Consider the following 143275-nt stretch of genomic DNA (forward strand, 5'->3'; position numbering starts at 1 on the left):
TTAGCATTGCAACTAGAAGCGTACTTAAGCAGAAAACTGGAATTCTCATTAAAAGGTCATGCTGTCTGGTAGTTCCCTTCTTCTTGTGGGAGCTGACCTCTTCAGGGTCTTAGATGCAAGACCTCATGAATCTATTTCTTATAGCATTGTCTGCTCCGAGCAAATGCCTGATGCATCCATGCTCCACAATGATAGAATTTATGCTCTTCGGTTTAGTTTTTGATGCTTATTTGAATAATTTGGAAGGAAGAGCAGTATGAAGGCTTCTACCACTAATAGCATCATATTGCAGATCCTCCTGCAAATTATATCCATGACATAAATTGCATATTCTGTACTTAGAAATTTTATTTGTCTTTTTACTGAGTGAAAGTTGTATGCTGTTGTTTGATTGTTTCACTGGTTTGACCGGCACCTGCACCAGCTCCTTCTGCTGAAAAGGTCTCCAAAAAAGCTGACGAAAAACCTAGTGAGAAAAAGAAAAATGTAGCTGAAGAAGCAAAGGAAGTGCCGTTGGATCCTGTAGCGGAGAAGCTTCGCCAACAAAGGTAATACCATTCTCTTGGTTCAATCCTTGTTGGCTTGTTGTCAATGCTTATGATGCAGTCGATCAGTATGATTTCATGTGAGCACGTACAAGACCCTCACCGTCAGTCATTTTGTGTCTTTTAAATTTAATTTAATTTTATTATAGTTTTAAGAGACAAGTTTCAACCCAAAAAAAAAAAAAAAAGTTGTATCAAGATTTAGGAACTATGTTGGGTGTCCAAACAGTTCAGATTCTTGCAATAGACTTTAATGCCCTTGAGTTGGACAAGAGTTAAGGGATTTGAGTTGTTCTTTCCAGAGTGGCTATTGTTACTATTTTTCTCCAATCCAATGGTGTGATGCTAATTTTAGTCCATTTAAAATCCTTAATTATCATCACGAATGTATTAGTGAATGTTTTACTGAAGTCATTCTCTTTATTTGATGGATATATTTTGTCGATTCCATTGAAGACTGTCTCTCAATGTACTGGTGTCTATTCCATTGAAGGCTGTCTGTTTGCATACATACGTACATCCATCTTAATTGATCTAACGTTCTATTTCTGTTTGTTTAGATGTACGTGTGAATTGAATATGCATTCTGTTTCATTGAGTACTTAAATTAAAATTAAAAATTATTTATAAAAATTCTGCAGTTATGGGGAAAGTGTTTGTTGGGGACCTGACTAGAGGTGGATAAATAACTTGCTAAGCCCAGCCTGTGGCGGGTTAAGCAAAATGGCGGGTCGGGTTATACTTGCCTCTTGGCCAAATGGGTTAGGCCGGGCCGGCCCGTCAACCCTAACCCGACGGGTTTTAGGGCGAGTCTGGCCAGGCTAGCCCGGATTTTTTTTTATTTTTTTATCTTTTGCATAATTTTTTTTAGCTAATTTTCAAATATTAATAATTTAATTTAATTAATTTTTTTGTTAACATTTCAAATATTAATTTAATTTTAATATAAGAAAAATTCGATTTATTCATTTATTAAAAAATAAAATAAAAAATTACAACAATTATAGCCTCGTTAAAAACTTTACCAAGAAAAACTTAATTGGGAAAAAAATTTGGTAAGGAAAAAAGTGTATAATAATTGACAATTAATTTATAAATTACAAAGTTACAATTTACAAAACAACTAATTTGAGGATTGACTAGGACATCCCTCATATATATCATTTATATTATAAAATTGAAATGATTCTATTAAAATATTGTCGATAACCTTGTATTGATTCTGATAGCGTAACAGTTCCCAATCTCGAAGACATGTGAGGACTTGAATCATTTTTTGTGAAAGTTTAGTCCTCATTTCATTTAAAATTCTTTCACTTGCACTAAATGTTTGTTCGGATGAGATGGTTGAGATTGAAACAGAGAAAACATTCAGAGCAAGTCTTGATAATATCAGAAAAATACATTTTCTGGTTTTCCAATATTCAAAGACATCAAAGTTGACTCTTTGTTGTGGATCTACTGGTAGCACATAGGGGGTTCCCAAATATTGGTGAAGCTCATTACTCTGTAGCTGCATGGAGGACAGTACATTTGTTGTTGATGCTTTTGAAGAGGATGATATGCTTCAGGTTCGGGTCCTCTTCGGCCTATTAAGTGCACTTCAGGAGTCGAAGTCTTCATTTGTTTCTTCTGATGCTTCTTTCTCGGGTATTTCACCTCTTTACTGGTTCTCATACCTGTTTTCATATTGCAAATATACCTTTGCAAAACACTCTCTTAACTCTCCTAGTTGATTAACTCATAAATTTTCACTTAACGTGTCTAAACCATTTTTTAAACGTGCTAATTTAATTCTAAGATCAAATATGGTAGCTAAACAATAAAGAAAATGAAAGAGTTTCCAATATTTTTTAAATTTTAATTTCATTGTCTCTATTGGTCTCGCTAAAATTTCATTGTTCCTATTTTTTTAAATAAATGTGAAATTTTTATAATTATATATATTACTAATGGACTAGTAGGATAATACACACTAAAAAAATGTAAAGCGGATTGATAAAAAAATTTAAGAAAATAATAAAAATTTTGAGCTATATGACAATCACTGTCTACTAAATAATAAAGACCCCTATTATTTGCTATAAAATAACTAATTAAATTTGTATAAGGTAAACATGAATCAAGCATTACATAAGGACTATTTCATCTAACATGCATGTCTAATACAAAAGTTTTAGGAGAAATATTTGATTTTATACAAGCATCTTGAAATTCAACATTTCTTCTAATAATCCAAGCTAAAGAATCTCTAATTCTATCAATATTATTTCTAATTTTTTTCATACCACTTTTCACAATTAAATTAATAATGTGACATGCACAATGTTGCTGAAAAAAACTTCAAATTGTCATAAAAAAGAAAATTACTTTTAAGAAAATCTATAACTCTACTGTTACCACTTGCATTATCTAAAGTTCAACTTATCACTTTGTGAACAACATCATAATCTTCTAAAACTTCAACAATTTTATTATAAATTTTTTGAACACTATCATCCACATCCATTAATCTAAATCCCAATAAAGATTTATTTAATTTACATTCGTTATTAAAGTAATGACTATTCACACAAATATAATCTTGTTTAGCTCTACCACTCCAAATATCGATTGTTACAGTCACTCTAACATGACAACTATATATTTTATTTTTTAATTCTAATTTCATTTTTCCAAACAATTTTATTAAATCATTTCTAATTGCAGTTTTAGAATAACTTTTACATCCTGGAAAAAAATGAATTTTTAATAAATCTTTCAAGATATTTATCTTCAGTCATATTAATAGGTTGATCAGTTGCAGCAATATATAAAGTTAATTGTTTCCTATATAAATTAAAATTATAATGTTAAGTAGTGCCCATATTAGTTATTTGAGTTTGATTGGTTTCTCTATTTCCATGTTGATACATATGTTTACTAGCATGCCTTTTTAAAAAACTAGTACCATTACCTGCATCGGTTTTATAAATATTTCCACAATACTTGCATCTTACTTTCTTCATTTGAACTCTGTTTTCTGTCTTGTAAAACTTATCGAAATGCACCCAAACATCTGATGTGTGCATGTCGTCGGTTTCGACTACAGTTGATGAACCCGCTTCTACTTGAGATGGAGTTGGACGAGGACGACTTCTAAAACTACCGGGAGCTGTAGCAGCATAGGGAGGAAGGGGGGAATATTATGAGGTGTATCAGATTCTGAGAATGGGAAAGCGAGACTATTTGAATCTATTGAATTTACGTTAATAAATTCAGGAGGACTAAGATAATTTTCTTCATCATCGAAATTGATGGGATGGAAATATCTATCCATTCTAGTTAAAAAAAAAATGGATATAGAAGAAATAAAGAATTAAAGAAGGAGAATTGGAATTTGGAAACATGAATTGAAAATTACAAAAACTAATAAAAATTAAAATGAGAGCAAATTGACAACAAAGAGATTGAGAGATTTCAATAGAGAAAATGAGAGAATTTGGGTTGTGAGGAAACATGAGGGTTTAGGCCTTATTTATAGAAAAAAAAATGACCAAAAAGACCTCTCCAACTATTATAAAACGGCTGTATTTCAAAGGTAAAATGGGTTTTTGCAAAAAAAAAAAAAAAAAATTAATTTAATTTTTTTGTCTAACTTGCCAAGTTGGTGGTTGCCAACCCATTGGTCAACCCGCCAAGTTGACTCGTGGACGATTTTTTTTTTTTTTTAAATATATAATCCACCAGGTTGCTAGGTTGGCCTACGAAGGCCCAACCCACTTGGCGGGGTATACGCGTTGATGTGGGCCGGGGTAGGGTTGATCTACCTAACCCGACCCTTTTGTTCCACCCCTAGACCCGACCTGAGGTTGTAATTGTTGGTTTGAATATTAGTAGCTTCATTAGTGTAATGTTTTATGTAATCTTTACTTCTTCTTTTTTGGGTAACCGAGGTATCCAGGCACAATTACTAGCTGAGCCCTTCTAATCCTCAGGGTCACGAAATACTCTACAAGTCTAATGGATTAAGATAATTTTATGTTACTTTCGTTCAATCAATTCTACATAATGGACAACACCTATTGTTTTTCAACCAATTAAGAATACAAACATTGCGAAAAAAGGCATGCTGGTAGCTTCAGAACCCAGCAAAAACTTCTCCCAACATATTGGCCATTACCCCTTTGAATCATCTCCAATCTTCATCCTCTTCAGCTTCTCAATTGATGATTTACTACCAAGAACGACGTTGACTTAGTGTCATCCTGTCGAACAAAACAGCATAACTCATGACGACTAAAATCATCGTTTAAATAAAACTCAAGACGGCTAAAATCGTTATTGTGAATTGACATGTTTGATCAAGAGAATAATGTATTAGAAGAAGTAGAAATTTAAAGGAGTTAGAAGGTGTTATAATCTTAATGGTATAAGTGTAATAGATTAAGGAAGGCAAAATGTTTAAGAAAGTAAAGTTGAAGGGGGTTGTAAATCTTCTTTTCTTTCTCACTTCATTGTAATCATAAAATGAAGGGGAGGGGGGCTTTTTATAGCCAGCACCCTCTCCTCCATTCACCGCCTCAAAGTTAAAGCGATGCATGTCCACCAAAATATTTTACAACAATCCCCCTTCGGCATCCACCGCTTATAGATAAGTGTATTTAACCTTACTCAAGAAAAACCCTGTGGGAAAAAACCTAAGTAAAGAAATACAACTGTAACGTGAAATTGGACGTGCTTTATATTGTCTCATTAAAAATTTCGACAAGAAAACCCAGTGGGACAAAACCTAATCAAGGAAAAAAGAGTATAGTGCACATATGTCCAGTACAACCAACAAGACAATAAACTTTTCTAAAAACTCTCCCTAATTGATGCTCCTCTTGATCAATGCTCCCCCTCATAATGATAGGATTAATTTAGTAACTTATTGAGTCATCGCATATCGATATTATACACTAACTTTTCAAATGTTGATGTCAATAAGGCCTTAGTGAATAAATCTACAAGATTATCACTGGAGCGTATTTGTTTGACATCAATCTCTCGATTTTGTTGTAGTTTGTGTGTGTAAAAGAACTTTGGTGAAATATACTTGGTTTTGTCTCCTTTAATATATCCTCTCTTGACTTGAGCAATACATGCTGCATTGTCTTCATTTATAATGGTGGGAGCATATGAAGTACATGACAATTTGCGTGTACTTTCAATATGATGGATGACAGATTCTCGACTAGCTTTATGAAGCACAAGAATCTCAGAGTGGTTGGAGGAACTAGCAACTATGTTTGTTTTATAGAGCACCATGATATTGCAATACCATTATAAGTGAAAACATATCCCGTCTACGAGCGGGCTTTGTGAGGATCAGAAATGTACCCAGCATCTGTATAGCTAATTAATTTAGGATCATTATCAGACTTCCTTGGATAAGATAATCCCAAGTCTTTTGTTCCATTTAGGTAACCAAACACATGTTTGATCCCATTCCAATGCCAGCGAGTTGGTGTAGAGCTAAATCTTGGCAATAGATTCACTGCAAATATTATGTCTAGTCTCATACATTGTGCCAAATATAATAATACACATATTGCATTTAGATTAGGGGTGTTCGGTTTCGGGTACCCTGCATTTTTTGAAGAAACCAAAATCAGAACCAGAACCGGAACCGATGGTTCCTTGCAATTTGGAACCAGAACCGGAACCGACAGTTCTAGTTCCTAGTTACCCAGAACCAGAACCTATAACAACAGTTCCGGTTTTGGTTCTGGGTACCCTGTAAAATTCATGACCCCCCCAAAGTTTTTGAAATGGAAAAAAAACCCTTAAAAACTTACAAATATCCCCCCACCTGGCACTTGTTAACAAAAATAAAATTACAAATTATAAATTCAAAATTACAAACTCCATTACTTTGTAAAGGTGGATTCTCAAAAGTCAAACTAACTTATTTTAAATGTTATGAAATATAAATATAAATGTATTCACATTACTTTTTCTACAAAAGTTTTTATTAACCCCCCTAATCCTTAATTTTATTTTATATTAGTCTCGGTTCCTGGTTCCTGGTTCTAGTTTCAGCTCCTAACTATAGGAACCGAAACCGGAACCGCATAGTAACGGTTCCAAAAATTTGGAACCGAAACCTACCCGTTGACGATTGGTTCTGGGTAGGAACCGGAACCGGAACCAAACCCCGAGTACCCGCCGGTTTCGATTCCAATCGGTTCTTTTGAATACCTCTAATTTACATACGGTACTTCAGGACCAAGTATCTTTTCATTGTCTTCTTTAAGACAAATGGATCCTTTTTAGGATCAAGAGATCGAACTACCATTGGGGTACTCAAGGGGTGAGATTTATCCATATAAAATTGCATAAGGATCTTTTCAGTATAATTTGATTGATGGAGCAAAATTTCATCTGAACAAGGCCCAATCTGTAGACTGAGCCAATACTTTGTTTTCCTCAGATCCTTCATTTCAAATTCTATTTTTAAGTACTCAGCAACTTTTGTGACCTCTTCAGGAGTCTCTATTAAGTTTATGTCATCGACATAGATCGCGACAATTGCAAATCCTAATTCTGACCTTTTTATAAAGACACACGGGCATATAGGATCATTGATGTATCCTTCTTTCATCAGATATTCACTAAGACGATCATACGACATTCGTCTTGATTGTTTCAACCCATATAACGATCTTTGCAATTTTATTGAATACATGTTCCTTTTATTTACTTCTGACACTTTGAATCCTTCAGGGATTTTCATATAGATATCAGTATCCAGTGTACCATACAAATACGCAGCGACAACGTCCATGAGATGCATATCGAGTCCTTCTGAGACTGATAAACTAATTAAGTATCGAAATGTGATAGCATCTATCACTGGTGAATATGTCTCATCAAAATTAATTTCAGGTCTCTACAGGAAACGTTGAACCACTAGTTTGGCCTTATACCCAACAATCTCATTTTTCTTATTTCGTTTTCTTGTGAATACCCAATTGTATCCTACGGGTTTCACATTTTCAGGTGTTTGGACTACAGGTCCAAATACATTACGTTTTGCTAGTGAGGTTAATTCTGCTTGAATTGCCTCTTCCCATTTTGGAAAATCATGTCAACATTCCAAAAACTTTTTGTGTCGTTTGAGACAACTACTAGCAAGTGCACTAGTTTCAAGTAATATAGTGTAACAAAGCACAGGTTATCGTACCCAAGGGATTGCGTAAACAAGTACTGAAATGTTAATTAGTCTTAACTTTATCTAAATAATCAAAACTTAGAATGGTGATCTTTAAAACTAAAAGTATTAAAAGCTAAAATATTAGAAACGAACAATTGCAAGAAAACTAAACTTAAAAATTCAATGAAAGAAAACGGCTGAGACTTCAGGCTCATCTGTAACTTCTCTACACCCCTCAATTTATTATGGTCAATGAATTTATTTAATTAATGTGACAACAAGATTTCCTAGCTTAACCAATATGCTTTCTCAAGCAATATTAATTCTAATTCTTTCTCACAACCTAGATATCTCTATGTAGATTTAATGAAATAGACGAGCATCAAGCTTTATGAAATCCTCTAACTTTCAGCACAAGTTAATCCTGCTTATGACTATTGCATGTATCAATTCATATATCTCTATATCCAATTAGTCCATGACCTATATTACTAGAGCACTAATGTGATATCTCCACTCGGTCTCAATCATACAAAACAATTCTATCAGAAATTAATGAGGTTCCTAATACCATTAAGCACATAATATAAGCTCATCATTACAAAAATAATTCAATGACCATAGAGCAAATGATTGATCACGAATCCATAAATAGACTAACCCTAATTTTAGCCTAAGACGATTAGTTCATAATAAAAGAAATAAGAGTAGAATTCAAGAAATAAATCATATTGAAAAAGTAAAGACAAACTCTGTGATGAATTTCGTTCTTGATTCTCCATTTTTCTTTGTTACAAAATAATCTCTCTCTAAAATTAGGCAAAATTCAGCCCCCCAACAAGTAATCTCAACCAGACTTAAATATCCAAAAGAATCCTAAGCAAACAAGGAAAGAAAAACTAAAAAAAAACCCTAAAAATGTGCAACATGGCCCTGGCTGTGTCCAAATGTACGTCAACACGGCCTAGGCCATGGTGCTTCCTGTCCTTGATATTTTATCCTTATTCCACCACTATAGTCGTGGTGAACCAGCAAGGCATGGCCATGACCTTCAAAATTGTCAACTCATCTCAATTTTTCCAAGCTTTAAATCCCATTTTCATTCCAATGCTGCAATCTACTCAATTAAAGTCTGAAAATCAAAAAAAATCTCCAAATCAATTGCTGACCATTCACATCATAAACTTAACAAAAACTAACATCAAAACAAAGAAAACAAATGAGAAATTAACTAAACGGCTATAAAAACAAATCTAAAAACACTAAATTTATGCAACATTCATAATTTCAGTAGCTATTGCGTATGAGAATATGATATCAACAATAGTTGTTTCACGATTCCACATTTCTTTACTATGAGCATAGTTTATAGAAATTTCTTTATTTCTATGTTTTTGCATTCCTTTAGGGATTTGTTCCTCTTCAGGGGTTTTTGTCCGTTCAGGGACTATTAACTCTTCTGGAGTTAGTTTAGAAGATGTGGAATTGTCGATTATTCCAATATTGTCAATATTGGCACATATTTGATTTTGTGCCTTTCGTTTCTTAAGAACAATATCCTTAGCTCCAACAAGCCTACCACGCTTCTGGTGTGCAACTGATGAATCGATCGCTGCCCGTATGGATTGTTCATTGGTAACATCAATCCTTGTTGGTGTATTGATAGCAGGAATGTATGATCTCATTATTTTTGCTGCGTCTGTAAATCCATCAAACATTTGATTAGCAATATTTTGCAAATTTGTTATTCTTTACACTTCAATTTTAGATTGAGATGTGTGATGATCTAAATGAGACATAGAATTGACTTTTTAGGAAAGTTTAGGTCTTACTTCAGGAGGCTTTACCTTTTTCCCTAAAGATGAGAATGTTGTCTCATCAAAATGGCAATCCACAACACGTGCGGTAAACAGATCGCCCGTTAGGAGCTCAAGATATCTGATAATAGATCGTGAGTCATAGCACACATATATTCCCAAATGACGTTAAGGTCCCATTTTGGTGTGTTGAGGGGGTGCAATTGGAACTTGCACAGCACAACCAAAAGTTCTTAAATGGGATATATTGTGTTGATGTCCAAATACAAGTTGTACTGGAGAGTATTGATGATATGCAATGGGTCTTAGGCGAATTAACACCGCAACATGTAAAACAGCATGAGCCCAAGCATATGTCGGTAATTGTGTACGTAATAGCAAAGTTCTTGCAATTAATTGGATATGCTTTATAAATGACTTTGTCATACCATTTTGGGTATGTACATGTGTTATTGGGTGCTTAGCATCAATTCTCATTGCTATACAATAATCATCAAATGTCTTTGAGGTAAACTCACTAGCATTGTTCAAACGGATTGCTTTAATTGGGTAATCTGGAAAGTGTGCTTGTAATCTGATAATTTGTGCCAGTAATCTAGCAAAGGCAATATTGCAGGTAGATAGTAGACAAACATGTGACCATCGTGCTGATGCGTCAATTAGTACCATGAAGTAGCGAAAAGGTCCACTTGGTGGATGAATAGGTCCACATATGCCCCTTTGAATTCTTTGTAAAAATGATGGGGATTCTACACCAACTTTAGTGTTGGATGGCTTAAGTGCCAATTTGCCTTGTGAGCAAGCAATACAAGCACTCTCATTAGCTGATGGAATCTTCAGGTTCTTTAATGGGTGCTCATGTGAGTTTTCTTTGATCTTACACATCATAGTAGATCTTGGGTGACCAAGATAGTTATGCCAAATTTTAAAAAGTTCAGGATCAGGGAACTTCTGGTTCATAACTGCATAGACTTCAAAATTCTTCAGGAATGTGTAATATAACCCTGATGAGAAAGCATGGAGTTTCTCTAGTACATGCTTCTAGCATGAAATATTAGTAGTGATGCATAGAAACTCACTATCATTTTCACTTAAAGTTTCAATATGGTATCCATTGAGTCGTATATCTTTGTAAGTAAGCAAATTTCTTCTGGATTTGCTAGAATATAAAGCATCATGGATACTTAATTTAATTCCGCTTGGTAACATGAGTTTTGCTCTTCCAGAGCCCTCAATAATGTTTGCTGATCCTGATATGGTATTTATTTTAATCTCAGTAAAGGTAAAAGTTGAGAAATTTTTTCTATCCCGAAGGATGGTATACGTTATTGCACTGCCTACTGTACAAATGTCTCCTCCATTAATGGATATCGATGTCTCAGTTTCGAAGTCCATCTTTCAATAGGCGTGCATCATCACACTTGTTAAGCTCTTCGTGTTGATAACGTGTTATAATCTTAGTGGTATAAGTGTAATAAATTAAGGAAGACAAAATATTTAAGAAGGTAAAGTTGAAGGGGGCTGTAAATCTTCTTATCTTTCTCACTTCATTGTAATCATAAAATTAAGGGGAAAAGGGCTTTTTATAGCCAACGCCCCCTCCTCCATTCATCGCCTCAAATTTAAAGACAATGATGTCTACCAAAATATTTTACAACAGAAGGGTTATAATGCTATTAAAATTAAGCATTATAGTCGAACGAGAAATTGTGAATAGGTTCGATAATATCAACCTTAATATTGAACGCAGAGTGTAATGGCCAACAACATAAATAGTGAGAGAACGACATTGATATCCCAATCTTATAAACTTTCTCTCATAATCTCAATAAGGCAGTTTGAAATTAATTAGTTCGTAAATAGATTTTGTCTACTCATTATGAGTTTTATCTATCTAATTATGAGCTATTAATTACGAACTGTACGGTGGAGTTGTTAGAGAAAATTTGTCAAATTGAGTCCTGCGCTAATTTTTATTGTATAGGTTATAATATACTAACGGCCGGCACCAAAATTTTCTGTTATTCCTAAAATGGAGCCCGTACCCGCTAATATTTAATGATCGGGCTTACCGCTCACATATTGCTTTATCCTTTCCCAGCCCTAAGCCCCTAACCCCAGATTTTCAAAGCAGAGATGGGACTGATATCATCGGGAAGGGAATGAAATACTCTTCCTCCTACCGGAACACCCTCGGATTTCTTTATTTTATTAAATTAATTAATTATATATATTAATATATTTTATATTTTTAGCGGGACAGGGACGAGGTCGAGTTTTGCAGGTTTTCCACCTTTTCCCACCCCCGTACCGGGTTCTGGCGAACGGAAAAAAGCCCCCAAACCCGAACTTTTTCGAGTATTCCCCGTGTGATAGTCACGGGTTTTTTTGGGTATCCAACCCTGTCAAAGTGGCGCCTCCATTAACCTCTTCGCTCAATTTCAGTCATCCATTGCAGCCATAGGTATACAAATGGCCTTCTTCGATGTGGAAATCACCGACCCAACCCGACCCGGCCAGCCTACACCATTTTTTAATTGGGAGCCATCCTTATATGTCCTAAAAAATTGGAGGAGCTTTATAGCTACTCCGCTTTTGTCAGACCCGTCGACCCCTCGCTCATTTCCTCTCCCTCCGTCCGCTGCAACGGCATTACTCGCTACGCCGTCGTCTGTGCCCCTTCCTTGGCCGATATCGCTGATACTGTCTTTGATATCCTCCACGGTCCGTTCAAATTTCTTATCTTTTTTGTTTAGGTTATTTAAAGTTGTGATTTTGGTGTGAATTTGATTGTGTTTGCATGTGTAGGGAGAATATGGGCGGGTCATAACATAGTGAGATTTATTGTGCGAGAATAAGAAAGGCATTTGGGGAGGTGGGTCGGGCCCTCCCCGAGCCAAAGGGGACGATTGACTACTTGGCATTGTTGACGCAGAGGTTTGGGAGGAGAATTAGTGACATGAAGGTGATATTTACTGACCTCCCTTTTGCTTTAGTTTTTCCTGTAATTATAAATTCACCATTTATATGTGAATTAATCGTTTTTTGGGACCCTTTCATGTTATCTGTGCGTATCTAATAAAGATCAAGCTTTTCTTTTTCTTTAATTGCTTTTTGTTTTTAACTTTTGATGTTTTCTTTGTGTGCTTTATGAAACTTATCCAGCAAGCAAAACCTCATTTTTTTAAGTTAACAAAAAATCGAAAGTAGTCAATCTTAAATACGAATCAAATTGGTGCCTACGTTAACCTCTTCGCACAATTGCAGCCATCCATTGCAGCCATGGGTACACCTGCAGACAGATCCGAAATCGCCTTCTTTGACCTCGAAACCACCTTCTCAACCCCCGACCAGCCCCACACCATTCTTGAATTTGGAGCCATCCTCGTATGTCCTAAAAAACTCAAGGAGCTCGATCACTACTCCACTCTCGTCCGACCCACCGACCCCTCGCTCATTTCCTCATTCTCCGCCCGCAGGAACGGCATCACGCCTGACGCCATCAACTCTGCCCCTACCTTCGCAGAAATCGCCGATACCGTTTTTGACATCCTCCACGGTCCATTTAAAGTTCTTGCCTTTTTTGTTGAAATTATTTAAAGTTGTGATTTTGATGTGAAATTGATTGTGTTTTTGTGTGTAGGGAGAATATGGGCAGGTCATAACATAGTGAAGTTTGATTGTGAGATAATAAAAGAGGCATTTGCGGAGGTTGGTCAGGCCCCTCCTGAGCCAAAGGAGACGATTGACACCTGGGCATTGTTGACGCAGAGGTTTGGAAGGAGAGCTGGTGACATGAAGGTAATATTTACTGGCCTCCCTTTCGTTTAAGTTCTTATAATTATAAATTCACCAGTTATATCTGAATTAATGTGTGTTTTGGGACCATTTCATGTTTATCTGTGTGACTTAGTTTCCATTAAAGACCAAGCTTTTCTCTCTCCTTTTTTTTTTTTCGTTTCCATTGTTTTTATATTATTCTATATTCTTCTGAATTAAGGTTCTTGTTTTTGTTGTCATTGGACTATACTTTTCCTTAGACACGTGTTTGGTATGAAGGTAAAGAGAGGCGAAGTGAAGGGGTTCATGCTTGGGGGATAGAAAGTGAGATGGACGAAGGTTATAACTTTTTATTGTTTGGTTTCCCTCGGAGATGTTTAAAAATGGGTACCCTTATATATAAGAAGGGTTAAATTCTCACATATTGTGTATAGGTGAAATGGTTTCTCCTCTTTGCTCTTTTTGACCTCTCAGGTCCCTCCTCTATTTGCTCATTTGCAACTAAGTCTTAATGTACTTTCTTGTCTGTTGTTTTTTATCATATCACTATTTTTAGTATTCTATGCCTTCTGAATTCCAAAATCCTTCTTATTAATTTTTTTTTTCTAAAATCATATTAAATTCTTCTTAATGTAATCCACAGAATTATGAACCCAGAAAGTGCCCTTGTTTTTGAGAAACTTCTGAATATTGCTATTATGATTTAGCCCTAACTTGATATCTTGCAACCAGGTTCCTAATATCTCATATATTATGTCTAAGCATGAATTTATGGAAAGCTAACTTGCACTCAGTTTACAGGGTTACTCAATGGTATTGTATTTTAGGTTTTTTATTACTGTTGACTTTTGGATGTTGATATGTTAATATCTCTGCAGATGGCCACTCTAGCCGAGTACTTTGAGCTTGGGCAGCAGACACATAGGTATTTTTACTGCCTCCAAGGAGTTATCTTATTTGTTCTCCCCTTCTCCTTGAGATAATAACTTTTGCTATTTTCTCTCAGGAGCTTAGATGATGTTCGGATGAATCTTGAAGTTCTCAAGCATTGCGCAACAGTCTTGTTCTTGGTAATTATTTAGTTTCTAAAGCAGTAGACTTGCTTTTTCTTGGCTGATAAGCCATTGCCAGTTTATGGTTTCTTCAAATTTTAATCAGTTATGTGTCAGCTCTATTTGCCATCCAATGAGTACGACATGCTTTATTGCTAGTTCATCTTGTTCAACTGTGTTTTCACGATGATCAGAGCAATATTGCATACAGACAAATGGATAGATAGCTTTCAGAACTTTGGTGAAAGATGAAAATCCTCCACGAACTTCAATGCATTAACCTTTAATGTCTTCAAATTTTACTTTAAGCTAAGCCTCATGCTGCAAAACAGGACAATGTCACCATGCACGTCTTCTTTTGTTCTGACCATAACTATTTTATGTCATATTAGCTTGCAACTTCTACCGTTTACTGATTCCTTTTTTAGTATCAAAGTCAGTAAGATTATTAAATATAGCATTTGTTGAAGTGTTGTGTCGATTCTCTTTTTTATATGATCGCACAAATGCCTTTTTTTTTTTTTTTTTTCCTTTTTTTGTGTACCTAGGCTTATTTTAATTTTACCATATAATGACTTTGAACAAGCTATCAATTGACCTAACTTTGCCATATTTGCAGGAGTCAATCCTCCCAGACATATTCACTGTCAACAGATCTTTGCTGACTCACAAAAGAGGGGAGGAGGTCTCTGATTCAGCTGTAGCTAATCCAGAGGGAACAGGTTCTTTTGTTATGGACCAACTTAGCAATCAGATGGAAATTAAATCCCTTCAGCCAGATGTCACCATGGAAGAAAAGACGGAATTGATGTCTCCCGAGATGAATTCAGCAGCTGCTGTCTCTGAGGGTTCAAGTGGCCATGATGCATTTATAGAGCCTGATAAAGTTTCAACTCCTAACATCAGTGCCTGTTTCTTCCGAGGGTTTCATGGTAGTCAAAGTCAGAGAATTAAAATATTGCACAGAGATGTCATTTTGCATCTTTATTGTGCTCGTTTGAGAATACGATATGGTGGATTAAGTTGGATGTTTTTGCCACAGTTGAGTTTTGTGGTTGACGTACCTCCAATTTTATGTGAGGTTCTTGATGCATGTGATAGTGCTGCACAGAAATTGAGCATGGATTCTGGTAGTAGTTCTGAGTGGCAGCCTGTTGTGACCAGAAAAAATTGCTTCTATAACTATCCCACCGCAAGATTACGGTAAGTCTTCCCTTCATAGGTTTCATTCATTTTTTTTTTTTTTTTTTTTTTGTTGTTGTGACAAGGAAATGAATGATTGCTTCAGCTTATGAAATACTGCAAAATATTAAATTTCTGTCGCCAGGAATGTATATATTTTTTCCTCATGGAACTGCATGCTTCTGGAATTTAGAATACCTGATATATTTCCCTATGTGTTTTTTTTCCTTGAGTAGTGTCTTAGGTGCAAAAATTACAAATGAAAAGGAAAACAAAACGCAGGCACAAGATCTTCAAGAAACTCATTTTTCCATGTGCATTGATTCATAATTTATTAATCATTAACGTTTAGTTTTCTTTAAGTAGTAATTCTTTTCAATGATTTTCATGATTTATTTGGGTTAATGCAACAATGAAGTGGTTCAAAAGTTTGTAATATATTTGAAGATGAATATGTGAATTGCAGTATCATAGCCATTGTTCATAGCATGACTATGACATGCAAAATATAGCTAATGAAACATTGATCTTTGCTTCAGTGTTAAATTAGTCTTTGTTCTTCATGTACTGAGAATGCACCTAATTAGATACGTGTTCCCCCTGTTTTAAACAGCATACCTACTACTGTAAGTGGCGATGTTACCCGATATGACACAGAGATATGCCAGAAAGGACCATCTGGGACTGTACAAAAGCTTGCGTCCGTCAAATTTGATGCTGCAGAGCTCGATAGCTTGTTCAAACAAGGTACCTTTGTGGATGCATTCCTCTCCGTTGATCCATATGATTATCAGCAGAGTGCAGGCATCCGATTAGTGGCAAAAAAGTTGATCATCCATCCCGAGTGATTGAAGAAAATGGGTCTCAAAGATTAATACGTATGTAAATCTTTGCATGTCTACATTTTATGTTAGTATTTCTTATTCTGAAAAGAATGGTGTATCTGAAAATTGTGAGTGATTTCTATCTTGAAAATGGTGTGCCTTTAAAAATTGTGAGTGATCTGTATCTTGAAAATAATTGAGATTTATTCTTGACATTCTGTTTCTTGGCGAGTTAATATGTTTTTGAGATGGCAGAGATTTTATTGATGCTTATGTGAACTTACTTTAAGGGAGCATTTGTTTGGGGGTAATCCTGTATTTCTCTAGTAATATTATCTTATATTACTGACATTATCATGTTTAATTGTCAAGTAATAAAAGATTCCGATAATCCTTCAATACTAATAGTGATTATTGTAGGCTATATAGATGGTAACTTGAATACTCCATTTTTCTTAGGTATTCTAAGATTATTTGGTAATATTAATTTTGTTGCAATTTTATCTCTAATTAATAAAAAATTTGGACACTAATGCCCTTTTTTTTATCTCAAAACAATTTACAGGAATATTCATAGGCTATTTTAACCTTATATACAAGATTTGTAAGACATTATTACTCTTATATTTTTACCAAATGTCATCGCCAAATTAGTATCACAGTTGATCGTCGACCACCATCGTCGATCGCTAGCCACCACTGTTGATGGCAAAATGATGATCAAACATGAGGGAAGGTTGATCAGGTGCTAGGGTGTCCAAATAGGTAGTTGGGGAGCCCAAACATCGCCTAAAAGTGAGCAAAATTTGGTGAAGAAGTTGAACCGCAGTCGATGGAATATGAATAATCACAACCAATCTTTGACAGAATCAACTGGGGAAGGGCAAACGATGTTGGAAAATGGAGGAAACGTCGTTGGAAGTCGAATTGTTGTCAGTGGTAGGGGAGACAAAGTGTCACGACGACATGGAGGGGATGGAGAGGATGATCGACGACAAGGGAAGGCAAAGGGTTGTTGACCAGCAGCAAAGGAGGCAAGGGCCAAAGGTTGGCTAGTGATATTTTGTTAAATTTTAAACGTTTATTATGACTATGGAGTTTTAGCTAAATTCTCGGAGATAAAAAATAATAATATAATTATAATATTTTCTTTTTTTAAAAAAAAAAAAGCAATTTAATAAGCTTCTCCTATAATTCTTTTACTTACCTAACCAAACATATTAATTATTTATACTTATTAATTTATTTTAATCTAACCAAACATATTTAATATATAATTCTCAATAATGATGAAGATAATCTATTTTTCTATTAATGTAACATTTACAATAATATGTAGATGGTTGTACACGTATTTAAGTAACATTGTTCAAAACATTAATGTTAAAAAAAATGAAATTTGTCACAAAAAAAAAAAAAAAAAAAAAAGACCATAATTCAAATTCTAGGGTTAGAGTTTGAACAATGTACCTTATATACTTGTACAACTATCTACGCCTTATTCCGCACTTTCATTTCCTTAAAAAATCTCACCTCCACTTCAATCTCGATTATATCCGCCACAATAGGTCTTATGAGTTGATCGTACATTGTAGGAAGGCTATAGAAACTATATCTACATTTAAAACATAACAAATAATTTTTTTATATCAGGTAATATTAATATTATATATGCAGAAGATATACACGATATAATTTAATACTTCTATATAAATAATTGAAATTAGGAATTTTTGGTAAAGATAGAATTAAGGATTTTTGGGTAAGGGTTAGAATCGGCATAAGTAATTGAAATTAAGGATTTTTTTGTTTTTTTTTTTTTTAGTAATATTACACTTATAAAGAAATTTTACAAAGATCTCCATACAAAGTGATGCTGCAAAAAATGAATGGAAGAGTGTAACAAAAAGTTGAACTCATTAAATTCACTATTCTATTCAGTTTTTGCCACCTCATTTCGTATGAAAATTTTTGTAAGATTTTTTTGTAAGTATAGTATTATTGATTTTTTATTGTTATAGATCTATAGTGTGGAGCTGGCTAATAGTAATATATCGGATGGTGGTAAACACTAGAATTGTGGACACAAAAACATGAAATAGTGAATGCAAACCCGTTTTGCAATCAATCAAACTCATTCAATTGAAATAAATCAATTTACCTCCTTTCAATTGAAAAATCCAGATAAATTATTGAAATAGGTAAAAGAAAGATAGTGAAAAAAGCAATGAAACAAAGTTAAAAACAATTTGAATGTTAGAAGTTGTATTTGTCTCATATCGCCAAATTGGTGGATTGTTATGCTGTATATATGAGTGGTTAAACTCCCTCTTTTCTTGAGCTAGCTTTTAGGAATGAGTTCTACTCAAATCCACTTTATTATGGTATCAAAGTCACATTCATATTCATTGACACCCTTCGTTCAGAAAGTATTAAAAACACACATGTTATTAATATTGTTAATGATATGTTAGGGTTCCATCCAGTTTTAAATTCAAAAGTCTATTTTACCCCTCTCATCTATAACAAACTGAAAACAATTTCTTAAATCCTTCACTAAGTGTCCAAAATTCAAAAAAATCAACCTTGAACTTACAATGATACTTTTTAGGGTTACACATTTACATAACAAATCTAAACAAACATTTAATAGAACGATAATAAAAAAAAAAAATTAATTACAAAATGAATTTATTAGGATAAATGAATTTAAGAAAATACGTAAAGATACATATTTATTTAAAACAAAAATTTCTGAAGTCAAATATTTTGAAATTTATATTATGAAATAAAAAGAATACCAACCTTAAAATAATTATAATTAATACAAAATCAAAATAATTATAATTATAATAATCGGGCACAATGTTGTCACACGATCAGCATTACTATGTGCCGCCATTAATTAGTATAAGATGCTGATGGCTGGATGATGAGACTCGTATCATAAGGGTAGAAGTGATGAGGTGATTCGTTAGAGAATGAATAATTAACAATTAAGATTTTATAAACCCCCAAAATAAATACTTTTAAGTTCAAATAACCAACTTAGTTAATGTTTCTTTTGCACAATTAATCTAGTTCTTCAATTATAATTAAACTTTATGTCACTCTATATGAATTGAACTAAAATAAATATCATTTATGTGTATAATTATTTATTTAAAATATTTTACTGTGTCATCTAACACCCGTAATTTATCACAATGTTAAGATCTAACATCATCTCGTAGGATCTAACTTGTCATAGTTTATTATCAATTTACTACACAATTATGACAAAATTTGTTCAATTTGATAGCCAAAGCCAAATTTGCAAAGTGATTAATTATTAATTAATAATATTATAAATAAATTTATAAAAAACCAACCAATTAATAATATTTTCATGACTTAAATCTATTTTGGTCCTTGAGATTTGGACCATAACCGTTAGATCCCGTAGAATATGATAGTATCGTTTAAGTCCCTGTCTGAAAGTAATTTTATCACAACTTTTTGTAGAAGTCTAAAATGCCCTCAATTTTGTTTTGAAATTATAAAAAATAAAAGGTTGGTAACTGAACTGTTAAAAATTAAGAACAATTATGGTAATTATAAGATAAAAATTATTAACTTGGAAAGGGTATTTTGGACTTTTACAAAAATAGGACCTAAGTGTTATTATCAGATTTCACTGGTAAATAGGCCAAACCTCAAGGACCAGAATGATTTAATTCATATTTTTCATCAATGATTTAACAAGCCACAAAAACAAAGGCTTCGAACCAGAAACGTCTTCGAGAGGGAAAATCAAAAAAATTGAAACACAAACAGAGAGAGAGAGAGCAGTGAGCATCAATGGAGTCGAGGAGGCTCCCAAGCAGTAGTAGCTCAGAGAAGAAGCTTAAACGACGAGAGGTAAAAGCTTTTAGTGACTGTTTTGATAAAATTTGAGGGATTGATTTGATATTTTATAAACTGTTTGATGTAATTTAATTTTAATGTGTTTAGATTCTGGAAAAGAAGAAGGCAATCGATCAACTTATCAAAGCTGCTTATGCTCAAAACGATCATCTCGATTATTTCCCGCCATTTCGCCATTTCCAAAGGAATGGTATTTTCGTGATTTTTCCCTTTTATGTGCTTGGGTCTTATAGATAAGTTTGAATTTTGTGCAATGGTGATTTTGATTATTAGGCGTGTGTGTGCATTTGGAATCTGGGCGTGGGGATAAACTTTCCTCTTCTGAGAAGCACTACATTCAAAATCTGCTAAAGGTAATCTCACCTAGTCTTAATTTATTTATTTGTTCATTTTTAAGAGTCCAGTTCAATTATATGTACTTTAATTATTGAATAATGTTACACGGCTGAAGTGGTATTCTGAATTTCGGATAATGCTATAGGTTTTGAGTACTATCTCATTTTTCCTGTTTTAAATCAAGTGATGCGTTGTTTTATGTGGTAGGTAATGTGTAAATGATGAGCTGATGCGGTTAGTAATATTGGTTGGACACATCACTTGGGATTAGGAATCTGAGATATAACTTGAGATACGTCTTTCTAAGTAGTATCTCAAATTTTTTGTTAAGTGATTTGTAAATGATGACCTGATATGGGAAGCATTATATTAACGATAATGACATGTTAATTGTGATTATATATTTGGAATATTGCTTGGGATGTGTAGTATAGTTTTGTAGTTATCTCATTTACTAACTTTTTTCGAACTTAATAGGTCAATATGGAGGGGCCTTATGGCTCTGAGTGGCCCACAGAGGAAAAGGTGAAGCGTAGAGAAATGGTTGCCCCTGAAGCACGTTACATTTTTGTACGTGAGGGCAAACCTCCAAATGCAAGTGCTACTGAAGATAAAGCCCCTATTGTTGGATTTGTACATTATCGGTTTACCTTGGAGGAAGAGGTCCCGGTTCTCTATGTGTATGAACTACAGCTTGAGCCTCGTCTTCAGAGGAAAGGACTAGGGAAATTCTTGATGCAATTGATTGAGCTAATTGCTCGTAAGGTGAAAATTTCTGTTCTCCAAATATGTTTTGCTGATGATTAATAAAATATTTTTCAATAAGACAGTGTCAGCAACATTGTAAAATGTCAATATTGATGTATCACACTACATTTTTTCTTGAATTTTTATTGCTCTTATCAAAGTGTTCTCATGTTGGAATTTCCATAATGTTTTCTATTTTAGATTTGATAAAAGTCTGCATATCACTGAGCCGGTTTCCCTATTTTAACATTAAAGATACATTATGTGTTTCATGTTTGTCCTTAATGTAGTAATTTCATCTTCTGTAGAACTGCATGGGTGCTGTGGTGCTAACTGTTCAAAAAACAAACTTGTTAGCAATGAATTTCTATTTAAGTAAGCTGAGGTAAATTTTTAACCTTGACAGTACCACCATATATCTTTTATATCAATTTAAAAGCTCTATGATTAATTCAAAGGAGCTATTTTATTAATTTATATATTATTTGAGTACTGTTTCAATAATTCCTTCTGCAGAAGTCAAGCAGACCTTATTCTAGGGGGAAAGTCCTCTTAGATGCAAAGTAATAATAAAGTAGTGCTTCATCCTAGATAAAGAGGAAAAATAAATATGATGGTCTCCTTCCTTTCTTTTAACTGTCTATTTTCATTCTAGTTCTTATGCAGTGTTTGTACTGTATTAAAAAGTCCTCATATCATTGGATGAAACTAAAGAATTGAAATCTTTCCAGAGCTGAAAATGGTCTATCGAGAAAACTGAAAATATTAACATGCTCTGTGATGAATTGGTTTTTGGACAGGGCAACTCATCCCCTCTAGACTTAATGTTTCTACCATATTGTTGTCCTATCAGTTGCTACCAAACTGAAAACATTCACATGCTTCTTTTCTTCGTATGTTTGTTCCTAAAGGCTCTATAATATGAAGTAACAACGATTTGCTTAGTGTGATGTTGATTTTAAAACATATATGAATAAAACCCAGCAATTTAGAGCAGCAAGTTGTAGCTTCATTTATTTGGGAATGGTTAAAGGCATAGGTGAATATTATTAAAATCTTTTGTTGTGAGAAAGTGATGGTCAGCTTGTCATGGAGTTCATCACTGTTGACACACATCTTGAATCTAAGGACAAATTAATCGATAAGAATCTCAATTGCCATTTTTACATGGTGTTTATGTTTGTAAAACTTCAAAATGGTTCACCTTTTTTTCATATGTTCACCTTAATTGTTTTTCGCTTAGGATTTTGTTATTGGAACTGGTTTATATGGCTGACTCATTATTGAATCTTTATTGCTTGCAGATATATCATATCAAGTATATCACCATCAAGAGTTGATCCATTGGTATGCAATTGTTGAACACATTACACATGATATCTTCATGTTATCTGTATTCATAGTCTTGTTTTATGCAGACTAGAGTTGACAAGAGTTATGAAATTCTCTGCAAAGTAGTCGATCAGGAATATAAAACCGTGTTGGAGGTATATTCTATCTGGTTCTATTGGCTATTTGCATATCAGTTTCAAACTCTTATAACTACATATCATTGAGCATGCGTTAGAATTTAGAACATGAAAATGAATAGCTTGTGCTCCCATGTAGATAAAATGATCAAGAAACTTCTAACTATATCATTCCAAAATGTGCATTTGACATTTCTTCTGAAATCACTAAACTCAAAAATAGATTTTCTTTTTTAAAATGAATTGCATCATATAATTGGACATCTTCAATACCCAAAAAGTGAGTGACTAATACGTTGGGTGTGTAGGCTTTTGAGATCTGTTTTGAAGATTCAGTTCCATCATTTTTTGATGGGGTGTTAGACTGTCAATGACTAATTGATTTACACAGTATACATGATTTTACTAAAACTAGTAAGGTTAACTGGCGTGGTGATGGCAATATGGTGGTGTTGTGCTTTCATATTGACTTCCACTTCTTGCAAAATTCTCTTTGGTCTCTTTGCCGAATTTTTTTCCTTCTCCAAACAGTGGTCACTCTGTCCTAAGCTTTTTGATGGATGAACCTTAAAAAGATTAGCTGATTCCTCGAGGTCAAGTACTTCATATGTGAAACACTTAGGTTTATCATCTCAATATGGTTAAGACCATTATGTGGAGCATTGCACATTCTACCTGTTTTATTCTTTCTCCTCTGGTGCATGTAGAGCTGCTGGATGGTGATTGTATTCAATGTATTAATTTAACATAGAAGAAGACAGAGATTTTCTCCATATCCTGTTATTAGAAAGAAGTTCAACTATAACATTTGATAATAGTGGACATCTCTGTTGGATGTTTATTTATTTATTTTTTTCTTTTTTTCCAATTTAAAGGAGAGCGGATGAGCAGAGCCGTGCCAATTTCATTCTGATTCTTGAAAGTTTTTAAGGTATGCCGACTATGCTTTATAAATTTGTATCTTTCTTTATTGCCAAGTTGTGAACTGGTATCTCTTTTGTGGAAAGAATATTTGGAATTGTGTATGAATTAAATTGCTGAAAAATCTTTTATATTTAATCTTTTTTCTGAAGATTTATTCTGAACAAAAAAATCATGGAGCTGCCGCTTATTGTTGTGGTTCATGTAATTGTTTTGATTTGTGATAATATATATATATATATATAAAGACAGATTAACAAACTTTTCTTACAAACGCAACATGATAACTCGCAATTGATCAGATAAGACCTCTTGTTGGGTAGGTGGGATCCATTGCAAGTTAATCAATTGTGAGTTTCTATTGTCTTGTTTGTAAGAGAGTTTATGAGCGTATTATTACCTTTTTTTTTTTTTTTCCTCACTGGTTAAGTCACCTTTTCTTAGATTTGGCATGCAGTCATTCCGAGAATCCGAGTCAGATGATGAAGGGACCAAATACATCAAAATCAACTCAGGGATCATAATCTGGTTAGAATTGTAGCCAGTGAACTTCTATTTTGGTGGTATAATGTGAATATGCTTGTGCTTGTTATTTCACAAGTAAATCTGAAAGTAGAACTCTTTTATTGTTATTGTTATTTATATAAAGGATTCATGAAGTAAACCTATTACAGCATTGTTCAATACGAAGCGCGTTCAAACTTTACGAAAGCATCAAATCCCCTAAAATGAAATTAGTAAATAGAACAAGAGACTTAAATAAGTATAACCGTACCATTTCTTGCGGCTTTTTTTCTTTGAGTCTTCTTGCAGAAATGGTCATGAAGCTTTCAAATAATACTTATCAAGACATTATGTCATGAATCATAAGCAGGAGGGGCAATTATAATATATATTTAATCTAAACAATGGGAAATATGTCTAGAAACTTCAACCGCGGGCGATCGAATTCTTGACACGGTGGCAATCCCCATCTTTTGCCATGTAAATAATGAAAAACATTACGAGGATTTTCTTAATCCTCAAGACATTGTTTTAATCCATGTTTCAGCATGTGTGCTTTCATGTTATTTGGGCACAACATTTTTTTTTTTTTTTTTTTCAAATATGAACTTAACTTGGGGAAGCTTCATGCTGCATTCTGCATTATGGCCTCTCACCAAATTTCTAGTTCTTTTGGTTTCTTCATACCTTTTTCTATTTGGACTTTGACCAATCATCGCACTCTCTGACCCTGTACTCTAAGATTTAACCACTCCACTATTTCCTTCATAATGTCTTCTCGTTCCGGTTCAAAGAGGAGATCATGTAAGAAACCTTCGTATAATTTGATTGTTTTGTCAGTCGAGGATGCTCCCTCGTACAGTTTTTGAGAAGCATCTGGGTCAGTTACAGTGTCGGCAGTGCCGTGGAGCAGAAAAAAAGGAATTCTCAATCTTTTGAGATTCTGCTGCAAGTAGGTCGTGATTCGAAGAATCTCATAGCCAGTCCTTACCCTGATGGATCCAGTGTACACTAGTGGGTCAGAATACTTAGCCACAAGCGCCTCAGGGTCCCGAGACACCGGCATTCCCTTCTTATTCGCAGCACTGATTTGGTATCTTGGCAACAAAAATGAGACAATTGGAGCAAGCACCTATGATAAATGAACTATCAACATCAAAAAATTGGCAGCGCCAATTGATTTGATAACGTTTTGTGTGTCGTTAATATTAACATAACAGAAAATATCAAAAACAAGTCGGGAAAACTACATATAAGATGTAATTGAATAGTGTTCTTACCACAAAAATTGGATGTGATGGCTGAACTCCTATTGCAGGTGAAGTGAGTACTACACCTGCTACACGGGCCTCGATCTTTGGATCAAGCACTGCCTAATTTGTTCAGGTAAATGGTGAAAATTACAACTAGATTCCAAGTTATAAAGTTGTTTATTGAAAAAAGTTAATTAGAATCATTAAAGTATTCTTCATTGCATAGAAAACTTACCTTAAGCACAATGGATGCACCGGTCGAGTGGCCAAAGCAAAAACATGGAAGGCCAGGATTATCAGCTAAAACCTTCTCAAGAAATGATTTCTGTACAAAGTTGAAGATAAGATAATTTAAATGAACCTGAGATTTATTTTAAGGTTAATTTTATCAGCATCTTTGACATGAATCTTAAAACATACCAAATCATTGACAGCATCATCAAGAGAATGAACGTATGCATGCAGTCCATCACTTCCACCGTGACCTAGAAGGAGAAAGAAAAAGCAAACAAACTTATCTGATTTGGACTAGAAATTATGAAAAACTAAATTGAATGATAAAATATGCAGAAGTTCAAACTTCCTATCTTTAAAAATTTATGTCAATTACAACTTTTTCGTATGCTAATGCATCTAGGCTATGCCTGATTGATCCATTTAGCGTCAACTACATGCCTAACAGCAATGAAGTGTGTAGACACCCAAGTCTAATATACTTGGAAAAAAGAAGGCCTTGAGATAGTTTCAGCCATTGCAACTTGCACAAAATTTACATCAAAATGCACTCGATGCAAGTGCCCAAATGTACTTATAGACATATTCAATATGAAGTGATTCCTGGATCCATTGAAATTTAAGACGAGAAAGGAAATATATGGACTGAAGATCTAAATCATGACTCCCTGACTCGTATAAAACAGGAACACAGTTCCTAGAGGTTTTGGCTTATTTTTGAAGCATGCATACTCGCTTTAAAGCTTTACCACTCCTACGAGTATAAGTTCAGACCCAAGCTCACAGATAAGCTTACTTATTAAGAGAAGCTTCAGGTTTTACTTTTTGGCACCAATGGGCTTCCCAATTGAATGACTCAATCCCTGCAACATCCAAATATAGATGCATGGTTGAAGACATAGTCTCTAGACTATAAAACATTAATAACTGCAATAGTGTTTTGAAGGATAAGCTGAAGGAAGTATGCCATAAATGCATGGTTATATGTAAAAAAATTTCAAAAAAAACTATTAGTAAGCCTTTACAGAGCTTAGCTTCCACCTCATCAAATAAAAGGTAAAGGGTAACTCTTGTAGAAGTTACCACTAAAATACTTTTGAGGAAACAATGAGTCTTTGCTTTGTCTATACTTCATTCTTAAGTAATCCTAACACCTTATGTATACCAAATCAAAATGGGCTTGAATTTGCAATTTTGCTATCCAAGTTTATGGAAGCAAATTCAAATTCCTCAAACTGATGGTTCACCTTGTAAGAACTGTACATGGCATCTGTTACTGAACTACACAATACTCTAGTGGGCAATTAAAAATATCACTTCTTGTTGCTAAGCCTTTAGTATAAGGTTTTAGAATCAAAATCTGTATCATCTCCTCTTAATAAGTAGAGTCCTAATCTATGCTTTCTTCTTTTTTAGTGTTTTCCTTGTATATATGTGCTGGTGTAGGCTTCTATATTGTCTTTTATTTATTTGGGTCCTAACATATGATCCCCTTCTCTTGATATAAACTAGAATCAAGGATTTTAATTTCAGTGAAATATAATTATTTTATTTGGTTTATGATATATACATATGACAGCATTTCAAGAGCATTTCAACTACACTAAGGTCCCAAAATTCGAAGAGCTTCTCTTTCTTGTTTTTGACTCAATGGATGACAAGCAGTTAACACTCTTCTAGATAATATCTCTCTGCTTGTGGTAATAGGAATCATTTCTGCACATAATGTTCATAAGTTGATAGAACGAGGAAAATTTTCCCCAAAAACAGAAAGGATAACAACAAAGGCATAAATGGTATCATACTTGTCATACAACAGTTACCTGTTATGACAAAAGTGATAGTCAAGCACAAGGTCATTCAAAGACACAGATGAATATTTTATCTTCTAGTCATTCCAGGACTAAAATGATTTAAAAAATAAAATGCACTTGGAAGAAATATGACCTTTCAAGGTATGTTTAGGCAAGTTCAAGAAAAGAATTAGGTTCCTTAAGAATGCAAAAATGGTCAGCATGCCAACATGGATTCAAACTTACCAATCCAATCCACCCCATAAACCTTGAATCCATTAGCATTCAACTTCTTGGCGAAATCACTGTATCTGCCACTATTACAGATAATAAAACTGTCTTAAGCAATAGATCAAGGTTTTATAATCAAATAAGTTTTACATCAACACAGCATAAGTAACAAACCTGTGTTCATTGAGGCCATGCAAAAGCACAACTAGTCCTCTGCATGAGATAAATGAGTGTTAGCATTTCATTTCTACCAGAAAGATAAAATACGGAAAACTTTCATCTCAAACATCAAATGCAGTGAAAATAAGAAGAAAAATTAATCTGTATATTAAGTAGAAGAACCAATACAGTGGAAGGCATTAAAAAAATTGCAAAAGACTCCACAATTGAACTAAAACACTATTTGCTTTAAGGAGAAATGTCTTATACAAGTCTCTTTTTTAAAGATAAAATTCAGGAATTTTAAAATAGGCTCAACTGAAGTAAGACGGTTACAGACTTGAACAAATTATGCCTCAGGAATTTTGATAGGCAACATTAGACCATGCACATTCTAATATAGTCCACTGGAATGGTAAAACTCAAGTTAATAGTAGAGTAAGTCTAGAAAGTTAGGAAATACTGCGAACCAATTCTTCTAAATGCTTAAATTGTTGAGGGGAGATGGAAAATTATTCCATCAAGGTTAGCATAAAGCCCCACACTAAGCAGTAGACAGACATGAAAGGTTTCTAACAGTAAGGGTGGAGGCAGTTAATGCCACACCACTTGCTTTATTTTTTTTGGGACGTCTTTGATTAACAGGGTGATGTAGGCCCCGAAAAATCAACATAGAACATTTTGATGGCACCATTTGGACCCACTAGTTCTTAAGCACACAATGACTAGTTTAAACAATATGATATTTGTGAGTTAACAACTAATAGTAACTTTTGACCAACTTTGCTTTTAAATAATAGTGTACGGTGAGCCTCCATGACCCCACACACATAAAATTTGATCATCAGAACTTCTTCCAATAGGAAGTAGTTCAGCTTACAAAGCTGCTTTCTCCTTATGAAGGCTATAAAATGGAAGATTAGCACCTGCATAGTCAAATTTTGTTTTATAGCTTTGATACTGTTATTAATTTATTAGCAAAGCGGGTAATGTCTGACATGTATAATCTTAGCTTTTATTAGACCCACAAATTATAAATCTAAGAGTATTAATCAGCAACTTAGATGAAATATTGTTCTCTGCTACCAAATCAATATGCTGCACAGATTATGAGTACGAGTTTACATGATTTTTCCAGATGCCAGAAACCTGTGAGGCTGAAAAAGTGAAAGATAAATTATGAAGGAATGCCTCTCTTGGCTAACATTAGCAAAATGCATCATTAACAGATGCGGAGATCCCTTGTCAAAATGTTCATGTACCAAAGCGCCTCACACTAAACTCTGGCCTTTTTCAAGTTTAAAACANTCTTTCTTGTTTTTGACTCAATGGATGACGAGCAGTTAACACTCTTCTAGATAATATCACTCTGCTTTTGGTAATAGGAATCATTTCTGCACATAATGTTCATAAGTTGATAGAATGAGGAAAATTTTCCCCAAAAACAGAGAGGATAACAACAAAGGCATAAATGGTATCATACTTGTCATACAACGGTTACCTGTTATGATAAAAGTGATAGTCAAGCACAAGGTCATTCAAAGACACAGATGAATATTTAATATCTTCTAGTCATTCCAGGACTAAAATGATTTAAAAAATAAAATGCACTTGGAAGAAATATGACTTTTCAAGGTATGTTCAGGCAAGTTCAAGAAAGAATTAGTTTCCTTAAGAATGCAAAAATGGTCAGCATGTCAACATGGATTCAAACTTACCAATCCAATCCACCCCATAAACCTTGAATCCATTAGCATTCAAATTCTTGGCGAAATCACTGTATCTGCCACTATTACAGATAATAAAACTGTCTTAAGCAATAGATCAAGGTTTTATAATCAAATAAGTTTTACATCAACACAGCATAAGTAACAAACCTGTGTTCATTGAGGCCATGCAAAAGCACAACTAGTCCTCTGCATGAGATAAATGAGTGTTAGCATTTCATTTCTACCAGAAAGATAAAATACGGAAAACTTTCATCTCAAACATCAAATGCAGTGAAAATAAGAAGAAAAATTAATCTGTATATTAAGTAGAAGAACCAATACAGTGGAAGGCATTAAAAAAATTGCAAAAGACTCCACAATTGAACTAAAACACTATTTGCTTTAAGGAGAAATGTCTTATACAAGTCTCTTTTTTAAAGATAAAATTCAGGAATTTCAGTATTGAAATAGGCTCAACTGAAGTAAGACGGTTACAGACTTGAACAAATTATGCCTCAGGAATTTTGATAGGCAACATTTGACCACACACATTCTAATATAGTCCAGTGGTATGGTAAAACTCAAGTTAATAGTAGCGTAAGTCTAGAAAGTTAGGAAATACTGCCAACCAATTCTTCTAAATGCTTAAATTGTTGAGGGGAGATGGAAAATTATTCCATCAAGGTTAGCATAAAGCCCCACACTAAGCAGTAGACAGACATGAAAGGTTTCTAACAGTAAGGGTGGAGGCAGTTAATGCCACACCACTTGCTTTATTTTTTTTGGGACGTCTTTGATTAACAGGGTGATGTAGGCCCCGAAAAATCAACATAGAACATTTTGATGGCACCATTTGGACCCACTAGTTCTTAAGCACACAATGACTAGTTTAAACAATATGATATTTGTGAGTTAACAACTAATAGTAACTTTTGACCAACTTTGCTTTTAAATAATAGTGTACGGTGAGCCTCCATGACCCCACACACATAAAATTTGATCATCAGAACTTCTTCCAATAGGAAGTAGTTCAGCTTACAAAGCTGCTTTCTCCTTATGAAGGCTATAAAATGGAAGATCAGCACCTGCATGGCCAAATTTTGTTTTATAGCTTTGATACTGTTATTAATTTATTAGCAAAGAGTAATGTCTGACATGTATAATCTTAGCTTTTATCAGACACACAAATTATAAATCTAAGAGTATTAATCAGCAACTTAGATGAAATATTGTTCTCTGCTACCAAATCAATATGCTGCACAGATTATGAGTACGAGTTTACATGATTTTTCCAGATGCCAGAAACCTGTGAGGCTGAAAAAGTGAAAGATAAATTATGAAGGAATGCCTCTCTTGGCTAATATTAGCAAAATGCATCATTAACAGATGCGGAGATCCCTTGTCAAAATGTTCATGTACCAAAGCGCCTCACACTAAACTCTGGCCTTTTTCAAGTTTAAAACAGTGCTTTCTTAGTGGTATTACCTTTTTTTCATGGTTCACAATCAGAAAAGTCTATATGCCATGTTTTAAGTGTAGCATGTGCCAAATACCCAGGTCCTTTTACCATTGCATTGCTTACCTAATCATTCAAGACATAGATATAAAAGTCTAAACGAAAAGGAGAGGCATGAGTGTTAAGTTATTACCATTTACCATAAACATGAGACACAGTTCATCTTTTAACCAAAGGACACCACATACACAATTGAGGCATAGACTGTCTCCCTATCATTCTACATTCTCTTCAAAACCAGTTCCCTTCTTCACTGCTATTATTTTAAATTTTGCAAGCCCATAATAAAAGAAGTGTGAAAAAAACTAGTTCTCAAATCCGGTTTCAATCTGCAGAATGAAAGCTAAACAAGTACCATTTTATTTCTTTCAAAATCTTCCATACAGGGTAAACTTTCTTAGACCTCTGAGTCAAAAAAAATTGTGGTCCAGACACTGGGAGGGGGACCAGGCGTGAAGCAAATAGCCAAAGCTTCCCTTGGACACTGCAAACCTCGGGCCACGGTCGATATACAGAGAATTATAACAATCAATACATGCTGACCATAATATTCCTTTCCGATATCATAGTGCCCATCGATTTTAACACTGGTGATTTGGGATAAGAGAGAATATACTTGTATGCTCCATGTTGGAACCAGCCATTTTGCCAAACCAAAGGATGAATGTGATACAGAGCGTCAAGGTTTTTTAAGTTCTAATATTCAAATCTAAAGAGGGTGACACTTACAAGAAGAATATTTAGGTAATCTAATCTCTATCTGCCACTTCCTCATCCCAAATTACACCAATTTTTTTATTGAAAAAAACTAATAACAAGAAGTCAAAAAGCAAAACACACCCATGAATGACCATGAAAAACATTGTTTTCCAACAACAAAAAATATCATAAAAAAAATATGATAAATTTCTTGTCAGAAACCTTTTCTCTTTCTTTAATTATACATTCCACCTTTACATCCAAAGCTCTGCATGCATAATCACATATCTACATGTCAATCACAAACACGGTATGCAAAACGTGGAATATGAACTTGACACGTAAGTTGATATAGCTGGAAAAATTCACCAAAAAATTCAAAATATTTACGCAGTGATTCAGAATAAACTTGTCTTCTTTTCTCAAACATTATGATAATTTACGGAGTGATTCACAAACCACACGGCAAACTAATCAACAAATTTCACACAAATTAATATTTCCATGACAATGATAATGAGAATTAACATAAAAATGATTACGTAACGAACCTGACATTAAGCGAAATCGGAGTCCAAGACTGTGTGAACAACGTATCACCTCTTGAAGTAACAAAAAGCGAAAAATCTCTCTTAATTTTTTGGTAAGAATTCTCATATCCACTGTCACAATCATCCTGTAAAACTCTTCTAACCGCCAACGATCTCCTCGCCACAACCTCCTGCTCCAAACCACCGCCACCATTTCTCCACGGCAAAATCCTCGCCGGCACACGCACTGCGGTGCCGCTCTTTCTGCTGCAACCGCTCTCCTGAAGATTCTTCTCCAACTCCTTGTTATTCTTCTCCGACGATAAATTAATCATAACGCACCGTTTCCAGCACCGAAACGGAACCAAAAATATCACGATAACCGCATTAATTATCGCGATAAGACACCTCAACGCGCGACGAGAAAACAGCGCGTTTATCCGCCCGCTCGCGCCGGACGTCAACATCAACGACGTCGTTTCAGAACTCGAAATTTGATGAACCGCCATATTTCAAAATCAAACCAAACACACTTCAAATAAAACGAAAGTGATAATACTAATAACAACAACAATACAAGATGACTACGCCTTTTTTCCCCCTTAAAATCAAACGAAGTTGAATTTCGGTATCGTTATCTGAGTTTCTCAAAGGATTTTGTCAATGGCGTAGATTGACGAATAGAGAGAAACTGAAAAAATAAAGAAAATGATTTACAATTTCAAAGATGATTACAGACAGCTGCTGAATACACAAGAATTTACTAAAATTAGCGCTTAAATACAGCTCAAGAAGACTCAGTTTCAGGCCTCTCAAGTCTCAATGCCACAACCTGTAACTATAACTCAAATTTAAATTTTTCTTTAATACATATTTTTTTAACTCTTTCTAGTTTCTACACCGAGAAGTTGCACTCTCCTTTGTTTTTCCTTTTATGCTCTTTATGGATAAACTTGAAATTAAATTAATTATTTTATATGAAAAATACAATTTGACTTTCCAAATTTGATTAATATGAATCAATAATCATTCATCATTAGGAAATAAAAATATTATAATAAAAACTTCCATTTATTTTTGATAGTTTAATAATAATGATAATAATAATAATAATAATATTATTATTATTATACGTAATTCATACATGTATGTAAATAATTCTAAGGTCGTAATAAAGATTTTCACTTGACGAGATTAAAAGATTTAAATTGATATATGAGCATTATTGTATCTCGTAATTTTTGAAGGAATAATCTTTTTATTAATCTAATCAAAAGAAGAATAAAGTGGAAGAGAACCACCGAGAAAGAGGAAAATGTAAACAAAATAAAGATATTTTTGAATTTCAAAATATCCTAGTAGAGTTAATGAAATATTATTAATTTTAGTGTGGTTAATATAAATTTTAATAGTGTTAATTAATTACTATAAAATATATTATTACTTTTAATAGTTTTAGAATTTAATAGTAAAATGATCCCATTGGGTATACTTTAATTACTCTCCTGCCTATTTCATATGGTGGCATTTAAAAAAGGTATGTATTAAAGTGTCATGTTTAATTATTGTATTTTTTTCTTTTTTATTTATTTTATTTTTTATTACCAAGTAGTAGCATGATAATACATAAAAATCAATTATAAATAATTATTCTGGGACATAAAATATTTTGTAAAATATTTTTAGATTTTTTTTTTCTTGAGAAATTCTCATATAATAATTTGTTTTGTGATTAAATTAATCTAAACAAAAAGAGAATACGGCACCTCAAGCTGGCGTCGCGAAACTTCTTTGTAAAAAGTGAAAACGTAACGTGAATACATTAGTCGAAAGAGTTATGTGTATGGCTGACACGTGGCACATCTAGCTATTTGTGGCTGATATGCGGCGACGTGAGTGAGGATTGGACTGGAAGAAGTCTTACTTTTGAATTTGCGAGAGGACAGATGTCGGTTTCTTGTGGCAGTATATGTAGCTGAGGTGTCTCATCTGCTGCCACGTCATTAACGTATGTGACTAGAAGTTCTTGTTTTCTCTCCTGAACTTTTGCTAAATTAAACAAATATTGTAATGGCTCTTTCATTCAATAATTTCTATGGCTTTTAGAAGCCCATTTTACCAATGCTGTACTTTACTCCATTCCTCACCTTATTATGCTAAACTCATCCACTTTTTATTCTCGATTAATTTTAGAGGAGTAAAGAAGATAAAATAAAAAGATTAAAATGTCGACAACCGGCCACTAAAGTCATTGGAATGGCGCACGATCGGTTAAATCTAGTTGATAGTACATCGATTTAGTCTTTTTCAACTAGATCTATGGCCAAATATCTTGCCGTTGATGACGACCATATCTTGGGCTGTGTTTTTTTCCCTATTCAAAATACTATCATATCCAATCCCATTCAAAATACATATTTGTTTCAATATTCTCAAAATTCAATCTTATTATATTCAACTCAAAATATTTAGATTTTTTTAACTCTATAGGTTTGTTAATTTAACTAAACACTCTAAACAATAAAATTTTATAAATTGACAAAAATACCCCCACCTACTCACATATTCTTAACAGTCAGCCACCACCATTGAAAGGTAGTCAGAATCTACCGGAATGGTGCATCCAGCTAGATGTGGCTTATCGTGCGCCGATCTGACATTTTTCGGCCAAATCTACCATGGATCTAGCCAGAAAATGTCAGATTTACGGTCAAAGATTTGGTTGTCAATGACGGTCATATCTTGGCCACTAACAAGGGTTGGGGTGTGTTTGTTTTATTAGTTTGGATATGATTTTTGAAAAAGTAAGAGTTTGGTGGTTATTACAAAGTATAATTTAAAAATTAACAAAAACACCCCCTTAGGTTTGTTAATTTACTAAACACTCTTGTACTAAAACATTAAAAATTAACAAAAACACCCCCACCCACCCATTAAATACCCCAGTCAGTCACCACCGTCGGGGGGTGGTCGGAGTTGCCGTATCAGTGCACGACCGACTGGATCAAGTCAGTCGTGCACCGATATGACCTTTTACAATCAAATCCAACGTGGAGCTGGCCGGAAAAGGCCAGATCTGGCCACGCTTGGTCATCAACGACTAGCTACGACCAAAAATCTGGTATTTTTAAGCCAGATCTACAGTGAATTTTGTCGAAAAAAGCTAGATCGACACACTACCGGTCATATCAAACCGGTAGTGCGTCATTATACTAAATTTTGGCCACCTTCCGATGGTGGTGGTCAGAATCTGACAAATGTGGGTGGGTGGGGTGTTTTTGTTAAATTTTAAACTTTTTTGGGGTTAATTAGATTAATAAACTTATGTGAGTTTAAAAATAATTAAATAAAATATAATAAGATTTTTGGAATAGGAAAATAAATATGTATTTTGGGTAAGATAAGGGATGGGATAGTACGAAAATACCGAAACAAACCCTCCAAACAAAATAGGATACGTGTAGAAGAAGCCGGGATTATTTCTTTCAAACATAATAAAGGCAGAAGCAGTTGTTCGTCGAAAATTTTTGAATTGCAGAAAAAAAGGAAAAAGAAAATGTCAACTTTAATCCTCACTGGTCAGACTTCGGCGAGAGAGGACGCCATGCGGCTTCACCGTGCCTTCAAAGGTTCTCTTCTTCTTCTTCTCTTGATTTAATTGGAAGTATTTCTCATGTTAGGTTTATTTTTGCTATATTCTTTAGTTTTAGGGTGGAATTTAATTATGGCGCATGTAGCAGATTTCAATAATCATTTGAGGAATTTAATATCCGAGATTGTTATTCTGGATTTGATTATTGAGGTGTGGTTAGTTAATTGGAAGTATTTGTCAGGTTAGGTGCATCTTTGCAAATTTATGGAGTTTTAGGGTAGAAGGTAATTATGACGTATGTGGCAGATGCAAATGTTACATTGGAAATTGACCATCCTGAGAATGATCTTCTGGATTTGGTTATCGAGGTATGGTTAGTTAATTGGAAGTATTTGTCATGGTACATGTGTTTTTGCAAAATTTTAAAGCTTTAGGGTGGAAATGTAAAATGTTGTGTATGTAGTATATGTAGCATGCATTTTTATCGTGAGAATATTGTTTTCTGTTTGATGTTTGAGGTATAGTTAGTTAGGGTTGTCTGTAAAAAAAAATTTAACGTTTAGGGGGAAGCAAGGAGAAATATAGAAGCTTTTAGTGATAAAGTTGTTTGTGAAAATGCCTCTTGTTTTTTGCTTCCTGAAAATTGACTGGACGGTTTTGGTAAATTCTGGTTCCAGCTCTTGTTTGCCAAGCGGAACAACAGTAAATGATTATTTGCTGTAATTATAGACTGGCAGGTTTATTAAGTGCCTGTAACGATGCAGAGGAGAATTGTTTATGTACTGATTACCTGGGATGGTGTAATATGATCGTTCAGCATTTATGATTAGAAATTTGACTGAAATGTTAGTTTTGGAGATCCAGTTTCTTAAATGTTAAAGGCCTTGAGTGTGAATGGTAGTAAAGAGTGACTTGGAGGGTGGTCTTATTTCTTATTATTATTAAAGCACCATGAATAAAACATGGGGTGAAGAAAACAGAGAAAGATTAGATCAGCTAAAACTTAAGTTATTTGGATTAAGTAACACCCCTTGTCGTAAATTATATATATAATGTTTTTGTTAGAAAACTAGCAATTTTACATAGAGCATTGGTTCTAATGTATTTGCCCAATTGATTGGTTGTAGGATTTGGATGTGATACAAGTGTTGTAATTGAGATTCTTGCCCATCGAGATGCTAGACAACGTGCTGAAATCCAACGAGAATACTATGCTATGCAAAAAGAGGACATTCTTAAACGTTTGGAGTCAGAGCTTACAGGTGACTTGGAGGTACCATTGTGATACCGACCCATAATTTCTTTTCTGCTATTCTGATACATGGAGGTTTACATTCAATGATGACATTTATTCAATTACCGTGGAGAAACCGTCTCAATTCTATTCTAGTTTACTAATAAATTTATTTTTAAAAACTTTGTAAGGAATGTGTAATTGTTTATTTCTCTGTTATTAAATTGAAGAATAGTGCTTATTTTCTTTTCCTTTGTGTTTATTTGTATCTTATATATTTTTTTTTCTTTTAAACATTAGATGGCTGTTTTGCTCTGGATGCATGACCCAGCAACACGTGATGCAATGATAATCAAGACAGCACTCGGGAACGATCTAAAATGTGCCACTGAAGTAATTTGTTCTCGCACGCCATCTCAGATTCAAACGATTAAACAAATTTACGTTTCAAAGACTGGGATTCAACTTGAATATGATATTGAACGTCGCACCTCTGGTGATCATAAAAAGGTAAAATCTCTTTCTCTTAGATCTTGGCTTTGTCTGCTTTTCTTTAAGAATCTGTGTGCTATGGAGCAGTGATGTTTGGTTGCCTTGTTTTGTTAACAGTCTTGAGAAAGTTTACAGTTAACCACCTCATTCATTTGTAATTTTCAGTAGCATTCTTGTTGCACTTTCTTATTTCAGATTTATTTAAGTATAACTGAATAAGAACTTTCCTTCACCTATTCAACTGCTGATGAATCTAGATGACAATCCGTTTTAGTATAAATAGTAATAATCCACTCCTCATTATGAGGGAGGTTGATTGGGATTGTTTTAGCAATTCATGAAATCGTGGACCTCTTGCTAATTGATTTTATGTAGCTCTGTTAGGATTAGAAGCAAACTGCCCAAGGTCTTATTAAATGGTGCTAATTTCACTTCTAATTTGTCAGCTACTTGTTTCATAGATTAATTTTAGTCGCTCTTGTTCTGGTGCTCTGGACATAGAAATACTCACTGTCTAGTCGGTCTTGTTCTGGTACCCTGGACATAGAAATACTCACTGTAATACTAAGTTGATTCTAGCCTTGAGTAAATCTGCAAATAAAATTATTTTTCCAATTGGTGGAGTACGTGTGCTAGGCCTGGCCAGGGCGAGTTTTAAGAGATTAAAAATCTGCTGATCTCCATGGCATAACTCCGATATTTAGTCAAAATTTATTTATATTTGGGATACTCAATGTAAGCTGTGTGTTTCAATTTGTAAACCTCTCAATCTGGGTTCCCTTGATATGCTGCTTTATACATGTAAATAGAATTGTTGATGACTTGGGGTAGTAATATTGGTGCAGCTTTTACTTGCATATGTAAGCCCACCATTTGACGAAAATCCGCTAGTTAATAAGCAAATGGCTGAAAGTGATGCGAATGCTCTCTACAGAGCTGGGGAGAAGAGATTTGGAACTGATGAGAAGACTTTCATCCGGATATTCAGTGAACGAAGCAGGGCTCATTTGGCTGAAGTTGCTAATTTATATAATAAGCATGGAAGCTCACTTCAGAAGGTACTTGTTTGTTTGTTGTTCATTCTTTGTTTTCAGAAAACACAAAATCAGGTCTTTACTTATTATGATGAAAAGTAATAAGATAGGGAAACAACTTTTATTGATTTTGCATTTTAGGATTCTTTTGTCAAAATGAGAATATAGTTTGGAGGTGTTTTACTTCTTTTATTTGATTTTTGTTGAATAATTTTAATTTGATTTAAAAAGTATTTAAAGTATTAATAAAACATTTTAATGATATATTAAAACTATTCTTTTTTTTATTTTCAAAAAATTTTACCAAACACGCTTCATTGAATTTATTTTCAAATAATAACATCACACACTTTTTCAAATCTTGAAAATACAAAATTGAATTTCTAACTTACATTTTTCATTCTTTGAAAACAAAACCTCAAAAAACCAAAAAAAAAAAAAAAAAAACCCATAATTGAGCAAACGTCTCCTAAACTTTCCCAAGATCTTATTTCTCCAATTGGAATTATTGCTGATGTTTGTCATGTTTGTTTTTATCAGGCAGTGAAGAAGGAAACATCAGGACTTTTTGAGTTTGCTCTCTTGACAATCTTACAATGCGCACAGAATCCAGGGAAGTACTTCGCAAAGGTATTTTCTTAGTTAATGCATATAAAAGAGCTTAGCTATTCTGAGACATGTTCTTGTTCGTGTTGGAGTGGCCAGGGGAGATAACTTAGGAGTTGCGAGATATACTATTTAATGAAAATTAATATAAAGAGAGATCACCATGAGTTGTGAAGTTGAGCTTTGTTTAAAAAAGTTTACATCTTAAACGAAGACTTATTTAACTTGAAGCCGTAAAATGCTTATTTATTTTCTCCTTGGAGTTGAAATGCTCAACTTGAAGCCATTTCAGTCATAGTCTAGCAAATTTTTGCGAGCGAGATTAATATGAGATTAATATTTAAGGCATTTGCGTACCATAAAAAACCTTATATTTTTAGACTAAATTGTTGATAGTGAAGTTCAAGTCACTATTGTCATGGTGCAATAGTTCTTAAATGGCACTGATGGAATCCATTTTACCATCTTATGTTGCGAGATAGTAGTCTTAAGGATCGTAATCCAGGCAGGTAGGGACAGGGATGCCCGACTGAGATGGTGATTTAAAATTCGAAAACCTCTCTGGTAATTTAAGCTACTAATTATTATGATCTTGTTGGAAAATTTGCAGTTACTACACAGGGCGATGAAAGGTATAGGAACAGATGAAAAAACGCTGACAAGGATAATTGTGACAAGAACTGAGATCGATATGCAATATATAAAAGCGGATTACATGAAGAAATACAAAAAGCCATTGTATGATGCAGTTCAGTCAGAAACCTCTGGGAATTACAGGACTTTTCTTCTGGAACTTCTGGGTCGTAGGGTTTAGCCAAAAAATATTGGGTAATACTACACTTACAACCTAATCTTACAAACTTTCGCTTACAACCCTTACGTGGCAATTCACAATTAACCAGTTTACAAATAGGTTTCTTATACTCGCTATAGGTCCTGTCCGTGCAATTGCAAGCTGACCAATTGCGGACTGTCAGGTAAGGGTTGTGGGGAAAAGTTTGTAAAATAGGGTTGTGAGTCAATCTTTATCCAAAAATATTATAGGATTTTATGGAAATAAGGTTTTTTTTTTTTTTTTTAAATAATTTGGGCCTTTGTATAATAAGTTGTCAACTAAAATGCCCTTATTCGTGATGATTTGTTATTTGAACTTCGTTTTGTGCATGTAATATATGTAGCTTCAATTTTCCGTTCCTTTTATTTATTTATTTTTATAAAAAACAGAATTTAAAAAAAAAATTATTTCTATAAAGCACTTTTAATATTACATAACTTATGAAAATTTTATTTTCTCTTTCGTTATATATTTTTTTTTGGGTAAATGTAATAATTACCTCTCTCGCAACTCATACGGGAGATCTTTGGATATTGTTAACATTGTATATATTTTCATTAAATTAAGCATTAATACTCATTGTAATTAAGTAGCCCCCACTCAGATTCATATCAAAGAGTAATGTTACATGTACAAACAAGTTTACAAAGATTTATGTATAAATTGATGTGACATAAAATAAATGGAAGAGTGAATATGATGCGTTTGATTTTTTATATTCATTCATCTATTCATTTTATATCATATTAGTTTATACACAAATTTTTGTAAGATTTGTTTGTACATCTAGTATTATTGCATATCAAACAACAAACATTTATAAAAAATAGTTGACTCTTCCAATTTTTGGATTTCACCTAAATAGATTAAGCCTTTACGACAAAATGCACCCCACAATCTCAACACAAAATCCAATTTTGATATAGACAATTCAATCAAAATTAGGCAAATGTTACCACTTTATCCAAATTAAAAACTTTAAAGAGCTTCAACTTTATCCATAAAAATGATCTTAAAATATCGATTGCTTGTTAAAACCTGTGAATTGCCTAAAAATAAGATATTCCAAATTTGTGGGTCCAAAAGTTTTATTAAACGTTCTTTGATGGAAAACAAAAATGTGAATGAAACATTCCACGTAAATGGATGCAATAATTTGCATTTGCAAAAGAAAAACAATTAATCAAATAAAACAACTCACCTCCATTGCTTTACAGCTTATCACAAAGTAAACTAATAAATTTTTTTATCCTTTAATGTCGCCCTTTCACATTATGGATAATGACCCAACTGACCCCACTAATTGAAAATTAGTTCAAAAGAATAAAAAAAAAAATAAACAAAAACATAATAAATTAATCAAACACACACATGCATGCAACTTTTCAGAAAATGACTAGCAAAGTTAATTGTATACAATACCCTATTCTTCTTTTTTTTTTTTTTTTTCTTGGTATTTATTTCTTTTATCAAGAAATTGGCATCAATCTATAATATAGTTATATAATTATATATAAGATATGATAATTAATTTACTTAGTTCAGTCATGTTCTTTGCTGCAGCGGTTGGATCTTCCTAAGGAGAACTCTAAGCTTGGATTCTGCTCATGAACAACTAAACTGGGTTGAGCAAAAGTGCTTCTGGGTTGAGCAAAAGTGCTTCCCTGCATGCAAATAAAACACTCTTGTTATGCAAATTTAAGCACTTCCAAGAGATGAACTTCATATTTGACAAAATTTTCTTGCATTTTCCCTTCACTTTCTTTTGTTTATTGAAGCTAAATTCGATGAACCAAGATTCTCTCTTAATCTAAACTTTTACGTGAACAAATACAAGTTTATAATTAGTGGTTAAAAATATAACAAAGGGGTTTTGTTAAGTTACCTGAGATCGAAATCCAGGTGATTGTTCTTCAGATATTCTTGTTTCTGATCTATGCTCATCCAGATTACTTGAACTGTTTTGTAGCCAATCCCCTCCTCCACTGCAATAAAATAAAATCCATAAACTAATCAATTATTCATGAAGAATAACTCATCTAGAGATTATATTCGAGATTACGAGGATTCTCTTTTGATCTAAACTTTTTATAATAAACTAATTTAAAATAATGTGATTGTTATATTTTAGTGATATTTCATGTGATCGTTAAATCTACCAAGTTAAAATTAATTATTTTTTAGTTACTCATGCACATATATAAGAATTTATTCAATTAAACCATGCACCTCTCCTAGCAACCCACCACCACAGCCCCCAAGTAAATAATGGCAAAGGTACTACCTTTGTGCCCAGTAGAGAATCGAACCTGGGACTGTAAGTTAAATTCATGCACAACTCCTTGGTTCGCCCTTACCACTAGACTATCCATTGGCGGGTTAGATTTGAAGAGCTTGTAATGCTTAGATTATCATTGTTGAAACAAAATTTTAGACCTACCCAATTGAATTAGCATACGTGAACTTCTATCGACTCGTACTTGCGATGTTGAGATGTGAATGAAGACGATGTTTTCAAAAGAAAAAAGATTTAATCAACAATTAATAATAAATGAAGAGAGATCAAGAGAAAGATTACCTAGATGATTCATTCCTTAGATTAGAAGGGTCACCATTGTCATATTCCGGTGACACATTTGAAACTCCACTCTCATTGAATAAACAGTTATCATTTTGATGAAGAGAAGCTGCTACTGACAAGAAATCTTCATTGCCTGATCATATATATATATGTATAAACCCAATAATACAAATCAAATTAGGCATAATCTAGATCTTTAGACAAATTAACATCCATAGTTTAACAAATCTTAGTCTCATGTACAATTGCACCGATTCACGTTAAAAGACAAATATTGTAGTATAAATCAATGTGTAAAGACTAAGTTAAAATTCTATCTTTATCTATTTTAAAAAACGATGCAGATATCCATAGGAGAAACAAATTGTTTATTTTATTTTTGTTATGTCAATTCTATAGTGTATATATGTAGTTGGACTCTCTCTTCCCTTGAACTAGTTTTTGAGAATGAGTTCTACTTAAACCTATTTATCATGGTATCAGTATCACCTTTGTTTGGAGCGGTGATGGGCTTGAACCCCAGCCTACACGCCAAGGGTGAGGGAGGGTATGAAAAGTTGAATTTGTCCCAATCCTTCTCTCAAACATAAGCATGCATGCTTGTATACATGTAAATTATATTATGACAAAGCATGAAGCATGCATACATATAAATATAATTTTACACCGAGGATTAATTAATATCTATAAATAATTCACAAAATGGAGAAGAGAATCTATAAAATTATACCAAAATGTACTGGAAAATAAGGTCAAAAACAAAAGCTGAAACCTCTGCACTACTTCTTACCTGAAGAAGCTCCAGGTTTGTTAGTGCTTTTAACAGTTCTATACATCTGCAACCCAGAAATGAGACCAAATAAATAAATTTGAAAACAAAAAAATATACTTAAAAAGGAATATATAAATGAATAAAAAAAAGAAAGAAAAAATCCCAGTGAATATGTGTTTGACTTGTTTATTACCCACGAGGTTGATGTTTGGTAAGGACAGTAATTGCCTGTATTATTGAGCAATGATGCCACTTTTTTCTCTCTCTTTCAAAAGTTAAAGTTGTCCTCTATCTCACAACAAGTTAACTCAGTCCACTGTTCATTCCTTTCATTCATCGGCTTCTGTGCCTGATGCTAATGGTGATCATTCATTCACAGCTCTTAAACATTTTTCCAGAGAGTAAATATACTTCTAAATTCAATTACCCTTTTTTTCGAATATCATGATCAATTAGTGGAATGATCGATTCAAACTGGTTTTTTATTGAGGTTATGGAGAGATGATTCTAGGGTTTGATGGGATTCTAATTCCGAATTGGGGTTTAGAAGAAAGGTTTTTAAGTACCTTTTGTTTGTTTGAGAACAATTTTTGAAGGATTTTATTTACCTGTAAATGGCTTTTGACATGAGCTAGAGTTAGATCTTTGACATCCATGAACTCAAGAACTGACTTTGGAGTTGCCCCTATGAAGATAAACTGGAAAAGATTAGAGACAAAATTTGTATATAAAAATGAAAGAAGAGATAGGAGATGAAAGATTTACTTTCATGGCCGCCGAGGAGCTCTACTGCGTGAACAAAACGAGCATGAAGAGAGCTAGTCCAACGCATTCTTGGAGCCCTCGTGTTCCTTTTGTTTTGGTTAAGCTTATTTGGGATGAATCTTGATCTAATCTTGCAATTCCATAACTCCGAAGAACCAACTCCATATTGAAACTCCGGCTCCATAGATGATATCCCATTGTTAAACCTCGGTGCAGCAGCTCCTAGAATTGATCTATAACCTCCGAAAGACGAGCTCATATTATTATTGTTGTTGTTATCTCTTGAGCCGAGGATAGAAGGTGAAGATGAAGATGAAGAATATGGGATTTGATAGAATCGAAATTTATTAGGATCCACTGATCTTTGAGCTTCAAAATATGGCAAGTTGTAAACTGGAATCCCTTTTATGGGTTTGAGTCCCGAAACATCAAGGAGAGAAATTCCACGATTGAGATGATTCATTTGGGCAGGATGACGAACAGTATTGTTATCGGTTCCCGCTCCAAGTATGCTTCTTCTTCTTCTCCAGGGGCTCTCGGCCTCGAGGTCGAAGGGGGTCGGATTGGCGAGAGAGAGCTCAGTGTCTGCTGCTGCAGCTTGTTCACGAGCTTTAATGGAGGTATCACTGTGAGATTTTAGGTCATTTCGCCAAATATCAAAGGTCGAATCTTCTTCTTCTGCTTCATTTGCGGCAGCACAAATTGAAGAAGGAGCACTATTTGGAGGTCTTATTTGTAAAGAAAGATCAGGAATTTGATTCAAGGAAGAAGAAGATGATGATTCATTAAACCAACCTTCTCTAGACATACTTTAAAAACTCTCAAAAAAACCCCTCAAGAAAAACCTAAAAAGAGATATGTGGTGGGTGCAAAGCTCAGGAATTTGACTCAGAATGATGATTCATGAAACCATTCATCTCTTAGACATAATTTGAAAACTTCCAAGAATGAAAAACCTATAAAGAGTGGTGTAAAGAGAAGAATATATGATACAAATGAATCAAGAAACAGACTTACTTTTGAAAAATCTCAAAAAACCCCTCATGAAAAAACCTAAAAAGAGTGGCAAATGACAAAGAAGAAGAAGAAGAAGAAGAGAAAAAGATTTTCTAGTTCAAGAAAACAAACATCCTTAAAGAGAGAGAGACATATGTGGTGGTATGCAAAAAAGATAATAGACAAACAAAAAAAGAGTATAGAAAGAATTGTGGAAGCAAAGAGAAGAGAGAAAATTAAAGAGAGAGAGAGAGAAGGAAGGGATTTGGATCTTCCTTTTTTATTTATTTATTTATTTATTTTCAACCATCTCGAGAGTATTTAAATGAAAAGGACACTTCAACAAAGGGAGTGTCTTTATATCTCTTTAAAACCCTTTCTCAATCTCATCATCTCTCCTTTTCTCTACAAGTAGTCAATACACGCAAATTGCAAAAGGGTTAATTGTTTGGTTAGGAAATTTTTGCTTTGCCTCTTGGGAGACAAAGGGTTAAAATTTTACAGAGAGAGAAAGAGAGATAACACAAGTAATAGAATTCCCTTTTCCCCACTCTCTTCACTTACCTCAATAATAATTCATGCACAATGTGAATCCACATGTGTTTCTAAGTGTAGACATTATCACAATTATTCTTATGAATAGAGACTATCTCTTTTATGGGTTTATGTATTATGTCCCTCTTCATTAAATGATGATGGATCTATGACGGTGTTAAACAATTTGCTAGCAAACGGTATTAGAAATGTCAAATTCTCGAGATTCATTGAACATTTTATAAGAACACCCTACAAGCTCAATAGGTTAGATAAGTCACAATTATTCTTATGAATAGAGACTATCTCTTTTATGGATTTATGTATTATGTCCCTCTTCATTAAATGATGATGGATCTATGACCGTGTTAAACAATTTGCTAGTAAACGGTATTAGAAATGTCAAATTCTCAGGATCCATTAAACATTTTACAAGAACACTTTACAAGCTCAATAAGTCAGGTAAGTCACAATTATTCTTATGAATAGAGACTATCTCTTTTATGGATTTATGTATTATGTCCCTCTTCATTAAGTGGTGGTGGATGATGCTGGTAAACAGTTTACTAGTAAACAATATTAAAAATGTAAAATTTATATGATCTATTGAACATCCTACAAACTCAATAGGTCAGGTAAGTCACAAATATGATAGAATATCACTTTGTATGACTCGAACACAAAATCTCTAAATAACCCACAATTTTACCATCCGACTAATGGTGGTTTTTTGGTTGAAAACGTAAATACGTGCTTTCACTGCTTAGAACCTGGTAATTTCATCATCAAGAAAAACTCTATTGCGAAACGAGAACGTTTAGGAGGGTTTATAGGGTTGTCAACATTGGCACTGGACATTCCTAAGTATTGACACTCTGACACTCTTTAACATTCAAGCCAGTATTTTTCTAAGGGTTTTAATGGGGTACTTAAAACTGTTAGACCTTTTTTTATTTATTTTAAAAATAAAGTTAAATAAATGTTCAGTACTATAAAGTAAAGGGTTTTACTAATTGAATGACATGGTGTTTTAAATTTCTTCTTGTTTATAGTTAAAATCAAACTTTTAAAAAGGTTATTAAGCTCATAACTACTATATATTTTGGTGGTCACAATCAAAGAAGTTCCTCAGTTTGAAGGCTCATGTTGGATCGATTCCTTGATTTAAATGCTTAATTTGCGGTATAGAGAGAATAAATTGTACAACAAATCAATTATTTCTTAATATCATGGCCAACGATGACCTTTTCAACGCTCAATTCAGTATTAAATGATCACAATAACATTTCAACGTTCAATTCAACATCAACTGTACAACAATATTTCGTAATTTTATCTTACAAAGTGAGGCACGTGGGAACACATCATTAATGGAGTTTTAGGTACTAACACCTAAATTGAATGTACAATGTAGATATTGGAAGTTACTGACTATTATTTAATCTAAATAAAAATTAAAAATTAAAAAAATAGTTTAAATAAATCACAAAAACAGTTAATAATTACAAAAAATAGTAATTAAAAATTAAAAAAATAGTTAAAAAAGAACCCAATTCTTAATTATTATGTATTGAATAAAATAATCGAAAATTATTTTTCAAGTAAAAAGAAAAAAAAATGTTCATTAAATAAAAAAACAATAAATATATTCAAATGCCCAATGGTAGTTAAATTATTATAATATTTTCAGAATAATTTTGGTTTAATTTTAATTCTTTATCAACACATCAATAATCAATTGTTATTGAACTCATAAAAATTAATCAATTAATTTTATTATTGTTTTCTTGTTCTTAGATTCCAAAAGGAGAATTTAATTTGGAAATTTGAGGGATTCTTGAACTAATAATTACCAGCCTTGGCAAGAAAAGGAAAATATACATATATATAATTATATATTCCTTGAGTTTCTGAGTTCAAACTTTGAGATCACCTATCACGATAAAATTATTGTTTACCTAGTTTTTTAGGCTTGTAGAGTGTTTAATAGACTCCGGTATTAGTCGAGGTGTACGCAAACTAGGTCGAATATCCCGGTTAAAAAAAAAATACATATATAATTACGCCTTTCCTTTCTCATTCATGTCCTGCTTAATTGATTAAGTTAATTACAAAGTAAGACAAAGAATTTTTCTTTTTCTCTTTTTTTTAAGTTTACCTACTTTACAAAAGTGGGAATTAAAGAAGTTCGATACAACCATTCCCTTATTCCTTTGATTGGATTATTGACTAAGGAATAATACTTCATAAATAATTTTTTTATGCAAACCCTTTCTTACAAACTGATATGTTTTCTCAGATTTTATAATTATAACTTGTTTGACCGTTGTGTAAGTTAATTGTTACTTGGGTTAACCAAATTTATTTTAAAGCTATAAAATTAAATTAGCTTATTGACCAAAATGGAGCAATATTAGATTAATTTTTTTTTTTTTTCCGACTGTTTGTACACGTAAGAAAATTACTATAAACACACGTAATTTTTTAAAATCGAACACCTATTAGATGACATCAATAGACAATAGTAAATAAAATTTTAAATTTTATTTTAAAATTGTACTAGGTTTTTGTCTTTTAATATTCATCCATAATATCTAACGACAAAAAGAGACGTTATTCACAAGAGAACCAAATATATAATTCAATGGTTTACTATCATTAGCAAATGTTTTATAAAAAAGGAAAAAAGAAAAAATGGTCTAATATTTTTTGTATTGAAAATTGAAATTTTTGTTTATATTACTCATTATTAAAGGGTATCTCAATTTTATTTTATTTTAAAAAAAAAGTCCTACTTTATTTTTTATTTTTAAAATTAATTCCTTCTCCTCTTGTAATAAATGTTGTGTTCTTGACAGAGACAAGAAGATAGAATTGTCCAAAGCATTCTCAAGAATGACATATCATAAAGAATATAAAATAAAAATTAAATTAAAAATTTTAAGAAAATAGTGAGATATATCTTTTTTTTTTTTTTTTCTCTTTATTTATGAGCCAACTTTAAAATTTTCTCTCTCATTCTTTTTACAAATAAAAAATTCTGAGGATGACGTACTCACCAAATGATTTTGCAATCGAGTGCTTTATGATTGAAGAGAAAGAGAAAGAGAAAGAGAAAGAGAAAGAGAAAGTGAAGGAGATGACTTTATTTACTCACCAACTCCAATTAATTCTTTTCATTCTGAAACCAAAAGAGAAAGCCTGGATGTAGAAAGAGGCCCTCTTCTCATAGACTTTTCTGTCCTTGCTTTTTCATGAAAATTCAATTGATATTAATGACGTTTTCACCTGTGCTCTTTATTTGCTCTTTCTTTCTTGAGTTAATCATACACCATTCAAATTTGATCCAATAATAAATATTGTCCTCCTGTTTTTTTAAATAACAAAGGGTGCATTTGTTTTGTTATTTTGAATAGAATTTTAGGAATGATATTTGGAAATTAAATAGGGTGAGTATTACGAAATAAAATTTCCTATGAGTTTGCTAATTTAACTAAACACATCAATATATAAAAATTTTGTAAAATAACAAAAACATCTCTATCCACCCACAATGTCAGATTCTGGCCACCACCACCTGAATCTGATCAAAAAATGACGTTACAACGTAGACCGATCGGAGCTGGTCGAAAAAGGCCAGATCTAGCCGTCGACGACCGCAAAATACCAGATTTAGCCGTCAGCGACGACCAAAGATATGGCCATCGTTGTTGGTCAACGACGACCAGATCTGATATTTTTCGGTTAGATTCACTATAGATTTGATCGGAAAAGGCCAGATCGACGAATTACCAGCCAATTCCAATCGTTTCTACACCGTTGTGACAGATTTGGTGGTTGACTATGGGTGTGTGGGGGTGTTTTTGTTAATTTTTAAACTTTTTTTTCTAAGAGTGTTTAATTAAATTAATAAACTTAAGGGGTCTAAAAGTAATTAAAAATATAATAGTATTTCCCAAATAATTAAACAAACAGGTATTTAGGGAATAGGATAGGGAATAAGGTATGAATTATTAAAACAAACGCACCCAAAAATTCTTTACCGTTAAGTTTTAGAGTAAAATATAAGTAATACTGTACTCACAAAAAACTTTATACAAAATCATTTATACAAGATGACAGTGTTAAAATATGATTAGATAAATTAATATGACAATCGACTTAACAAATACAGACTAAAATGATAATAAATGATGTGTCATATTACCATGACACTTTGTATAATATTATTCTATAACATATATGAATGTTCTAATTATACAAATTATCCCCTACAAACTATGTGAAACCCTATATGTTTGACATATAATTTATCATAGTTTTTAAGTTTATCCCTACAATAATACTAAGTATACAAACAAATCTTACAAAGATTTACATACAAACTAATGTAATAGAAAATAAGTAAAAAAGTAAATACGAAAAGTCAAACTCATTATATTTACTCTTTCATTTATTTTTTGTCATATCAGTTTGTAAATCACGATCAGTTTGTATACATGAGTTTTGTACATATAGTATTGAATAAACGATAGTTTGTGGTATAGTATTGAATAAATGATGGAAGGATAATTTCATCAATATTCATTAACTAGTTTAAGAGGTTGTTTGATTAGACTTATCTACTGGCTAAAACATATAGCTTATTTAAAGCTATAAACATGTCTGAAATTTGCTAGGTTGTTTAATTATATTTTAAAAGTTCTTATAAAAATTTAAAAGAGTTTATTTTAAAGTATTGAGATTTCAAATATATCCTTATTCTATTTTGTAAATTTGATTTAATTTATTTTTAGAAATTAAAACCCATGTTGATAAATTAATTCTATAATCTTTATTATTTATATATAAAAAAAAAGTATCAAATGGATCTTAAGTTCCAACTATTTACTAACAACAGGGTACTTTTTGTTATTTTGGAAACTTTAAAGAAAAATTGGTTAATAAATAAAACTTTGAGGACTTTTTCTTTCTTGCTTTGTTTCATCTCGCAATTCGAGGCCAGAGCGAGTGAGAATGTGAAAGGACCACCTACCACCCCATATAAATGGTCAGAATTTAAGGGCTAACAAGTGACTGTGTGAAGATCCCAATTCCCAATTCCATACACACTCTCACTATTCATTCTTTAATGATACTGGGTCCACATGTATATATGCCATAGCAGTAGTAACGTTACCTCCTTTATGTCTAATTGGTTTGGACCATGATCTCAGAGCATCTTCAGATGATTTTTTACCTAAGGGATCCTTTATGTCTAATTGGTTTTGGACCATGATCTAAAAGCAACTTCAAATAACTTTTCACGTAAGGGAGAACGATATTTTTCCACCCAAAGTTTAGTAAAATGATATTTTTTTATCCGTCAAGTTTTAAAATGACACTTTTCCATAATTTGTCAAGTTTTGTTAGTGTTTTCTATTAATATTTTATTGAAAAGATGAAAATATATTTCTTAATTAGTTTATAATAAATTAAAATTTAGTTAAGTTAAAGTCTTTACTCGATTATTTATTAGTTCAAGTGTAAATGTATCTTTTTTTTCCTTTGTTTATTTAATTAATTAGAAATTTTGATTTTTTATGTTAATTAGTAAAAATGAAAAACATTAGATATTTAGTAGATTATTGAATAATAGTGATGAAATATTGATGATATTATAAATAGATAAATATGAAAATTATTTAACTTTAAACAATTTCATAACATTACTCCTAACTTTTTAGGTAGGATTAACTATTTTATCTTTTTTTACTTTTCAATATTTGACTTTTTGGCTAATTAAAAAATAATAAAAAATTTATAAAATCAAATATTTAAGGGTATTTTCATCTTTTCAATAAAATATTAACTGAAAACATAACCGAACTTAAGGAATGTTGGGAAAATTGTCATTTTGAAACTTGAAGGGTGGGAAAATGTCGTTCTCCCTTTATATAACCTAAACTCTTTATTATAAAGAGTTTATTTATAGAAATAGAAGTCCAACATACTCTTTTGATTTAGCTATAAATTTAAGAGTGAGTTTTATTTTCTACATTTAAAGAGTCAAATTTCACTCTCTATCTTAATTTTAAGTAATAAATTACAAATTTCTATATATTTTATTTATGATTCATCTCTCTTATTAAGTTCTTTCTTAAAAAATCATATTCTCTCTCCTAAAATTTAAAGATTCTATTGGATTTGAATAAAAATTTTGTTATTTATATTTAAAAATCAATAAAAATACTCTTTAAAATAAAGAGCACCATTAGAGATGCTCTAATGGTTCAGATGGATTGATGTTCTTCGCTATACCATTATTTAAAGTGTTAGGATAATTTTTTTTTTTTTTTGTTGACCGCGGGTTTTGCACGCATCTTGAAGTTAGCAATCATATAAATCTCCTCAATAATCACCCGTATTAACAATCCAAATAGATTAAACTTAAGACCTCTTGAGTAATATGCCCACAAATTCTAATTAACGACTAAACCATCTATAATATGTTTCTTAAATGATAATGTTGAATCACAATCTAAGAATTGATAGGTCGACAATTGTCGAAAAAGGGGCAACCTTACCCCAAGTGAGATAACACATTCCTTAATTGATGAAATGTAATGTTGAGACTGAGTTTTCACATCACTTGTCACGTGGGTTATTGGATATATTAGACGTAGACTTTAGCCTAGCAATTAATTAATTTTTATGGCTTTTTTAATTATTAAAAATAAATAAATAAATTCATCTTCTTTACTCAAACTTTCCTTTTCCCCAAAAAAATGAACGGGCTTTCATAAATGCGCTTTCACAAAAGTGCTTCTGAAAAGGGTGTTGATTTTGCATAAAAGAGGAATAATTAAAACAAAATTTTGACGTAAAATTAATATTCACTTTTAACTTTTATCTGCCTTTGTAAATTGATGGGTTACATCACGCCACGTCGGCTCAATTTGAGTCAAGATTTGGTAAATTAATTAAATCTACTTTATTATATAATATAAATATATAGTCTTTTTATTTTATAATACAATGATATTTTTTTTCAAATTATTATTTATACTGACATTTTATAAGAGTAATACATATTTAGATCAACTATTTACATTAAGTAAAATATTAAAAGAAGACGGTTTTTAAATATTTTATTACTTTTAAGACACTTAATTATGCATTAATTGTGATTCAACAATAGACTTAAAAAAAATTCAATTTAATAAGAAATTTTTTATTTAATAAGAAATTTTTTATTTTATTTTGTTTTTGTACTCATTATATTTACCCGACCATGAACAGATATATATATATATATATATATATATATATATATAATCATCAGTTAATATGGTCGTTGTTGATAACCAGATGTGGTCACATCTAACCTTTTCGAGCCAGATCCATGGTGGATCTGGTAAAAAAAGACCATATTGGCACACGACCAGCTAGATCCAGCTAGTTGTGCATCGTTACGACATATTCTAGACACCTTCCGACGATGGTGGCTGAAATATGGCAAATATGGGTGGGTGAGGGTGTTTTTGTCAATTTATAATCTTTTTATTGTGATGAGTGTTTATTAAATTAACAAATCTAAGGGGTGTTTTTGTTAATTTTCAAATCCTACCTTGTAATAACAACCAAATTATACTTTTTCAAAAATACTACTCAAAATAATAAAACAAATACAATCCTAATTTCTTATAGTTGTATGATTATTATCATTTATTTTAAAAAATGACGTCACGTTAATTCATATATCGTAATGTTATTTGAGCGATCTCAACGAGTATACCCTAAAATCACACGTTTATGTTGAAAAAAGTATAAAATTTTATTTTTTTTACTATATTTGAGAAACGTGCATAAGCTTACGTAAAACTCACTCCCAAAAACTAGTTTAATGGAGAAGAGATTACAACCACATATATATATCATAACAATCTATCAAATTGACGATGTTTGACAAATACAACTTATAACATAATGGATTGAATGTTATATTTTTCTTGTTGTTAAAAATTTTATTTAAGACAGTTTTCTTTCATGCAAATATTTCTTCTTCCCTCGATATAGTTTAAAGGAGACGAGATTTTATTGAAAAGATTAGGGACAAAATAGAAAGAATTAGAATTGTTAGTTGGCAAAGTGATGAAATTAAAAGGAGAAGAATGGAATATTGTGAACTATTGCAATTGAATATTATTAGCCGACAGTTTTTATACTTAGAAGAAAAAAAAAAAGTATGTCTTTATTCGATTCCCAAGCTTTGGATATTATATTACCCACCATTTAGACAATGCGTGTCCTTTCACATTGATGGGATTTGGTACTCATTTTCACTTTATATTGGACTAATAAGAAAAGTAAAAAATATGTGGGTCTACCTTTAACATCTAGTTGACCATTTTACCCATGTTAAATACTCGGAATTATAGATCGAGATGTAGGGTTTTATTCGTGTACGAAATTATAGATCTAGATGTAGGATTGTATTCGAGTATTGTCCTTACTTTTAGTTTAACCATTCAATTGGATTGATCAAAATAGTTGAGTTTGAGGATGATGTTATCCTCTGAGAATATTGTTTTCTGAATACATTGCATTTGTTGAATTATGAAACAAGCCGACTCAAAATCGTAACATAAAAATAACTATCGAAGTGAATTAATTTGAAATCCGATACTCAAAAAAAGATATGTATGAATAACCAAATATCATGCCCAAGCAACTCAATCCTTAAAAGGATAAAAGGGTAATTAAACTTCATTTACCATAAAAAGAATTATCACGTGTCTTTGACTTTTTATCAACATGGTCCACATATTTGACAAATAGTACAAACAGCCCCCACCAATGAAAAAGAAATATACGTAGTTGATAATTTTTAGCAGTCAAGAAAGGCTAACTTTAGCCAAAGCTAATTCCAGTACCTTTTTGTTTGGATCATTTGGTTTTGGTCTTACAAATGGGCTTTTATTTTGCCCTTTTGATAATGTTTTTGGGCCTCTCACAATCTTGAACAAGTTAAACCCATGAAAGATGGTTGGCCCAATTACTATATGGAGCCATTTAATAGACTTAACAATAAGTCATGTTTAAAAGTTTAATAATACTACACCAACAACCCTGACGTGATAGCTTACAATTAGTTAGTTCATAACGGGTCTCACACAGGTCTTGCATAAGTCCCACTAATTAATTACAAGCTGTCACATCAGGGTTGTGAGATAAAGTTTGTGAGAGAGGGTTGTTATTATAGTATTACTCTTAAAAGTTTCGTGTCGTGTCGTATTCGTGTTTTATCAATTTCTTTTTATTTAAGTGCAATCGTCAACTGAAATTTGATTTAAGTACGAGAACCCAAACTCCTTTATTATTAATAAATTTTTTTTCAATTAATCAAACAATAATATTAGACGTACAAATAAATTTTACAAAGATTTATGTACAAAATGATGTGACAGGAAATAAATAGAATAGTAAATATGATGAGTTTGACTTTTTGTATTAACTCTTTCATTTATTTTTTGCCACATCATTTTACACAAAAATTTTTATAAGACTTTTGTGTACGTCTAACATAGATCATAATCAAAACAAAAAATCATATATATTTAATATTACTTAAAAATCTTTTTGATAATTTAATCTTATATATAAGCATAGTGGTGCACTTGATTTGCATACCCCAATCCAATATAGGTAGACTTCATAAGAGCCAATTATTTCCACTAAAGTTTTAAAATAAAAACATCTTGTACGAATCATATACATATACGTTTATTCTATACAAATAGACCATGACAATTAGTACTCATAAACTACATTTGTCACTTGATCGACGCAGTCATCTAATACATGCAAACCACATCAACACATATGACTTGCACGTACTAGATCGATCACGACCATGGGCAAAATTGTAATTTCAACTTACAATTGAATTTATTAGTATTTTGAGTTAAAACAGCACTACACTTACAATTTTTTTATATAATCTTGATATGGTAGCTCGTAATTGGTCAATTATTTGAGTTATTCTGCTATACATGGAGATATCATTTATCAATACTCATGACCTATATGTGTTAGTTGGTTGGTGAAGTCATCTAGTGTATTTGTTTTATTATTTTAAGTAGAATTTTTGAAATATTATTGTTAAGTTGAGTTTGGTTATTATTACGAGATATGATTTAAAAATTAACAAAAAAAACCTTTAGGTTTGTTAATTTAGCTAAACACTCACAATAATAAAAAGTTTATAAATTGACAAAAACACCCCCACCAACCCACATTTGTCAAATTTTGGCAACCATCGCTAGAAGGTGGCTAGAATCTGGCGTAATAGCATACTACCGGCTGGATCTAATCGATATGCGCTGATTTGGCTGTTGACGGCTAGATCTGGTTGTCGTTGACGGTCAACGATGGCTATATATTAGCCATCATTGACGACAAAATGTGGCCAAAGATTTGGTCATCAATAGTCAGATCTTTAGTCGTGGATCTGGCTGGAAAATGCCAGATCATCGTACTATTGGCTAAATCTAATTGATAGTACGCCATTATGTTATATTCTGGCCACTTTTCTGCAGTGGTTGTCAAAATCTGACAAATGTGGGTAAGTAAGAGTATTTTTATCAATTTATAATTTTTTTTTTATTGAGGGTGTTTAGTTAAATTAATAAACTTATAAAGGTTTAAAAAGTTAAATATTATAGGATATGATTTTGAGAATAAGGAAATAATTATGCAATTTTTTTTAAGGAAAAGAATAGAGTATTTTGGAAAAAACGAAAGACACGCAGCCTCAATAATACGCATGGCTTGTTTGACAGAATCGGGGTCAAAATCGTAAACAGTTGAACGTTGAAGGGTACCGAACTTGAGGCGGCAGCTCTCGTGACTACTACAAGCCATGGAATATTCTAAAGAATTTCAGAATTTATCCCCGCACTGATTCTGTGGCATATTCGCATATCCTTATTCCTTCAACTTCGCCCTCTTACAGCTGGGCCATAATTATACCCATTAATACTACTGGCTGTTGCTGAATTTGGTACACCAATAATTGACTCAACTATATATATACATATTATATATCAAAACTGTGGATTCTTTTCACTTACACCCCCACCTTCATGTGGGTTACGTAAAACTCTTTGTCTTTGTCTTGTAGAACGATTTATATAGATAGCATATAACAGGCTGAGACTACAGAGAGAGCGAGAAAGAGAAGCTTTCATGGCGGTTTTGTGTAGAAGGAACATGGCTTATTTGTGCCTGGTTTTGAGCTTTCTTTTGTGTTCAGGGTTTGGTTTTGCAGAGCTTGAAAAATTTGAACAGTCCATTAATGGTGATGGATCGCTTAGCTTTTTGGTGATTGGAGATTGGGGAAGAAGAGGGGAATTCAATCAATCTGAAGTTGCTTTTCAGGTTTTTTTAATTAATTAATTTATTTATTTATTATCTTCTTCTTCATGAACATTTATATTTTTTTATTTAAGTTCTTCCATGTATAGTAACGGTTACGAAGTCAAATCACATATATACATCATAACGTATTTAACATAAATTAATTTTTAACAGTTTAAAATGTTTATATTAGACATATATGCAATTTTTTTTTGGTCTAAAACTTTACACGTATATGTGTCTGTTCAATCACGATATTAGAATAAGAAAATATTTAAAATATTTTTCTTATTTGTTTACGATTATGTGTTAATATTTATAGTGAGAAATGATTAAATGCAGATGGGGAGAATTGGGGAGAAATTGGGCATAAATTTTGTAGTTTCAACTGGAGATAATTTCTATGACGATGGATTGAGTGGGGAAGATGATCCAGCTTTTGAAGAATCATTCTCCAAAATTTATACAGCTCAAAGCCTCCAAAAGCAGTGGTACAGCGGTAATTTCTCACTTCACTACCCCTATTTAATTAACTAGTTAATTAAAACACTTATTCTATTGGGGTTACGTTACCTTATCTAAATAACAGTACCATAATGGGTCATTGCATTGGATTGCCCCTCTTTTAGGAGGCAATCAAATGTCTTACCACTACGGTAACATTACTACAACACGAGGGTAGCATCATGGGCGGACCGACCTACATACCAACCCGGACCGACCTACATACCAATTACCAACCCCCATTTGACAAAAAATTTTGTTAATTTGCTTTGACCATCTTATATTAATATTTAATATAATTATAAATTTGTGGGATTTAGGGTTGAGGGTTTAATGGTAATTATATTGCTTTTTTGTTTGTGCAGTTTTGGGCAACCATGATTATAGAGGAGATGCAGAGGCCCAATTAAGCCCAATACTAAGGAAAATTGATACAAGATGGCTTTGCTTAAGATCTTTTATTGTGAATGCAGGCAAGTAATTTTCTCTGTTAATTTAAATTACAATTAATCAGTAATTAATTAATTAACTATTTTCTCCTAATTTCTTCAGAATTGGCTGAGATTTTCTTTATAGACACCACCCCTTTTGTCAAAATGTACTTCACTAATGAAGAGGGTCATACTTATGATTGGCGTGGTGTTAAATCTCGAAAGCCTTATACCGCCAATTTATTAAAGGTAATTTTTTTTTTCTAGATTTATTAACACGTCGATTTGATATTATCAAAATTTATATATTTTTTGTCTAATTTTTATTATTTTATATGAATTTAGGATTTAGAAGTAGCATTGAGAAAGTCGAGTGCCAAGTGGAAGATTGTGATTGGTCACCATGCAATTAGAAGCATTGGGCACCATGGAGACACTGAAGAGCTCATAAAACGTGTTCTTCCACTTCTAAAGGTGAATATTAATTATTTAATTTTATTTAATTTCAAGCAAAAAATGAGATCAAATTCCAACCGTTGATTTGATTCTAACTCTGTTGATTTTTTTATAATTAATTTCAGACCTACAATGTTGATTTTTACATGAATGGACATGACCATTGCCTTGAGCATTTCAGTGACAAAGAAAGGTAAAAATTAATTTCATTAAATTGAGGGGGAATTGTTATTTGATGAAATCTAAGGGGGTAAAATGCGAAAAACTTGTTTTTGCAGCCCCATACAATTTTTAACTAGTGGAGCAGGATCAAAGGCATGGAGGGGAGATGTTAAAGAAAAAAACAGAGATGGGTTACAATTCTTCTATGATGGGCAAGGGTTTATGTCCGTGGAGTTGAATCGATCAGAAGCAAAAATTGTGTTTTATGACGTTTTTGGTGAAGTTTTGCATAAATGGAGTACAAAGAAAGAGCTTCATTCATCTATATAATTTATCCGACGACCTCAGTTTTTATTATAGACGAAAATTTTTCAATAGGATGTGCACCGATTCGATCAATATAGTATTGATGCCATGCAACGAAAAATCTCTCATAGGATGTGCATCCATTCAATTAAGTATAGGATTATAGGTCATGTCCGCTCGACAAAAAGCCTCCAATGGAATGTGCATTCGTCTAATCAAGGTAAGATGTTTGAGGAAAAGTCTCGTATAAGATGTGCTTAGGCCTAATCAAGTTAATACCATAGATCATGTTGGCGCACGTGAATGAACGGATGTACAAACGTTGTATTCTTGAAGACTTCTCAATTGGTAAATGTAGGATGAAAGATTTGTTAGGGTTAAGAGGAAGTAGAATTTGATTATGATTGTTAAAGATTTGAGTGTTGATAAATGATATTGGAGTGATTTCTTCATAGATGTATAAAAAAACTCAATATTCTGAATTATAATTTTGTGGGAATTAATTATTTTTTTTTTAAATTTCGAAAAATTTACGATGTACAATAATCAATTTATTTAATAATATATAAATTACAATTCTAAAAAGAGGGACCAACATTATAATATTTTTTTAATAAATAAATATACTTAACCAATCACTTCTGAGTGGTCAGATAAGGTGATAAAGACTCTTGAGTGTATTACTTAAAAAATTTTGAGTTTGATTCCTTTCAATTGTTAATAGGAGTGATCTTTGGAGGGTTTATCTTCATAACGATGTTTTTGTTTTGTCTGGGAGGGTTTACTTACTTGTTAACTTCAGAGTTTCAGAAAATCAATCAAAGTATGTGTAAGCTGGTCTAAACACTCTGGAAGAAGTGGAAGAAAAAAAAAAAAAAAAAAAAAAAAAACTCAACCAAACTAAATCATAAATTTGAAAACTCTGAGCATGACTCATTGATTGAAAATCTTTTAACCTTGTCCAAGAATTTTGTAGGGGTTAAATAATGAATAAAAGCCAAAACTTGGTACAACAAGAGGAAGTTTCCAGGAAAACAAGATGATGGTGACCCATCATTTATTTATTTATTTATTGTCTGGGAGGTCAGAAAATTCTGTACTCAAATTATTATAATGCAAATTTGTGTATGTTAAAACTTTCATTTCTGCAGTCTATGGCTTCACTAGATTATTTGTCCTTGCCGGAAAAGTGCTTTTACTTCTGCTTCTGCTTTGGCTTTCTTCCATTATCGTCAGCTGAGCTTTGGCAGTTTCAACACTCTGTTAAAGCTGATGGGTCTCTTAGCTTTTTGGTCATTGGAGATTGGGGAAGAAGAGGAGCTTATAATCAATCTCAAGTTGCATTTCAGGTTTTTTTTTTTTTATTTTTTTAAATACATTTGAAAATTAATCTTGAAAAAAAAAAATTTATAAATTTTGTGTTGTAGATGGGAAGGATTGGAGAAGATTTAAATATAGATTTTGTGGCGTCAACCGGAGACAATTTCTACGACGATGGACTGAAAAGCATAAATGACCTATTATTTCAAGAGTCATTTACTCAAATCTACACCGCTAGTAGTCTCCAAAAGCAATGGTATAATGGTAAGTTCAACTTGATTTTTCAATGAGAAAAATGTTATGTTACTGGAGTGTAACGTTAATTCGTTGTCATAGCTTTCAGATCATGGTCTAAAGAGTTCAGATTAACTCTTAGATTAAGGTCAAAGGATAAAAATGTTATTTAACGAGGACGTTTAAACATTATTTTCTTATTATAACACTTAGATTCTAGTCCAAAAGTGATCGATTAGGCACGAAGATCTAAGGGTGATGTTGAAGGTAATGTTACCCTCCTAAATGTTATATATCTAGAGTATAACATTATGTTACCCCTAATTGTCACATTTGGATTTGAATCAAAGATTGAACTATTATCCATTGGGATATCGTTACGACTCAAAAATACCCATTATTTCAACTCTCTTACAAAATCAACGATACCAAAATTGTGTTACCAAAAGAAAGGGTATAATAGTAACTTCCACTTCTCTACGATCATTTTTTAAGAACATTTATAGTATACATTCTACCAATTTCCATAGTTTTGACCCTTCTCATGTTTTATAAAAATAACCATGGTGTGGTTCTAGTATTAGGCAACCATGATTACAGGGGCAATGTGGAGGCCCAATTGAGCCCAATTTTGAGGATGATGGACTCCCGATGGCTTTGCCTGAGAAATTTTGTTGTTCAAACAGGTGAAAGAGGGTTCCAATTGCATTCAATTTCATATGATTTTTCTTTCGCAATTCATCAAAATGCTGATGATTGAAACCATTTTTCTCCCTTAGAAATTGCTGATTTTTTCTTTGTGGACACAACTCCATTCGTGGATAAGTACTTCTTGAAGCCAAACAAACACACTTATGATTGGAGAGGAATAATTCCCAGGAAGAAATATCTCACAAAACTTTTACGGGTAAGTTACTTCCATCGTTCGAGAAAATCTTCGATACAACATATACATATGCATCCGATCAATCATAGAGTGTAAGACATACATTCATATTAACATATAAGTTTCTGATTGATTGAATGTATACACCCATTCGTGTGACAGATATACATACATTCAACCAATCTGAAACACGTATTATATTGACTCTTAAACCTATATATAACCAGGATGTAGAATTAGCAATGAGGAAATCAGCTGCAAATTGGAAGATTGTGGTTGGGCATCATACTATTAGAAGCATTGGGCATCATGCTGACACCAAGGAGCTAGTACAACACCTTCTACCAATACTTGAGGTAACTTTAAATTTCTCTAGGCTTTTGAGGAACAAAAAAAAAAAAAAAATTGTTCTAAGTTAAATTGTCACTTTTCTCTAATAAATGTTTAGCTCTAATTTCAGGCCAACAATGCTGATATGTACATAAATGGCCATGACCATTGCTTGCAACATATAAGTAGCACTAGAAGGTAATTTTAAATGTAGAAAAAGTCGCAAGTGGGACAATAACATGTTTGCTCGTCTAGTTACATGACGCTTCTAGGTCATGTATTGTGTATTGAACAAATATACATACATCCGTTCAACCTATGAAGATTTTACGATAATATACAAATATTAGCATAATTTGATTTTGAATAACAAATACAAATTCTTTGTGGATTTGTGCAGCCCAATTCAATTCTTGACTAGTGGAGGAGGATCAAAGGCATGGAAAGGTGAGATTGATAAAAGGAACCGAAATGGAACAAGATTTTATTATGATGGTCAGGGGTTCATGTCTATACAACTCACAGAGGCTGAAGCAAGGATCATATTTTATGATGTTTTTGGTAGAGCTCTACACAATTTAAATCTATTCAAGCAGCTCAATTCTGCAATGTAATGATTATGAATATGTAATGACAGTGTTTTCACTTAATAGAATAATTTGGATCCGCTCCTCATCTAGACTTACTGAATTGAAGAAACTTGTAACACATATGATCCAGGATGTTATGTAAATTTCATATGAAAAGAAGCATAACCGTAAGAGCACAAATTCAAGCAGCAAATTGTACTATAGCAACTATATACAAACCAATTAGCACAAATTATTTGGTACTTGCTATCAAAACTACACCTCAGCTATAAAATTTCAGTTTGGTCAGTTTGTGAATATAGGCCGAACTTTGTTTTAGCATGGTTGAAGGTGAAAACATAGTTTAATTCATGACAAAATGGTACCTCGAATCCACATAGCTTTCAACGTCCCAGAGGAACGAACCAAAAGTCACAGCCTCCAAAACGAGTCTTTTTAAACCACCAAAGCTGATCTTGACGAGTTCATCATTTGAAGAATCAACAGTACCCTGAGGTGTAATAACAATCTCTGGTCTTCCAAATAGTGCCTCAGTGTGTTTCTCAATGATGCTAACAGCCTCTTTGGATCTTATAGTTGCGTATCTCTGAAGTGTCTCACCATCAAAAGACATCACATAGGTCCGCAACCGAGAAGCCTTTATCCCCTTGCCAAACCCTCCAGGACTCACGCCACCAGCCCAGGCTGAGACTTCAGGGTGCGAAGAGACAGCTTCATAAGATCCCTCACCAGCTGGTCTCACGTCCTCCACCCGGTGCTGAACAGTAGTCTCTTCATCCGATGCATTTGGAAGAATTTTCATGTTCTTTTCAAGCTGAAACCGCTGATCAACACGCTTTAGGAAGTACCCGTACATCACTGAAGCTGCATAGACCTGTCCGACCCTTAGTTTGCTTATCTGTGCAACAGAGTTTGAGTCACCCAACCGATTCCCAAGAATGAGAGCTAGGTGGTTCTGGATCATCTCATAGGCTTCAGGAGAGTGAAGCTGCTCAAGCTTCTCATCATGGCTTGGCCATGTGTCCACCCGACCAGAAGGATCTGAAGAAGAGGGGGCAATTGAAGGTATCAAAGAAACATTAGCATCCATGAACTTCTGCACAACCAATGCATACAAAATCTCTTCTAAAGCCTTTCTCCTTTCATTCGCCTTCACCTCAGCAATTCTCCTGGTAATTTGAAAAACCATTCATCAGATTCAACACATCACATATAAAATACATAAATTATAGCTATCATGTGGAGAGCATAGTGATGCAACCAATAGATATTATAAACTTTTAACTAATTAGTGTTAGTAATTTAGGGTGTTTATTATATGAGGTCCCCATAGCTTACATTGATTTTGAATACCGAGTTATTATTAGTTTAAGCTTAAAATTTTTAATTTGTAGTAGTAATTCAAGAGTTATGGACACATTTATGTGCAAAGGTACAATACAAATCCTACTTTTTTCAAATTTAGGATATTTTGGTTTAGTCAATGACTCGATAGTAGTATTATCTCTAGAGTTCTCAAAGACTAAGATTATACAATCATAAAGTATGACATAAGGAAAAACCAATGTAACATGTTCATTTCCAAACCTTTGCTTCATATCTATTGTATGAGTCCATACTTGAAGAAATTTTACTTTTGAACCACATCTATTGTACTGAGTTCTACATGGTCATCTCGAAATAGAAAACAAAGTACATGCTTATATTTTCCGTAAGGTTTATTTACTTTCCATACTTTTAATGGTTGAAAATTTTTACCCTTTTTTTTAATTTTTTTCTAATTTTCCTTTTGACAAGTAAATTAAGGTAGAAAGATATGCGACTAACCTATACAAAATCAGGTCGGTACCAGAAGCAGAAGGTTCTTCCTTCTTCTCAGCATCACGGTCGGTTTGAAGCTGCTCAAGTTGCTGCTCAACTGCTGCAGGAACAAGATGCGGGTGACTCATCAAGATCTGAGACAAAAACTGTCCTATAGGAGATTCCAGCTGAAGTGGAGCAATTGGGGCAATCGACCCAGTGGAGTCTGGAGATGAAGACGCTCTAATGGCCGTGCATCTCCTACTTCCGATACCCATTCTCCTATGCATTGGCTTTGAGTATGAAACTGAAGAATATTGCTGCAGTAAATAGATTCAAAAAAAATGAATCAGCAAATAAACATCAATGTGTTCCTACCAAGCAAAAAAAATGAAAATTTTCTATTGTGCTTGGGTATGCTTTCGATACCATTAAAAGTTGGAAGTGCTTTCTGAAAAGCATCTACCAAGCGCTTTTCCAAGGCGTTTTTTAGCCCTTTTTTGTAGAATACACACTCTCAGAAAATCTAAAAAGCTTATCCAATGTGTACGATTCTTTTTTAAAATTTTTTTTTCTATTAGTGAAAGTGAAAACATATTTACACACATAAATAGACTATAACAATAAACAAGTGGCTCGGTTCTGCAAAACAAAGCAAATCAATTCATTATAAAAGTAATCCCGACAACTCTAATTACATTTAAAGAGCATGAAATTGGGTTATAATCATTCTATTTTGAAGCAAATTTTCTAATTCACAAAGCGTGTTCGAAACTTTGGAAAACAAATTCATTCTCCAAAGCTAGTTTTAAACTCAAAAACTCCTCTGAATCATTTTGGAAAACAAATTCATTCTACAAAGCTAGTTTTAAACTCAAAAACTCCTCTGAATCATTTTCAGTGTTCTAAACAATTAAATTTTGAAAAAAAAAAAAAAAAAAACCACAAAAACTTTCATTTCCTGGAAACAGTTTTCTTAGTTCTTAATAACTTTTAACTCTAAAAACAATCCACTATTCAATGGATTCTAAATTTCGTAAAACAAAACTGAAAAACGAAAGAAGATTTAATACCTTAATTGGCGGGTGTAAACTAGTAGCGAAACGCACAAAATCAGGACCGTTAGCAGACAAAACAGCTGATCTAGCAAAAGAACCGGAGTGTCTATTGACGCCGATTGAAGATCGAACCACACTTGATGTGGCTGCTTCCATCTTTAACTCTTCTGCAAAATACAAACATACAATATTTAACCAAAAAAAAAAAAAAAAAAAAACAGATGATTCATCGATCAAATATAAAGAAGAGTACCTGTATATACGAAGCTAATAAGGAGGGAGAGAAACTAAGCTAAACAAACCCTAGCGTATGTAATGTACAGAGAGAACAGGAGACAAAAAGAGAGAAGTTTTATTGAGATTTAGATATGATTCTTGAGCTGGAGTTGTTAGGTTGGCGGACTTTAATTTATAGGTAGATTACAAGTTGTGATAAACGTTGTATTAACCTTACATGACCAAAATGCCCCTATTATTTTAATTAAGTACCATAATACCTTTGGTTTTCTATGTTTTCATAATCTTTGATCAACCGTTCTTATCATGAACGTAATGTGAATAAGTTAGAGGTAAATCTAATCCACGTATATTTTTCTAGTTTCATTAAGCTTGGCAGTTTTTTTTTTTTTTTTTTTTTCTTTTAAAAAAATGTAATACTCGTTCCACCTTGAAATGCTCTATTCTCGAGCATCATTTCCCTTCACCCCTTACCCCAAGCCCCAAAATTTGACAAGGATGTCTTACTCGATAAGTTTGAAATACTTTTTGGAGCCCCTGACTCCCAAGTTCAATGAGGATGTCACGGTTAACATGATCGGATTTTTTATTTATTTAACCTATCAAGTTATGTTGTAAAGTCTATATATCATAGCTATTTATTTATTTTTAGTGATTTTAGAATGTAATCACCCATTGAATATCAAGATTACGAAATAAATTATAAATTAGTTTACAATTTCACCCAAACCCCTTCAATCACTTGTTTTTTAGTTTTAAAATGTAAGAAGAGAAAAGGAGAAAAGAGTAGGGGTATTTTGGTAATCGAAAAGCAGTTAGAAGATCTTTATTGGTAGGGAGAAAGGGACGATGGTATAGGAAGCGTGGGGAAATCTCTGGGTTAGAGAGGTGGGCCCATTTGGGCTTACGTGTAGGCTCGTATGTTCAGAATTTTCCATTTAGTAAACCTGTGGGCCGTGGCTAGCTGGTGGCTGTGGTGACCTTGACTCTCCAAGTTTAAGTTCCAGGTTTTAGAGGCTCACGCGTGACGCGTCTCATTTTGAGTGGAACAATCTTTTGTGGCGTCACGTTTCTCTCTTCTTTAATATCTACCTTTGTTTATGGGCTGAGCTGGCTCTTGAAGCCCACATTACATAGTTATCTTAATATGTATAATATTTTAATGAGTAATATTACTTTCACAACCTTCTCTTATAACTTCAACATGATAGTTGAATTGACAACTATTATCGTGGGTAAATATAGTAGTCCACCCTCAAATTTAAAAAAGTATATTAATATGTACAATTTTTGGATTTTGGCCCACCATAACAGAAATATTAATATACAATTAGTTTTTATTTTGGCCCATCCTAACAAAAATTTTTAGATCCATCCCTGATTGTCACTTCAACTCTCACCACACCTAACACATTAAATAACTTTGACTAAACATGAACGATCATTTCTCAGGGATAAACGACCGTTCTTTTATAAGGAATGACTAATCCTTATGAATGAATAATCGTTCGTCTCTAAGGAATGATTGTTCATATTTAGTCAAAATCAGCAATTGACGTAGTGGTGCTAACGCCGCTGCCTCGTTAGAGTTGTGAGATTGGGTTATAAATGTATTATTTTTGTATTTTAAATTTATCAAAGATAAGGGTTATAAATAATTGCAGGCGTAATTTATGAAAAAATCATAAGTTAGAACCTATTCGTAATCAAGAAAAACGTTAGGGTGCTTTTTATTCCTTCAGAAACTATTTACTAAGTCGACTAAACTCCACGGGTCATTCAACCGCAGCTGCCGACAACCAATCTGACCGCCGACTGAAGGAAGCCGGCAAGCTACCACGAAAGTCCGAGCGCCACCTACGTTTAAGAAAGCCGCTGCAACCTCAGACGAGACGCCGGCGAGATTTCCGGCAGTTGATTCCATCCTCTTGCTCCAGCAACTGCCAGTTCAAGTTTCAACAGGTTAATTATATTGTTTCCCTTTTCAGTTTTTATTTTTTAAAATAAAAAAATGTATATATTCATTTGGTCACTTTTTTTTGTTGTATATGGATAAACTCGAGTGATGTTTACTCATTAATTTTCATGAGTTATCAGAATTTATGAAATTTGTTTGGATTTCTCTAATTATAGGATATTATGCAATTGGTTTTTCATTTTGATGAAGAAATTTATTGCTTGTTTGCTAGCATTTCAAAGGATGAACTCAAGTTGAACATATTTATGTAGATAGTTCTAAATGAAATTTAATTTGTATGTCATACATGGTTTCGGCCGCGGAATTTGCCATTCCTGCTTGAAACCAATGAAGCTCTACACATCAATTGCTCAGTTCTAACCAACAGGAAAACCAAGTGGCGAGTGAAGCCAAATTAACCAGTTTAACCTTTCGCCGTCCCTATAAATTTTAGGTTTGCAATTAAAGGAACAATAACTTGAAAAACAATTTGGATTGACAGATTGGAGAGAAGGCAATGCCAGTGAGTAGTCAGTGATTGAATAATAAGGTTGAGAACCTTGGGATAAGAGATTGCAGGCACCATGAAGTTTCGGTATGCTATGGTATGCTCGTCTAACCAGAACCGAAGCATGGAGGCTCACTCGCTCCTCAAGAGACAGGGCTTTGATGTGTCATCGTATGGGACTGGGGCTCATGTTAAGCTTCCGGGACCTTCACTCAGAGAACCTAACGTCTATGACTTTGGAACCCCGTACAAGCAGATGTTTGATGATCTCCGCCGCAAAGATCCAGAACTGTATCCTTTTGTTCAATTCATTTTACTTATCTATCTTCTTTCAAATTCCTTCTTTTTTTAAAAAAAAAATTGAAGGTTATTCTGGTATCTGGGTTGGATTGGTTCAATATTTTGAAGTTCAATGAACTAATTTTTTAGTGTACAGTACTTAAGTTTTTTGAAGTGGGAGGAACTGTCTTCATTGCAGGAGATTTTTAACAAAATTCTTATGTAACTTTTGGAATGTTTTTGGTGCTTTTTAGCATTTTTTCATGATTTTCATAATTGTAGTTGAGGTTTTTTAACGTATTTCAAAACCAGTGGCATCTTTCTGTGTTTTAACTGTAAATGGATATTCATTTGAATTTGAAGCTAAAGAAGTATAACCTTAACAAGAGATGAATAGGTACAAGCGTAATGGTATTTTGCCTATGCTTAAGAGAAATTCATCTGTGAAGCTGGCACCTCAACGTTGGCAAGATAATGCTCTTGATGGTTCCTTCGATATTGTGTTTTCATTTGAAGAAAAGGTCTTTGATATGGTTCTGGAAGGTTGGCATAGACACTTTCCTATTTCTTTCCTGCTGTTGTATCTATATATTGAGTTTTTATTATTTTTTCTTGTGCTTTGATGAATTAGTTCTAGTTGTATCGATAATTTAGTGGTCAATATGAGTTTTTGTTTTAGGATTTATTTGCTTATTATATAAATCTAGATTCCATTTAAGGGATAAGATAAGATAGCTATAGGACATTCATGAGTCTTCATACCTTTTTTATTGGTTTGGCAGTTCATGATTGAGACCACTCTTGCAGATAAGCTTTGAAACTCTCGTGCTATATGATTTGGGCTGATTGCCACTCTTTAATGTTGGGCAATCTAACCTCACAATCACGAGTAAAATAAGTTGTTACATGTTTCTTTATGCCTTCGGTTATGTGGATCATAGTGCAAGATATCCTAGCTGACTTCTTGAGATGGAAGCTGTGCAAGAATCTGAAAATATTTGCCTGTCTATGAGGTCTTTGGAGGAAAGGAAATCCAGTACTGAACGGACTTGTCATAAAAAAGACCCTGATTTTTTTAATGGCATTTTAGCGCAAATAATTAGGAGCATTTTGGCATCTAAGTCATTTTGATGATTATGAAACGCCATAGAGTTTTCATAAAAACAGTAATGTTTTAAATCTGTTTGCTGCTGTGAAAAAAAACTATTGATTTCCGATTTGTCGCTTATATGGCTATTATAATGATGTGCAGATCTCCACAACAGGGAACAGGTTCTTATGAAAAGTGTGCTGGTGATCAACTTGGAGGTGAAAGATAATCACGAGGAAGCAGCCGTAGGCGGCCGACTCACTTTAGATCTCTGCCAAGAGGTCTGTATTCTGTATCCTGTTGTTTTTCACATTTACCTACAGTGTATCATTCATAACATTTATGTACTGTCAATGGTTTATGTATAGATTGAAAAAACTGAAAATTGGGAGGAATCCATTGATGACATTGTAGCTGCATTTGAGAAACAACATCGACGGAAGCTGTTGTATAGCATCGCTTTCTATTGAGAGAAAGTCTTTAGTGATCATGAGACACGTGTAAGCTACATGCGATGGTGATGCTTCTATTGAGAGACACTCTTCTGTGATTCCGGCATGTCAGCCACCTGCGATTGGATCAGTGCACGTGTTGCCGTCCTACTGACGAATTTTACATTCTACTGAAAATTATCAAATACACTATTGGAGTTAGTCCTTAGTTTCTCTACCGCGAATTCCATTCTTGATAATTTTAGGTGATTCTATTCTCTTATTCCTCCTCAAAGGCTCTAACATTCCCCCGTAATATTCATGCTTCAAGCTTCAACTATGGAAAGAGGACTTCTTGTTTCCAGAACGAAATTTACAGGATTTTGATTTATTTCAACGTTATATTTATTTGAAATAATTCATATGTAGTATATTGAGTAATTGATGGCTTTTTTATTTATTTTATTATATATAATCAAATTAAGCAAAAACTGATATTTCATCTCAGGCTCAAATTCTTCTTTGTATATACAAATGATAATGGTAATAAGAGAATTTAAAAAAAAAAAAAAAAAAAATTAAAATTCTCTTCTTTTATGAGTTCACCCTAGTTTCTACATTAATAATTAAAATTCTTTCTCGTTTTTATCTTTAATAATTTCTTTTCTAACATAAAAAGAATTCAAAAATATAATATTGAGTATAAAGATTATATGTTTTGATATGAAAACATTACCCATATACAGGTAATTCATCTAGTTAGAGTAAATTAGAGATAATGCGATAGGCACATAATTCTCTTCGAATATTGGTCTGAACATCTGATAATTCAAAGCTTAAATTTTGTAGGTGACAAAGACTCTTAAACCACCCTACTTTATTTATATTATTATAAAATAAATTAATAAATATATTTTTTTCCACGGAGTAGTTAAAGTAGTTTTCGCAAAAAGGAAAAAAACCACTTCTAGCGCTCATCTCCACGTGTACAAATTTTTGAAAGCATTTTTGAAGTGTAGAACTGAAACCGCTTTTGCTCTCCAAACTCCAAACCTCCGCTCTGAATACAAACAACAAAGAAGAAAGAAGAAGAAGTCAGAAATGGCCAAAGCCGGAGAAGAAGAAGAGAAGACTTGGGAGGAAGTTCTGAGAAGAATGTTACCGGAAGGCGCGCCATTACCAGACGAAGAGCAACTCGATTTCTCCATCGCCGTCGAATACGAAGGTCCTCCTCTTCCTTTTAACAATATTCCTAGAGTTGACCCTGTTAATCTTAATCCTCTTTCGCTTCCCAAGATTACTCGAAAACTTTCTAGATTTAATAGACCTTCGCTTACTGATCTCAATCTCAAAGTCAAATTTCCTAATGATGATGATGGATTGCAATCGCGTGATTGTACAAACGGCGACATTTCGATTAATGATTTTTCTTCGCCGCTTTCTGGCGGTGGTGATGATTGTGAGGATGTGAAAGAAGAGGAGGTGAATGAGTCAAAGGAGAGTAAGGTTGTTTGGAAGAAGAAGAGGGGAGGGGTTTGTAATAGGTGTTCGAAACGCAGTCGTTTGAAGGAGAGAGAGGCCTGTTTGGTTTGTGATGCGAAGTATTGTAATAATTGCTTGATTAAAGCAATGGGATCGATGCCAGAAGGGAGGAAATGTGTTAATTGTATTGGGAAGGCTATAGATGAATCGAAGAGATCGATTTTGGGAAAGCCTTCGAGGATTTTGTCGAAAGTTTGTAGTCCTTTGGAGGTTAAGCAGATAATGAAGGCGGAGAAGGAATGTGCTTCGAATCAGCTTAGACCTGAGCAGTTGCTTGTAAATGGTCGGCAGTTGAACCAAGATGAATTAGCTGAACTTTTGGGTTGTCCTAATCCTCCTCAGAAGTTGAAGCCGGGCAAGTATTGGTATGATAAAGATTCTGGCCTTTGGGGAAAGGTGAATATCTCAGTTTTGCTTTTCTTATATGAATTACATGTTCTTTATATTTTTGGTTGAATTTTATGTGGGTTGGTGTTCAATTTCAGGAGGGAGAGAAGCCTGATAAGATAATCACTTCAAAGTTGAATGTTGGGGGTAAGCTTCAGCAGGACGCTAGCAATGGAAACACCAAGGTTTACATAAATGGTCGAGAAATCAACAGGACTGAGCTCAAAGTTTTAAGGGTACTGTTTTTTTTGTTTCCATCAACAAATATTTGCCACCAGAAATGTAAAAAAAAGATCTAATGTTTTTGGCTGAATTGAAATTCTCATTGTTATTAATTAGGGAGAGTGACATATAATTGTGCTTGTGGCAATCGGTCCAGATTAGTGGCAGTTATACCATATTTTAAACTGTATGCAACGGTATCTAAAGCACCAAAGTACTTAAAAAGCTGTTAGAACATATATATATATTAACTATTTATGGCCATATATTAGTTGTCTGTATATCTTCGGCGCTAATGATTTATTTAGTATGTAGTGCATTTTATGTTGGAAGAAGCTTTAGAGTCTGCATGATATTCAATAGCATAAACTAACATGCTTTTCTCATATTTCCTTTTGTCTTATAGCTTATAGACAAGATCATGAAAATACGATCAAGCTATTGTTTCAATTACAGTGGCGCTTAAGAAAATAAAAGAAATAGCAGATTATTTGAAATTTGATAAATAAATAAATCAGTAGAAAGAAAATATAAGAAGAGATGGTAGATAAATTAGTCTCACACTAGGGTTTCTAGGAATCACTTACTAAGGTCTTATAAATGGAATTGAGGGGTGAATCCATTGCACATACAAGTAGTATGGCATATAAAAGCACTAAAGTTTTTGCAATATAACCTGGTGATATTATCTTAAATGAGGTTACATAAATGTGAAGGACACAGAACTACATAAATGTTGAGAGTTCATCTAAATTTTAGCAGTCAAGTACCCTGCAAGATTTAAGTATCCGTAGGCTGCAAACTAAATGTGTGGGATAACACCAGGGCTGGGAGATTAAGGGTTCCAGCCATAGATTGAGAACCGAAAAGAAAATAAAAAATCTAACATCAATGATAAAAATTAAAGCAGCTGTACCCTGGAGATGAGAACTCCAAAATTACAAGATACTCCCCATATTTAACAAAACAACTATTTTCTTTCCAATTTTTGAAAGGAACTTTTGAATTCTGCAACGGACTTATTTTGGAAACTTTGTTCTCATCTCTGCAGTAGCTCTTTTTGCCCTTTCTTTTTCGATATATTGTTCATGATTTTCTACTTTCTTTGTGATCTTTATCTGAACTGATACACTGTATGACTATTAGTTAAAGTTCTGGCGTTTGATGTATCATTCATATATCACAGTGACAACATTTCTAAAGCTGAGTTATGATATTTCCAATACACTTTTTTTCTCATTTCTAGTACTTTTAGATCTTGAAGTGTTCTATGACAATAGGTCCTTTTTTCCTTTTTGTCCTTTTCCTTCTCTCTATGGATTTTATTTTGCTTGGCATAATATTGTTCTGTATATTAAAGCTTATTTTATTGACTGATTTCAGCTGGCTGGCGTACAGTGTCCTCGTGATACTCACTTTTGGGTGTATGATGATGGATCTTATGAGGAAGAAGGTCAAAATAACATTAAGGGGAACATATGGGGAAAGGTTCTCTCGTGATCTGTGGATCATGTTGATTATTTTTATATTTTCACTTTGACAAAGGTTTGAATTGATTTTTTACACTGTTGCATTATGGTTTTTTTGTAGGCAGGCATCTACTCGTTTCATTTCCTCATTATTTTCATTGCCTGTACCACCTGGAAATACTCAGGGGCAAATCGACGATCCAAGTACTTTCTCAGGTAGGTCGGTACCTGAGTATTTTGAGCAGGGAAGCATCCAGAAACTTTTGTTATTTGGATTGGAAGGATCCGGAACTAGCACTATCTTCAAGCAGGTATCTTTATGTTTTTCAAATTGTTTTATTTCTCACCATGTATTTTTTACAACATTCTTGGTTCCTCTGTGGATCAAAGTCATCTTACTCTATAATGTGTTGTCATTCATATCTTTCCTTGTGAATTTTACTTTCACCAATTTTGGTTTGTTGGGGGCTTCAGCAGAGGCATATTCCTATAGTTCAATAAATTTTTTAATTTAATGTTGATATCATCAATACATAGGTGAACTTAGCTGTGTCTGTTAAGATTTCTACATAATCTTAAAAGTGAACTGGCATCTTGCCGTATGTGTCAGTTAGCATGCAATAACCGTTCTTTCTTCTGATATACAAGTCATGTTTTTAGTGATCTTGATCCATATCGGATCTGTTGTTAAATGTGGTTTTTTCACATTTACCTACAGTGTATATTCATAACATTTATTAGTCAATGGTTTATGTATAGATTGAAAAAACTGAAAATTGGGAGGAATCCATTGATGACATTGTAGCTGCATTTGAGAAACAACATCGACGGAAGCTGTTGTATAGCATCGCTTTCTATTGGAGAAGTCTTTAGTGATCATGAGACACGTGTAAGCCCATGCGATGGGATGCTTCTATTGAGAGACACTCTTCTGTGATTCCGGCATGTCAGCCACCTGCGATTGGATCAGTGCAGTGTTGCCGTCCTACTGACGAATTTTACATTCTACTGAAAATTATCAATCCACTATTGGAGTTAGTCCTTTTTCTCTACCGCGAATTCCATTCTTGATAATTTTAGGTGATTCTATTCTCTTATTCCTCCTCAAAGGCTCTACACTTCCCCGGTAATATTCATGCTTCAAGCTTCAACTATGGAAAGAGACTTCTTGTTTCCAGAACGAAATTTACAGGATTTTGATTTATTCAACGTTATATTTATTTGAATAATTCATATGTAGTATATTGAGTAATTGATGGCTTTTTTATTTATTTTATTATAATAAATAAATTAAGCAAAAACTGATATTTCATCTCAGCTCAAATTCTTCTTTGTATATACAATGATAATGGTAATAAGAGAATTTAAAAAAAAAAAAAAAAAATTAAAATTCTCTTCTTTTATGAGTTCACCCTAGTTTCTACATTAATAATTAAAATTCTTTCTCGTTTTTATCTTTAATAATTTCTTTTCTAACATAAGAATTCAAAAATATAATTTGAGTATAAAGATTATATGTTTTGATATGAAAAATTACCCATATACAGGTAATTCATCTAGTTAGAGTAAATTAGAGATAATGCGATAGGCACATAATTCTCTTCGAATATTGGTCTGAACATCTGATAATTCAAAGCTTAAATTTTGTAGGTGACAAAGACTCTTAACCACCCCCTACTTATTTATATTATATAAATAAATTAATAAATATATTTTTTCCCACGAGTAGTTAAAGTAGTTTTCGCAAAAAGGAAAAAAACACTTCTAGCGCTCATCTCCACGTGTACAAATTTTTGAAGGCATTTTTGAAGTGTAGAACTGAAACGCTTTTGCTCTCCAAACTCCAAACCTCCGCTCTAATACAAACAACAAGAAGAAAGAAGAAGAAGTCAGAAATGGCCAAAGCCGGAGAAGAAAGAAGAAGACTTGGAGGAAGTTCTGAGAAGAATGTTACCGGAAGGCGCGCCATTACCAGACGAAGAGCAACTCGATTTCTCCATCGCCGTCGATACGAAGGTCCTCCTCTTCCTTTTAAATATTCCTAGAGTTGACCCTGTTAATCTTAATCCTCTTTCGCTTCCCAAGATTACTCGAAAACTTTCTAGATTTAATAGACCTTCGCTTACTGATCTCAATCTCAAAGTCAAATTTCCTAATGATGATGATGGATTGCAATCGCGTGATTTACAACGGCGACATTTCGATTAATGATTTTTCTTCGCCGCTTTCTGGCGGTGGTGATGATTGTGAGGATGTGAAAGAAGAGGAGGTGAATGATCAAAGGAGAGTAAGGTTGTTGGAAGGAAGAGGGGAGGGTTTGTAATGTGTTCGAAACGCAGTCGTTTGAAGGAAGAGAGGCCTGTTTGGTTTGTGATGCGAAGTATTGTAATATGCTTGATTAAGCAATGGGATCGATGCCAGAAGGAGAAATGTGTTAATTGTATTGAAGGCTATAGATGAATCGAAGAGATCGATTTTGGGAAAGCCTTCGAGGATTTGGTCGAAAGTTTGTAGTCCTTTGGAGGTTAAGCAGATAATGAAGGCGAGAAGGAATGTGCTTCGAATCCAGCTTACCTGGCATTGCATTGGAGGATACGGGGTTATAAATAATTGCAGGGGTAATTTATGAAAAAATCATAAGTTAGAACCTCTTTGTAATCAAGGAAAACTTTAGGGTGCTCTTTTTGTCATTCAGAAACTATTTACCTGAGTCGACTAAACTGCACGGGTCATTCAACTGCAGCTGCCGACAACCAATCTGACCGCCGACTGAAGGAAGCCGGCGAGCCACCACGAAAGTCCGAGCGCCACCTGCGTTTAAGAAAGCCGCTGCAACCTCAGACGAGACGCCGGCGAGATTTCCGGCGGTTTATTCCATCCTCTTGCTCCAGCAACTGCCAGTTCAAGTTTCAACAGGTTAATTATATTGTTTCCCTTTTCAGTTTTTATTTTTTAAAATAAAAAAATGTATATATTCATTTGGTCACTTTTTTTTGTTGTATATGGATAAACTCGAGTGATGTTTACTCATTAATTTTCATGAGTTATCAGAATTTATGAAATTTGTTTGGATTTCTCTAATTATAGGATATTATGCAATTGGTTTTTCATTTTGATGAAGAAATTTATTGCTTGTTTGCTAGCATTTCAAAGGATGAACTCAAGTTGAACATATTTATGTAGATAGTTCTAAATGAAATTTAATTTGTATGTCATACATGGTTTCGGCCGCGGAATTTGCCATTCCTGCTTGAAACCAATGAAGCTCTACACATCAATTGCTCAGTTCTAACCAACAGGAAAACCAAGTGGCGAGTGAAGCCAAATTAACCAGTTTAACCTTTCGCCGTCCCTATAAATTTTAGGTTTGCAATTAAAGGAACAATAACTTGAAAAACAATTTGGATTGACAGATTGGAGAGAAGGCAATGCCAGTGAGTAGTCAGTGATTGAATAATAAGGTTGAGAACCTTGGGATAAGAGATTGCAGGCACCATGAAGTTTCGGTATGCTATGGTATGCTCGTCTAACCAGAACCGAAGCATGGAGGCTCACTCGCTCCTCAAGAGACAGGGCTTTGATGTGTCATCGTATGGGACTGGGGCTCATGTTAAGCTTCCGGGACCTTCACTCAGAGAACCTAACGTCTATGACTTTGGAACCCCGTACAAGCAGATGTTTGATGATCTCCGCCGCAAAGATCCAGAACTGTATCCTTTTGTTCAATTCATTTTACTTATCTATCTTCTTTCAAATTCCTTCTTTTTTTAAAAAAAAAATTGAAGGTTATTCTGGTATCTGGGTTGGATTGGTTCAATATTTTGAAGTTCAATGAACTAATTTTTTAGTGTACAGTACTTAAGTTTTTTGAAGTGGGAGGAACTGTCTTCATTGCAGGAGATTTTTAACAAAATTCTTATGTAACTTTTGGAATGTTTTTGGTGCTTTTTAGCATTTTTTCATGATTTTCATAATTGTAGTTGAGGTTTTTTAACGTATTTCAAAACCAGTGGCATCTTTCTGTGTTTTAACTGTAAATGGATATTCATTTGAATTTGAAGCTAAAGAAGTATAACCTTAACAAGAGATGAATAGGTACAAGCGTAATGGTATTTTGCCTATGCTTAAGAGAAATTCATCTGTGAAGCTGGCACCTCAACGTTGGCAAGATAATGCTCTTGATGGTTCCTTCGATATTGTGTTTTCATTTGAAGAAAAGGTCTTTGATATGGTTCTGGAAGGTTGGCATAGACACTTTCCTATTTCTTTCCTGCTGTTGTATCTATATATTGAGTTTTTATTATTTTTTCTTGTGCTTTGATGAATTAGTTCTAGTTGTATCGATAATTTAGTGGTCAATATGAGTTTTTGTTTTAGGATTTATTTGCTTATTATATAAATCTAGATTCCATTTAAGGGATAAGATAAGATAGCTATAGGACATTCATGAGTCTTCATACCTTTTTTATTGGTTTGGCAGTTCATGATTGAGACCACTCTTGCAGATAAGCTTTGAAACTCTCGTGCTATATGATTTGGGCTGATTGCCACTCTTTAATGTTGGGCAATCTAACCTCACAATCACGAGTAAAATAAGTTGTTACATGTTTCTTTATGCCTTCGGTTATGTGGATCATAGTGCAAGATATCCTAGCTGACTTCTTGAGATGGAAGCTGTGCAAGAATCTGAAAATATTTGCCTGTCTATGAGGTCTTTGGAGGAAAGGAAATCCAGTACTGAACGGACTTGTCATAAAAAAGACCCTGATTTTTTTAATGGCATTTTAGCGCAAATAATTAGGAGCATTTTGGCATCTAAGTCATTTTGATGATTATGAAACGCCATAGAGTTTTCATAAAAACAGTAATGTTTTAAATCTGTTTGCTGCTGTGAAAAAAAACTATTGATTTCCGATTTGTCGCTTATATGGCTATTATAATGATGTGCAGATCTCCACAACAGGGAACAGGTTCTTATGAAAAGTGTGCTGGTGATCAACTTGGAGGTGAAAGATAATCACGAGGAAGCAGCCGTAGGCGGCCGACTCACTTTAGATCTCTGCCAAGAGGTCTGTATTCTGTATCCTGTTGTTTTTCACATTTACCTACAGTGTATCATTCATAACATTTATGTACTGTCAATGGTTTATGTATAGATTGAAAAAACTGAAAATTGGGAGGAATCCATTGATGACATTGTAGCTGCATTTGAGAAACAACATCGACGGAAGCTGTTGTATAGCATCGCTTTCTATTGAGAGAAAGTCTTTAGTGATCATGAGACACGTGTAAGCTACATGCGATGGTGATGCTTCTATTGAGAGACACTCTTCTGTGATTCCGGCATGTCAGCCACCTGCGATTGGATCAGTGCACGTGTTGCCGTCCTACTGACGAATTTTACATTCTACTGAAAATTATCAAATACACTATTGGAGTTAGTCCTTAGTTTCTCTACCGCGAATTCCATTCTTGATAATTTTAGGTGATTCTATTCTCTTATTCCTCCTCAAAGGCTCTAACATTCCCCCGTAATATTCATGCTTCAAGCTTCAACTATGGAAAGAGGACTTCTTGTTTCCAGAACGAAATTTACAGGATTTTGATTTATTTCAACGTTATATTTATTTGAAATAATTCATATGTAGTATATTGAGTAATTGATGGCTTTTTTATTTATTTTATTATATATAATCAAATTAAGCAAAAACTGATATTTCATCTCAGGCTCAAATTCTTCTTTGTATATACAAATGATAATGGTAATAAGAGAATTTAAAAAAAAAAAAAAAAAAAATTAAAATTCTCTTCTTTTATGAGTTCACCCTAGTTTCTACATTAATAATTAAAATTCTTTCTCGTTTTTATCTTTAATAATTTCTTTTCTAACATAAAAAGAATTCAAAAATATAATATTGAGTATAAAGATTATATGTTTTGATATGAAAACATTACCCATATACAGGTAATTCATCTAGTTAGAGTAAATTAGAGATAATGCGATAGGCACATAATTCTCTTCGAATATTGGTCTGAACATCTGATAATTCAAAGCTTAAATTTTGTAGGTGACAAAGACTCTTAAACCACCCTACTTTATTTATATTATTATAAAATAAATTAATAAATATATTTTTTTCCACGGAGTAGTTAAAGTAGTTTTCGCAAAAAGGAAAAAAACCACTTCTAGCGCTCATCTCCACGTGTACAAATTTTTGAAAGCATTTTTGAAGTGTAGAACTGAAACCGCTTTTGCTCTCCAAACTCCAAACCTCCGCTCTGAATACAAACAACAAAGAAGAAAGAAGAAGAAGTCAGAAATGGCCAAAGCCGGAGAAGAAGAAGAGAAGACTTGGGAGGAAGTTCTGAGAAGAATGTTACCGGAAGGCGCGCCATTACCAGACGAAGAGCAACTCGATTTCTCCATCGCCGTCGAATACGAAGGTCCTCCTCTTCCTTTTAACAATATTCCTAGAGTTGACCCTGTTAATCTTAATCCTCTTTCGCTTCCCAAGATTACTCGAAAACTTTCTAGATTTAATAGACCTTCGCTTACTGATCTCAATCTCAAAGTCAAATTTCCTAATGATGATGATGGATTGCAATCGCGTGATTGTACAAACGGCGACATTTCGATTAATGATTTTTCTTCGCCGCTTTCTGGCGGTGGTGATGATTGTGAGGATGTGAAAGAAGAGGAGGTGAATGAGTCAAAGGAGAGTAAGGTTGTTTGGAAGAAGAAGAGGGGAGGGGTTTGTAATAGGTGTTCGAAACGCAGTCGTTTGAAGGAGAGAGAGGCCTGTTTGGTTTGTGATGCGAAGTATTGTAATAATTGCTTGATTAAAGCAATGGGATCGATGCCAGAAGGGAGGAAATGTGTTAATTGTATTGGGAAGGCTATAGATGAATCGAAGAGATCGATTTTGGGAAAGCCTTCGAGGATTTTGTCGAAAGTTTGTAGTCCTTTGGAGGTTAAGCAGATAATGAAGGCGGAGAAGGAATGTGCTTCGAATCAGCTTAGACCTGAGCAGTTGCTTGTAAATGGTCGGCAGTTGAACCAAGATGAATTAGCTGAACTTTTGGGTTGTCCTAATCCTCCTCAGAAGTTGAAGCCGGGCAAGTATTGGTATGATAAAGATTCTGGCCTTTGGGGAAAGGTGAATATCTCAGTTTTGCTTTTCTTATATGAATTACATGTTCTTTATATTTTTGGTTGAATTTTATGTGGGTTGGTGTTCAATTTCAGGAGGGAGAGAAGCCTGATAAGATAATCACTTCAAAGTTGAATGTTGGGGGTAAGCTTCAGCAGGACGCTAGCAATGGAAACACCAAGGTTTACATAAATGGTCGAGAAATCAACAGGACTGAGCTCAAAGTTTTAAGGGTACTGTTTTTTTTGTTTCCATCAACAAATATTTGCCACCAGAAATGTAAAAAAAAGATCTAATGTTTTTGGCTGAATTGAAATTCTCATTGTTATTAATTAGGGAGAGTGACATATAATTGTGCTTGTGGCAATCGGTCCAGATTAGTGGCAGTTATACCATATTTTAAACTGTATGCAACGGTATCTAAAGCACCAAAGTACTTAAAAAGCTGTTAGAACATATATATATATTAACTATTTATGGCCATATATTTGTTGTCTGTATATCTTCGGCGCTAATGATTTATTTAGTATGTAGTGCATTTAATGTTGGAAGAAGCTTTAGAGTCTGCATGATATTCAATAGCATAAACTAACATGCTTTTCTCATATTTCCTTTTGTCTTATAGCTTATAGACAAGATCATGAAAATACGATCAAGCTATTGTTTCAATTACAGTGGCGCTTAAGAAAATAAAAGGAATAGCAGATTATTTGAAATTTGATAAATAAATAAATCAGTAGAAAGAAAATATAAGAAGAGATGGTAGATAAATTAGTCTCACACTAGGGTTTCTAGGAATCGCTTACTAAGGTCTTATAAATGGAATTGAGGGGTGAATCCATTGCACATACAAGTAGTATGGCATATAAAAGCACTAAAGTTTTTGCAATATAACCTGGTGATATTATCTTAAATGAGGTTACATAAATGTGAAGGACACAGAACTACATAAATGTTGAGAGTTCATCTAAATTTTAGCAGTCAAGTACCCTGCAAGATTTAAGTATCCGTAGGCTGCAAACTAAATGTGTGGGATAACACCAGGGCTGGGAGATTAAGGGTTCCAGCCATAGATTGAGAACCGAAAAGAAAATAAAAAATCTAACATCAATGATAAAAATTAAAGCAGCTGTACCCTGGAGATGAGAACTCCAAAATTACAAGATACTCCCCATATTTAACAAAACAACTATTTTCTTTCCAATTTTTGAAAGGAACTTTTGAATTCTGCAACGGACTTATTTTGGAAACTTTGTTCTCATCTCTGCAGTAGCTCTTTTTGCCCTTTCTTTTTCGATATATTGTTCATGATTTTCTACTTTCTTTGTGATCTTTATCTGAATTGATACACTGTATGACTATTAGTTAAAGTTCTGACGTTTGATGTATCATTCATATATCACAGTGACAACATTTCTAAAGCTGAGTTATGATATTTCCAATACACTTTTTTTCTCAGTACTAGTACTTTTAGATCTTGAAGTGTTCTATGACAATTGGTCCTTTTTTCCTTTTTGTCCTTTTCCTTCTCTCTATGGATTTTATTTTGCTTGGCATAATATTGTTCTGTAGATTAAAGCTTATTTTATTGACTGATTTCAGCTGGCTGGCGTACAGTGTCCTTGTGATACTCACTTTTGGGTGTATGATGATGGATCTTATGAGGAAGAAGGTCAAAATAACATTAAGGGGAACATATGGGGAAAGGTTCTCTCGTGATCTGTGGATCATGTTGATTATTTTTATATTTTCACTTTGACAAAGGTTTGAATTGATTTTTTACACTGTTGCATTATGGTTTTTTTGTAGGCAGGCATCTACTCGTTTCATTTCCTCATTATTTTCATTGCCTGTACCACCTGGAAATACTCAGGGGCAAATCGACGATCCAAGTACTTTCTCAGGTAGGTCGGTACCTGAGTATTTTGAGCAGGGAAGCATCCAGAAACTTTTGTTATTTGGATTGGAAGGATCTGGAACTAGCACTATTTTCAAGCAGGTATCTTTATGTTTTTCAAATTGTTTTATTTCTCACCATGTATTTTTTACAACATTCTTGGTTCCTCTGTGGATCAAAGTCATCTTACTCTATAATGTGTTGTCATTCATATCTTTCCTTGTGAATTTTACTTTCACCAATTTTGGTTTGTTGGGGAATTCCTATAGTTCAATAAATTTTTTAATTTAATGTTGATATCATCAATACATAGGTGAACTTAGCTGTGTCTGTTAAGATTTCTACATAATCCTAAAAGTGAACGGGCATCTTGCCGTATGTGTCAGTTAGCATGCAATAACCGTTCTTTCTTCTGATATACAAGTCATGTTTTTAGTGATCTTGATCCATATCAGATCTGTTGTTAAATGTGATGGATTTTAAGGGAAAAAACCACATACTGTTACTTACAATTTGTAGCTTTCCAGTTTCCCCTGAATAACAAAGAATACTGTATGGTTTAATGGCGAAAGATGAGATATATCCCATTTTTGGGAGATTTTCTTGAGTTTTGTTGAATTATTCGAATGACAAGGATATCATTTCTTCTCACACGGAACAGGCTAAATTCTTATATGGCAACCAGTTCACTCCAGAAGAGCGACAGGATATCAAGCTTATGATTCAAAGTAATATGTTCAAGTATCTTAGCATATTACTTGAGGGGCGAGAGAGGTTTGAAGAGGAAGCTTTATTAGAAATACAAATTACTTTGGATGCTGAAGCGTCCGTCCCAGGTATCACCTTATATTGCTTCCTTTAGGATGAAATTTGTCTTTTATCTAGTTGAGTCATCAGTGGCTGTTTGTAGATTTATCTTTTTGGCTTGACCAAATGTCATTGTTGCATTTTTGCTTGAATTCTTCCTAGGCTTCATTAATGGTGATGACATGTATTTTGGTGCTCCCATGGTACATAATCTCACATGATATAATATGTTGATGTTGAATATTTTTCCTAGTTAGAACTTCGTAATAGGGTATTGCATTAAATGACAGCAGGTTGCTTAGCAAATTAACACGTAGCTGTTTAATTCTTCTTGTCTCTGTATAAACAAAATATCTCTATTGTACCTTTAGATGTTGCTTCTTTTTTTTTTTTTTTTTAACTATTTACTGGCACTATCCACTTACTTTTATTACTCGATTTCAAACTATGTGATTCTTACCTATAATTCTTGATACACGGTTCATGACTTTCTAGAGACTTTGTCTTCTCATTCTGTCCTACTTGTTTTGGAGATTTTAAGGTATAAAAGGGGATAATTCTTAACATGTGAGCAGAAGGTGTTCTACCCATTGGCATGATTAAGCCTTACTAAGTGGTTTTTGTGAAACTAAATTCAGGTGAAACAGGTGTCGAGGAAAATAAGCAATGTATCTACTCAGTAAACCAAAGAATCAAGCACTTTTCTGACTGGTTGCTGGATATCATGGCTACTGGTGATTTTGATGCATTCTTTCCTGCTGCAACACGTGAGTATGCACCTGTTGTAGATGAGATTTGGAAGGATCCCGCCCTCCAGGAAACATACAAGAGAAGGGAGGAGTTGCAACATCTTCCTGATGTGGCCAAATATTTCTTAGATCAGGTGTGCTGTGTAATTTTTTATTCTCTGTGGAAGAGGCAAGTTTTACTTAAAAAATAAAAATAAAAATACCATCTTGGGATTCAAAGTATTCACAAGCACTGGAATCTGATATTGGTGATCTTTTATTACCTGTAGGCTGTTGAAATATCTAGTAATGAATATGAACCATCAGAGGAGGACATTTTATATGCTGAAGGAGTCACTCAAGGGAATGGTCTCGCCTTCATGGAATTTTCATTTGATGATAGAAGCCCCATGTCAGAGTTATACCATGAGAATTTAGAATCATCTCCCTTGACGAAGTAAAACTTTCAGGCTTTTTCATATTTCAGATGCTTATAATTTCATTTTTAAATTTTGTTTATCTTTTGTTTTCATTGCTGCATCTCGAAACTATTATCTCGCGTTTGCTGAAATATTTACCTTTGTTTCAGGTACCAACTTATCCGCATAAATTCCAAGGGACTACATGATAGTTGTAAATGGCTGGACATGTTTGAAGATGTGAGTGGTGTGATATTCTGCATTGCTTTGAGCGATTACGACCAGATGTCGACGCATGGCACGGATACCCTTCACAACAAAATGCTGGCTAGCAGAGACATGTTTGAGAGTCTTGTTAGACATCCTTGTTTTATAGACACCCCATTCGTGCTTTTGCTGAACAAATACGACGCCTTCGAAGACAAGATTAACCAGGTTCCATTGTCTACTTGTGAGTGGTTCAAGGAATTTAGCCCTGTGAAGCCCCACAACAATAATCAAGCCCTAGCACACCACGCATACTACTTTGTAGCCATGAAATTCAAGCAGCTATATTATTCGATAACTCACCGCAAATTGTTTGTTTGGCCGACCCGGTCGCACGAGCGTGCCACAGTCGACCAGGCATTCAAGTACACACGGGAGGTCCTTGAGTGGGAGGAAGAGAAGAATGACAATATGTATGGAATAGTTGGGGAGGAATCCCTTTACAGCTTGGAGTTGAGTACATCTCCTTACATAAGGCAAGAATGAATTCATTTCTGATTCTATGTTCATCTCTGTATATAAAAGGCGAGCTAAGCTGACAATCTTAACAAAGAGGAGACAGCTTTTTGGCTTTTTGTCATCCTCCGACGATTAACGAGAGCGACAGAAGAGGAACGAAAATCATTTTGGCAGCTTGAAGATCAATCAGTCCTGGTTCTCAGCTGTATAGAGTATAAAGCCAGCACTTTGAGTCACTTTTTTATCTTTTATTTTTTTTATTTAGTTAGTTTTCATTTTATTACAATTATTTTGTAAATTTTACAGTTCTCAGCACGAAATTAAATTTGACTCCATATTTAATTAAAAAAAAAAATAATTTTCTAGATTTGTTCCAAGAAATTTTGTTGGTTATTTCAATTAGATTATTCATAGAACTTTTAATTAACATGCATACTTTGAAAGTCAAAATGGTTATTAATATTTGGTTATCACTTTAGGTAATGGTTTAAAAATAATCCTTTGACCTTCAATTTGTAAAATGACGTCGTTTCAAAAAACTGAATCAAAACCATTGCCTAGAGATCTTAACAAATGTACAAGCGGGTTATGTCAAATACCAAAAATAATTATATGGTTAGACCCCAATCATCATGCATTATAATTACAATTTATCTGCAATTATAATTAATAAAAAAGATTAACATAATTAGATTTTTTGTATTTGTTAGAAGTTTGCCTTTGATAGGTTGTTTTATATATATATATATATATATATATATTAGAGGTACAAAGAAATATTATAAAGATTTCCATACAAAGTGATATGACAGGAAATGAATGGAAGAGTAAATACAAAAAGTCAATGAAACTCACTCTTTCATTCAGTTTTTGTCACATCACTTTGTATAGATATCTTTGTAATATTTTTTTATACCTAAGCCCACCTTATAATATGGGTAATACTACACTTATAACTTAATTTTACAAATTCTCTCTCACAACTCGCTCTCAGGTTTTTGCTGATAAATTTCTCGAAATTCAAAATTCATCAACAAAAAACTGGGAGATGTTAATTAGAGATTGTGAGAGAGAGTTTATAAGATTGAATTATGAGTCCATCTTTACTGTATCAATATTTACCTAAATTATTGTTAAATCTTTATATGTGATCTCGGAAAATCCCTGATTACACCATAATAAATCCTACTTTGTTTAGAAATCTTATTCAATTTGGTTTTCTTATTGAAATTTCCATATATTATTAAGAGATTATTTATTTTTCCTTATATTTGTGTTATTTTAATGTTATATTTGTAAGTCTCTTCGTTTAAATTAATGAGTATAAACAAGACTTTAACCCAAGAACAATTCATATAGAGTAGACGACATATTCCCACCCAAGGTTTGACGAAATCCCAAGTTAGTACCATTGGTTCCATTTATTCCAGATTCCCACCCTTAAAGTAACAGTATTATGAATTTTTAGGATTTAGCGGGTGTAATTACCATAATGCCCTTAACCCTAAATTAATAAATTATGTTTTAACCCATAAATTAGTAGAATTACAAAACTTACCATTTTATTTTCAAATTATATCAAAAACACCCTCGATCACTATACACTCTCGTCGGAAACAGCCCAATCTGGGCTGTTTTCGATGACGTTGAACCCCCTGGTCACCTCCATCACCTTCCCCATAGTCTGTCGTCCAAAACCCCTTTGGTTCTCGACTCATTTGACCCTCCAATCGCCGGCACCGTTAGGCTTAGGGTTTTGGTGTTCTTCACCAGATTTCGGTCGATTCCGGCGGTGAAAATCCAATTGGACACCACCAATGCAACCATTGTCCCCAAATCTATAAAAACCTTATGTTAGCAGCAACCGTTTCGTCCTCATTCACCGACCGAGAGTTCATGTGTTCATCGGCCGTTTTTCGTTACTGTGGCTGGAGATCGGCGAGTGATGAGGGGTTGTGAATGGTATGGTTTTGTAGAGGGGAGGATGGGGGTTCAAATGGTGGTGACAAGGGTGATTTTGGGTAGAAGAATCGCCGGAAAAGAGCGAAAAATGTCGGGAACAACAACTACTAATGTGCGTCGGAGGACTGTTAGAGGCGGTGGTCTGCTAACATGCGTCGTCCGTGTAAAATGACCAATTTACCCCTTTACCATTATATCAAACGTTTTTCCGTCACTTTAAAGGTAGGAATCTGAAATAAATGGAACCAATAGTACTAACTTTGGATTTCGTCAAACCTTGGGTGGGAATATGTTGTTTACTCATTCATATATTATAAATATATGCATGCAAAATATACAGGAAGCTAAGATGGTCGGTTGGTTCAAAAGATATTTAAATTTACAAAAGATATTTAAATTTATTTGTTTTTCAACACGTAAAAGCTCAAGTCAATTGACAAAACAAAATCTTTCTTCTTTACTTGCTGGTTTCATAATCCCATCTTTTCTTTCTTTTACCATTTCTTATTTTCCCATTTCTGGACACCTTTTTAATATTCAATCTAATCAATCTTCAACGGTCAATATTCAAATTCTAACATCAAAATTTATAATTAATAATAATTCTTCTGCCTCCCTCCTTCTCCTTTCACTCTTCTTCATATTATTCAATTTGAACGCTTCTCTCTTCAACTGTTCTTCAGTTTGGAAACCGTTGTAAAACCTTCCACTGTTGAAACTTCAGTAAACTTATAATATAAACCCACCCCAACACCCTTCTATTTTTACTCAAAAACACCCATCAACCAAACGAATACAACCCTTAAATCTTTTGTTTAAATTTTCTCTCTTGAAAACTGTTTGATTGGAGATTGAGAAGAAAGCCCAGAGGCGGCGGGAAGAAGAAGAAGCAAAATCGAAATGGCGGAGCTGGTGATTCCGAATCATTTCCAGTGTCCGATAACGCTCGAGCTCATGAAAGATCCTGTGACGTTATCTTCCGGATAACTTATGATCGGGATAACATTGAAACTTGGCTCGGCGCAGGAATTTTACTTGCCTGTAACCAATCAGGTTCTCAGGAGTTTCGATCAGATTCCGAACCTACTCTCAGGAAAATGATTCAGGATTGGTGTGTTGAGAATCGAACCCACGGCGTTGAACGGATCGACTCCGAGAGTTCCTGTAACTTCTGGCGAAGTCTCGGAGATTCTTTTTAATATTACTTTTCAGTGAAGAATTTGGATCATGCGGGGTGTGGATCGTTGAACGTAATCAGAAATGGGATTCGAAAGTGAACGAAACAAGCTTTGTATCGTCGCTAATGGCGCGAGTGAAGTACTTGCAGAAGCTTTCGATGCGTTTGCAAAAAATCCTGAAGCTTTCGAAAGATTTTCCAATGTGTTAATAGAGATATTATCAGCTTTGAAGGATGCTGCGCTTGATGACAAACAATAAATCTTAAAGCTTTTAACCTCGCAAGCTTCATTAGCTGCATGGTTTGGTTCATGAAGCACAGCCAAGACTTCGGTAAAACAAAACGCGATTCAGTGTTGAAAGAAATCAATCTTTGATCAACAAGAATAGAAGTGATGATCGACTCTGGAGTGGATGAAACTTAATGAAGTATTGAAGAGCCGATTTCCGGACGATCACCAAGCTTCATTAATGGTGATTTCGCCATGATTTCATCACCAAATGAGAAGATAAAATCATCATTTGGGAAAAGGGTTGGTCTTGTTGCTTCTGAATTGATAGTCGATTCTGAAAAGAGCATTTGCGAGAAGGGTTAGGCGTTTGCAAAGAAGGGAGAGAAGAAGCCTATCAAAATGCATTAACAGTGCCGGTTTTAGTGAAGAAAATCCTGAGAGTTTCGGAATTGGCAACCGAGTTTTCGGTTTCTGCAATTTGGAAACTGAGCAAATTTGACAAGAAAAATGAAGGGAAAATCTTGTTTGAAGCTCTGCAAGTTGGAGTTTTCCAGAAACTGGTGTTGCTTTTACAGTGTGGCTGCGACGATTCAACGAAGGAGAAAACGAGTCAGCTTCTGAAATTGATGAATCCTTATAGAGCTGGTTTGGAATGCACTGAATCTTCAGATTTCAAGAATCTGAAGAGGTCTTTTTGAAGAGTTTCTTTTATTATTTTTAAAAATTTTTGTTTGATTTTATTTATTCTTTTGTAATAAATTTTATTATAATTCTTTTCATAAGAGAGAAGAAATTAACGAAGAATATGTAGAACAGTTTATTGTATCTTTTTTTGGGTTGGCGAGATTCTAAATTTATTATAGAATTGTATCACATATATAATTGATCTTATAATTTCCGATGATAAAGATCATCAATGAATAAAATTTAAAAAAAAAAAACAGTATTTATAATAGGATTATATATAAATAATTGTAGTTAGATGGACGTATATACACTAATTGTTAAGAATGAAAGAAAACTTGACAGGGTTGGATATGTGGGTGTGTAAAAGAATCGATTGGAACCGAAACCAGCGGATACCTGGAGTTCCAATTCGAGTTCTGATTCCTACCCAAAACCAACCCTCACAGGGTAGGTTTTGGTTCTAGAAATTAGGAGTTGGTCGGTTTCGGTTCCGTTTCCGATTCCACTCCTACAAGAACCAGAAACCAGAACCGATACCAGAATCGAGATCCGAGTAGGAACCAGATATGAATTAGGACTGAATTATAATTTTTGTAAATTATTGAGGGTGTATTGTAATTTTTAGAGGGTTTATTTGTCATTGTTTGAAAAGTAAGGGGTAATTAAATATACCCAGGTACCGAGAACTGGAACCAGAACCTATGTTTCAAGTTCTGGTTTTGGTTCCTTTGAATTTGGACGGGTACCAAGACCTGTCCACCCCTAGTTGGATGCCCAAAAAAACCCGATCTTATCGAGAAAATAATCCCAAAAAAAGATTTGGGTCGAGGGCAGAAATGGAACAAATTTTATCTTTGGAATCGGGGACAAAGGCAAGTGAGGGAGAAGGTGAAAACCTACAAAACCCAACTCCATTCCCCCTGTCCCCGTCCCCGATAAAACGTCTCCTAAGAATGCCCATCACATAATCATAAAACACATGTTATGACTAGACGGACGTACATCAAACGTACAAAAAATTTGGATAGCACCTTGTAAATTAAGATGAAAATTTGGTGAAGCAGGTTGGCTTGGAAAGAGTTAAAAAAGACAAAGTGCATGTGAATTTAGGTCAAGGTAAGGGGTTAATAGAAAAGGTCAATTAGTGGACCTTGACCTCGTCTATCACGTTAAACATGACTAGTCTCAATGTTTACCTTTTANGAATGCACTGAATCTTCAGATTTCAAGAATCTGAAGAGGTCTTTTTGAAGAGTTTTCTTTTTTTCTTTTTATAAATTTTTGTTTGATTTTATTTATTCTTTTGTAATAAATTTATTATAATTCTTTTCATAAGAGAGAAGAAATTAATGAAGAATATGTAGAACAGTTTATTATATCTTTTTTTTGGGTTGGCGAGATTCTAAATTTATTATAGAATTGTATCACATATATAATTGATCTTATAATTTCCGATGATAAAGATCATTAATGAATAAAATTAGAAAAACAAAAAACAGTATATATAATAGAATTATATATAAATAATTGTAGTTAGATGGACGTATACACACTAATTTTTAAGAATGAAAAAAAAAATTGACAGGGTTGGATATAGGAGTGTGCAAAAGAACTGGCTGGAATCGAAACCAACGAGTACTTGGGGTTCCAGTTCCAGTTCCCCGTTCCAGTTCCTACCTGAAACTAACCCTCACAAGGTAGGTATCCCTTCTTCATATAACATTCATTCAATTTTTTTTCCTTCTGTTAGTTTTTAAACTTTAGGGGTTTTACTGAATTTTAGAAAACAAAGAGTTTTTATTTATTAACCTATCAATGAAACCTATTGGATGCTGATCATATGATTGTGATATAACTAGTTTGCTTCTTCCTACTGCATAAACCCACTTGTGTGTGTTGAACCATTTATATAGCTTAATTCCGTGGCTTTGGTGGTAGCTGAAAGAAATGTGAAATATCTGTACTTTTTGGGGTGGTTTGTGTTAGTTTTTAACTTTTAAGGGTTTTAAAGGTTTTTGAGATAATTATGAGCGCTTTTAGTTGTGAGTCTTTTGGATTTCGATCATATGATTTGATGAGGTTAGTCATTTAAACACATTGTATTCAAGAATTATCTTAACTTTATGCAAATACAAACAAACCCTAACACCGTCTTCTCATTTAGGAAGGTTCTTTGTTCCTCTCCCAAACAATAAAACACAAAATCAATTTTCTAAACCATATATAGTATTGCCTTACAACATTACCCTCCATAATACATTTGCAATCCCATGGTAATCTTTATATAATCAAAATGTTCATCTTGGAAATCCTAAACAAAAACATACCAAAACAGAAAACAAATTATACCTCAACTATTGCAGCAATATTTTCCACAGTTGACTTCATTTCAGCTCTCATTCTCAAAGAGCCTCGACTTTTGAATCCTTGCTGGTCTCATGTTTCTATCTTCTTCCACACCAAACACTGCCAAATTTCAACAACAATTTTTGCAGCCTGTCATGTGAAAGAGCTTCCAATTGTATTCACTTCAGCCTAAAACGCTTCTTCTCCTCAATATATATCTCCTAGCTCTTCACAACAACCGCCATTTACAACTAAAACCCCTGCTTACATGCTTCACACCGAAATCTTATAGCAAAGCTTCAGTGAAATTGAGATCAAATCCTTAGAAATCACACTCTTGGACAGTAATTAGTATTAGTCTTTTGATTATTTTTCTCATGTTTGTTGCATTTTTTTTTGATTGATGGATATTCTTGACAAACCTTTTTGACTCATCAATTCCAAAAACTCATTAGCTTCCTCCATCTTCCCCGCCTTGATAAGCCCACTTTATCATGTAGTGACGTCACCAACAGCTGCAAACTCATTTGACTCATCAATTCAAACAAACCATTAGCTTCCTCCATCTTCCCACCTTGCAAAGCCATCATCATTGTGTAAATGTCACCACATTAGCTGCAAACCTCTTGACCTCATCAATTCAAACAAACCATTAGCTTCCTCCACCTTCCCACCTTGCAAAGCCCATTAATCATTGTAGTAAATGTCACCACAGAGCTGCAACCTCTTTGACTCTCAATTCAAACAACTATTAGCTTCCTCCATACTTCCCTCTTGCAAGCCCATTAATCTTGTATAAACGTCACCACATCAGGCTGCAACCTCTTTGACTGCAATTCCAAACCCCTAGCTCCTCCATCTTCCCCACCTTGCAAAGCCATTAATCATTGTATTAAATGTCACCATTAGCTGCAAACCTTGATCTGCCATCTCAATAACAAGCCTTTAGCCCCTCCAGATTTCCACAAAACACCAACCATAAATTAGAGAGGTACAACAAAAAGATTTGGCTTAATCCTCTACTCTTCATTTCCAAAAAAATTTGTTGGCCCGATTTACCACCTGGTTTGCAAAAGACCATCGATAATCCTACCATAGGAAACAATACCAGGCTAGCAAATACAAACCAAGTTCACCATTCCCAGCCAAACCATTTCTTCATGCAATCTAAGCCGCATCACTCGTGTTCCCTGTCGGGGGGGGGGGGGGGGGGGGGGGGGGCAAGGGGGGGGGGGGGGGGGAGGGGGGGTGCACAACCCGTTATCAAAGGCCCAAAGACTCTCGTCAGGCATACCCCAACACAGACCATTTTCTTGTACAACCTCGTAAGCCTTGCCGAAACTCCTATTCTCCAAACACAATTCCTTTAATCAAAAAGTCCAAGTCACAACATTGGGGCGAAAAGCCCACCTCAAAATCCCCACAAAACAACAAAACCGTCCACTCTCTACCGCATATTGCAAAAAAATTAATTCAAATATGCAAATAATAAATCCGGCAACAACCCAATTGAACCACTCTCTTGTACAGCAAACACGTCTTCATAAAAACTTTTCATAGCAAAGCTCAAAACAAACAGTTGAAGTGAAATCGGTGGTTTTCGGGTTGCATATGAAGTCATTAAACAAAAGAATAGCGCGCTGTCCTCAAGGGACGTGATATTACCTTCTTTACAGTCTTTTTAAGGAATTTTTCAAATGTCAATACCTCTTCAACGTTATATACTGAATCTTGTGGTATAGTTGTAGTCACTTTACATGAATTTGTCAATAAAGATGAGATTTTGGTTTCAGAAGAAGAATAACAACGACGAAGAAAGGTTTTGGATGCCATTTGAGTAGCGGCGTTTGTGGATTATCTGGGGTTCAAACTGGCTTAGTCTTTTGTGGGTTTAGGGTTAAATAATACGATCTCAAGGGAAATGAGAGCGGGATAAAATGTATTTATCTGAAACCTGTTGGGTTCTCACGTAATTCTCCAGACACCGAGGGCATGTTAAACGAAGCAAAATTATTGAGTCTTTCACTCCCTCTCTCATTCTCTCTTTGATACCATAATAAACATGTTTGGGTAAAATTCACTCTGAAAAAGTAGCTATAATACAGTAAATTTTTTTTTATTGGAAGTATTCGGATCAGTTTACGCATACCTCGATTTGTTCCTTAACTTCGAACAAGGCTTTCAAAATAGGGTAAGTCCTGCAGTCTGTGACCAACAAACCACAAGAAAAGTAAACCCCTTAGCCCCAAGCTTTTACCACTCAACCAATCCATTATTAGCAGTACAATTTATTTTGTCCATTAGAGCATTGTCAAGTCAAGTTTATGAATAGGATACAATTTATTTTGTCCATTACATAAAAAAACAAAACTGTGACTATGATATCACGATAAACGAGTTTAAGTAAAACTCACTCTTAAAAACTAGTTGGCTAATTCAAAGGATGAAGGAGGTCAACCATTAATATACACTATAATAGTTTATCAAATTAACGATAGAAGACAAAAACAATTTATAACAAGTACTTTTGAATATTATTTTCTTGTTTTTACTATATAATTAAAAAATACATTTGAAGAATAACGTTATTTCTTATATAATAGATAAATCCTATTTGGACGAAAGTTTGATATATGAATAATGAAAGAACGATCAATGTCGTTATAGGTGTAAACATTAAGTTCATGTTTTCAACTATAAATGCACGTGTTAAACGAGTTACACGTTTGCAGTAAGTGAATTTGTCATCTTCTTGCGTGCGGCTGGTTGTTTTTTCAATGTGATGAAGCATACACACTCCTGTCTCCTGTGTTGAAAGATGACAGCAATTTTCAACATTTTAATCAACAATAGGGCCATTCACATGTGCTCAAATTTTATTACTCATTCAAAGCACAAAATCTCTTTGTCATTTATGAAATGAAAATCCAGATAAAAATAAAAATTTGATGTGGGACATATTTTTTTCAGTCATTAGTGGTAGGGGTGTTAAAAATATGTAAAAACCAAATCAAAACGAACCAAATTTTCAGTTATTCAAAAAACGAGTTTGGTTTCAGTTCAAAGAAAAAAAAAAGCTGAATTTTCAGTTCGGTTACTGGTTTGAGAGAATATGGAAACCGGTTTTATTAACAGGTTTATTATAAAAATATTAAATTAAAATAAAAAATAAAAATATCCGATTTAGTATAAAAATATTAAATTAAAACTTATTCAAAACCAGTTAACCGGTTTTTCCCTTAATTGGTTCGGTTTCGGTTCAAGAAAATTCCTGAACTGAAAAACCAGTTCGATTCACAAAATCGGTTAACCGGTTTTAAACACCCCTAATTAGTGGTATGCCGATAGTGATAAACCACTAAGTAACCTTGTGGTCAGACTACAAAACTTTAGCTATCTGGTCATCTAGATGGGTTACCTAGATGTCTTGTGTTCGAGTCTTACAAAGTGACCACGTACCACATTTGTGACTTACTTAGCCCATTTAGCTTGTAGTGTATTCAATGGATTTTGAGGATTANTATGAGTGTTGGCATTTTGGCTTTCTAGGGTAGGTTCAGATTTTTTGGATTCCTGGTGTATTTTTGGCAAGTTGGTTGGTTTTTTTTTTTTTTTTTTTTGGTTGGTGGTGTTTCGGGCGTTTTGGACGGAATTGGGAAGACGAAGCCAATTCTAGTACAAGGTCATTCGGTCGATCCGCCTGACCGAATAAGGTGTAATCTTGCTGGAGTTGGAGTTAGGTCGTCCGCTCCATCCAGCAGGGTGGAGAGGGGGCACGTGGTGCGGACTAAAGAGGCAGTCGGTCATCCAGGGCGAGTGGGAGTTTTTAGGTTGGTGGGTGGGTGAGCAGGGCGAGTAGGTAACTTGGTTTGAGCTTGGAGGTGGGTCGTTTGCCTAGGGCGAGCAAATTAGTGCTCTGCTGAACCTAGTTCCAGGGTCGGTCGGTTGGAGGGGTTGACAAAGGGTAGGGTGCGATCTAGTTATCGGGCAGGTCGACTGGTAGCTTAGGTGGGGCGACTGACTGTCTAAGGTTTCGTATCTCTCGATAGGACGGGTCGACTGAAATTGAAGAGGCTGACTTTCGGGGGTGTCGGACGGTGTTGAAGGGCGACCGATAGCTAGGTTGATAATTTGAGTGGTTCTAGTTTGAGAGTTCCATAATAAGGAACGAGTCGGTCAGTTGGGACGAGCGAGCGATCCGATATGTCAGACGATACATCAGCAGATTCGAGTCGGGATGTGGTGGATGTTGGGGATGAGTATGAGCGTGCCCCGACTATTGTGATGATGCCTGAAGGGAGCGTCCTGGTAGGCGTGCAGACTGGAGTTAGTGTAGCCGCTTTGGGGGCGAGTCAGGCTGGGTCGAGTGGCTCGGGCAGGCATGGTAGGAGTGGGGAAGACTCCGGAGGGGCCGGCAGTCCATCTTCATCCGGTAGTAGCTCCGAGGAAGAGCTGAGCCAACAGGGCAGTGGGATTCTGACCAGGGATTATCCGTCCGTGCTGAAGGATAGTGACGTGTGGCGCATCCGTACATTGTATCATATCCCTGTTAGAAACGGGTTGATGCTTTGTGATCGTCACCCTAAAGTCATGAGGAACAGGTAGATGCTTTCTGGTCTCCACCCGATAGTTACGAAAATCGGGTAGGTGCTTCGTGATCCCTACTCGGTAGTCACTAAGAACGGGTTGGTGTTGTGTGAACTCCACCCGACAGTCATGAAGAGTGAGATGGTGCTGTGTGAACGCCATCCGGCCGTACCTCCGGTAAGATGAGGCCATGACGTTTAGCAGAAAACAACAGAAAGTAGGAGGAAAGAATTAAGAGAATTACATACAGGGATAAACAGATAGAGGGTTTACTTACTGAGCGTTATTTTGTGCTCACCCCATTATTTTCCTTTGTGGATGCCGGATCTAGGTGTTGATGCAGTCGAAGGGGTGTCGACAAGTGAAGAGCAATAGCTACACTGTTTCCCCTGTTTTGTCTTTGTAAATGGCTTTTTGTAAATGATGCTCTTTGTGTATAAAAGACTTATTACTTATAATAAAAAGAAAAGTTTTGGGCCCATTTTCTATTATTATTATGCATGCATTGTACTAGTTCACAGTAGTTGTTACATAGGCTGCTTCTCATAAGTCCTTCATGGAGAAGCACTTGGATAACTAACTAAGTCTTTACTAACTGCAAGTTCGGTATATCATTCTCGATCAAAAGTATGTCATCAACATACAACACTAGGAATGCCACTACTCTCCCACTCACTTTCTTGCAAACACATGGCTCATCTTCGTTCTTGATAAAACTGAATTCTTTACAACTTCATCAAAACGAATGTTCCAGCTCCTTGAAGCTTGCTTGAGTCTATAAATGGACCTCTACAACTTGCATACTTTATCAACTTGCCCATCAAGAACAAAACCATCAGGTTGTGCCATGTACACATCCTCTTCAAGGTTTCCATTTAGGAAAGCCGTTTTGACATCTATTTGCCAAATCTCACAGTCATGATATGCAGTAATCGTAAGCATAATCCAGATGGATTTAATCATGGCAACCGGCAAAAAGGTTTCTTCATAGTCAATACCATGACTTTGTCTGAAACCTTTGGTAACTAGTCGTGCCTTATATGTACGCACCTTGCCATCCAAGCCAGTCTTCTTCTTGAAGACCCATTTATACCCTATGGGTTTTACCCCTTTAGGTGGATCCATTAAAGACCACACTTGGTTCTGGTTCATGGAGTCCATATAAGATTTCATGACTTCAAACCATTTAACAGAATCTAGATCTGATATAGCGTCTTCGTAGGTTCTGGTTTCATTGTCTTGGTAGACCAATACATCATCATGTTGAGTCATGAGATAACCATATCTTTTGGGCTCATGATCTACTCTCTTAGAACTACATAGCTCTTGTGCTACCTAAGGTGGTTCATTTTGATCTACAAATTGTGGAATAACCTTCTCACGATGTTCAACCACTTCTTATGGTAGATCTTCCCATTCTTTGTCCAATGTATCTTGTGGTTCTATAACTTCATCGAGTTTTACTTTTCTCCCACTAGTACTTCTTAGAAAAAAATTCATTTTCTAACAAAACGTCAATATGAACGACAAAAATTATGTGCTCTTCTAGGTGATAGAAATAGTATCCTTTGGTCTCTTTAGGATACCTCACAAATATACATTTGCAGGACTTCAAGTCTAGCTTGTTCGAAGTCAATTTCTTGACATAAGCTTCACAACCCCAAATCCTTCGATAAGACAAGTTGGGTTTTTGTCCACTCCATTGTTCATATGGAGTCTTATCTATAGACTTTGACAGCACATGGTTCAGTATGTGAGTCGCAGTCTCTAGGGCATAACCCTAGAATGATGCAGGTAGACCACTAAAACTCATCATTGACCTAACCATATCAAGTAAGGTTGTATTCCTCCTCTTAAACACTCTATTGTGTTAGGGTGTGTACGGAGGGGTGAATTGTGATACTATCCCATATTCCTTCAGGTATTCAGAAAACCCTGAGCTTAAGTATTCACCTACTCGATTAGACCAAAGAGCTTTAATACTTTTGCCCAACATATTTTTACTTGATTCTTGAATTCTTTGAAGTTATCAAAGGCTTCAGATTTATGTCTCATAAGATAGACATAACCATATCTACTGATATCATCAGTAAATGTGATGAAGTATAAATATTCACCTGTGGCTTCAACTGTAAGTGGACCACATACATCACTATAGATGATGCCTAATAGTTTAGTGGCCCTTTCACTTTGTCCTATGAAATGTGACTTAGTCATCTTGCCTAAAAGGCATGACTCACATACCTCCAATGACTAAAAGTCAAAAGGGTCCAAAACTCCATCCCTTTGAAGTTTTGTGATGCGAGTCTGATTAACATGACCCAATCTACGATGCTAGAGATATGTTTGATTTTGACCGCTATGTTTAGCTCTCTTAGTTTCAACATTGAGAATATCCTTATTGTTTAAATCAAGAACATATAACCCATTATATAACCTTGTAATTCCAAATAGAATACCATTCAAACTAAAGGACAACAATCCATTAGAAATCTCAAAACGATATCCTATATTATCCAAAGCGGATACTGAAATAATATTTCTAGAAATAGAAGATAAGAAATAACAGTTTTGAAGTTCCAAAAACAAGCCTATAGGTAGAGATAAATAGTTTGTCCATATAGCCAATGTAGCCACATGTGCTCCATTTCCAACTCATAGGTCCACTTCTCCCTTGGCGAGCGATCTACTCTACCTTAGTCCTTGCACATCCGTACAAATGTGAGTACGACATCCTGTGTCAATGACCCAAGATGTTGAAGGAGAGAAGTTAATCTCAATGATGAACATACCTCAAGTCGTAGCCTCTGACTTCCTCTTGCTAGCGAGGAAAGCCTTGCAGTGCTTCCTACAGTGGCCCAGCTTGCCATAATAGAAGCAGATTGTAAGAAAATCAATGGCAGAGGTAGCCAAAAACAAAAATTATTGCCCATTGATTACTGTGATTTCGCCAAGATCAAGGTCTGATATATATATTACATCCTCAAATTGAAATAACACAGATCCAAGCAAGGATTAGATTATACCAACGTTCAGAGGCTCCGTCAATACTTTGAATGCAATTTCGCTATCGATCCAAGAGTAGAATCAAACTCACGTCGTCCACATGAAGACAGTACGTCATAGACCAAAGATTGATTTTGTTAGAATCAATCTTTGGCTTTAAGGAGAGTATTAAGGAAAGAAGAGTGAAAACAGAAAACTTTCTCTCAAAATTACTCACAGCCAAGAATGAGAAAATTGTCTCTCAAACCTAATTTTGCTTTCTTTATATAGAAAGGCAAAATATCCATTCCATCCCCAAAGTTTAGCAACAACCCAAACTTAGGTGGAATCGCACGTAGGTCCCTATTTAATTATTTAGTTAAATATTAATATTAAGTTCAATAATTAAATCTATAATTTTCCTAAAGCACTCCAATAATAAAATTGGACACAGGCTATAACTTCAATATTAATTACATAATAAAATTACCAATATGCCCTTTCGTCCAAAAGATAAATATACCTTTCCATAGTTTATCATCCTTAAATTGTCTCCTAAGTGTGTGACTGATAGGCTCCTCATCATACAGGCAGTGAGTAGTATTGCGATTGACACCAATCAATCGTCTCACTAGACACAGACTAAGATTGGCCCCTAGCAAGTCATCATGGCTACTCGATAGATTCGGATTTAGCGAAACAGGTACCTATCAACGATATGGTTACCGTGAAATCAAATCATTTCATCATCTGTTATCTCATCGAGACTGAGGTATAGAAATAGTGTCAACCTCAGTTATTCTCGATGTGTTTGTATTCAGTTATTGGACCAATGTCCGAAATAATAAATTGGATTAGGCAACAACTCAATCCCACTATGGCCACAACTTTAGTGTCATTACCATATACTGAATCACATCGTGAGATAACTTATCCCGTACCCGGGAGTGATTAATCCTTTGCCGATCCGCCATAGTCTTGATACACTCCTCGATGCAGCCAATCACTATTTTACTGATAGCTCTCAATAAAACTACATTAGGCTAGTGTCAAACTATACCAATCGATGCACAAGGCGCTCCGGTGATCTCAAGTCTAAGGATCACATGCACCACTATCCGTTTGAGGATTTTTTTTCCATAGACTCTGGGTTAGCATCTATATGGAATCCTCTGTAAGTAAATCGATGGGTAAAGGCAGTGGAAAATAAAAATATTTCCCATCGATTACTCTGATTAACCCAAGATCAGGGTCTTATATGTATATATTTTACATGCTTAAATTGAAAAGAACAAATGTAACGTTAATCTAGACAAGGATCAGAGATCTTATGCACATTTGGAGGCTCCTTCAAATGTCTTTTAATCTACTTGCTACCGATCCAAGAATAGGATCGAATGAACGGTGATCCACATGAAGACAATCCGAAGAACCAAAGAGGGATTTTTTAGATCCTCTTTGGCTTCAAGAATCAACTTTAAAATCAAAGAAAACTTTGATTCAAATAGAAGGCAAAAACATGAGAAGAGTAGAGAAAAAGGGTTGCCTCTTTTGTCTCATTTTCTTTGATTGAATGAAAAATTAATTCATTCTTTAACACACATGCACTTATATAGTGCATGTGTCAAAACCCTATTCCAATGAGGAATAGGCATGGGCTCCAACCCTTGTATCCAAACATCCTTCTTGTGGTATTTTTTTTATTTTAAATAAATTATTATTATAATTAAAGTCAATTAATATATTTATGAAATATATTAACATTTAATTAACAATAATAATTCATTTAAATATATTCGTACATATATTTAAATATAATCTCACTTATTTAATTTTAACATTAAATTCAACATAGGCAACAACCTCAGCAAATTTAATTGCACTGTGAGATTACCAAAATACCCTTTCATCCTAAAAGATGAAAATGCCCCTTCCACAAACTAATTCTTAAATTATCTTCTATGTGTGTGACCCGTAGGCTCCTCATCATACCAGCAGTGAGTAGAATTGCGATTAACACCAATTAATCATCTCACTACACATAGACCAAGATTGGCCCCTAGCAAGGCATCATAGCCATCCAATAGATTCAGATTAAGTGAAACAGCTACCTGTCAATGATATGGTTACCATCCAATCAAATCGTTTCATCATCTGTTATCTCATCGAGACTGAGGTACAGAAATAGTGTCAACCTCAGTTACTCTCGATGTGTTTGTATTCAATTACTGGACCAATGATCGGAATAATAAATTAGATTAGGTAACAACTCAATCCCACTGTGGCCACAGCTTAAGTGTCATTGCCATATACTAAATTGCGTCGTGAGATAACTTCTCCCATACCCGGGAGTGATGAATCCTCTGTCTATCCACCATAATCTTGATACACTCCTTGATGTAGCAAATCACTACCGTATTGATAGCTCTAAATAGAACTACATTGGGCTAGTGTCAAACTACACCAATCGGTGCACAAGACGCTCCAATGATCTCGAGTCTAAGGATCACATGCACCACTATTCGTTAGAGGATTTGTTCCATAAACACTAGGGTTACCATCTATATGGAATCCTCTAGGGGGTCAGTCTAGTGAACTGCCTACAGCAAGCACCTATGTGATGCACCAGGTTGTTGGCAAACAATCTTGACAAGTGAGATTAGTCACTACCTTTGGACAGGGTCGGTCAACATTATGATAGCCTTACTATATTATTTGTGCCCTTGGTCAGAATAATATTGGGGCTACAGACATTTCTAGAATGGCCACCATATGCTTATAGGGTTCTCACTATTAAGATTTGAAACACTTGATATCCTTGTCACAGTTTTACTAGCCCAAGAACATATATCAATACATGTCAATGTGATTTACATGATATAGAATATAATGCCTTTTATTGATCAATGAGCATTATTACAAAGAGTCAAGTTTACAATAATTGATTGGCTCTAGGGCACCTACTTTAACATCCTCTGGTGGGTTAGTCTAGTGAACTTGCATATAGAAAGCACCCATGTGTTGCACCAGGTTGTTGGCAAACAACCTTGACAAGTGAGATCAGTCTCTGCCTTTCAATAGGGTCATTCAACACTATGATAGCCTTATCATATTTTCTGTGTCCTTGGTCAAAGATATTTCTAGAATGGCCACCATATGTGATCATAAGGTTCTTACTATCAAGATTTGAAACACTTGATAACCTCGTCATGGTTTTACCATTCTAAGGACATATATCAATACATATCAATATGATTTACATGATATAGAATAAAATTCCTTTTATTAATTAATGAACATTATTACAAAGAGTCAATTCTATAATAATTGATTGGCTCTAGGGCACTTACTCTAACATAGACTACTTTTCTGCCCTTCCCAATGCCACTCTCAGGCTGTCCTTTGGGTTTAGGCTTGGGCTTGGGCTTGGGCTTGGCCTTTCCCTTGCCCTTACCCTTCCCTTTACTAGCAACAACCGGTAAAAGAAGCTTGGACCTTTTCATGTCCTGCTCTGCAGTCCTCAACATGTTCAGAAACTCTAAAAGGGATTTCACCATCATGTTCATATTGAAATTTATTATGAACAGTGCAAAAGAATCAGGTAGGGATTGTATAATTAAATCCACTTGTAAGTTTGCATCCAACCCAAACCCTAAAGTCTCAAGCCTCTCTATGTACTCAATCACCTTGAGCACATGAGCGCCAACTTGGGCTCCATTAGTCATGCGACTCATAAACAGTGTACTTGACACCTTATACCTCTCATGTCAAGCATTTCCTTCGAAAAGCTCTTTGAGGTGTAGAATTATGGTAGCAGGATGTAAGTAATTGATCTACCAAACGTAACAGAAAAACAAAAATTCAATTGGTAAATCAATTACCTTTTTTGCCAAGATCCAAGTATAGATTATACCTTTTACATGTTTATAAACAAAATCTGTATAAAATAAATCATAGTAAATAATCCATACAAGGATTAGAACACAGTACTGATGTTTGGAGGCTTCTCTGAATATCTCTAATTTTGGACATGAACACTGTTCACCAGTTACTATTTACCATCTACTGTTCACGTGATTCTTCGCTAATCGATCCAATGTAGGATCGCATGTAACGCCCACATCAAGGTACGTAGCTTTATTTATGCTCTAATACCCTTAGTTGAATTTTGTTATAGTTATCTTGAACAAGTGTGAAGAAAATTCCCTAAATTTTCATTAGGGGTAAAATGGTCTTTTCACTCATAATTAGTCGAAAAAGTGGGGAGTGAAAAGAGATAGAATAACATGGAGAAGTTAATAAAAATAAGGGCATTTTGGTAATTGAATAAGTGACATAGATGGAATTTCATAGAAAGTGCAAGGGCAAAATGGGAATCTAATATATATATTATTTTATGATATTAAGAGTTGAAGAAGAGAAACCCTAGCCACTCTACCCTCCATTCAAGCTATTCTCTACTCAAATTCTCTCAAATTTCTTCATTAGATTTCCAAGGAAATTCATAGGATTTTGGCTAACTTTTGATAGATTTTCAATCCTACGCATCCAAAGGTAAGATTCTTGCATCAAGAAGTGAGATTAAATTTTAAAGTTTTGAATTCTTATGGTTGTATATGCTTAGGGTTTGAGAAGGAGGGAATTCTACCAAAGAGAGAGTATAGTGTTGGAGTTGCTCAAATTCAAGGTAAGTAAACCCAATTTGAACCTTAATTTGAGCAAGACTTTGTTGAATGAATTTTTTTGCATGTTTGTATATGATGGTATGAGAGAATTATGGGCTGTTTTTTATGTTTATTGATGTATAAATTCTAGCCATGAGAAGTAGTGTATAGTTATATGATGATTTGGTGAAGTTGTGGAAGATTTTGTATTGAGATTTTTGGAGTGTAGAGAAGTGATAAATTCAGTCAGGTTTGATACTCAATTTAGTGAGTTTTTGGCTCACAATTTTGTTGAATTAGAGAGTTTGGAAGTGTAGCCAACATGGTAGTAGCATGTGCATATGAATTGTTTGATGAAAATCCTAAGAGAAAACATGTTACCATAATTGCCTTGTCAAATCTGTGACATTATGAGTGAGTTTTGAGCATCTTACCCATCAAACTGGGTTGAGACATAAACATAAAATTTGTAGTCCTTTCTCCAAGCTTTAAAATGAGACCAAGATCATAGCAATCCAATGTGTATAGCTCGAGATATGCCTTCTTGAATGTGACCTGCACAGAATGGCTACCTGAAAAGTACCTCCAATTTATTAGTTATTTTTAGTCTAATAATCTATGATTGATTTCAAGTATGGGAATGTTGTTGGTAAAGAATACTAATTCCATAATGATATCTTTATATGTCATAATGCATTCTCACATTCTCACATTTGCATTTAGAAAGAATAGCAAAGAATGAGCATATTTCCATGCATATACACATATATGAGAACATTAAAGAACAAAGAGAAAGAGAGTTTGGATGAATTGTAGAGAATTTCTTTAATGCATGTATATGTATGAAGAATTGTTGATGGAATGGAAATTGAATGATGGTTAGAATTTATCCATGAGAAGTGTTGTTTGTGTGCTTGATGTTTGATGAAAGTTTGGATGAATTATGGAAGAATTGGAGTAGAATTTATGGAGTGTGAATCTTGGACAGGTTTGACGTTAATCTTGGTGTGTTTTATTCCAAATTTTGGTGGCTTAGAAGAGAGGTAGAAATTTTGCCAAATTATAGTTGATGTGTGCATATAAATTGTTTGATGAAATGTCAAAGAGAAGTGCATACATGATTATGATTATGTGATATCTTGAGATGAGTTGGTAAATGGTAGAGAATGACATGTTCACATTCCATATTGTATTATTGCATCCAAACATTTGAATTTAGAAAGAATAATAAGCATGAGCCCATATACATGCATACATACTCATAAGAGCATTAAAGAGCAATAATGAATATTAAAGTTAAAGAACAAATAGAAAGAAATGAGAAATATTAAAGAAGTTCAAATCTGAAAGTTTTTCTAAAGAAGTGTAAAAAGATAAAAGAAAAGAAGGTTGTTGCAATGGGGAACCCGTGAGTGACAAGAAGAAGAATAGTCCCACATGTACGCCACCTTTAGTGAGCGGCCTAAGAAGAAGAAGAATTTATACAGTCCGTAAGAGTACATGTGGATGAGGATTGTATCTAGAAGAATATTCCTACATACACGCCGCCTTTAGTGAGCGGCCTAAGAAGAAGAAGAATTTCTACAGTCCATAAGACTGCAGGTAGATGAAGACTGTACTCACTCACACGGTTAGGGTTTCGAATCTATGCCTCGACCGAGTCTGATCGAAAAAGAATAAGAAAGAACAGAATAAGAATAGAAATAAGAGAATAAGAAAGAAAAGCAGAGAATAAGAAAGAAAAGAAGAGAAAAGAAAGAATAGAAAGAAAAGAAAGAAAGAACAGAAAAAAGAAAGAAAGAAACAATAGAAAAAGAAAGAAAGCATAGAAAGAAAGAAAGACTAGAAAAGAAAGAAAGAAATACAGAGAAAGGAAACAGAAAACATAATAGAAAAACAGAAAAGAAAATGCACACTCTATGCATTTGTGCATTTGCATCATACCTATATGGTTTGCTGTCGTAGGCAACCAAGATTAAAACCTAAAAGCACTTGTAGTAGTGTGAGTAAGGATCGTTCCCACGGAGAGTGTCTAACCGAGTTTAATGTTACGTGAACAAGGCTGGGGGGGGGGGGGGGGGGGGGGGGGGGGGGGGGGGGAGGGGGGGGCGGTATGTATTTGGTTGAGTAAAAATAGAAACAATTTCAGGAAAAGCAATTCAAATTAGATTATCAAAACAATCAAAATAACAAACCTTGGTCTAAGTCAACATCCACCATCGGAATCTTACAACTGATCTGTAATAACTGCTTCATACTAGGATACTTATAGAAATACATCAAGTACATATATTTATATTAGCAAAAGTAAATGGGCCCAAAATTTTCTTTTAATACATTAATCATTCTGTATACAAAGTAAGCCATCATTAGTAAAAGTTATCAAAAATAGTGGACAGTGTAGCTATTACTCCTCGCTTGCCGATGCCCATCCGACCGCGTCCTCACAGATCCTGTAAACACAAAGAAAAACAACGGGGTGAGCACAAAATAATGCTCAATAAGTAATCCTCTACTCGTTATCCCCGTAACTCTTTCCCTTAATTCTTCCTTACACTCTTCTATATATTTATTTTCTCTTTGTTTCTCTTCACATAGCTCTTTCTAATCACTTTCTATTGTATGTCACGGCCTCATCTTACCGGAGGCGGCTGAGTGGAGATCACAAAGCACCCACCACTCTTCGTGACTTCTACATTCTCTTCCTCTATTCTTTCTTATATTTTCTCATTCTTTCTCACTAGAATGTCACGGCCTCATCTTACAGAGGCACGGCCGGGTGGAGTCACAAGTACCAACCCACTCTTCGTGACTTCTGGGTGGAGTTTACTAAGCACCAACCTATCTCATAACTTCCTGGTGAGTTCACAAAGCACAACCCATTCTTAGAGTTTTATCATTCTCTTTACTTTTAGAGTAGCCCATTCACAAAGTTCTCTACTCTTTCTCAAACTACTTCACAATGCACAATTAATGCATAAGGATGGTTCATGCTTAAAGTTTCTTACTTAATGCACTTATGAAATGCACAAATGCAATATTGCATCAAAACAGTCATTCTGCGCAGTCTTGAGTTATACACCTAAGAAGGCATAACTTGAGTTATACAACTCGGATTGCTACGGTTTTGGTCTCGTTTTAAAGCTTAGAGACAGGGCTACAACTTTTACATTTGGTCTCAACCCAGTTCAATCTGTAAGATGCCCAAAAGTCACTCAGAAAGTCACGTTGACTGATCCCTTGGTCATCTCTTTTGTAAGTTATTTTTCCTTTTGCTACAATTTACCTCTTTTCTGGATTTTGTTTGCATGGTGTGTATGAGTCCGTTTGTGGTGTATTTGAATAAGAGTGCCTTTGTGTTGATTGGAGTTTGATACAAGGAGTTGTTCTAAGTTGTCATAATAGTTGTGTGTGTAGGGAGGGTGATAGCCGAATGGTCTTAAGGAGTTGGAAGAAATCCTAGCCTATGTGGAGTTAGAATTGGTTGAATTAGGGTGGTATATGAACTGTGGCTGTAAGAATTCATATCATTTGGTATCGGAGCTCTGGTTGAGGATTGAATTTGTGAAGATTGGAGTTGTGATTGATCAAAAGGAAAAAAAAAAAACTTTCTAAGGAAGTGTTAAGTGTGTGTGTAGTTCGGCCAAGCCAAACAATTGCCATCCATGTGCATTTTTTTTTTTTTTTTTCTCTTTCATTGAACACTATTCCAAACACTAACCATAACCACCCACTTGACACCTCATCCAAACCTAACCAATCCCATCCAAATTCAACTAAAACAAATCCCATTTCAACCAAAAATCCTAAACACAAACCATATACCTAAACACCATTTCTTAGCCTAATCCCACATTACTATTCACAGAATACTATTCATAGGTTACTATTCACAGAATACCATTTTCCTAAAACCAAATTTTACAAATTTCATTCTCTCATCCTTCACACCTTAAATAACATTTCCTACTATTCCACAGTGACACTGATCATCCAAAGTTACTGTTCACAATAGCTAAAATTCACCCCATTTCCATGGCAAACAAGAGCACTTCCTCCCCAAGTTCAACCCTACCCCCATGGGAGTGTGCCAACCTGAAAATACAAGAAGAACTTGATGATGTTAAGAAGAACATGTCCAGTATGATGGAGTTGATGGTTAGCATAATCTATCCCAACCAAAACCCACCTTTGAGGAATCCCCACAACGCCCTAACGGGAAGGTCAACCACATTACCGTCAAAGAACCATAATTAAGACTCCCCTGTATATGGAAGATTTAAGAGATAGTAGTGCATCCTCTAGTGGATCCGAGGCTCCTAGGAGGAGAAGAATTGATGACGATAGGGGTATCAAAATAGACTTGCCTGAATTTGAAGGTAGCTTAGACCCTAATGCTTTCCTAGATTGGCTGAGTGATATTGAGAGAGTGTTTGAGATTAAGGGGCATACGGATGAGAAGAAATGTAAGGTAGCTATTCTGAAGTTCAAGGGATATGCTTCCTTATGGTGGGAAAACACTAGAAAAGAGAGAGAGAGAGAGAGAGAGGGGGGGGAAGACTAGAGTAAGGTCATGGGATAAATTGAAGAGAATGTTGAGAAAGAGGTTCTTGCCCGAAAATTTCAAGCAAGATCTCTACATGAGCTTGTATAATCTTAAGCAAGGGGATAGGTTAGTAGAGGAGTATATAAGGGAGTTTGAGGGCCTTATGATGAGGAGTGATATTCCTAAGGAAAAGGAGCAAACCATCACTCGGTTTTTGGGAGGTTTACAAAGGGAAATAGCTCACAAAGTGGAATTGCAACCTTATCATTCCTTGGGGGATGTATGCAAGTTAGCCAACAAGGTTGAGAAGCAACTCCAAAGTCTGAAATTTTCAGCACCAAAACCGTATTTCAAGGGCAACAACTCCTATAAAGGATCCCGATCTTATTCCAAACCCTATGTCAACAACAACAAAGACAAGGGCAAGGAAAGAGTGAATGAAGCACCTAAGGAGAAACCAAAATTTGTGGCTCAAGAAGGCACTCGAGGGGATTTGAAGGACAAGAAATATTTTAAGTGTCATGGCTATGGACACTTCCAAGCCAATTGTCCCAACAAGAGGGTAATGTCCCTCAAAGAGATACAAGAGATTGAAGAGGTTGTCCAAGAAGAAGAGAGTGAAGAGGAAGAATCCGAGAGTGGTGAGGAGATTGTTGAAGAAGCTGATGTTGGTGATGCATTGATTTTGAAGAGGGTTTTGCATGCACAAGTTGACTCTATCGAAGAACAAAGGGGAATTTGTTCCAAACCCATTGCACCATCAAAGGGAAGGTATGTTCGGTTATTATTGATAGTGGGAGTTGTACTAATGTAGCTTCCACCACCCTTGTTGAAAAATTGAAACTTCCTACCCAAAACCGTGGCCACAATGGGATTGAGTTGTTGCTCTATCCAGTTTATAATACAGGTCATTGGTCCAATAATTGAATACATAATATCGAGAGTAAACCGAGGTTGACACTATTTCTATGCCACGATCTCATTGAGATAACGGATGATGAAAGGATCGGATTGTACGGTAACCATATCGTTGATAGGTAGTTGCTTTGCTAAATTCGAATCTATCGAGTGGCCATGATGCCTTGCTAGGGGCCAATCTTGGCCTGTGTGGAGCGAGACGATTAATTGGTGTTAATCACAATACTACACATTGTTGGTATTATAAGGAGCCTACGGGTCACACACATAGAAGATAATTTATGAACCAGTTTATAAGAAGGGTGTTTTCGTCTTTTTAGACGAAAGGGTATTTTGGTAATTTCATAGTGCAATTAAATTTACTGAGGTCGTAGCCTTTATTTAATTTGTTAATTAAATTAAATAAGTGAAATTATATTTAAATATGTGTTCGCATATATTTAAATGAATTATTGTTATTGTTAAATGTTAATATATGAAATATATATGTTAATTGAATTTAATTGAAAAATAACAATAATAATTATTAAAATATCTAAAGGGGGCTGTTTGGATACAAGGGATGTTTGGGTTGGAGCCCAAGCCTATTCCATGAGGGAATAAGGCATTATGTGCACTATATAAGTGAAGATTTTTTGTGAAATAATATAATTGAAATTCATTTGATTCACAAGTAAAATTCCAGCCCTTTTCTCTTCTCTCCCATGCCAGTTTGCATTTTTGATTGAAATCAAAGTTTGCTTGATTTCTTTTGTTCTTAAAGACTAAAGAGGATCTAGCAAATCCCTCTTTAGTTCGTTAGAGTTATCTTTGTGTGGACTACAATGGTTCGATCCTACACTTGGGTTGGTAGAGAAATTAGTTCAAAGACAAACTTGGAGGAGCCTCCAAACGTGTGTATGATTTCTTAAACTTTAAACTGATTTTTCTGCAGATTCTATTATTATGTATAAATTGTACTTTTTGTGCTCTGATCTTGGTTCTAAGGAAATATCTATCATGTAAATTATTTTGTTTTCCGCTGCCATAGATGATCGTTCCTAACAACATCTTGCTCCACTTCCTATGTAGGTTCTTCCACTGTATGATTCCTCCATAGAACTTTATACACTTATTTCAGAGCTCTTTAACTGTTCTGTCTAGTATTTGAACTGGGCGCTCCTCATAAACAAAATTCTCCTCTAATTCCACTTCTTCTGCTTTCAATATTGGGAGGGATCGCTGATATACCTTCGAAGCATTGATACATGGAAAACATTGTGCACTTTATCCATATTTGGTGGTAGCGCTAACTGGTATGCTATTTTTCCTACTGGCTGCAATACTTCAAAGGGGCCAATGTATCTAGGGGCAAGTTTTCCTTTACCACCAAACCTCATTACCCACTTGTATGGGAAATCTTAATAAACACTTTATCACCCACTTCAAATTCTACATCCTTTCTCTTTAAATCCGTATATATCTTTTGTCTGTCTTAAGCTTGCTTCATTCTGTTCCTAATCAACTTAATGTCTTCCATCATTTTCTAAGTTATCTCCAATCCAAGAGCTGTATTCAAAACATCTTTTTCTCCAACTTCATCCCAGTGTAGTGTGGATCTACATTGTCTACCATATAGAGCTTCATAAAGAGCCATCTTAATTATAGATCGATAACTGTTATTGTAAGCAAACTCTATCAATGGTAGCATCTCATGCTAGGTCGCCTTATAATCCATACAACACGCTCTCGGCATGTTCTCAAGCACATGATTGGTTCTCTCAGTTTGGCCATCTGTCTATGGGTGGTAAGCTCTACTGAATGCTAACCTGGCACCCAAGTTTCTTTGTAGACTATTCCAGAAAGCTGAAACAAATCTGGAATCTCTATCTAATACTATTGTCTTAGGCACCCCATGCAATCTAACTATCTCACTGATGTAGATCTGGGCCAACTGATATGAGGTGGTACTGTCCTTTACTGGAAGAAAATGCGCTGATTTGGTTAATCTGTCTATAATCACCCATAGCGCATTATAGCCCTTTTGAACTCTTGGAAGGACTGTAATGAAATCCATTGATATATCTTCCCATTTCCATTCAAGAATACTGAGTGGTTGAAGCAGTCCTGATGGTCTTTGGTGGTCTGCTTTAACCTATTGACAAACTAGACATTTTGCTACATAATTACCGATATGTTTCTTCATACCTGGCCACCAAGAACTCTTCTTTAAATCTTGATACATTTTGGTTTCTCCAGAATGTGCAGTATATGGTGTGTCATGGGCCTCTGCAAGAATCCTCTTTCTCAGTTCAGCATTCTAAGGAATGCATATATGGCTCCTAAAACTGAGAACACCAGCTGAAATCTGATACTTGCCTTCCAACACTTGTTAACTTATTTTATGACACCACTCATCGACAACTTGATTTTCTTTAATCTCTTCCAATAGAGCAGATTGAATTTCTAACCTGGCAATTCTTTCTGGTACCATCTCTATTTGTTCTTTGAGAATTCTTCCAATAATTCTTTCTGCACTGTAAGCTGAGACAAAGAGGTTTTTCTACTCAAGGCATCAGCTACCACATTAGCTTTTCCAGGTTGATACTTGATTTCACAATCATAATCTTTTACTAGCTCCAACCATTTCCTTTGTCTCATATTCAGCTCCTTTTGGGTGAAGAAATAGCTGAGACAAAGAGGTTTTTCTACTCAAGGCATCATCTAACTTGATTTCATAATCATAATCTTTTACTAGCTCCAACCATCTCCCTTGTCTCATATTCAGCTCCTTTTGGGTGAAGAAATACTTCAAACTTTTATGATCGGTATAAATATTACTCTTTGCCCCATACAAGTAATGCCTCCATATCTTTAATGGAAAGACTATGGCTGCTAACTCTAAATCATGTGTAGGGTATCTTGTCTCATACTCTTTCAACTGTCGGGAAGCATAAGCTATTACCCTACCCAACTGCATCAACACAACACCAAGTCCCTGAAGTGAGGCATTTGTATAAATATCATAGTCTACACCCTCTTGTGACAACACTAGAATAGGAGCTGTGGTGAGTCTTCCTTTTAACTCTTGAAAACTCTCTTCACACGCATCTGACCATATGAAAGGAGTTCCTTATTTGGTAAGAGTTGTAAGCAGCTTAGCCAATTGGGCAAATCCTACTACAAAATGCCTGTAATAACCTGCAAGCCCCAAGAAACTTCTAAACTCTTTCACTATCTTCAGACTTTGCCACTCTAGGATTGCCTTTACCTTGCTAGGATCTACTGATACACCTTCTTTTGAGACAGTATGGCCCAAAAAGATAACTGGATCCAACCAAAACTCACATTTAGAAAATTTGGCATACAGTTTCTTATCTCTCAATTGCTGTAGCACAAATCTCAAATGCTCTTCTCGTCTTAGAATAAAGCAGGATGTCATCAATAAACACCACTATAAATCGATCAAGATAGTCATGAAACACCCGGTTCATTAAATCCATAAAGACTGCTGTGGCATTGGTTAACCCGAAAGGCATCACCACAAACTCATAATGCCCATATCTAGTTCAAAATGCAATCTTGGCTATATCTTGCTTTGCAACTCTTACTTGATGATAACCCGACCTCATATCAATCTTTAAAAACACTGCTACTCCTTTCAATTGATCAAATAAATCATCTATGCGAAGTAACGGGTATTTATTCTTCACTGTCATTCTATTCAACTCTCAGTAATCTATGCACATTCGTAGCGACCCATCTTTCTTTTTCACAAATAGAATAGGAGCACCCTAGGGAGAATGGTTGGGTCGAATAAAACCCTTGTATAGGAGTTCTTGGAGTTGCTTTTTCAATTCTTGGAGTTCGACTAAGGCCATACAAGAAGCGGCTTTAGAAATCGGTGCTGTCCCTGGTGCCAACTCAATGCTAAACTCTATTTCTCTTTCTGGAGGTAAACCTAGCAAATCATCGGGAAATACATCTAGAAACTCCTGGACTACTGGCACATTCTGGATCTCTAATCGAGGGACATCACTGCTTTGCACTACATAGGCAATATACCTGGAGCACCCTTTTATTAATATCTTTTTGGCTTTTACACTACTAATCAAAATACTAAGCTGGTGGCCCTCTCCGAAACTAAACTTATCGCCGTCATCTAGATTAAACTTTTCTTTCTTCTTTAGGCAATGAATCTCTACTCCATATCTCCCTAGGAAATCCATGCCCAAAATAGCATCAAAGTCAGGCATATCAAATACAATCAAATCCACAGGTAACATCCTTCCATGGATCACTATGGACTCCCCTGAAAGCATATGCCGAGTTACCACACTATCACCATCTGGCAATTCTATCTTAATGGACTGATTTTAGCCATGAGATGTAGTGTACGGTTATGTGATGATTAGGTGAAGTTGTGGAAGATTTTGTGTTGAAATTTTTGGAGTGTAGAGAAGTGATGAATTTAGCTAGGTTTGATACTAAAGTTAGTGAGTTTTTGGCTCACAATTTGGTTGAATTAGAGAGTTGTGGAAGTGTAGCCAACATGGTAGTTGCATGTGCATATAAAGTGTTTGATGAAAATCCAAAGACAAAATGCATGCATGAGTTGGCTAAACCCTAATGAAAAAAGGGTTAGAGAAATGCATGAATTGAAGTAGGAAGATTATGTTTGGGCTTAACCAAGTGTAAATGTTAGCATTCAAGGGTGCATATTGTTATGCCAAAATTTAGAATATCACTTGGTCATGTTAGTTCCATGAGAGAAATGGCCTTGGTGTTTGGTTCTAGTTACTTGGACCTTTCCTACTTTTTGAATAGCATATGAAAGTGTTAGAAAGGAATTGCAAGTTGAAGTGTTATTTTGATATGGCAATTGTGATAGTAGAGAATGGTAGAATATGTCATGATATACCATTATGCCATAATGAATTTGCAAGTTTATATATGTGAATTTGAAAAGCATACTAAAGAATGGGCTTGATCATGCATATTTTGTGTACATGATATATATGTATAGCCTTGATTTAGTAAATGAGAATATGAAAAAACATGTTTGCAAAGAATGAGAAAGAAAGAAAAGAAAATGACTAGTAATTGCCTTTTAAGCTAACATGCAAGTATGTATAGTTTCTCATTTACTAAAGAATGCAAGTGTAGAATTTCTATAGCTTGGAAATTCATGTTGAAATGTGCATATTATCTCTTTCTATTCTCTTTCTACAGCATGTTATGATATAAGGTTTTTGTGATGAGGAACCTGTGAGTGACAGAGATGCCCACATACACACCGCCACGAGCGAGCGGCCACAGCAGAGAGATACAGTATTTGTATAGTTCGTCAGTAGTGTATGTGGATGAGGACTGTACCCAGCAGAGCATACCTACATGCACGCTGCCACGAGTGAGCGGCCAAAGTAGAGAGATATAGTATTTGTACAGTCCATCAGTAGTGCATGTAGATGAGGACTGTACCTACTCACATGGCCAGGGTTCCAAATCCATGCATCAACCTAGTCCAATCGACAAACCAGAAAGAAGAAAGAAAAGAAAGAGAAACAGAGAAGAAAAGAAAGAGATAAAACATAAGAGAAATAGAAATAGAAACAGAAAAGAAAAGAAAGTTATTTTCTGAGGAAAGTTTATTATTTTGCATATGTATTATGCTACTTACATGATTTAGTATTTCTTATGTGTTGGACGATGTACAGTCTTATTCATTGTCTTTGCACGTTGGCAGAGGTGGAACAAATGGGCCGGGTTAGACGGGTCAACCCTAACGCGGCCCGCATTAGAGAGGGTTCAACCTGGACCACCTTATATGCAGGCCGGGTTGAATCCAACCCGCATGCAACCCCCGGGCGGGCCAGGTTGCTATATTGAAACCCGCCAACCCGACGGGTTGCTATTTGTTTACAATAGCCAACCTTGCCAACTTGTCGGGTTGGCCCAAAAAAAATAAAAAAATTAAAAATTAATTATTTTTTTCAAGTTTCTCCCATTTTTTTAATTCTTTTAATTAAACTATTATGATTGACTCGTACAAATAATTTTACAAATAATATTAAACTATACTTCTAAATCATAAATATTAAATATATAAAACTTCGTAATATTTGACACATTGTTATATTATTTTTTATGGTACGTAAAATATAAAAAAATTAAATACTAAAGTCTTATTCTTAAATTTGTCTTGTATAAAATAAATTCATTCTTATGCTAAAGTTTCATCAATTGAATGAATAAATCTAATTTTTTTTAATTACATTTTATTTATCAAAATTGAATTAAAATTTGAAATGTTAATAAAAAAAAAATTAATTAATTGAATTATTGATATTTGAAAAGTTAACTAAAAACAATTACATTATTCATTTATAAATCGTTAATTATTTATTTGAAAAGTTAACAAAAAAAAAAAAAACAAAATCAAAAATAAAAAAATGGGGTTAACCCGACCTGACCTGCTGCTAACCCGACGGGTTAGGGTTGGCAGGCCAGGTTGGGCTAGCCATTACCCCAAAAATGGCAGGCCTAACCCGACCTATCTTTATTGGCGGGCGGGTTAAGACCAACCTGCCAAAGAAGTAACCCGCCGTGGGCCAGGTGGGTCGGGCCGGGCGGGTTACTTTTCCAACTCTACATGTTGGTAGTAGCAAATCAGAGTATCAGAAAAGAATGCAGAATATCGAAAAAGAATGAAGAATATTATCAAAGATTAAAGTGAGAAAAGGAAAATCAGAACATGAGTAACAGAGGAAACAGAGTGCGCAATTTGGTTTACTTGCTGAGCAATTAGTGCTCACTCCGTTATTTTACTGTTTGCAGGTACTAGATGTTTACGACCAAGTGGGACATCAAGAAGCGGAAGAGTTTGAGGGCATGTTCAAGATTACCTTGTGCTTGCTAAAGTATATCAGTATTTGTTGTATATTTATATGAATTAAAATAGAATTTTCGGATTTTACATGTGTATATGTTTATAAAAGTTATTTAGTTGATTTTATCTATATTTCTCAAAGTTCTAGCTATTAGTATATTACAAAGGGAAATTGGTGTAGCAATAGGTGGTTGGAACTGATGATCAAACAAGGGTGGTCCTACATTATACTTACAGCATTAATGGTGGGTGTTGCTTTGCGGTAGAATTGAGGATGCAAGAGAGTTGTTGCTCTATAACAAATAGGGGTATAGAGTTGATGTTGTTTGCTACAATACTATCAATGTGTATTGCAAGAATAACAAATTAATGAAGCTCATAGTCTTTATCAGGCATAGGATTGAGAGGGAAGTTGCTTGCTGACATTCAGAATCTACCCAAATTAAGGACTTTGTAGGTTTTCTCTCCATCCTTTTGTCTCTGGCGATCAAAGAAATAGGAACATACATTTTGGAGAGAAAATGTAATAACAAATGGTATGATTGATTAATACATTTGCACATAGAGATCTATCTCAAAACAAAGGTTTGTTAGGAACTCTTCTGCCGTCAATTGGGAATTTGACAAAGCTTGTGAACCTGTAAGATCAATTTTGCAAAAGCATCACAACTACATTAGACATATGATTTACCTATTGATCTCCTTGTGCCAGATTGCTAACCAGCTGCAGCTTCCATGGCCTAATTCTAGACACATTAGGATCTCTAACACAGCTGATCAATTAGTAAGGATTTCAACTTTAGTATTCTTTTATGTATTTTCATCAGGTTCTTTGGTCACTTATTATTGTAAGGTTCACCTTGCAAGGGTTTCTAACATTTAGATCATTGCTTGTCCTATTTGTGAAACTCTTCAGTGACATTCTCTACAGAAATCTGAATTCGAATAGCTTCAGTGGACCTATATAGCTTCCATTAGTGTGTACCAAACTGTTTTGCTGGATTTGACTGATTATCAGCTCAATGGAACAATTCCAGTCTCTAGTGAAACTTCACTGGATTGGATGGACTAGTTAATGCATTGCACTTGTATGTATAACACATTTTCTTCATTTGCAAGTATTGTTTTCTAAAAACAACTAACAAGACTTTTCTATTAAATTTGCAGTCGTTTGGAAGAAATTAGCTCACAGGACTCTGCTTTCTGATGAAACTACAAGATGAAGGTGTATGGAAGGAAAGGTAAGGGAGTTGGCAGTAGATAAAACAGGAGTTAGACAGGAAGATTCTTATTGGAAAAGGTGTTAAAGGTATATTTGGGCTGGGATAGATGGCATATACTGGTTAGTCAGGAAGGGAAATTTGGTTATTGAGAGAGTATGGATGAGAATAAAACAAAAGAGAAAAGAGAATTGTTTTATAAAAAGAAGAAACTAGGAAAATTGGGAGCCTTCTATCACCATGGTTTTAATCAAACACTGTTCGTTGAAACCTGTTCGCCAAAGCGAAGGGTACACTTCTACCCGTGGGAGGTTAAAATGCATTGGAATTTTCCTTATGGTGATGGTGGGCGACTTAAAATGATGGTTTTGCTTGTTCGCCAAAGTGAAGGTTGATAAACACGTCATAGGCATAGTAGAGCAGTACACATATGTGTGTATGTTGTGACATGTAGTGTCCACTCTACGATACGAGAATCACACTGAGGACAATGGTTGGAGCCATTGGATTGTGTGATTGGCTTGTTGGCTTTTTCACATTTGAGGTTTAGTAGGAGCTATCAACTAGTGTGGATTAAGTTTGTAAGCCTACCTAATCAACTCATTTTGGCTTGTTCACCAAAGTGAAGGTTTGAAATGAGAAGGGGGATCTCGGTCCACAGGAAATCAATGGGCTTTCCCGAGTTAGTAGTGAGGGTTATTGAATTGAGAAAATAGTGGGAGCATCGTTTAATAAAGACCCTATTAAATATGATGAACTTTTAATGACTTTATTTTCTACAATGTAGATTCACCAAGATGAGCATTATGAACCTGGACTGATAATCGAGAAAGAAAATAGGTTGGATGGATCCAATTTCTCAGATGGTATCATAATCTTCGGTTATACTCAAGTCAGAAAAGAAATTGTAATCCTTGAAAAGCCATACATGCGAGCCTGATCCTGAGCCACTCAGGAAGTAAAGGACTTATCAAAAGTTCCTTGATGTGCTGATAGCGTTCAATGCTTGATGTTAGCATCGATGACACCTATGCTGCAAAGAGCATGAGAATACGTACGCTTCTTTAATTATTCTACACCCCAAGGAGCTTTCAAAACAAATGCTTGACATGAGAGGTACAAGGTGTCGAAAACACTATTTGGAGTCGTCTAACTGAGAGAGCCCAAGTTGGTCCTCATTTGCTCAAGATGACGAGCACATAGAGAGGCTTGAGACTTTGGGATGTGGCTTGGATGCAGATTACAAATGGATTTAATTCTGTAATCCTTGCTTGACTTTTATGCTCGTCTAATGAATTTCAATAGAACACGATGGAGAAAACCCTGCCAGAAATTTGAACATGCTGAGGACTGCAGAATAGACTTGAAAAAGTCCAAGCCTATTATGGTGTTACCAGTAAAGCAAAGGGTAACGGCAAGGGTAAGGCAAGGCCAAACCAAAGCCCAACCCAAAGGACAGGTTGCTCTTGGTCTTGAGAGTGGCATAAGGAAGGGAAAGTAGTCTACTCTTTTGTGGCAAGCCTGGCCACTAGAGGAAACACTACAGGCTTTCCTTGCAAGCAAGAAGAAGTCAGATGCTAACGACTTTAGGTATTTATGATTGAGATTAATTCTCTCCTCAACATCTTGGGTCATTGACACATGATGTGGTACTCACATTGTACTGATGTGCAGGGACTAAGGCAGAGTAGAATGCTCGCCAAGGGAGAGGTGGACGTACGAGTTGGAAATGGAGTACATATGGCTACATTGGCTGTAAGGACTTACTGTTATGTTTGCCTACGGGCTTTTATTGGAACTACATAACTGTTATCACGTACCTTCTATTCTAGAAATATTATTTTAGTATCGCTTTGGATAATATAGGGTATCATTTTGAGTCTAATGGATTGTTGTCCTTTAGTTGAATGGTATTCTATTTGGAATTGCAAGGTAATAATGGATTATATGTTCTTGATTAAAAAATAAAGATATTCTCATATTGAAACCAAGAAAGCTAACATAGTGACAAAACTAGACATTGTCTGGCATTGTAGATTGGGTCATGTTAATAAGAAGCATTGCAAAACTTCAAAGGGATAGGTTTGGACCCTTTTGACTTTCAGTCATTTGAGGTATGTGAGTCATGCCTGTTAGGCAAGATGACCAAGTCTCTTTTCAGGACAAGGTGAAAGGGCTATTGAGCTGTTAGGCATCATCCATAGTGATGTATGTGGTTCACTAACAGTTGAGGTCAAGGTGGATATTCAACTTCATCACATTTACTGATGATTGCAGTAGATATGGTTATGTCTACCTTATGAGGCATAAGTCTAAGCCTTTGATAAATTCAAGGAATTCAGGAATGGAGTACAGAATATGTTGGGCAAAAGTATTAAAGCTTTTCGGTCGATCGAGGAGTGAATACTTAAGCTCAGGGTTTTTAGAGTACCTGAAGGAATGTGGGATAGTATCACAACTCACCTCTCCTTATACACCCAACATAAGGAGTGTTTGAAAGGAGGAACAGACCTTACTTGACATGGTTAGGTCCATGAGAGTTTAGTGATTACTGCATCGTTCTGGGGTTATGCCAGAGACTGCGACTCACGTTGTGAACCGTGTACCATCAAAGTCTGTAGATAACTCCATATAAGCTATGGAGTGGGCGAAAGCCTAACTTGTCTTATCTAAGGATTTAGGGTTGCGAAGCTTATGGAAGAAATAACTTCGAACAAGCTGGGCCCAAAATCCTTAAATGTATATTTGTGGGGTATCCAAAGGAGACCAAAGGAGTTACTCTACACACAGAAGAGGGCAAATTTTTGTTGCTCGACTGGGTGTCTTCCTAGAAAAGGAATATTTTCTAAGAAGTACTAGTGGGAGAAAAGTAGAACTTGATGAAGTTCTAGACCCACAGATATACTAGACGAAGGACGGGATGATGCCACAGGAAGTGGTTGAACATCAAGGAGCTTACTCCATAACTTGTGCATCAAAGTGAACCACCTCAGGTAGCACAGAAGCTACATAGATATGGGAGAGTACGCCATGAGCCTGAGAGATACAGTTATCTCGTGACTCAACATGGTATGTACTAGTCTACCAAGACGATGAACCCAGAACCTATGAAGACGCTATATCGGATTCAGATTCCATTAAATGGCTTGAAGCCATGAAATCTGAGATGGCCATGTACCAGAACCAAGTGTGGTCTTGGTGGAACCACCTAAAAGGTGTAAAACCATAGGGTGTAAATGGGTATTCAAGAGAAGAATGACATGGATGGCAAGGTGCATACTTATAAGGCACAACTGGTTGCCAAGGCTTTAACAAATTCATGCATTGACTGAAGAAACCTTTTCACCGGTGCCATGATTAAATCCATCTGGATTATGCTTGCGATTACTGCATTCATGACTATGAGATTTGGCAATGGATTTCAAAACAGCATTCCTGAACGGAAACCTTAAGGAGGATGTGTATATGACACAAACCTGATGGTTTCGTTCTTGATGGGCAAGCTGATAGGGTATGCCAGTTGCAAAGATTACATAGGACTCAAGCAAGCTTTAAGGAGCTGGAACATTCGTTTTGATGAAGCCGTAAAGAATTCGGTTTTATCAAGAATGAAGATAAGCTTGTGTTTACAAGAAGTAGTGAGTGGGAGCGCAGTGTATCCTAGTGTTGTATACGATGACATACTTGATCGGGAATGGTATACCGAACTTGTAGTCGGTAAAGACTTGGTATCCAAGTGCTTCTCTACGAAGGTTAGGGGAAGCAGCATACATCTTGGAATAAAGATCTATCGTGATAGATCGCGTAGGTTGCTTGGCCTAAGTCAGAGTGCATATATTGATAAGGTATGAAAAGATTCAATGGAATAATCCAAGAAGGGATTTCTTTCGATTGTCACATGGTGTTTATCTCTCTAAAGAATTGTGTCCTAGAAAACAAGATGAGAGAGATAAGATGAAGAGGATCCCATATAACATCAGCAATTGGATCCGTCATGTATGCCATGTAATGTAAGGATTGATGTCTTGTGCTTTGAGCACTTGTAGTAGATATCAATCAGATCCAGGTGAGCGTCACTGGATGGTTGTCAAGAAATTCTTAAGTACTTGAAAAGGACTAAGGATATGTTCTGGTTTATAGAGGGGAAAATGAGCTCACTATAAGAGGATACAGTGATGCAGTTTCCAAACGGACAAAGATGATTATCGATCGCAATCAGGGTTTATATTTTGTCTCAATGGCAGTGCAGTGAGCTGGAAGAGCTCCAAGCAAAGCATTGTAGCGGACTCTACAATGGAGGTTGAGTATATTGCATATTAGATGCGGCCAAGGAGGCAGTCGGGATTTAGAAGTTCATTACTGAACTTGGTTGGGTTCCACGATTGTTGATCCTATAGACATCTATTGTGACAACAATAGAGCAATTGCTCAAGCCAGGGAACCACGGTCTCATTAGAAGTCCAAACACATACTCAGATGATTCCATCTCATCAGGGAGATAGTTGAAAGGAAAGACGTGCTGATTAGTAAAGTGCACACTGACGACAATCTCGCATATCCACTGACAAGCCTTTGTCGTAGCAGAAGCATGAAAGGCACTTGGAATCATTTGGTATTAAATACATGAATGATTGGCTTAGGGCAAGTGGAGATTGTTAGAGAAGATGCCCTAGAGCCAATCAATTATTGTAGAATTGACTCTTTGTATAATGTTCATTAATCAATAAAAAGCATTTTATCATATCGCGTAATCATTATTATTGCAATAGTATTGATTATGCCTAGAATGGTAGAACCGTGACGAGGGTATCAAGTGTTTCAAATCTTGATAGTGAGAACCCTATGAGCACATGTGTTGGCCATTCTGGAAACGTCCTTAGCCCCAGTATTATTCTGAAGTAAGGCACAGATAATACGGTGAGGCTATCATAGTGTTAAATGACCCTGTCGAAGGTAGTGACTGATCTCATTGTCAAGGTTGTTGGTGACAACCTGGATCAAACAGGGTGCTTGCTATAGGCGATACACGCAGCAGTTCACTGGACTGACCCACCAAAGGATTCCATATGGAGGTAACCCCAATGTCTATGGAACAAATCCTCTAATGAAGGGGTGCATGTGATCCTTTGACTTGAGCATCCGGAGCGCCTGTGCACCGTTTGGTGCAGTTTGACACTAGCCTAATGCAATTCTATTTAGAGTTGTAATATAGTGGTGATTGGCTGCATCAAGGAGTGTATCAAGACTATGGGGATAGACAAAGGATTCATCACTTCGGGTACGGGAGAAGTTATCTCATGGCGCAATTTAGTATATGGCAAGACACTAAAACGGTGGCCACAGTGGGATGAGTTTTTGCTCTATCCAATTTATAATACAGGTCATTGGTCCAGAAACTGAATACATATATCAAGAGTAACCGAAGGTTGACACTATTTCTATGCCTTTGTCTCGTAGAGAAAACGAATGATGAAAGGATCAAATTATACGGTAACCATATCGTTGACAGTAGCTACTTTGTGAATCCGAATCTATCGGGTGGCCATTGTAACACCCAACATGGAGGTACATGATTTAAATTATGTTTTATAGCCCTTAGTTAATTTTTATTCAAGTTATTTTAAGAGAATATGAAGAAAATGTTAAACCTGAATTAAGGGTCAAATAGTCTTTTCACTCAAAATTAGTTGAAAAAGTGGGGAGTGAAAAGAGGTAGAATTTCATAAAGAATACAATAAAAATGAGGCATTATGGTAATTGATTTTGGGACAAGGATGGCATTCCAAAAAAGTGTAAGGGCAAAATGGGAAAGTGAGTTTATAAAATAAGATGATAAGGGTTTGTAACCCTTTTTCCTCATCCACCGCACCACTACTCCCCCATTTTCTCTCAAATTTCATTCAATCCTCCAACGATTTTGAGGGCTTTGAGTGATTTTTATAGGGTTTTGATTCAAGACTTCCAAGGTAAGAATTCATACTCTTATCTATGATTTATTTGTGCAAAGAGTTGGGTTCTTATGAAGGTTATGCTTGGGGTTAGAAGAAGTTTTGAATCCAACAAGAGTAGAGAGCTTAGTAGAGAAGATCCAGATACGGTAAGTAAATTCCACTCAAAATCCAACTCAAGTTAAAGTTTAAGAATTCAAGTAAGTAGAGATTTCTTTAAGTATGCATATGTTATGTATTGAGAAATTGAGATGAGATTGATGATAAATTATGCTTGTTGTTAGATATATTTGAATATGAGAGGTGTATGTGAGGTTTGATGATGAGGTGATGGATTTATGATGAGTTCAATGTTGATTTTATAGAGAGATTTCCACCATGAGAATGGTGGATTGTGTTGATAAAATTTGATAGATTAGAAGAATTTGAGAGGAATATTGAAGTGTGTTTCTCTTGCAGGATGTGTGATGATTTAATGGAGTTGAACCCAATTTTGGATGGTTAGAAGAAAGAAGTAGAATTATAGTTAAAATAGAGTTTAGTATGCACACATATTGTTTGATGAAATGCCTAAGTGAAAACTGCCCTGTCACAGCTGTAACTTCTGAGTGATTTTTGGGCATCTTACAGATAACTGGGTAAAGACCAAAACATAACAGTTGTATCCCTGTTCTAAGCTTTAAAACGAGACCAAAACTGTAGCAATCCGATGTGTATAACTAAAGTTGCTTCTTGAGTGTGACTTGTGCAGAATGACTATCTTGTACAACATTGCATTTGTGCATTTCTTAAGTGCTTAAGTAAGAAATTTTAAGCATGAACCATCTTATACATTAATTGTACGTTGAGAAGTAGCTTGAGAAAGAGTAGAAAACTTTGTGAATGAACTACTTTAAGAGTAGAGAGAATGAGAAAAACACAAGAGCGGGTTGGTGCTTTGTGAACTCCACCGGCAGTCACAAAGAGTGGGTTGGTGCTTTGTGAACTCACCGGCTGTGCCTCCGGTAAGATGAGGCCGTGACATTCAAGTAGAAAGAATAAAGAGAGAATGAGTAGAGTCACGAAGAGCAGATTGGTGCTTTGTGAACTCACCCAGTCGTGCCTCCGGTAAGATGAGGCCGTGACTTACAATAGAAAATTAATAAGAGAGCTGTGTGAAAGAGAAACAAAAGAGAAATAAATGAGATGAGAAGTGTGTAAGGAAAGAATTAAGAAAAAGAGTTACGGGGACAGACGAGTAGAGGATTTACTTACTGAGCATTATTTTTGTGCTTACCTCGTTGTTTTTCTTTGTGTTTATAGGATCTAGGTGAGGACGCGATCGGATTGGGGTCGGCAAGCAACGAGCAATAGCTACACTGTCCACTGTTTTTGATAACTTTTTGTAAAATGATATCTTATTTGGTAATAAGAATGTTTATATGTACTAAAAGAAAATTTGGGCCCATCTATTTTCGTTGATATAAATGTATTTTACTTTATGTATTTCTATCAGTATCCTAGTATAAAGGAGTTATTACAGCCATGATGCCTTGCTAGGGGCCAATCTTGGTCTGTGTATTAGTGAGACGATTAGTTGGTATTAATCGTGATACTATACACTACCAGTATGATAAGGAGCCTATGGGTCACACACATAGAAGATAATTTAAGACCCAGGAAGTAAGAAGGGCATTTTTGTCTTTTTAGGCAAAATGGTATTTTGGTAATTTCACAGTGTAATTAAATTGGCTGAGGTCGTAGCCTTTTATTTAATTTGTTAGAAAAATTAAATAACTGAAATTACATTTAAATATGTGTTAGCATATATTTAAATAAATAATCATTATTGTTAAGTGTTAATATATATATTAAATATATATTAATGGATTTTAATTGAGATAATGATGAATTAAAATAAATATCTAATTGGGAGTGTTTGGAAACATGGGGTGTTTGGGTTGGAGCCCAAGCCTATTCCATATGGGAATAGGGCAATTAAAATGTTACTATAAAAGAAATGTTTTAGTTGAAAAAGTAAGAGAATTTTCATTATTTCATTCATTGTAAAAGGAAAAGCTACAGTACCCAAAAACACTCTCCCACGCCAGTTTCAGTTTTGATTGAAAATCAAAACACTCTTCATTTCTTCTTGATTCTTAAGGCTAAAGAGGGATCTAGCAAATCCCTTCTTAGTTCCTTGCGATTGTCTTCGTGTGGACTACGTCGGTTCGATCTTACACTTGGGTTGGTAGCAAAACACGTTCAAAGACAAAGTTGGTAGAGCCTTCAAACGTGCGTATGGTTTCTTAAACTCTATATTAGTTTTTTGCAGATTCTTATGTTGATATAAACTGTAAAATTGTACCCTGATTTTGGTTCTATGGAACGATCCTTGTTATTATTGTTTTTGTTTTCCGCTGCCTCAATGGATTGTTTCCTAACAATCATTGTAGTGAACATCACCACATTAGGCTGCAAACCTCTTTGACTCATCAATTCCAACAACCTATTAGCTTCCTCCATCTTCCCCTCCTTGCAAAGCCCATCTATCATTAAATTAAAAGTCACCACATTAGGCTGCAAACCTCTTTGACTCATCAATTCCATCGACCCAGTAGCTTTCGCCTTCTTCCCCTCCTTGCAAAGCCCACTTATCATTGTATTAAACATCACCACAGTAGGCTGCAAACCTCTTTGACTCATTAATTCCAGCAACCTATAAGCTTCCTCCATTTTCCCCTCCCTGCAAAGCCCATTTATCATTGTATTAAATGTCACCACATTAGGCTACAAACCTCTTTGAATCATCAATCCCATCAACCCATTAGCTTCCTCTGCCTTTCCTCTCTGACACAACCCGTTAATCAAAGTCACATGCATAATCACGTTAGGCATAACCCCAAACACAGCCATTTTCTTGTACAACCTCATAGCCTCAGAACTCTTATTCTCCAAACACAATCCTTTAATCAAAGAAGTCAAAGTCACAACATTTGGGCTAAAACTCCACCTCAAAATCCTCCCAAAAGCAACAAAACCATCACATACTCTACCCACATTACAAAAAAAAATTCATTAAAATATTCAAAGTAATCAAATCTAGCAACAACCCAATTGAACCCACTCTCTTGTACAACAAAATAACATCTTCATAAAACTTTTTCTTACCAAGAGCTCCAAAAACCTAGTCGAATGAAGAAATCAGTGGTTTGGGTTGCATATGAGTCATTCAACAAAAGAAATAGCATGCTTCATCAAGAGTGATAGTGTAATACCCAAGATGTCAAAGGTATGTTCCTAACTCAAAATAGTCCTTTAAATGGTTGAAATAAGGATTATAGTTCTTGATTTAAACATAAAGATATTCTCATATTGAAACCAAGAAAGCTAAACATAGTGATCAAAACTAGACATATGTCTGGCATTGTAGATTGTGTCATGTTAATAAGACTCGCATTGCAAAACTTCAAAGGGATAGAGTTTTGGACCCTTTTGACTTTCAGTCATTTGAGGTATGTGAGTCATGCCTGTTGCAAGATGACCAAGTCTCTTTTCATAGACAAGGTGAAAGGGCTATTGAGCTGTTAGGCATCATCCTAGTGATGTATGTGGTCCACTAACAGTTGAGGTCAAAGGTGGATATTCATACTTCATCACATTTACTGATGATTGCGTAGATATGGTTATTCTACCTTATGAGGCATAAGTCTAAAGCCTTTGATAAATTCAAGAATTCAGGAATGAAGTACAGAATATGTTGGCAAAAGTATTAAAGCTTTTCGGTCGGATCGATGAGGTGAATACTTAAGCTCAGGGTTTTTAGAGTACCTGAAGAATGTGGGATAGTATCACAACTCACCTCTCCTTATACACCCCAACATATGAGTGTTTGAAAGGAGAACAGACCTTACTTGACATGGTTAGGTCCATGATGAGTTTTAGTGATTTACCTGCATCGTCTGGGGTTATGCCCTAGAGACTGCGACTCACGTTGTGAACCGTGTACCATCAAAGTCTGTAGATAAGACTCCATATAGCTATGGATGGGCGAAAGCCTAACTTGTCTTATCTAAGGATTTAGGGTTGCGAAGCTTATGTTAAGAAATTAACTTCGAACAAGCTGGGCCAAAATCCTATAAATGTATATTGTGTGGGTATCCAAAGGAGACCAAAGGATGTTACTTCTACCACCCAGAAGAGCGCAAATTTTTGTTGCTCGATCTGGTGTCTTCCTAGAAAAGGAATTTTTTCTAAGAAGTACTAGTGGAGAAAAGTAGAACTGATGAAGTTCTAGAACCACAAGATATACTAGACGAAGGACGGGATGATATGCCACAGGAAGTGGTTGAACATCAAGAGGAGCTTACTCCATAACTTGTGCATCAAAGTGAACCACCTCAGGTAGCACAGAAGCTACATAGATATGGGAGAGTACGCCATGAGCCTGAGAGATACAGTTATCTCGTGACTCACATGGTATGTACTAGTCTACCAAGACGATGAACCCAAACCTATGAAGACGCTATATCGATTCAGATTCCATTAAATGGCTTGAAGCCATGAAATCTGAGATGGACTCCATGTACCAGAACCAAGTGTGGTCTTGGTGGAACCACCTAAAAGGGTAAACCCATAGGTGTAAATGGGTATTCAAGAAGAAGAATGACATGGTGGCACAGTGCATACTTATAAGGCACAACTGGTTGCCAAAGGCTTTTAACAAATTCATGGCATTGACTATGAAGAAACCTTTTCACCCGGTTGCCATGATTAAATCCATCTGGATTATGCTTGCGATTACTGCATATCATACTATGAGATTTGGCAAATGGATTTCAAAACAGCATTCCTGAACGAAACCTAAGGAGATGTGTATATGACACAACCTGATGTTCGTTCTTGATGGGCAAGCTGATAGGGTATGCAAGTTCAAAGATCTACATATGGACTCAGCAAGCTTTAAGGAGCTGGAACTTCGTTTTGAGAAGCCGTAAAAGAATTCGGTTTTATCAAGAATGAAGATAGCCTTGTGTTTACAAGAAAGTGAGTGGGAGCGCAGTTGTATTCCTAGTGTTGTATATCGTGACATACTTCTGATCGGGAATGGTATACCGAACTTGTTCGTAAAGACTTGGTTATCCAAGTGCTTCTCTACGAAGGACTTAGGGAAGCAGCATACATCCTTGGAATAAAGATCTATCGTGATAGATCGCGTAGGTTTGCTTGGCCTAAGTCAGAGTGCTATATTGATAAGGTACTGAAAAGATTCAATATGGAATAATCCAAGAAGGGATTTCTTTCGATTGTCACATGGTGTTTATCTCTCTAAGAATGTGGTCCTAGAAAACAGATGAGAGAGATAAGATGAAGAGGATCCCATATACATCAGCAATTGGATCCGTCATGTATGCCATGTAATGTACTCGGATTGATGTCTCATGTGCTTTGAGCACTTGTAGTAGATATCAATCAGATCCAGGTGAGCGTCACTGGATGGTTGTCAAGAATATTCTTAAGTACTTGAAAAGGACTAAGGATATGTTCTTGGTTTATAGAGGGAAAATGAGCTCACTATAAGAGGATACAGTGATGCTATTTTCCAAACGACAAAGTGATTATCGATCCAATCAGGGTTTATTTTTGTCTCAATGGCAGTGCAGTGAGCTGGAAGAGCTCCAAGCAAGCATTGTAGCGGACTCTACAGGAGGTTGAGTATATGCATATTAGATGCGGCCAAGGAGGCAGTCGGGATTAAGAAGTTCATTACTGAACTTGGTGTGGTTCCACGATTGTTGATCCTATAGACATCTATTGTGACAACATAGAGCAATTGCCAACAGGGAACCACGGTCTCATTAGAAGTCAAACACATACTCAGATGATTCCATCTCATCAGGGAGATAGTTGAAAGGAAAGACGTGCTGATTAGTAAATGCACACTGACGACAATCTCGCATATCCACTGACAAGCCTTTGTCGTAGCAGAAGCATGAAAGGCACTTGGAATCATTTGGTATTAAATACATGAGTTGGCTATAGGGCAAGTGGAGATTGTTAGAGAAGATGCCCTAGAGCCAATCAATTATTGTAGAATTGACTCTTTGTAATAATGTTCATTAATCAATAAAAAGGCATTTTATCTATATCGCGTAATCATATTATTGCAATATGTATTGATATATGCCCTTAGAATGGTAGAACCGTGACGAGGGTATCAAGTGTTTCAAATCTTGATAGTGAGAACCCTATGAGCACATGTGTTGGCCATTCTAAACGTCCTTAGCCCCAGTATTATTCTGAAGTAAGCAGCAGATAATACGGTGAGGCTATCATAGTGTTAAATGACCCTGTCGAAAGGTAGTGACTGATCCACTTGTCAAGGTTGTTTGGTGACAACCTGGATCAAACACTGGGTGCTTGCTATAGGGAATACACGCACAATTTCACTGGACTGACCCACCAAAGGATTCCATATGGAGGTAACCCCAATGTCTATGGAACAATCCTCTAGAAGGGTGGTGCATGTGATCCTTTGACTTGAGATCATCGGAGCGCCTTGTGCACCGTTTGGTGCAGTTTGACACCTAGCCTAATCAATTCTTTTAGAGTTGTTAATATAGTGGTGATTGGCTGCATCAAGGAGTGTATCAAGACTATGGTGGATAGACAAAGGATTCATCACTTCCGGGTACGGGAGAAGTTATCTCTATGCGCAATTTAGTATATGGCAATGACACTAAACACGTGGCCACTGGGATTGAGTTTTTGCTCTATCCAATTTATAATACAGGTCATTGGTCCAGAAACTGAATACATAATATCAAGAGTAACCGAAGGTTGACACTATTTCTATGCCTTTGTCTCGTAGAGAAAACGAATGATGAAAGAGCAAATTATCCGTAACATATCGTTGACAGTAGCTACTTGCTGAATCCGAATCTATCGGGTGGCCATTGTAACACCCAACATGGAGGTACATGATTTAAATTATGTTTTATAGCCCTTAGTTAATTTTTATTCAAGTTATTTTAAGAGAATAGAAGAAAATGCCTTAAACCTGAATTAGAGGTCAAATATTCTTTTCACTCAAAATTGTTGAAAAATGTGGGGAGTGAAAAGAGGTAGAATTTCATAAAGAATCAATAAAAATGAGGCATTATGGTAATTGATTAGGGACAAGGATGGCATTTCCAAAAAATGTAAGGGCAAAATGGGAAAGTGAGTTTATAAAATAAGATGATAAGGGTTTGTAACCCTTATTTCCTTCATTCCACCGCCACACTACTCCCCCATTTTCTCTCAAATTTTCATTCAATCCTCCACGATTTTGAGGGCTTTTGAGTGATTTTTAATAGGGTTTTGATTCAAGACTTCCAAGGTAAGAATCATACTCTTATCTATGATTTATTTTGCAAAAGTTGGTTTCTTATGAAGTTTATGCTTGGGGTTAGAAGAAGTTTTGAATCCACAAGTATAGAGAGCTTAGTAGAGAAGATCCAAGCATACGGTAAGTAAATTCCACTCAAAACCAACTCAAGTTAAAGTTTAAGAATTCAAGTAAGTAGAGATTTCTTTTAAGTATGCATATGTTATGATTATTGAGAAATTGAGATGAGATTGATGATATTATGCTGTGTTAGATATATTTGAATATGAGAGGGTATGGATGGTTTGATGATGAGTTATGGATTTATGAATGAGTTCAATGTTGATTTATAGAGAGATTTCCACCATAGAATGGTGGATTGTGTTGATAAAATTTGATAGATTAGAAGAATTTGAGAGGAATATTTGAAGTGTGTTTTCTTTGCAGGATGTGTGATGATTTAATGGAGTTGAACTCCAATTTTGGATGGTTAAGAAAGAAGTAGAATTATAGTTAAATAGAGTTTATGTATGCCACATATTGTTTGATAAATGCCTAAGTGAAAACTGCCCTGTCACAGCTGTAACCTTCTGAGTGATTTTTGGGCATCTTACAGATTTAACTGGGTAAAGACCAAAACATAACAGTTGTATCCCTGTCTCTAACCTTTAAAACGAACCAAACTGTAGCAATCCGATGTGTATAACTAAAGTTATGCTCTCTTGAGTGTGACTTGTGCAGAATGACTATCTGATACAACATTGCATTTGTGCATTTCTTAAGTGCCTTAAGTAAGAAATTTTAAGCATGAACCATCCTTATCCATTAATTGTACGTGAGAAGTAGCTTGAGAAAGAGTAGAAACTTTGTGAATGAACTACTTTAAGAGTAGAGAGAATGAGAAAACACAAAGAGCGGGTTGGTGCTTTTGAACTCCACCCGGCAGTCACAAAGAGTGGTTGGTGCTTTGTGAACTCCCCCGGCTGTGCCTCCGGTAAGATGAGGCCGTGACATTCAAGTAAGAAAGAATAAAGAGAGAATGAGTGAGCACGAAGAGCAGATTGGTGCTTTGTGAACTCCACCCGTCGTGCCTCCGTAAGATGAGCCGTACTTACAATAAAAATTAATAAAAGAGAGCTGTGTGAAAGAGAAACAAAAAGAGGTGACATGTAGTGTCCACTCTACTGATACTGAGAATCACACTTGAGGACAATGGTTGGAGCCATTGGATTGTGTGATTGGCTTGTTGGCTTTTTCACATTTGAGGTTGATAGTAGGAGCTATCAACTAGTGTGGATTAAGTTTGTAAGCCTACCTAATCAACTCATTTTGGCTTGTTCACCAAAGTGAAGGTTTGAAATGAGAAGGATGGGATCTCGGTCCACTAGGAAAGTCAATGGGCTTTCCCGAGTTAGTAGTGAGGGTTATTGACTTGAGTAAAATAGTGGGAGCATCGTTTAATAAAAGACCCTATTAAATAATGATGAACTTTATAATGACTTTATTTTTCTACAATTGTAGATTCACCAAGATGAGCATTATGAACCTGCGACTGATAATCGAGAAAGAAAATAGGTTGGATGGATCCAATTTCTCAGACTGGTATCATAATCTTCGGATTATACTCAAGTCAGAAAAGAAATTGTATATCCTTGAAAAGCCATACATGCTGAGCCTGATCCTGATGCCACTCAGGAAGTAAAGGATACTTATCAAAAGTTCCTTGATGATGCTGATAGCGTTCAATGCTTGATGTTAGCATCGATGACACCTATGCTGCAAAAGCAGCATGAGAATACGTACGCTTCTTTAATTATTCTACACCCCAAGGAGCTTTTCAAAACAAATGCTTGACATGAGAGGTACAAGGTGTCGAAAACACTATTTGAGAGTCGTCTAACTGAGAGAGCCCAAGTTGGTCCTCATTTGCTCAAGATGATCGAGCACATAGAGAGGCTTGAGACTTTGGGATGTGGCTTGGATGCAGAATTACAAATGGATTTAATTCTGTAATCCTTGCTTGACTTTTATGCTCCGTTCATAATGAATTTCAATATGAACACGATGGAGAAAACCCTGCCAGAACTTTTGAACATGCTGAGGACTGCAGAATAGGACTTGAAAAAGTCCAAGCCTATTTTACTGGTTGCTACCAGTAAAGCAAAGGGTAACGGCAAGGGTAAGGCCAAGGCCAAACCAAAGCCCAAGCCCAAAGGACAGGTTGCTCTTGGTCTTGAGAGTGGCATAAGGAAGGGCAAAGTAGTCTACTTCTTTTGTGGCAAGCCTGGCCACTAGAGGAAACACTACAAGGCTTTCCTTGCAAGCAAGAAGAAGTCAGATGCTACGACTTTAGGTATTTTTATGATTGAGATTAATTTCTCTCCCTCAACATCTTGGGTCATTGACACATGATGTGGTACTCACATTTGTACTGATGTGCAGGGACTAAGGCAGAGTAGAATGCTCGCCAAGGGAGAGGTGGACGTACGAGTTGGAAATGGAGTACATATGGCTACATTGGCTGTAAGGACTTACTGTTTATGTTTGCCTACGGGCTTGTTATTGGAACTACATAACTGTTATCACGTACCTTCTATTTCTAGAAATATTATTTCAGTATCCGCTTTGGATAATATAGGGTATCATTTTGAGATATCTAATGGATTGTTGTCCTTTAGTTTGAATGGTATTCTATTTGGAATTGCAAGGTTAATAATGGATATATGTTCTTGTTTAAACATAAGATATTCTCAATATTAAACAAGAAAGCTAAAAATGTGGCAAAACTAGACATATGTCTGGCATTGTAGATTGTGTCATGTTAATAAGACTCGCATTCAAACACTTCAAAGGGATAGAGTTTTGGACCCTTTGACTTTCAGTCATTTGAGGTATGTGAGTCATGCCTGTTAGGCAAGATGACACAATGCTCTTTTCATAGACAGTGAAAGGGCTATTGAGCTGTTAGCATCATCCATATGATGTATGTGGTCCACTAACAGTTGAGGTCAAGGTGGATATTCATACCATCACATTTACTGATGATTGCAGTTAGAATGGTTTATGTCTACCTTATGAGGCATAAGTCTAAAGCCTTTGATAAATTCAAGGAATTCAGGAATGAAGTACAGAATATGTTGGGCAAAAGTATTAAAGCTTTTCGGTCGGATCGATGAGGTGAATACTTAAGCTCAGGTTTTTAGAGTACCTGAAGGAATGGGGGATAGTATCACACTCACCTCTCCTTATACACCCCAACATAATGGAGTGTTTGAAAGGAGGAACAGACCTTACTTGGACATGGTTAGGTCCATGATGAGTTTTAGTGATTTACCTGCATCTTTGGGTTATGCCCTAGAGACTGCGACTCACGTTGTGAACCGTGTACCATCAAAGTCTGTAGAATAAGACTCCATATAGCTATGGATGGGCGAAAGCCTAACTTGTCTATCTAAGGATTTAGGTTTGCGAAGCTTATGTTAAGAAATTAACTTCGAACAAGCTGGGCCCAAATCCTATAAATGTATATGTGGGGTATCCAAAGGAGACCAAAGGTGTTACTTCTACCACCAGAAGAGCGCAAAATTTTTGTTGCTCGATCTGGTGTCTTCCTAGAAAAGGAATATTTTCTAAGAAGTACTAGTGGGAGAAAAGTAGAACTGATGAAGTTCTAGAACCACAAGATTACTAGACGAGGACGGGAAATATGCCACAGGAAGTGGTTGAACATCAGAGGAGCTTACTCCATAACTTGTGCATCAAAGTGAACCACCTCAGGTAGCACAGAAGCTACATAGATATGGAGAGTACGCCATGAGCCTGAGAGATACAGTTATCTCGTGACTCACATGGTATGTACTAGTCTACCAAACGATGAACCCAAACCTATGAAGACGCTATATCGGATTCAGATTCCATTAAATGGCTTGAAGCCATGAAATCTGAGATGGACTCCATGTACCAGAACCAAGTGTGGTCTTGGTGGAACCACCTAAAAGGGTAAAACCATAGGGTGATAAATGGTATTCAAGAAGAAGAATGACATGGATGGCAAGTGCATACTTATAAGGCACAACTGGTTGCCAAGGCTTTTAACAACAATTCATGGCATTGACTTGAAGAAACTTTCACCGGTTGCCATGATTAAATCCATCTGGATTATGCTTGCGATTACTGCATATCATGACTATGAGATTTGGCAAATGGATTTCAAAACAGCATTCCTGAACGGAACCTTAGGAGGATGTGTATATGACACAACCTGATGGTTCGTTCTTGATGGGCAAGCTGATAGGGTATGCAAGTTGCAAAGATCTACATATGGACTCAAGCAAGCTTTAAGGAGCTGGAACATTCGTTTTGATGAAGCCGTAAAGAATCGGTTTTATCAAGAATGAAGATAGCCTTGTGTTTCAAGAAAGTGAGTGGGGAGCGCAGTGTATTCCTAGTGTTGTATATCGATGACATACTTCTGATCGGGAATGGTATACCGAACTTGTAGTCGGTAAAGACTTGGTTATCCAAGTGCTTCTCTACGAAGGACTTAGGGGAAGCAGCATACATCCTTGGAATAAAGATCTATCGTGATAGATCGCGTAGGTTGCTTGGCCTAAGTCAGAGTGCATATATTGATAAGTACTGAAAAATTCAATATGGAATAATCCAGAAGGGATTCTTTCGATTGTCACATGGTGTTTATCTCTCTAAAGAATTGTGTCCTAGAAAACAAGATGAGAGAGATAAGATGAAGAGGATCCCATAATACATCAGCAATTGGATCCGTCATGTAGCCATGTAATGTACTCGATTGTATCTCATGTGCTTTGAGCACTTGTAGTAGATATCAATCAGATCCAGGTGAGCGTCACTGATGGTTGTCAAGAATATTCTTAAGTACTTGAAAAGGACTAAGGATATGTTCTTGGTTTAGAGGGGAAAATGAGCTCACTATAAGAGGATACAGTGATGCTAGTTTCCAAACGGACAAAGATGATTATCGATCGCGAATCAGGTTTATATTTTGTCTCAATGGCAGTGCAGTGAGCTGGAAGAGCTCCAAGCAAAGCATTGTAGCGGACTCTACATGGAGGTTGATATATTGCATTATTAGATGCGGCCAAGAGGCAGTCGGGATTAGAAGTTCATTACTGAACTTGGTGTGGTTCCCACGATTGTTGATCCTATAGACTCTATTTACAACAATAGAGCAATTGCTCAAGCCAGGGAACCACGGTCTCATTAGAAGTCCAAACACATACTCAGATGATTCCATCTCATCAGGGAGATAGTTGAAAGGAAAGCCGTGCTGATTAGTAAATGCACACTGACGACAATCTCGCATATCCACTGACAAACCTTTGTCGTAGCAGAAGCATGAAAGGCACTTGGAATCATTTGGTATTAAATACATGAATGATTGGCTATAGTCAAGTGGAGATTGTTAGAGAAGATGCCCTAGAGCCAATCAATTATTGTAGAATTGACTCTTTGAATAATGTTCATTAATCAATAAAAAGGCATTTTATTCTATATCGCGTAATCATTATTATTGCAATATGTATTGATTATGCCCTTAGAATGGTAGAACCGTGACGAGGGTATCAAGTGTTTCAAATCTTGATAGTGAGAACCCTATGAGCACATGTGTTGGCCATTCTGGAAACGTCCTTGCCCCAGTATTATTCTGAAGTAAGGCACAGATAATACGGTGAGGCTTCATAGTGTTAAATGACCCTGTCGAAAGGTAGTGACTGATCTCACTTGTCAAGGTTGTTTGGTGACAACCGGATCAACACATGGGTGCTTGCTATAGGCGAATACACGCAGCAATTTCACTGACTGACCCACCAAAGGATTCCATATGGATGTAACCCCAATGTCTATGGAACAAATCCTCTAATGAATGGTGGTGCATGTGATCCTTTGACTTGAGATCTCGAGCGCCTTTTGCACCGTTTGGTGCAGTTTGACACTAGCCTAATGCAATTCTATTTAGAGTTGTTAATATAGTGGTGATTGGCTGCATCAAGAGTGTATCAAGACTATGGTGGATAGACAAAGGATTCATCACTTCCGGGTACGGGAGAAGTTATCTCATGGCGCAATTTAGTATTGGCAATGACACTAAAACGGTGGCCACAGTGGGATTGAGTTTTTTGCTCTATCCAATTTATAATAACGGTCATTGGTCCGAAACTGAATACATATATCAAGAGTAACCGAAGTTGACACTATTTCTATGCCTTTGTCTCGTGAAAACGAATGATAAAGGATCAAATTATACGGTAACCATATCGTTGACAGGTAGCACTTTGCTGAATCCGAATCTATCGGGTGCCATTGTAACCACCCAACATGGAGTACATATTTAATTATTTTTTATAGCCCTAGTTAATTTTTATTCAAGTTATTTTAAGAGAATATGAAGAAAATGCCTTAAACCTGAATTAAGGGTCAAATAGTCTTTTCACTCAAAATTAGTTGAAAAAGTGGGGAGTGAAAAGAGGTAGAATTTCATAAAGAATAAATAAAATGAGGCATTATGGTAATTGATTGGGACAAGGATGGCATTTCCAAAAAAGTGTAAGGGCAAAATGGGAAGTGAGTTTATAAAATAAGATAAGGGTTTGTAACCCTTATTTCCTTCTTCACCCACCGCCACACTACTCCCCCATTTTCTCTCAATTTTCATTCAATCCTCCAACGATTTGAGGGCTTTTGAGTGATTTTAATAGGGTTTTGATCAAGACTTCCAAAGGTAAGAATCATACTCTTTATCTATGATTTATTTGTGCAAAAGTTGGGTTCTTATGAAGTTTATGCTTGGGGTTAGAAGAAGTTTTGAATCCAACAGAGTAGAGAGCTTAGTAGAGAAGATCCAGCTACGGTAAGTAAATTCCACTCAAAATCCAACTCAAGTTAAAGTTTAAGAATTCAAGTAAGTAGAGATTTCTTTTAAGTATGCATATGTTATGATTATTGAGAAATTGAGATGATTGATGATAAATTATGCTGTTGTGATATATTTTAATAGAGAGGTTATGTATGGTTTGATGATGAGTTGATGGATTTATGAATGAGTTCAATGTTGATTTTATAGAGAGATTTCCACCATGAGAATGGTGGATTGTGTTGATAAAATTTGATAGATTAGAAGAATTTGAGAGGAATATTTGAAGTGTGTTTTCTTTGCAGGATGTGTGATGATTTAATGGAGTTGAACTCCAATTTTGGATGGTTAGAAAGAAGTAGAATTATAGTTAAATAGAGTTTATGTATGCACACATATGTTTGATGAAATGCCTAAGTGAAAACTGCCCTGTCAAGCTGTAACCTTCTGAGTGATTTTGGGCATCTTACAGATTTAACTGGGTAAAGACCAAAACATAACAGTTGTATCCCTGTCTCTAAGCTTTAAAACGAGACCAAACTGTAGCAATCCGATGTGTATACTAAAGTTATGCTCTCTTGAGTGTGACTTGTGCAATGACTATCTTGATACAACATTGCATTTGTGCATTTCTTAAGTGCCTTAAGTAGAAATTTTAAGCATGAACCATCCTTATACATTAATTGTACGTGAGAAGTAGTTGAGAAAGAGTAGAAAACTTTGTGAATGAACTACTTTAAGAGTAGAGAGAATGAGAAAAACACAAGAGCGGGTTGGTGCTTTGTACTCCACCCGCAGTCACAAAGAGTGGGTTGGTGCTTTGTGAACTCCACCCGGCTGTGCCTCGGTAGATGAGGCCGTGACATTCAAGTAAGAAAGAATAAAGAGAGAATGAGTAGAGTCACGAAGAGCAGATTGGTGCTTTGTGAACTCCCCCCATCGTGCCTCCGGTAAGATGAGGCCGTGACTTACAATAGAAAATTAATAAAAGAGAGCTGTGTGAAAGAGAACAAAAAGAGAAAATAAATAGATGAGAAGTGTGTAAGGAAGAATTAAGAAAAAGAGTTACGGGGACAGACGAGTAGAGGATTTACTTACTGACATTATTTTTGTGCTTACCTCGTTGTTTTTTCTTTGTTTATAGGATCTAGGTGAGACCGATCGGATTGGGGTCGGCAAGCAACGAGCAATAGCTACACTGTCCACTGTTTTTGATAATTTTGTAAAATATATCTTATTTGGTAATAAGAATGTTTATATGTACTAAAAGAAAATTTGGGCCCATCTATTTTCGTTGATATAATGTATTTTACTTTATGTTTCTATCAGTATCCTAGTATAAGGAGTTATTACAGCCATGATGCCTTGCTAGGGCCAATCTTGGTCTGTGTATTAGTGAGACATTATTGGTATTAATCGTGATACTATACACTACCAGTATGAAAGGAGCCTATGGGTCACACACATAGAAGATAATTTAAGACCCAGGAAGTAAGAAGGCATTTTTGTCTTTTTAGGCAAAATGGTATTTGGTAATTTCACAGTGTAATTAAATTGGCTGAGGTCGTAGCCTTTTATTTAATTTGTTAGAAAAATTAAATAACTGAAATTACATTTAAATATGTGTTAGCATATTTTAAATAAATATCATTATTGTTAAGTGTTAATATATATATAAATATATATAATGATTTAATTGAGATAATGTGAATTAAAATAAATACTAATTGGGATGTTTTGGAAACATGGGTGTTTGGGTTGGAGCCCAACTATTCCATATGGGAATGGGCAATTAAAATGTCTATAAAAGAAATGTTTAGTTGAAAAAGTAAGAGAATTTTCATTATTTCATTCATTGTAAAAGGAAAACTTACAGTACCCAAAAACACTCCCCACGCCAGTTTCAGTTTGATTGAAAATCAAACACTCTTCATTTCTTCTTGATTCTTAAGGCTAAAGAGGGATCTAGCAAATCCCTTCTTAGTTCCTTGCGATTGTCTTCGTGTGGACTACTCGTTCGATCTTACACTTGGTGTGTAGCAAACACGTTCAAAACAAAGTTGGTAGAGCCTTCAAACGTGCGTATGGTTTCTAAACTCTATATTAGTTTTTTGCAGATTCTTATGTTGATATAAACTGTAAAATTGTACCCTGATTTTGGTTCTATGGAACGATCCTTGTTTATTTTGTTTTTGTTTTCCGCTGCCTCAATGATTGTTTCCTAACAATCATTGTAGTGAACATCACCACATTAGGCTGCAAACCTCTTTGACTCATCAATTCCATCGACCCTAGCTTTCGCCTTCTTCCCCTCCTTGCAAAGCCCACTTATCATTGTGGTAAACGCCACCACATCATGCTGCAACCACCCTCTTTGATTCATCAATCCAACAAACCATTAGCTTCGCCATCTTCCCCACCTTGCAAAGCCCACTATCATTGTAGTGAACGTCAACATATTAGGCTGCCAACCTCTTTGACTCATCAATTCCATCAAGCCATTAGCTTCCTCCATCTTCCCCTCCTTGCAAAGCCCACTTATCATGTATTAAACATCACCACAGTAGGCTGCAAACCTCTTTGACTCATTAATTCCAGCACCTATAAGCTTCCTCCATTTTCCCCTCCCTGCAAAGCCCATTTACATTGTATTAAATGTCACCACATTAGGCTACAAACCTCTTTGAATCATCATCATCCCTCAACCCTTAGCTTCCTCTGCCTCCTCTCTGACACAACCCGTTAATAAGTCACATACGTAATCACGTTAGGCATAACCCCAACACAGCCATTTCTTGTACAACCTCATAGCCTCAGAACTCTTATTCTCCAAACACATCCTTTAATCAAAGAAGTCAAAGTCACAACATTTGGGCTAAAACTCCACCTCAAAATCCTCCCAAAAGCAACAAAACCATCACATACTCTACCCATTACAAAAAAAAATTCATTAAAATATTCAAAGTAATCAAATCTAGCAACAACCCAATTGAACCCACTCTCTTGTACAACAAAATAACATCTTCATAAAACTTTCTCTACCAAGAGCTCCAAAAACCTAGTCGAATGAAGAAATCAGTGGTTTGGGTTCATATGAGTCATTCAACAAAAGAAATAGCATCTTCATCAAGAGTGATAGTGTAATACCCAAGATGTCAAAGGTATGTTCCTAACTCAAAATAGTCCTTTAAATGTTTATTTTTGTTAAAAAGCATAAAATCTAACTAAGGGCAAAATAGTCAATTCATTTGGAACGGTATGAATCAATTATCCATAAAGAGGCTTAGGGCAAAATGGTTATTTGCCTATGGATAAGCATTGAAAAAGTCAAGGTGAGTAGGCTCATTGCATTTAATGGCATTAATTAAGTAATAATTATGTTCTAGTGTGAAATGACCAAAATGCCCTTATATGAAGAATTAAGGACTTATGAGTTATACAATTAAAATAATTGGCCAATTGCATAATTTTGGAAAATAAATGGAACATTTTCCTATAAATGAGATAATTCGTTCAAGCCAAAGAGAGAGCCTTTCTTCAACTTTCTTCCATTTTCTCTCAATCTTCCATGAAACAAGCTTTCTTTCTCTAGGTTTTCAAGGAGTTTTGCATAATTTTTTCAAGGAGAACAATAGGAGCCTTGGATCTTCAATTTGAAGGGTTTAAGGTAAGGATAAAAACTTTAGTTTTGAGTGATTTAAAGATTTAGGTAGATTTTGAGGTATAATGTTATATATGTAGATGATTAAGGTGTAAAAGAAGTCAAAGGCAAAGGTTTGTTGGAGGAAGTCTTTAAAAAGGTAAGGAGAACCTCCCATGACTTTAGGGTTTATGCTAGGGTTTGTAGATTTTTATGAAACCTTAAATTACGGCTTTAAGCATAGAATTAGTTGATGGCAAGTGTAGTTGAACTCATTATTCTTCTATTGCCTTGAATTCATTATACATGAAGTTATTGCTCTTTAGTTTTATGAGTTGTTATTTTTGATTGAAGAAAGAAGTGTGGATACTGATTGTGGCAAAAATGTAGTATGGGAGGCCACATGGTGTTGAATGGTTGCTATTAGAAGTGTTGATGTGTTGTTTGCATTAGCTTACAATGTTATAGCAATAATGGATGATTATGGAAATGAGATTTTACACTTCCTTTAAGATGTTAAAGACTATTAGGGGAGGTTTATTTGATCCACAGTTAACATATTGGTTAATGTCAATAGGAATTGATGTGGCATAGTTAATAAAATTCGGATTTATAGGGCTTAGGGGTTTTGGTAACCTTCTTCTGTATTTCGCCATAACTTGCGTTATAAAAATCGAAATGAGATGATCTTGAAATATTAGAAAGCTAAGACACAGATCTATAACTTTTATGTTTTACCAAGAGCCATTCGTTTGAGAAAAGGATGGAAATGGCCTGAAGCATAAACTGGTTATTAAGTTTAAGATTTAACATAATCAATTCTTATGATTATTAATGATTATTAATGTATATTGTAATTATGCCATGTACTAATGTTTACCCATTGTTAGATGATCTTTGAAAGATATACATGGTCATGATGTCAATGCATGATTAATGTTATGAAATGGCATGAATATGCAAGTAATACATGTGTTAAGATGATTTATGTGAGCAAGAGATAATGTAATGGTTGATAATCCATAGATGAATTAAAAGTATTAAGCTCACCAAAATATGTATTTACATGCCATAAGATGTTAGAGATGCAAATAGACATGACAGAGATGCATATAGACACGATGGGAACCGCATAAGCATATCCTCGTATACCGGTTGAGGAAGATGAAATATGCTTTAGATGCTAATACGCGTAAGCACGCCTCCCGATGATATGAGCTCTAGATGAAATTTGAGGCTAGATGATATGAAGTGCTAAGATGCTAAAGGTTCGATCGGCTAGACGTTAAATGTTTCATATGCATTTAGTTGCTATACATGAGTTTATGATGTTATTTACATCATGAGATGATTTATACTCATTTTAGATGATTTTAGATGTTATGTCGATATGTGATGTGTGTGTACACATTGATGTTTATATAGCCATGGGATAAATGATGAAAAGCATATGAATTAGTAATAAAGGGAAAGTATCCCTAGATGTAAAGATAAGTGATGTGTTAACAGATATGTTTAAATAAAGATCAAATAGTACATTTAGAATGAAACAGATCATTCCTTACTGAGCGATTAGCGCTCACCCTTCATTGTTGATTGCTTTGCAGGTAGACTAGAAGGAGGGATGCTGAGACAGTGGGACTACACGTGAGGGAGATGATTTATTATCATCTCGATGTTTTTCTTGATGTAAATATGTAAATGATAAATATTTGTGAAATCATTTGAAGCTTCCACCCTATAAATATGTTTTGATTGGTACTTTCTTAAAGTTTGTAAATTATAAGTTTAGATCCTGCGTGATATTTATATGCATTTTTGGATATTATTATATTATCCTTATACATATTTTTTCTAAATACAACTCGTTCTCCAGACATGTATCCTCGGGATGTCTCATTAAGGGATATTCAGAGGATACCTGACTGGAGGGGGGTTTTACAGATAGTACCTTCTTTACAATCTTTTTGAAGGAATTTATCAAGCCTCGCTACCCCTTCAATGTTATGTAGTGAATCTTTTGGTATAGTTGTAGTCACTGTACATGAATTTGTCAATAAAGATGAGATTTTGGTTTCAGTAACCGTTTCAGAAGAAGAATAACAA

At 35.0% G+C, this 143275-nt stretch overlaps 12 protein-coding genes and 1 pseudogene across 17 annotated transcripts; 10 read left to right on the plus strand and 3 right to left on the minus strand.

Annotated features, from left to right (window-relative positions):
* The first annotated feature begins 12160 nt into the window (after positions 1–12160).
* Positions 12161–16401, plus strand: LOC116139620 (protein NEN1-like). The gene is made up of 8 exons (XM_031425295.1): positions 12161–12263; positions 12348–12504; positions 12807–13098; positions 13183–13340; positions 14198–14244; positions 14326–14389; positions 15453–15574; positions 16167–16401. Exons 2-8 carry the CDS (start codon positions 12499–12501, stop codon positions 16399–16401), a joined length of 924 nt encoding a protein of 307 aa, XP_031281155.1. The 5' UTR covers positions 12161–12263; positions 12348–12498.
* A 3749-nt stretch (positions 16402–20150) lies between these two features.
* On the plus strand, positions 20151–24447 carry LOC116139621 (N-alpha-acetyltransferase 40). Of its 2 annotated transcripts, none has more exons than XM_031425296.1 (9): positions 20151–20277; positions 20371–20473; positions 20557–20636; positions 21097–21384; positions 21675–21751; positions 22671–22713; positions 22785–22853; positions 23711–23766; positions 24201–24447. In XM_031425296.1, the coding sequence occupies exons 1-8, from the start codon at positions 20218–20220 to the stop codon at positions 23720–23722; spliced, it is 732 nt and encodes a 243-aa protein (XP_031281156.1). In that variant the 5' UTR covers positions 20151–20217; the 3' UTR covers positions 23723–23766; positions 24201–24447. The 2 variants fall into 2 exon arrangements, with proteins under 2 accessions (XP_031281156.1, XP_031281157.1); XM_031425297.1 differs by having other exon boundaries at positions 24214–24447.
* Positions 24448–24839: 392 nt separating this feature from the next.
* LOC116139618 (monoacylglycerol lipase-like) lies at positions 24840–33238 on the minus strand. Of its 2 annotated transcripts, none has more exons than XM_031425294.1 (7): positions 32406–33238; positions 29808–29846; positions 27787–27857; positions 25934–25998; positions 25749–25838; positions 25541–25633; positions 24840–25392 (listed from the first exon to the last, which is right to left on the minus strand). In XM_031425294.1, exons 1-7 carry the CDS (start codon positions 32891–32893, stop codon positions 24973–24975), a joined length of 1266 nt encoding a protein of 421 aa, XP_031281154.1. In that variant the 5' UTR covers positions 32894–33238; the 3' UTR covers positions 24840–24972. The 2 variants fall into 2 exon arrangements, with proteins under 2 accessions (XP_031281154.1, XP_031281153.1); XM_031425293.1 differs by lacking the exon at positions 27787–27857 and adding an exon at positions 29649–29719.
* Positions 33239–35814: 2576 nt separating this feature from the next.
* On the plus strand, positions 35815–40419 carry LOC116139632 (annexin D5-like). Of its 3 annotated transcripts, none has more exons than XM_031425309.1 (6): positions 35815–36013; positions 37104–37249; positions 37511–37720; positions 38605–38760; positions 39277–39366; positions 39953–40419. In XM_031425309.1, the coding sequence occupies exons 1-6, from the start codon at positions 35941–35943 to the stop codon at positions 40154–40156; spliced, it is 879 nt and encodes a 292-aa protein (XP_031281169.1). In that variant the 5' UTR covers positions 35815–35940; the 3' UTR covers positions 40157–40419. The 3 variants fall into 3 exon arrangements, with proteins under 3 accessions (XP_031281169.1, XP_031281168.1, XP_031281170.1); XM_031425308.1 differs by having other exon boundaries at positions 35823–36013; positions 38548–38760; XM_031425310.1 differs by having other exon boundaries at positions 35861–36013; positions 37104–37238; positions 38548–38760.
* Positions 40420–41374: 955 nt separating this feature from the next.
* Positions 41375–45237, minus strand: LOC116139637 (transcription repressor KAN1-like). Its single transcript, XM_031425315.1, has 6 exons — positions 44296–45237; positions 44139–44215; positions 43549–43594; positions 42756–42891; positions 42063–42162; positions 41375–41841 (listed from the first exon to the last, which is right to left on the minus strand). The coding sequence occupies exons 1-6, from the start codon at positions 45101–45103 to the stop codon at positions 41719–41721; spliced, it is 1290 nt and encodes a 429-aa protein (XP_031281175.1). The 5' UTR covers positions 45104–45237; the 3' UTR covers positions 41375–41718.
* Positions 45238–56879: 11642 nt separating this feature from the next.
* LOC116139631 (purple acid phosphatase 17-like) lies at positions 56880–59179 on the plus strand. The gene is made up of 7 exons (XM_031425306.1): positions 56880–57246; positions 57568–57724; positions 58095–58202; positions 58282–58409; positions 58506–58634; positions 58742–58809; positions 58895–59179. Exons 1-7 carry the CDS (start codon positions 57055–57057, stop codon positions 59106–59108), a joined length of 996 nt encoding a protein of 331 aa, XP_031281166.1. The 5' UTR covers positions 56880–57054; the 3' UTR covers positions 59109–59179.
* Positions 59180–60171: 992 nt separating this feature from the next.
* LOC116139623 (purple acid phosphatase 3-like) lies at positions 60172–62632 on the plus strand. Of its 2 annotated transcripts, none has more exons than XM_031425301.1 (7): positions 60172–60433; positions 60562–60668; positions 61217–61324; positions 61418–61545; positions 61752–61880; positions 61985–62052; positions 62255–62632. In XM_031425301.1, the coding sequence occupies exons 1-7, from the start codon at positions 60357–60359 to the stop codon at positions 62466–62468; spliced, it is 831 nt and encodes a 276-aa protein (XP_031281161.1). In that variant the 5' UTR covers positions 60172–60356; the 3' UTR covers positions 62469–62632. The 2 variants fall into 2 exon arrangements, with proteins under 2 accessions (XP_031281161.1, XP_031281160.1); XM_031425300.1 differs by having other exon boundaries at positions 60173–60433; positions 60512–60668.
* LOC116139622 (UV-B-induced protein At3g17800, chloroplastic) lies at positions 62579–65695 on the minus strand. The gene is made up of 4 exons (XM_031425298.1): positions 65556–65695; positions 65318–65469; positions 64272–64564; positions 62579–63613 (listed from the first exon to the last, which is right to left on the minus strand). The coding sequence occupies exons 2-4, from the start codon at positions 65456–65458 to the stop codon at positions 62788–62790; spliced, it is 1260 nt and encodes a 419-aa protein (XP_031281158.1). The 5' UTR covers positions 65459–65469; positions 65556–65695; the 3' UTR covers positions 62579–62787.
* A 1521-nt stretch (positions 65696–67216) lies between these two features.
* LOC116139634 (RNA polymerase II subunit A C-terminal domain phosphatase SSU72-like) lies at positions 67217–70201 on the plus strand. Its single transcript, XM_031425312.1, has 5 exons — positions 67217–67501; positions 67999–68295; positions 68681–68826; positions 69536–69654; positions 69742–70201. The coding sequence occupies exons 2-5, from the start codon at positions 68081–68083 to the stop codon at positions 69841–69843; spliced, it is 582 nt and encodes a 193-aa protein (XP_031281172.1). The 5' UTR covers positions 67217–67501; positions 67999–68080; the 3' UTR covers positions 69844–70201.
* Positions 70202–70707: 506 nt separating this feature from the next.
* LOC116139629 (extra-large guanine nucleotide-binding protein 3-like) lies at positions 70708–74297 on the plus strand. Its single transcript, XM_031425305.1, has 5 exons — positions 70708–71742; positions 71832–71969; positions 73339–73443; positions 73550–73735; positions 74184–74297. The coding sequence occupies exons 1-5, from the start codon at positions 70906–70908 to the stop codon at positions 74295–74297; spliced, it is 1380 nt and encodes a 459-aa protein (XP_031281165.1). The 5' UTR covers positions 70708–70905.
* Positions 74298–76295: 1998 nt separating this feature from the next.
* LOC116139626 (RNA polymerase II subunit A C-terminal domain phosphatase SSU72-like) lies at positions 76296–79040 on the plus strand. The gene is made up of 5 exons (XM_031425303.1): positions 76296–76340; positions 76838–77134; positions 77520–77665; positions 78375–78493; positions 78581–79040. Exons 2-5 carry the CDS (start codon positions 76920–76922, stop codon positions 78680–78682), a joined length of 582 nt encoding a protein of 193 aa, XP_031281163.1. The 5' UTR covers positions 76296–76340; positions 76838–76919; the 3' UTR covers positions 78683–79040.
* A 537-nt stretch (positions 79041–79577) lies between these two features.
* Positions 79578–85499, plus strand: LOC116139625 (extra-large guanine nucleotide-binding protein 3-like). Its single transcript, XM_031425302.1, has 8 exons — positions 79578–80581; positions 80671–80808; positions 82178–82282; positions 82389–82574; positions 83134–83308; positions 83918–84162; positions 84298–84464; positions 84597–85499. The coding sequence occupies exons 1-8, from the start codon at positions 79745–79747 to the stop codon at positions 85177–85179; spliced, it is 2436 nt and encodes an 811-aa protein (XP_031281162.1). The 5' UTR covers positions 79578–79744; the 3' UTR covers positions 85180–85499.
* Positions 85500–87854: 2355 nt separating this feature from the next.
* On the plus strand, positions 87855–89396 carry LOC116139630 (annotated as a pseudogene).
* Positions 89397–143275: the final 53879 nt, after the last annotated feature.

This window comes from Pistacia vera, unplaced genomic scaffold, assembly GCF_008641045.1.
Source record: "Pistacia vera cultivar Batoury unplaced genomic scaffold, PisVer_v2 Contig356, whole genome shotgun sequence".
Classification (NCBI taxonomy): Eukaryota; Viridiplantae; Streptophyta; class Magnoliopsida; order Sapindales; family Anacardiaceae; genus Pistacia; species Pistacia vera.

Coding starts and splice junctions, on each gene's coding strand:
- LOC116139620 (XM_031425295.1), top strand. Junction 13,099..13,182: donor CGTTTTTGACATCCTCCACG/GTCCATTTAAAG, acceptor TTTTGTGTGTAG/GGAGAATATGGGCAGGTCAT. Junction 14,390..15,452: donor GCGCAACAGTCTTGTTCTTG/GTAATTATTTAG, acceptor ATTTTATGTGAG/GTTCTTGATGCATGTGATAG.
- LOC116139621 (XM_031425296.1), top strand. CDS start 20,218: ATGGAGTCGAGGAGGCTCCCAAGCAGTAGTAGCTCAGAGAAGAAGCTT. Junction 21,385..21,674: donor TTGAGCTAATTGCTCGTAAG/GTGAAAATTTCT, acceptor CATCTTCTGTAG/AACTGCATGGGTGCTGTGGT. Junction 21,752..22,670: donor TTCTATTTAAGTAAGCTGAG/GTAAATTTTTAA, acceptor TATTGCTTGCAG/ATATATCATATCAAGTATAT.
- LOC116139618 (XM_031425294.1), bottom strand. CDS start 32,893: ATGGCGGTTCATCAAATTTCGAGTTCTGAAACGACGTCGTTGATGTTG. Junction 27,858..29,807: donor CATGGCCTCAATGAACACAG/GTTTGTTACTTA, acceptor TATCTGTAATAG/TGGCAGATACAGTGATTTCG. Junction 25,839..25,933: donor ATGATGCTGTCAATGATTTG/GTATGTTTTAAG, acceptor AACTTTGTACAG/AAATCATTTCTTGAGAAGGT.
- LOC116139632 (XM_031425308.1), top strand. CDS start 35,941: ATGTCAACTTTAATCCTCACTGGTCAGACTTCGGCGAGAGAGGACGCC. Junction 37,721..38,547: donor CCTCTGGTGATCATAAAAAG/GTAAAATCTCTT, acceptor ATATTGGTGCAG/CTTTTACTTGCATATGTAAG. Junction 38,761..39,276: donor ATGGAAGCTCACTTCAGAAG/GTACTTGTTTGT, acceptor TGTTTTTATCAG/GCAGTGAAGAAGGAAACATC.
- LOC116139637 (XM_031425315.1), bottom strand. CDS start 45,103: ATGTCTAGAGAAGGTTGGTTTAATGAATCATCATCTTCTTCTTCCTTG. Junction 44,216..44,295: donor GCTCCTCGGCGGCCATGAAA/GTAAATCTTTCA, acceptor TTATCTTCATAG/GGGCAACTCCAAAGTCAGTT. Junction 43,595..44,138: donor ATGTCAAAAGCCATTTACAG/GTAAATAAAATC, acceptor TCTGGGTTGCAG/ATGTATAGAACTGTTAAAAG.
- LOC116139631 (XM_031425306.1), top strand. CDS start 57,055: ATGGCGGTTTTGTGTAGAAGGAACATGGCTTATTTGTGCCTGGTTTTG. Junction 57,247..57,567: donor AATCTGAAGTTGCTTTTCAG/GTTTTTTTAATT, acceptor GATTAAATGCAG/ATGGGGAGAATTGGGGAGAA. Junction 57,725..58,094: donor CCAAAAGCAGTGGTACAGCG/GTAATTTCTCAC, acceptor TTGTTTGTGCAG/TTTTGGGCAACCATGATTAT.
- LOC116139623 (XM_031425300.1), top strand. CDS start 60,212: ATGTTAAAACTTTCATTTCTGCAGTCTATGGCTTCACTAGATTATTTG. Junction 60,669..61,216: donor CCAAAAGCAATGGTATAATG/GTAAGTTCAACT, acceptor GTGTGGTTCTAG/TATTAGGCAACCATGATTAC. Junction 61,325..61,417: donor AAATTTTGTTGTTCAAACAG/GTGAAAGAGGGT, acceptor TTTCTCCCTTAG/AAATTGCTGATTTTTTCTTT.
- LOC116139622 (XM_031425298.1), bottom strand. CDS start 65,458: ATGGAAGCAGCCACATCAAGTGTGGTTCGATCTTCAATCGGCGTCAAT. Junction 64,565..65,317: donor GTTTACACCCGCCAATTAAG/GTATTAAATCTT, acceptor TATTTACTGCAG/CAATATTCTTCAGTTTCATA. Junction 63,614..64,271: donor ACCGACCTGATTTTGTATAG/GTTAGTCGCATA, acceptor TCAAATTACCAG/GAGAATTGCTGAGGTGAAGG.
- LOC116139634 (XM_031425312.1), top strand. CDS start 68,081: ATGAAGTTTCGGTATGCTATGGTATGCTCGTCTAACCAGAACCGAAGC. Junction 68,296..68,680: donor CGCCGCAAAGATCCAGAACT/GTATCCTTTTGT, acceptor AGAGATGAATAG/GTACAAGCGTAATGGTATTT. Junction 69,655..69,741: donor CTTTAGATCTCTGCCAAGAG/GTCTGTATTCTG, acceptor GTTTATGTATAG/ATTGAAAAAACTGAAAATTG.
- LOC116139629 (XM_031425305.1), top strand. CDS start 70,906: ATGGCCAAAGCCGGAGAAGAAGAAGAGAAGACTTGGGAGGAAGTTCTG. Junction 73,444..73,549: donor AGGGGAACATATGGGGAAAG/GTTCTCTCGTGA, acceptor TTTTGTAGGCAG/GCATCTACTCGTTTCATTTC. Junction 73,736..74,183: donor CTAGCACTATCTTCAAGCAG/GTATCTTTATGT, acceptor GTTTATGTATAG/ATTGAAAAAACTGAAAATTG.
- LOC116139626 (XM_031425303.1), top strand. CDS start 76,920: ATGAAGTTTCGGTATGCTATGGTATGCTCGTCTAACCAGAACCGAAGC. Junction 77,135..77,519: donor CGCCGCAAAGATCCAGAACT/GTATCCTTTTGT, acceptor AGAGATGAATAG/GTACAAGCGTAATGGTATTT. Junction 77,666..78,374: donor CTTTGATATGGTTCTGGAAG/GTTGGCATAGAC, acceptor AATGATGTGCAG/ATCTCCACAACAGGGAACAG.
- LOC116139625 (XM_031425302.1), top strand. CDS start 79,745: ATGGCCAAAGCCGGAGAAGAAGAAGAGAAGACTTGGGAGGAAGTTCTG. Junction 82,283..82,388: donor AGGGGAACATATGGGGAAAG/GTTCTCTCGTGA, acceptor TTTTGTAGGCAG/GCATCTACTCGTTTCATTTC. Junction 84,465..84,596: donor GAATCATCTCCCTTGACGAA/GTAAAACTTTCA, acceptor CCTTTGTTTCAG/GTACCAACTTATCCGCATAA.